The 143,683-nt window shown below is 47.2% G+C and overlaps 2 protein-coding genes and 2 long non-coding RNA genes across 16 annotated transcripts in view; 2 read left to right on the forward strand and 2 right to left on the reverse strand.

The window, feature by feature from the left end:
• Nucleotides 1-4,773: 4,773 nt before the first annotated feature.
• On the reverse strand, nucleotides 4,774-71,322 carry WASF2 (WASP family member 2). 2 transcript variants are annotated; one of them, XM_017675326.3, is made up of 9 exons: nucleotides 71,129-71,322; nucleotides 23,902-24,074; nucleotides 18,134-18,268; nucleotides 17,457-17,610; nucleotides 15,235-15,352; nucleotides 14,101-14,231; nucleotides 11,894-12,049; nucleotides 9,670-10,184; nucleotides 4,774-8,739 (listed from the first exon to the last, which is right to left on the reverse strand). In XM_017675326.3, exons 2-9 carry the CDS (start codon nucleotides 24,029-24,031, stop codon nucleotides 8,582-8,584), a joined length of 1,497 nt encoding a protein of 498 aa, XP_017530815.2. In that variant the 5' UTR covers nucleotides 24,032-24,074; nucleotides 71,129-71,322; the 3' UTR covers nucleotides 4,774-8,581. The 2 variants fall into 2 exon arrangements, with proteins under 2 accessions (XP_017530815.2, XP_036873608.1); XM_037017713.2 differs by lacking the exon at nucleotides 71,129-71,322 and adding an exon at nucleotides 25,236-25,371.
• On the forward strand, nucleotides 25,609-71,122 carry LOC118972321 (uncharacterized). Its single transcript, XR_005061227.2, has 5 exons — nucleotides 25,609-31,359; nucleotides 32,591-32,661; nucleotides 36,749-36,819; nucleotides 54,535-54,597; nucleotides 60,475-71,122. It is a non-coding gene; the product is annotated as an uncharacterized lncRNA (long non-coding RNA).
• Nucleotides 71,323-73,597: 2,275 nt separating the features above from the next.
• On the forward strand, nucleotides 73,598-78,702 carry LOC140848657 (uncharacterized). Its single transcript, XR_012129752.1, has 3 exons — nucleotides 73,598-73,644; nucleotides 76,183-76,260; nucleotides 77,927-78,702. It is a non-coding gene; the product is annotated as an uncharacterized lncRNA (long non-coding RNA).
• Nucleotides 78,703-100,278: 21,576 nt separating this feature from the next.
• AHDC1 (AT-hook DNA binding motif containing 1) overlaps nucleotides 100,279-143,683 on the reverse strand; it is a 65,103-nt gene continuing 21,698 nt past the window's right edge. For 7 of the 12 annotated variants that reach the window (XM_037017836.2, XM_073233466.1, XM_073233469.1 and 4 more), the window contains 5 exons: nucleotides 122,407-122,584; nucleotides 117,053-117,164; nucleotides 116,869-116,906; nucleotides 111,593-116,494; nucleotides 100,279-101,842 (listed from right to left, as the gene is read on the reverse strand). In XM_037017836.2, the coding sequence (XP_036873731.1) occupies nucleotides 111,636-116,420 (4,785 nt within the window). In that variant the 5' untranslated portion in view covers nucleotides 116,421-116,494; nucleotides 116,869-116,906; nucleotides 117,053-117,164; nucleotides 122,407-122,584 and the 3' untranslated portion in view covers nucleotides 100,279-101,842; nucleotides 111,593-111,635. Of the gene's footprint in view, nucleotides 101,843-111,592; nucleotides 116,498-116,868; nucleotides 116,907-117,052; nucleotides 117,165-122,000; nucleotides 122,156-122,406; nucleotides 122,585-142,677; nucleotides 142,785-143,683 lie in introns of all 12 variants that reach the window. The other 5 variants (XM_037017838.2, XM_037017832.2, XM_037017834.2 and 2 more) reach the window with 3 other exon arrangements.

A 143,683-nucleotide genomic window follows, 5' to 3' on the forward strand; every position in this document is an offset into this window, starting at 1 on the left:
TCCTCATTGGAATGGGGGCCCCTGAAGGCAGGGCTGTGTCCCCCCTCAGACTGAGGTTCCCTGAGAGAAGGAACTTATCAGCTCCCTGAAACTGAAGGCTTCTCTTTCAGCCTCAGCCCATACTCAGCCTGGGGCTCCTTGGCATTGCCTGTGTGTGTGTTTGGGCTGGGGGTAGTAGAAAAGCCTTCCAGCCTCTCTGCCTCTGCCAGTTTTCCAACCCCATGTGCATGACCCCACTTGGCTACAGGGGTCTGGGAGGGTGAGCTGGGCAGTGGGGGCTCCCTGGAATGGGGAGGCAATGGCTGGACCTGCTAGGGTAGACCCTGTGGTGGGGGTGGGGCCCATCTCCGCTTCTTCTTAGGTCCTGTGGTGGGGAGGAGGACAGCCCCAAGTGCTAAGCCCCCACAGGGCCATGACCACCTCTCTGTGCAATAAGTGAGGAGACAGCAGCTATTAATATAAGATGAGTTCACAGGCTTACAGCTTCTGCAGGCTGGAAAACAGGCTCCCGGGGCAGGGGGCTATAGCAAGCCTCGTCTGTCAGATTCTCTCCTGAAGTCTGGAGCCCGCCAACCCTGCTCCCTTACGTGCTGAGACCTGTGCACATGCAGGTGGGCACATGGGTACACACAGGCATACATGTGGGGGCCTAGGTCTCAGACTGTTCAGAGAACATACACATATGCACACACATCGACATGCATGTATACCCAGGTGTAGCTGCACACCTGGTACACACATACTTGTGTAGATATTGCACACATGTACAAAGACTATGTCAATTTTACATGCATGTGGGTATGGCAGGAGCACATACTTAAATGTATGTACTTATTCTTGCACACATTTGTATACAAATCTACCCTTGGATACAGAAGTCCAGACATGCTTGCATAACCTGACCTATTTACACACCACTGCACAGGAGCACATACTTAAATGTATGTACTTATTCTTGCACACATTTGTATACAAATTTACCCTTGGATACAGAAGTCCAGACATGCTTGCATAACCCGACCTATTTACACACCACTGCACATCCAGACACAAAACTGCACGTGTATACAGATGGTATCCATAGCCATGTACACATACAGGACCACATTCAAAGTACTGAATGCATATAAACACTTTTGCACACAGCATATACACAAAGTCACACAAGGGCCCCAGTACGGTCAGTGCTCAGTGCTCAATTCACAGGCAAACCCTTGGTTTCCAGCACCATTAGGCTGGCTCAGCCTCCCCTCCATTTCTCCCCTCCCCCAGCCTCATGACAGGCAGCTTCTGCTCCTGCCAACCCCATGCCTGCCTTCAGCTTCCCCCCCCCCAGGGGTCCCCAGATCCCTGATTAACCCCCTCGCTAATTGGCCACCAGCCCCTTGACTTTGCTGCAGGCCTTCTCAGGAGCTGGGAGCAAGAGGCTGCAAATTGGCCAAGCAGGATGGGTCTGGGGAATAGAGTGTGGGGACGGGGTTGGGGTGCTGTAAGCCCAGTGCTTAGCTGGAGTCAGGTAGGGCACCGCCTACACTGGGCTGAGATGAACACTGGCATCATGTTCTCTTGGGAGGGCACCCCTACGATTTACATGGAGTCACATACAACCTTCTCTGTACTCACATTTACACACACTTAACAGTCATGTGCATGGCCATGTTCCACACTACTTCAAATGCATGTGAACATTTGCACAAACCCAATATGCATGCAAAATCTTAGATGTATATAAATTCACCTGCCAGATACACAGGAGATCATTTATACATGCACATTCAAACACATTTCACCTAAACACAGAAATGCACTCATACGCACACAGGCTAGCATATACGTGTTACACATGCCTATGAATGTATGCCTACCTGTAGGCATGCATGAATATACATCCACATGCATGAACACATGAGTTCAGGCATGCATGCACATACCATTCACGTGTGTACATACCTTGATGATAAGCTACCACAGCTACCACACAACAGGGATAATTCCCTTTAGCCTGTTTCTGGCTCTGCAGAGGAAAATTAAGCTTGAGGTTTGTACAGTCTGCTGGGGGCATAGGGTGGTGGTGGCTGGGAGTGGTGGAACCCACCCAGGTTCCAAGCTGCCTTTTCCCAACCTCCATAAGGCCTAAGCCGAGGACTTCCACTGGGTTCCCCTCAGCCTTCAGGGCTCCCAGACATGCCAGAGGATCTGATTTAGCCTCTGTAGTTGCTGTCTCTGGCGCTGCGCCTGAACCCCCAGTGTTCTATTCTTTTGTAGGAAGCCTAGGGCATTGGAAAGAGGGTTTCTATTTCCATGTCTGCCGCTAATTTGCTGTGTGACTTTGGGCAAGTTGCTGTGCCTGTTTTCTCATCTGTAAAATAGGAAAAAGCTTTGTGCTGGTAACCCTCCATGGCCTGAGGAATCCATGGGGTCAGGGTCATGTTTATGGACATGCTTTACTCAGGTGCACACATCTGAGAGGTGTTAGTTCCCCAGGTGGTGAGATGCCAGAGTGGGAGGGCTGCATTATCATGGGCAACTCCTCATTGAATAGGTGAGAAAGCTGAGGCCCAGAGAGCAAGCAGCAAGGCAGGAACTAGATCTGAACTCTAACTTCTTAGCCAGGAAGTCTGCTCCTCTTTGTATGTATGCAGAGTGTGAGCCAAGTGCCTGCACAGCTCCCAAGGTAAGGGTGGGGGTGGCTGCCTGCTGAGGTGGGAGGGTGTCTATGCAGGACTCCTGCCACCATGGCGCTTACAATTCTACCATGAGATTCCTTTGGGTGTGCAAGGTTTCTGTCCTCCAGCTCCAGATCCCCCATCTAGATACCCTCATCTCTGGGAGCTGCAGGACAGTCCATAGCAGGCCCCTGACACTGCTCCCAGCCTCATGACCTAGGAGGGAACTAGCTGACAACCACGGCAGGGCAGAACTTAAAAGAGGAAGAGGAAATGGTGCTAGGTTGCCCTGGCCACTGGGTGACCAGGAGGGGGCAGCGAGGAACTGGTGAAGGGAGGGGTGTCTCCTGAGGACTTCATGTGAGGTTTGCCTGCGACTGTTTCTGTAAATGTGTGTTGATCTGTGTCCTTGCTGCACAAGGGCAGGGCTCTGTGTGCACACATTCCTGTCTGGGCCTGGGTTCTCAAGTGTGCCTCATAGTGTGTAGGTGTCTGCATGCATATATATACAAGTATGCATAAATGTGTGCATCTGAACAAGTGTGTGTGCATGTACTGAGCCGAATGTGCCTGTGGGAAGAAGCCCTAGCCCATACCTAGGGAAGCCAGTTTCTAGCCAGCTGAGGGGTGCAGGGTACCTCCAACTCTAAAGGTCTAGGATAGCTGGACCCTCAGTCCAGTTCACTTGAGTTCATAGCAAGAGCAAAAATAACCATTACCTGTAAAATAGGGCACCAGGGAGTGGAGTAGACCAGAACAGAAAACCCTGAACATGTCCCCAAGGACACTAAAGACAATGATTCTAGATGGGAGAGGTTCTGAAAGCTGTTTAAGTTGCATGGGGGACATAGCATATGAGCTCTGGCTTGAGAGAGATTCATAACTCTGCTATGTGATCTGAGGCAACTCACTTACCCTCTCTGAACCTGTTTTTCTCATGTATAAAATGAGACCCTTGCTTCATAAGATTGAAATAAGGTGTATGCAGTCTTGGGCAGGTAGGAGACACTTAGTAAACGCTCATTCTTCTCAGGATCAGCCCAGAGGTAAAGCAGAGGGTCAGAGCTCCCAAGTGGAGGAGCCAGAATTCAGGCTGGGGCCTCCTGCTTCCCAGAACCGCATTCCTTTCCTCCCATTCCCCAGCAAGGGTGGCTCCTGACACCACCATTTTGTCTTCTCCCAGGGCGGGCGTCTGGCTGCCTGTCAGTCACCGGCCTTGGGAAGCCAAGTGCTGACTAAACACAGGCCTGAGCAGGAGGGTGGACTGAGGGGCTCTGCAGAGCGAACCAGCTCCCATGCCCCCTTCCCTGCACCCCCACCTCCAGTGATGAGCTCAGAGCGGCTGGCACTGCAGTTGCTGACAATTCAAAACTTCTGCCCCCTCTCCTGGGAAGCCAGTGGGTGACTCTCTGAACAGCAGGCATAACCAAGAGTCACCAACCCTGCTCCCGCCCCTCTCCCGGGGCCACTCCACTCATCTGCTGGGCCCTGAACTGGGTGCCTGCCCATAAATCACCCCCAGGGACAGTTACCCACAACAGCTGTGCTCAGAACAACCGTTGCTTCCTGGATAGGTCATCTTTTTGGGTCAGAATATAAACCCAGCCCCCTCTTCTTCCCAGCCAGGAGAGGGGGTGCATAGCAGCCTAAAAATCAGATTCTCTTATAAATCGTTCTATTTAAGGTAAGTTGCTTAGGTCTGAGAAGCAGAGAAGATGCCGGACAGATGTTGGGAGGCAGCATCAGCATTCAGCCCGTGCTTTGCTCCTGCCTGATGCTAGGAGTTGCCAACAGCTTTCTCCCCCACCCCAGCACACCCTGCAGCCAGCTGATGGGGCCGAGGATCTGGGCCTCTAGGTCCCCCAGCTTGGGTCTTGTCCTACACCAGAATGGTTTCCAGCCTTCATCTCCACTCCCATATAGCGCCCACCATCCAAACCCAGAGGCCCCCACCTTCCGAGCCCACTGGCACTGGACTCCCTCCCATGCTCTGGCCACCACCTGTGGCTACTATCAATGTTGCCCCATCTAGCCACTAAACCCATTAAACACACACACACACACGCGCATGCACGCACGCACGCACGCACGCACAACCAGAGGTGGCTGAGTGGCTACAAAGACTTTATCAAATTACTTAAAATGTTGGCATGTACACGTTTGCATGTATACAAAAGATAGTCACATGGAATATCCCGGTCCTTGGGGTGCTGACATGGTACACACATGGGCCTGGCAGGGAAGTACAGGAGACCAGGTTGCATGTCCTTCTAAGGACCTGAGATGAGGGACTAGGGCAAAAAGGAAGGGTCATTTTAGGGGTCTGGCTTAACCCCACTGCTCAGATCTAACTGAAGCTCCTTCCCCATCCTCAGGGGAAAGGGATCCATTTTCAGACTATATCCCCACTACGTAAATGCCCACTCCCTAAAATGTGGCAAACACACCCAAGAATCCATTGGAATAGGTCCTTATAAATATATTTATATTAGAGAAAACAAGGCACTTTGGGAGCAATATAGCTCACTCTACATTATTCTAGACAGAAAGTAAAAATCAGTTAGTTTCTCAAATTGACTGAGTAAAGTTAAAACAGTAACAAAATTGTTCCCTAGCCCTCACTGAGACAGACTGAGGTGCATCTCTGGGCAACACCTGGTCCCAGGTTAGCTGGACTCCAGTAGAGCTCAAAGCCTGATGCCTCCCAGAAGCCTGATGTCCCTCCTGAGCAAAAGTCCCTGGCTTCAGGGCATCACCCCTCCCCCGGCCCTGAGGTCAGGTGAGGGGCTGCAGCAGAAGGCAAGCAGAGAGCAAAGCTGAGACACGGTGGGAATGCTTAAGCAGGGTCACCAAAGCCACAGAGACCTCAATCTGTCCAAGCTGGCGCTGCAGAGCTGGAGGATTGGCGCCACGGGAAGAGATTTCACATTAGCCCTGACAACACCGCCTCAGCTCTGCGGTGACATTGGCCAGGGTCGTTTCTGAGGGCGCTAGGGCTTCCGCTGGAGGCAAGCTGGAGCTTGGGCCAGCTGCTCAGGGCCTCCAAGAGCTGGCTGAGCCTGCTCCCTCCCTGCGGCTGCTCCTATGGAATGTTCTCTTCTCACAACCACAGCAAAGCCACAAGTCACTTCTGACACTGCGGATTGGAAGCTGGGCCCCTGGGCCACAGGAATGGGGGCAGGTCCCCTGGGCTGGGCGGACCAGGGAAGGGAGGTGGTTGCAAGGCTTCAGCACTGAAGAGTCTTTATGGGCCATCGCTCCATACTCTTACCAGCCTCAGCCCAGTTTAAACAATCACTAAACTTTGCATTCTACAATTACAGGATTCCAAAGACACACAATTACCTGCATAGGGTCCTTTATCATCTTAAAGGGCTCTGGGTTTAAGGAAGCATTTTGTGTGTGTGTGTGCACATATGCATAAATAGAGCCCAGAGGGCCTCTCGGCTGAGTGGGTCCCCAGCCCCCCGAGCTGAGGAGGCTTTGCAAGGCAGGCTGCTACAAAGCGCAGAGCTTGGCTGCATAGATTTTAATGAGAGCGTCAGACAGAGCTGTGCTGTTGCTCTCCGGGACTTGCAGATCATTACTAAACCAGCTGTAGGATGAGAACACAGCACATCGAAACCCTAGGAGGTCACTGAGCTAATGATCTAATCCTACCTTTCCCAGGCAGTGCCTCTCCCCACCTCCTCCTGACCCCAGCCCTTTCCAGTGCGGCCTCAGTCCATTCCAGAAGCCAGGCCAACACCGCCCCTTTCAAGGTCAGAGCAGAATGACAGTGAGTGGTGCTGGCTCCCCCTTTTCTGGAAATGAGGGGAATGGGGGTAATTTAGTGAAACCCATTACGCCCAAACCCTGGCCTGGACAAGCCCCAGGACTCCTATTTGGGAGAACCACCTCCCTCTGCCTGCCTCTCTAGCCACTGCTGAGCTGCAGCCAGGGCACCTTCGACAGTCATTTGAAGAAAGCACCTTCAGCTTCCAAAGCGCAAGGTGGGAAGCAAGGCATAGGCACATACAACCTGGTATGCTCAGCACTGGCACTGCTGCCAGCCCTATGCTGGAGACCCCTCACCGGGGGGTGAGGGGAGCCAGGAAGGCACCCTCCGGAGCAACCCAAGCAAGAGGCCATGCTGGCCCCTAAAGGTGCAGTCCCCAAGCCCAGAGCTCAAGGAAAGAAGGCAGAAGGGGAGCATTCAGCCAGGCACAGCAGCAGTACCCGTGATTACACTCTCCTCGAGCCGGAGGGGTTTATGAGGGCTTTGGCAATTACTACAACCATTTGCTGTGCTGGGTAGAAGCAGATCCTGTTTCTCTTTGTTTCAGGCTTCTGAAAGCCGGAGAAGCCAGGAGAAGCTGGTTTCTGCAGAAAAGGCTACACAATAGTTAGGGTAGAGGAGAAGAAACCTCACTGCTGGCCAAAGCTGACTAGTTTTTTTCCTGAATAATAGCACCTGTGTATTAGCTCTGGGGAAAAGGAGGAGCGAGGGAGGAAACATCACTGTGTGCAGTGAGGAGGGGAGCTGGAAACAAGCCTCAGAGTCCCTCTGCCTTTCAGCCCTCCTGCCGGCTACCAGGCCCCCCCAGGCAGCTACCTGCAGCGGCTGCCAGCCTGAGGGACTAAAGTTTCTGCAGTTGGCAGAACCTGTGCTTAAAATGGGGAAATAAGAGGGAGGCAAGTTGCAGAGGAATTGAAAACAGCACCTGTCAAAGCTGACTACCCCCTTCCTTCTCTCACTACCTCTGGTCCCCCAGAAGGGTAGCCCCCAAGGACATGCGGCTGGTTGGTGATAGTAAAGGGGGAACAAAGAATTATGAGAGAGGTAGTTAGGATCTGAACAGCACTGACAGGTCTGGCACAGGTCTTGAGCCTCCTACTAGGTGCCCTCCTCCACCATGGTGAGGTCTGGAGTAGCAGAGAGCCAGGACCTCTCTGCCCAGACTCCAGCAGGTGCCCACTATTTGGTCCCAGAAAGCACAGGAACTCTGGGCTCTAGCTCTGACACCATCCAACTGTGTGACCTTGAGCAAGTCACTTCCCATCTCTAGACATCAGCATCAAGAGAATAGGACCCAAGGAGTGCCAGCACTCTTCCAACCCTGCAGTTCCAAGCCTCTAAGCTAGGCTCCCGACAGCTGGCAGAGACCCAGATCCCTGCGTCAGGGCCAGTTTGGTTATGGGTGTTAGACATTAGAACTGGGCTGTGGTGCCTACAGGTACCTGGTGGCAAAGGAGGGGCATTTGAAGACACCAGAACACCACATACAGGAGGGGGAGCCTGGGAGGAAGGAACAACCACCTCGGCCTTCAGAAAGGCAACATTTCTGTGCAGAAAGAGTGAGGCACTCTTTAGGGGTTTGAATGCTCCTGGAATAAAGACCATCCAGACATAGAGATGGCTTAGCAAAAGGGAGCCCCACCCAGCTGATCACAGCAAAGGATGTGGCAGTCTGGCTGCTGGGGCAGTCTGCCCTCAGTGAATGGGAAAGGGGCCAGCTGCGTCCACGCAGGCTGAAGGACCAGAAGATGGCTGGCATTATTCAAAGTAGCTGAGGGCAAGAATTTTAGAAGACCACAGTTGAAAATGGCTCTTACAGAGAGGCATTAACTCCAATTTAAGCCCAAACAAAGGGATCTGCTTTGGGGATTTTCCTTCTCTTCAATATATACCAGTCACCTGAAGAGAGGACACCTAAGCTACTGAACCTCAGGAGCCCCAGAGGGCTACAGGGAGATGGGAAATACGTATTGATTTGAAGGAAGCACTTAGATATATCTTTGGTTGCTTCAGAGAAGGCTTTGGCCCCTTGAAATCTTTTTTTTCTCCCTTTTTCTCTACTGGGATTGTTGGAGTAGGCATCAAAGAAGGCAGGTAGGAAGAAAAGAAAAATAAGGTGGGCAGCAGGCAGAAAGGGTTAATCCGACCAGTCGTCCTCATCAAACTCTGAGGAGTCATCTTCTGAGTCGCTATACTCCACAGCAATGCGCCGTGACAAGATAGTGGCCACATCGTTGCCCACAACATCCCGCTTTTCTTGTTCCCGTTGCTCCTCAACCCTGCGCAGCTGAAAGCCTGGTGGCAAAGAGAGAGAGAAGGGTTAAGAAGGTGAGTCAGATTCAGAATCCATCCAGGACTGAGGAAGGGGGAGTGGCCACTGGTGGGTGGAGTATGGAGGACAGCAAAACGGAGTGATCCTCTGGGACAGCAGAGCAGGGCAAAGGGGAAGCAAGCAGAGAAGTAAAGATGAGCGTTTATAAAACTGGCCCCAGTGCTACAGGTGTGACTGAAAAGAAGCCTGCCATTCTTCCACAGTCTGGGGCTGGTGAGGATGGTTCTTGCAAGACTCTGAGCGAGGAGTGGCCACCATCCCCCATCTAGTGGGCACTTAGACTGCTCAATTCATGGATTATCACAGAGCTGCCCCAGCTTGCCTCCTCCAGACAATCCTTCAGTTCCACGAGGATCACAAACAGAAGAACCACCCTAGAGACCAGATCTGGCCTCTGACAGAAAGAGAATAAATACTCTATGAGGGTCAAATGATGATGAGGGAGGGAAGGGAGAAGGGGAGAAGAGACAAGAGGGAAAGGGAGAGTAGAGAACAGGGAGAATGAAGGGTCTGAGAAAGGGGGAAGGGAATAGAGAAGATGGATATGCAGGGCAAAAAAAGTGGAGGACAGGGAGTGAATGAGTCCAACTGAAGAAATACCTGCTAGAACAGTGACTCCTGTTTTTCTCTGGGGCACAAAATGGACACAAACACACAAAGCGTAAGTTTTCTAGGAGTTCAAAGATCCCAGGTTAAGAATCATTTACTTTTAACTGAGGTGGAAAGAAATCTAAATTTCCATATTTTTAGGAATCTACTATTCCAATCTCTTCCCACTAAACGAAAGCTTGCCCTTCCTATGAGAACCCCTCACCCACCCTCTCATCAGTCAGCCCATCTGTAGACAGACAAGGCTTCATGGTCAGCATGGTCCTGGACCCACTGGGATTTACCTTGGCGGATGGCTGAAAGCAAGTCACTGCGGGCATCGCTCACAGGAGGCAAGGAGGACTTAGGCTTGGTGGCATCAGAAAGCTGTGGTGGTGCAGCAGGCTGGCCATCTGCACCTCCGAAAGGGAGAGGAGGGGGCCCGGGAGGGGGAGGTGGGGGAGGAGGGGGAGGGGCTCCCCCTGCTGGCTGAGACAAGGGAGGTGGTGGCAGAGCCGGGTAGTCAGCTGCAGGTGGTGGAGGAGGAGGCGGAGGGGCAGCAAAATCAGGGTGAGGTGGGAAAGATGGAGGTGAAGGTGGTGGTGGGGTCCCTGGAGACCCAAATCCTCCAGGTGGTGGTGGGGGTGGAATACCCATCACTGGAGGTGGAGGTGGAGGGGCAGGTGGTGGAGAAAACCCGAGCCTGGGGCCTGGCAGAGAGCCTAGAGGAGGAGCTGGTGGTGGATGGCTGGGGCTGACCACACTGGATCTTTTGGGTCCAGCTAAGCCAGACCCTCTTTGGTTGTTGTCTGCTGGGTAGCTAAAAGAAAAAAAACAAGATCCACCATCACTCTCAGGACACAAACATCCACCTACAATTAATCATCTATATAAGCCTAGGTTCATTTAGGGTGACTATCATTTCATTTTGGCTCAACTAGAAAGAAAAACCTGGGAATGGTCAGAACAGACCAACAGTAAAATGATTACCCTTGTAAGGTAATGAGCATGCCCACAGCAGAGGTGTGACAACACAGAGTGAGAAAAACTACCTGAAAGAAGTGGACTTGGGATTCCTCGAGGAGGAGGCGAGGGCTAGCCAAGATGACCTCTTCCGTCCCCCTCAAGCCTTTCCGCTCTCTGAGGGAAGGTACCCTCCCCAACTTCCTCTAGGAGGGATGGCTGATTTAACCCTGGAGCTAAGGCATGCAAGAAAGAACTGCAATAAAATGTAAACGCTGCCCTATCACTGGGCTCTGCTCCTCAGGCTATTAAGCCAAGCTGACCAAGCCCGAGCTGGGTACAGATTTAGGTGAATGCACCTTCAGTGCTCATGTAGAAAAACTTGAGAGAGAATGAGGGTCTGAGGGTCAGCTGTGATGGGAAATAATGTGCCACCACGCCCGACCCGGGTTGAGAGGATCATGGCACACCTCTCCTGGGTCGGGTATACATGGCTGCATACAGGAATGCAAGGTCTCAGGCCACGTGTGAGGCTGGAAGGCTGCTTTTTCCACCTTTGTATTTGCCCTGCACTAATACCTACTCCTCAGAAAAGCATCCATCTTGGAATTTTCCACAGAACCTTCAAGTCTTAGCTGCATCTGACAGGACAGCCGGTAGGAAGTGATTTGAGAGGCAGGAGATTGGGGATTAGTGGTTTCAAGGACAAGAAGAACCAGGGCTGGGGGTTACAGCACTCCTTTAGGTCTCCATCTGAAGGGTTCTCAACATATCTGATCTCTGACTAAATAGCGTCCAAGAAGAAAAGTGAATTTTTTCAAAGTTCTCATTTGTCTAGCATCAGAAACTATGAGGAAACTGTGAGGAAAAACTGAAATTCAAATACTCTTCAGACCCTTTTTCAGCCATGACTTGCTAACTCTTCCCCTGTATACCTCTGCCAGGGACAATGACAAATATCAAAACGGACTGATTCTAAGTTTCACCTCCCTTTTCCCTTTATTTTCTTCTTTTTGGGGATTCTATCCAGCAGTGAAATGAACCAGAAGCAACTGGAGAAAAAGGAGACTGTCTGCTAGGTTCCTAGTTGGGCAAGGAGTCTGCTAAATACTTCATGAACAGCAGATTATACCACTTTACTTCACGCTGAGTTAAAGCTAAGTTAAAAAAGGGAGAGAGGTAAGTTGGTGACTTCTACCTGCTCAGGTATAGCCAGTTGTTAAGAACAGATTCTGGAGTCAGACTGACCTGCTTTCATATCATGGTACTGCGTCTTACTGGCTGTGTGACCTTATGTAAGTTCATTGACCAATCTATGCCTCACCATATATTCATCTATAAAATGGGTACCTCTCTCAAGAGAACTCTTATAGGGATTAAGTAATATATACAGTGTTTGGCATAACATTTGGCACCTTACAAACACTTGGTAAATGACAATTATTTCTATAATCTAGACAGACTTGCCTGAAGTTATTTTAGTGGTCCTGACCTGCATGTGGAACACTTATTTTGATCTTGAGCATTTCACCATCCAGAGTAGATGGAAGAGGTACCACCACTTACCTGAACTCTGCTGGAGGGGGAGGCAAGCTGTCCTCAGAGAAAGAAGGCGAAGGTGGAGAAGTGGAGTCTGACTGTGGCGGTGGTGGGTAGCTGCTTGCGTCCACGTTTTCAACAGAGCCGATACTGCCATTCTGGTACACCAAGGTGGGAGGATACCTGACAGTGAGCCCAAAGCCAAACTGTCATTTAAAGAGTCTGAGTGGTACTCTCATTTCCTAGAAAGATCCCCCAAAAATGCATTTCATACAAAAGCTATTAGGGAGAAATAAAACAAATATAGTCCCCATATATTTTCTGTTCTACTTTAGAACTAAATATTCTATGGTTAAAAATCTCCGATATTTCTGCTGGATGGTCTAAAGGAATGGGTTTCAAATTATCAAAACCATGCTGTTCCTCTCCCAGTGTTAGCCTTGTCAAACCCTGCAGTCCTTTTAAATTCTCTCCCAAATGTCAGGAGCAGCCTATACCCAAATCCCAAAGTCTGTCCTGTGGCAAAGGGCAAGGCTAGTGACCTGCAAACACGTGACTGGTACGCAGCCTCGTTTTGAGGTCGGCAAGCCTCTGGAGTGCTCAGAGGCTAAGGAGACTTTGATTGTAGAACCAAGCCAAGGGCAAATGCAAGTCGCTATGTGGTAGTTAGATGCGGTCTCTCTGTCATTATCAAACAAAATGAGCTGCCGATTAAATGAGGGTGCTGGGCCTGCCTCCTGAAAGCCTGCATCTTGGAGCACTGGGCCTGGGTGAAGAACCTCCAAAATGAGCACAAACACACCAAGCAGCAGCTGGCAGAATGGGGCTGGTTCTGCTCCACCTCTCCCTTCTTTCCACCATTGGTGGGTTCTAAAGACCTGATCTAAAACAGACCCCAGTGAGAATAGAGTTGGAGGGAACTGATTCAAATGATGCTCTGATGTGGAAAATCCCCAAGGCCTAGCACCTGTAGGCTTGGCATATCTCTTTACAGGTTCACCAACAAGCACATCCAGATAGACCAGCCATGCAGCCCGATCCCAAACCTCTTGGCAACAGGAAAATGGGAGGTGAAGTCCTCATTTTCACCATCCCCATTTCACACACCCAAAAAAGCCCAAGCACGAAATAGCTGGCATTCTGAACATGCAAACTTCTGGCCTTAGAGTCACTGAACCCATAACAAGGGCCTGTCTGAACAGGATGGGACCACGAAATAAAATGGCTCCTTTTAGGAGGTGAAGGTAATGGAGGTACCCCTAGGGCTGATTTCCCTGTAGAGAAAAGGTTCATTTTTCCTCTATCTTCATCACTCTTCAAAACAAATCTATTAAATCCAGGAAGAACAAGTGTCAGGAGTGTCAAGATTTTTAAAAGTCAAGATTTTCACAGTAGAGTTATTCCTAAAAGCAAGAACAACTCAACTCCTTCTTTTTATCATTCCTAGACACAAAGTATGGGCTGGCACGGTTCTCTGACCACCAGGATGTAATGTATTTAGGGGAAAAATCAGGGCGACATTCATGCCAAGCAGTCGTGGTGACTTGGCTTGGAATGTCATGTGGGTCAGACACCAGGATAAGCATCAAACCAACCTTTAAACCATTTTTTTCCTTTTAAAACTCCAATGTGATCTGGTATTGGGAAATGGGGTCAGACTGACATCTACTATTTCTCCATGGAGATATACAGCCTCGATACCAGCCGAGTGACCTTTTCCACACTGTCTCTGCGGTCTGCTTTCAGTCCCTTGGCCAGCCTCTCTCCTGAGACTGACAAAGACTGAGTGAAAAGTGGCTTTGGCGATGTGCACAAATTCTCTGCCTGGCCCTCCCCACTCCCACGAAATGCCGAGTTCGTAGGCACAACCTTCAAATCAATGTTCTAGAGGAAAAGGGCTCCCAAAACCACTTTTCTATCCTTTCCAGTCTTTCTTTTGAGGCCCTTAGACATACCAGTGTCTGGCAGAGTAAGGGCACTAGAAGCCATGGGCTTTCTTTTCCAGATGACTCAGGTCACCTCATTTAAACTACTGAGTCTCTTGGTTCATTTAGCAAATTTTAATCACCAGATGGATGTACTTTAAAGTAGCTGATTAATAGTGGTATTGATCCAAGCCACACAGCCAGACTTCGGAGGGTGTGAGAGGTGTCACACTATAACCATCTGACTGTTGCCCCAGATCTCCAGTCCCTTCAGAGAATGCTACCAACAGTGTAAATGCAATGACCTACCCAGAAGGCCCCAGCTTTTCTTTGGATTCCACAAATTCTTGTCCCATCTTCATTTTCTCCCACTCTTCCTTACGTGTCTTGATTTTACGTGGATTTACATTTCCTCGATTTGGATTATCTTTCTTTTCTTTCTGTAACGAAAATAAGCATTTTCCAAAGCTCTTCATGAAAATTCCATCCACCTTCATGGATGAACATGTAAGAGATGATGTGCCTAGACACATAGCAACTATAGAATTTACAGAATACTAGGTTTGGAGTGACTGAGAGGGCATCTAATTCAAACCACCTCCTGGGCTTAAACATATTCTCTCAATCCCACATTCAAACACCTCTAGTGAAGGGCAACTCATTACCTTTTTGGGTAACTCATTCATGTTTTGGAGCAGCTCTAATAGTCAGTTAGTAAATAGCTATTTGTTATTTGCTCTGCCACAAGGTCAGTCAAGAGAGATGAAAAGTAACAACAGCTGTAGGTATCTGAGACAGATATAAGGAAATTATTTAAAAAAAAAAAACAGCCAATAAAGAATTCTTCAGCCCATGCAGCTGCACTAGCCCCTGGTGCTCTCTTGGGCCTCCTCCTAGCAGCCATGCTAATGGGATTGTGAGGTTATAACTGGTAGGTCATATGCTTACACACATCACTGAGAATCTAAGGGGAAAAGGCACATCTCCCAAAAGTAGGCCTGTGCCCCAATTCCCACCCCACCCAATCAGTAGTGAAGGTGTTAAACTGCTCCTGTTGCACATCAAACACTGTAGAGCCTTGTGCTCATCTCTGAGAAATGAGCTACAAAACTGGCAGGGAAGGAACTAGCCTAGCTTGAGTGTCCAGCAGAGTCAGGTGCAAATTGCAAGAGAAATGAATGGTGAATAGAAAAGTCAATTTCTAAAACACAGCCTGAATATACTCGATTGTTAATAGCGCTAGGGGGAACAAACACATTTTTGGTGTGATTTATACTTTCATCTTGGTTGTTCTTGGAGTGGACACATTTTTTAAAGAGCTTCACCTGGTATCCAAGCAAGCAGCCACTCAGAATGATTACTTCACATAAGACTGGCTTCCTTTTTATCCCCCCTCCACAATCATGCTACTGATGTGTAGAACAGAGGTCCCTTTCCCCTCACCCTATGCTTTCTCTTCTCTTTCATGATATCCTTGGTGTCCTGCAGCATCTTCTCCTTCCAAAGATCAAAGAAGTATGAAGGGTCTGTGTAGAATTTGAGTGCCTCTTTCCCATCGTCTCTGGGATAGAAATGAAGACAAGTAGCTGTCAGTAGATAGATGAGCTCCCAACCAAATCCAATATTCCAAATACCTACCAGTTAAGCAGTTTTCACACTAGGAATCAATAAGTCACTCAAATCAATTTCATATTTCCTTCCCATAAAAGCGTTCCAATGCCCCCTGAATGGCATCTCTTACTTATCTGGCTTTTTAAGAACCTTAGCCTCAATTTCAATTCTTGGTAGAAGAATGTGCAAGGTCAGGACAAGAATGGGCTATAGCAGCAGGGATCTTGATTATTTCTAACAATCTGTATGGCCAAGACATCTCCCCCTGAGGATATCTTGATATCCTGATACATCAGAGGGGATTTCTGCTATTGGTTCCCCTTCCCTCCATCAATTCCCCAGAAGTCTCTAGGAAGCACGAGTGGCTTCCCACCTACCTGAAATCTGTGCACATGTGTGTAGTTTTGCATTTGCATAAGTACACACATATACACATGAACATGTACATGTGTGCAACTGTTACTCCACTGTAAAAGCCAAGAACCACAGCATGGCACCTTCTTGCTCCCTTCTAGATTAGGTCAGCATCCACGCCCCACACCCCACAAGAGGGCCCCAGTGAGAACAGATGGGCCAGCTGTTTTATGACCACAAGACTTACCATCTCAGCAGCTGTGACAGAAGTATACAGTGAGCAACTGAGTGTCAATATAAGAGTTATCCACCAGATGCAATGATCCTGGTTGGAACCCTGCACTTTGGAATGACTAAGTCCTACCACTTTCCAGAAAGCATGTGTTCAGGGTGGACATTTAACACTACTCGGAACTAAAAAGAATTGGAAAGACAATTCTATACTCTCACTTCCAATCATATCACAACAAAAAGAAAGCATTTCCAAACCAAATGCTAATAATTTTTTTTAGAATCATTATTACTAAATTTTGTTCTGAGTTAGCTATATTACCACTCATTTCTGTTAGGCCAAATCCAGATAATCAAGAGGACAATGTTTAAAAAGGAAAATGTCATTAATTGTCTTACTATAATTTCTTTATCCTAATCTACCACACAAACCCTGTATCAGACTCCCTTCAATATCAAGTATATACTCCCTTCCTGGCCCTCAGCCCAAATCCAACTAGACAAAACGATGGAGGCTACAGAATCCAATCTCTATCCTGCTATGTTAGCTAGCCCCTTTGAAAGCCAAGGGGAAAACAGAATTCTACACAGTAATAATATAGAACAGATGTCATGAACTTTCCTATACCTATATGAGAAGTTACCGTGCTCCTACTGCAGCCTCCCTGGGGGTGTACTTGAGTTTCATACGCACATTTTCTACCTTGCAATGTGCCCATGTCTCACAGAAGACATCTGCCTCCAGGTATCTACAATTACTTTTTACCTGTTCCTAAGATATTTATGGATGCAAGCAACAGAAATATTCACTTTCTGCCTCTGCTCAGTGTTTGTTCGCAGGATGATAACACTGCCAGACCACTGGAGGAGAGGGGCTTTAAGTTGTCTATGCGGCTACCTTCTTTTTCAAGTCCAGCCACGGCAGTGCAGTCCTTTCAGAAGGGAATGTCAAAAGGATGTTCAACACATAGTGAGTGACACTCACTTGGAAGAACGCCAATTACTCCTTAAGCTTTGGAAGGACCCTCAAGGCCTAGAGCAGCCATCCCACAAGATGGGCCCCACTAACACGCCCAAACATCTGGTAATCTAGTGGTTTCCAAGTGGGAGCCTTGCTAGAATGCTGCCCCTGGGATGCATGCTATAGGACTGCCTTGTAACAAAGTTCTTTTGGTTCTATAATAATGAAATTCCTTGGATGGAATCCAAGATGGACCTGGCTTACATTGAATTAAACTCTGCAGTATGCAATGCTATATAGCAAACTTTCAATATATATTATATTCACTATGAATTTCAAAAACCAAACAGTAGTAAATGACAACTGTTTATATGGCAAAGGTTAGCTTCTGTGGCCATCAACAACTCTGGGATAGGTAAGCTTTTTGATATAAGCAAAGGACATCTTTAAAAGGACAACCTAGTGTTGCTGACCACAGGTCAGAAAAGGGAGGAACTAGTCAGGTTACCTGTAAGGGGTGAGATTGTTGAGAGGTGGAGGAGTATCACAGGTGTTGTATGTTTCTAAGACAGGTACTGGGAGAGAGTTTCTGTCAAAAAGCTTCTGGTCTTGGATGGTAGAGCTTCTGAAGGCCTTTCGGGTGTTGATTCCCTGTAGTGACACTGAGAGAAGATGGAAGGCGTTAGAAAATGGACGACAGGCTATTTAAGCAAACACTGAGTCACACCAGTCAGAGGCCTCAGCTGCTGCATTTCTTGGCTGCGGCTGTCTGCAGCCAGGTTTTTTTTTTTTTCTCCCCCTCTGGGGAAGCCCCACAAGGCTGTCAGCAGCCCAGCCATTTCACGACTGAACAAAATGAGGCAACACAAAGGTTTACTATGTGGCCAGATCTAGCAGGCCTCGCCTTAGGAGGAATGAATCTTCCAAGTACTTTTATGGTAGCAAAATACTACTGGGGGAGGGGAAATTTGAGAAAGGGAATTGGGGGAATGGGAGAAAGGGAGTATGTTGGGGGCTGGTAGAGCTAAAAAGGTTTCCTTCAACCACCCAGGCTTGTGTCCTTTCATAGCAGTCTCCATAGGTTTCTGTGATTTCCCCCTCACTTTTTTATAAATCAGTAAAAAAAAAAAAAATTCTAAGAAACTGCTCAGCAAAGCCTGCAAATGCTGAGCTCAGCTTCCTTACCTTCTTCTTCCTTGGGATCCAGCTGAGTGACTTTAACTTGTAGGCGGTCGACCCTCTCAGCAAGGGAGCTTACCCGAGAGGCAAAGGTATTTGCCTGAGTGAAAAGCTCTCCAAAAATGTCCTCTGCATATTTACCTGAAAGAACAAAGAAACCAAGTCACTAGTGCCTCAAAGTGATAAAAATGATCAGAAAAACTGGCTACTAAAGATGGTATTCCCTTCCTCCTAAACACACCCACATCTACTATAACCCTAAGATGGCTGGATGCTTGTTCGTGGAGATAAAGACATACCCTCCATAGCTTGGGGGGGTCTGCATATGTTCTATAACCGAGTCTTCTTGGCAAACTGTAAACAGTCATGAAACTCTAAGCAGGATGAATCAAATCAAAAGGTGTAATACCAAAAATTAATCCTGGAAGAGGAGACAATATGTCTACACATTAGCCTATAGCCCTTAGCCCCTTGCTGCTCCATAAAAGCATCTTGTAAAATGGTTCTGGAAAACAGACCGAGAATTAGAAGGACCTTCTAGGTGTCTACAATTAACATGAAAGTAAGAAATTACATCCTCAGTGGAATCTCAAAAGTATACTGAACAACCATGATGAGTTGGGGTATCTTCGAGGGGCCCTGAACTTATCAACAACTCACAGCAGAGACTTGAAATTTCTTCTAAGGGGTAAAAAGGTTATTTTATGTATTGTAACCTACAACTTTGAAAGTCTTTGCTTTCGGCTATAATCCTTCAAACCTACATCTCAGGGAACAAGTGAAAAGCTGAAACTTTCAAGCCCTCTCTGAAAAACAACATACCAGTGGTCTCTTTCCACAATTCTTGTTTTTTAGAAAAAGAAAAGAGTTCCATACTTTCAACCCTGGAATGCAAGGAGAATTTGCAGCCAAAGAAACATAACAGCAATTTGACACTACCTCCATATTGTCATTCCAAGCCACAAAACACATTCTTGCTAGGAATGAAAAGCGGTGCATATGAATAAGTATGCCATCTGAGTTTCTTACTTGCAAGGTGAAGGCAGGCATAAGTGACTGTACCCAACCAAAAAATAATTTCTTTAAGAACCATTTAAAGTAGGCTCTGATTTTTAGCTTCTGAACTACATTTATGATGTTCAGTCCACACCTGAGGGGAAAAATTAGTCCAAAAGGCCCAAACTGCACCTTCAGGATAAACTACAGTTCACCTTCCCAGTGTAACCTGGAGAGTAAACGATAACACCAATCAACAGCATATTTTGAATTGCTGGCATAAAATTTAGTCAATAAGGAGTCTCTAATCAAGGAAGGAGCAAGTCTTTGCATACTGAATGGTTTTGTGATTTAAACAACCATGGGAAGCTCCTGGGCCCAAAGGACTCAAATATGCTAATGAGCTGCATTTCTACTCTGCAGGTTGAGGATCCTATCTGATTCTGTCCATAATATAGCTAAGTTCCTATAAAGCCATACTGTATTATGCTCGCCCAGGTAATGGAAAACTATGATTGGAAGTATAAAGCAGAAAAACATGCAACATCATGTCTGGAAAGTAAACCAGGCTCAAAATGATCTGTTAACCATCCAGCTGTTCTGGAGGAAAAGAAAACCCCCAATCAGCTTACCCTTAGGTCACTAAGACAGTACCCAGAATTTCCTGCTCTTAGTGAAAGGAGCAGTGCTAGTGGGAGTAGTGGCTTAGTGTGGCACAGTGGTTTTCACGATAAAATCTTATGAAGAGCCCCAACAAATAAAAAGGTAACAATGAGAATGTTATTTTAAAAGACAGTGAAGTGGTACGAAAGCTTCCCCATTGTCACATCACATCAGGCCCTAGCCATATTTAGAACTAGAAGATGATACGTGGAAGAAGCAGTGGGCTTCAAATCAGAAAATCTGGATGTAAGTCTCAGTTCTTTCTATTTATACCTGTGTACTCTTCAGCAAGTCACAATCTCTCAGCCTCAGTTTACTTATCTGTAAAATGGGGGATAACTATGCCTCACCAAATTCTCATAGGATTAAATGAACATTTATAGTTAAGTTGTTACAAGACATACTTCCTTATATTGCTAATCACATGATTTTTAAGAATGTGAATATCCAAATATCCAAAGTGTTATGCTTAGAGGAAATGTAAAATACAATTCCAGTCAGAAATCTGTCAGTCTCTATTCTTTAAGTACTAAAAATTACTTCAACCTCTGAAAACAAAAGTGTGATACTTATATAGGAGAAAACTGAAGTGCCTTATACAGAGTTAAATTTCACTCACTCAGATTACCAAGATAGGCCCATCAGGACATTAGTAATAGTTATCAATCATGTTTTGCAAAAGATTCCAGAAGCAGGCTTTAATTTTTTTTCCATAGCAGAACTCTTTCAACAAAAATCTTATGTGAAAGTGGAACAGGTAAAACTAATTTTTTTAAATGTGAGGTTGCTCTTGTGAAGTCTGAGTAGGAGTCTTGGAGCCTCCTAATGGCATGGCCCCCTGCACTCAGTTAGAAAACCCAGTATCATAGCATGATTTCTTAATGACCCAAGTGAGGGTTCCACTCTCCTGAAATGGCTGGGTCACTGATTCAAAAGTGCTGGCTGTCTATGCCTATATTTCCTAAGATAAGGCAACCTAATATGTGAAATGCCAATCTCAGGGCATTGAGGCAAAATAAAAATTCTGGATATGCTACCATGGAACAATCCGTGGCTGCGTAATTTTTTGTTTTGTGCTTTTATCCATTCCATAATCAGACTTTCCCTACTACATGAAGCACTTCTGGTTGCAGTACAATACACAAGACTAGGGTCATTAGCTTGAAGCATATACGAGCCCATTTCTGCATCCCTCTCTAGATGAAATCCTCATCATCTTTCAAGACCCAGTTCAAATGTAACCTCTTCTATGAAGCCTTCCTTGACCCTCCCTACCCTGCTCTGCCAAGCTCACAATCCCCATAGAAAGTATTCCTTCCCTGTATTCTCCTCACCAAAGCATGGGATAGGGGACAGAGTACAAATTAAAAAAACATTTCCCAAACTTCTACTGGGTACCAGGAACTATACAAGATAGACACTGGTATTCAAGGACAAAGAACACATGGTTTCTGCCTTCAAAGACCTTCTAATTTAGTATAATAAACATAGATAATTTTCAATATGATGTGGTACATAACAATGCAGGCATGTAATAGGAGCTCACAGGATCACTTAGTCCAAGCTGGAGATCCTTGAATGGGGCCTTGAAGATCAGGTACAAGGATGGCAAGGTCTTGCCACGGAAGGGAAACAGCAAGGACACTGCATGGAAGTATGAGAGAGTATGATCTGTCTCAGAAAAACTACAGGTAGATGATAATTCATTCTTTTTTCCTTTCTCCCTTTTTTTCCCTCCCTTTTCACTTTAAAACAAGCTTTTAGAAAGGCTGCCAAATGGGAGAAGATGAACTGAAGAAGGTGAATATGGAAAGGAAGGCAGGTCTTGAAAAGTCTTGGATGCCAGGCCAAGGAACTTAAATAATTCCATAGTGAGGAACAGGGGAAATAAACAGTTAACATTTACACACTTATTTTTAAAACACTTTTTATATTACAAAGGTTAACACAGACTTAACAGTTAAATATCCAAACAATTTAGAATTTTAAAAGTAAAATGTGAGAATTGCATTTTGGGTGACCATTCTGCCAAGGGTATAGGTTCAAGAGCTCTAAGATTTTTAGGTTTAAAGATTTAAAGGAATTGGTCAGAAAAAGGAAGGCCAGAGGAGTCTAGGCCAATAGTTTAGTTGAGAGCCAACTAAAATCTGAACTAGGGCAGTGTTGGCAGAAACAGAGAGTAGGGGACAGAGCTGAGAAATTCTTAGGAAGTCTGACTTTTGCCTCTTAGTGGCTGTTGTCTTCCTAGGCAAGTTACCTTACTTTTCTTAGCCTTCCTTTCTTTATCTGAAAAATGGGAATACCAACACCTACCCTCACAGGATTAAGAGGATTAAATGAGATAATCTATGTCAAGATCCTATTAAAACCTGGCATAAAGTAGGCAATCAACAAATGTGAACTCTCTTCTTGGCCTCTCATTCTCTCCTTAAGAATTATTTATTTCTGTCTCCTCTGGTAGATTTTAAGCTACTAGAAGGCAAAGACCACTTATTACTATCACTGTATCTGCTCAGCATCTGGCATATAAAATATATTCAATACATGTTTATTGGATGAACGGAGTGTCAGTTACCTCCACAATGTGAGGAAATCTTGTTTCTGTACGCACACACCAACCCTGGCCCCTGGATCAGCTTCCTCAAGATAAGAGTAATCTGATCACAAGTGGGGGAGTGAACAATGGCATCCATCAACACTACCCTGGAAAACACCTGAGAGAGAGCTTAACTCCTGCTGAGTAAAAGTAAGAAGCATCATTAGCTAGATGTCCTTTGTCCTACTGAAAAGGAACCAGTGTGTGATTGACTTCCACCCATTTGGCCTTCTCAGGGTAACAGAAGTAAAAATTATGCTTTTAAGAAACAGTAAGGCTCTCTGCAGCCTTCCTGTGCTTTCTTGTCAGCTGCACTGCTGCCAATGTTCCTTTGTGCAGGACAGGCACCAGCAGGGTTTCATTTCTTCATGACACTCCATTCAGGTTTCCCTAAGCCATGGATCAACTGAAATGGCCTCTGAGCTAGGTGTTGGTTAGGAATCTCAGACCTCATACATCATCTGGTCACAGAGCTCTGTCTCCTCAGGCCCCTATTTTAAAGGCAGGGCCTATTACTATCTGGGGGAATGCAGGCTTTCTTGATGTTCCACTGCCTTCACTAAAGGCAGTGACGAGACAGGAGGGTTGAGTGTCTGAAATAATTCACGCCAAGATGCCTCTGCTAAGGAAGATCACCAAAATGGCATTTTGACAGAGGTTCTTATGGGAGCTAGAGTGGCATTAGACAAACGCAGAGCCTAATCCAAGCATCTGCCCTTCCCATACCTCAGCCTCAAGCAAAGTCAAAATAAAATAGGAACCCATGCATGTACCCCACCCATGACAGTGTCTTCATTCTTGTCAATTAAAAAAAAAGTAGTTGAACTGGCTCTTCCCCAACTCCAAAACAGACTGGGTTAACCCCCATCTTCCTCCTAGAGAAGAATGGCTCCAGCTACAATTTGTAGCAGTGTATTCATGCAGCTTGCAAAACTCCCAAGACCCCGGAGACTGCAAAAATAATTTGTACCCTGAACTTGGACCTGGGGGCTTGCAGCACAATTAAATATGTACCGGGATAGACAAGTCAGCCAGAATCTCTCTGAGGGCATGTTTGCTTTACTCCTCTTTGGGAAGAAAAGTGGGGGGTGTTGGGTTGATAAAGACTATTGGCACATTTAAAGCTTCAACAAAGTCAGGCTACATCGAACAGCTCGTGCAATTACAGGCACATTCACCAACCCAAGACACTGCTCTTTACATAGAGAATTCTGCTCTGTCATTCCATCTGCAGTTTCTGCTGCAGCCCTTCCTGCCACCCTTCCCACAGATTTCTTTTGAAGCAGGTGTAGAGGGAGGTGGAGGGAACCTAGAGGGTGGTGGTAGATGAAGAAAGGGTTGAGGGGAAGAATCTGTACCAAAAAGGGACCTCTCTTTGGGGAGAGGCGGGTGGGATACATTTTCGCATTACCTAGGGAAGGCAGACGGGGGAGAAACAGGAACACAGGAGGAGAAGGAAACTAAATAAAGAGCACCAACGACCCCTGAGGGCAAAGCACAGGCTCTCGGCGGCACTCACTCAGGCTGCCCAGCTGTCGGATGACATTTGCCAGGGTGATGTTGGTCATGCATTCCAGCTCGCTTCTAACACTAGGCAACGTCTGACGGCACAGGTGCCTTGGCTCAATGTTCCTCGTTACTAACGGCATGGTGGACCTGCTTTAGGCAATGTTCTGAATGATGAAAAACAACCTAAAAAAGAAATAACAGGAAAGTATTACTCAACCACAAATTCCAGGCACACTAGGGCTATGTGTGTCTTTTTTTTCCCTTTTTGCTTGCTCTGATCTAAAACAACTTTTAAAAATCTCTCTCCCCCTTTTTTTCTTTTTTTACCATCCCCTACCCCCTGGCCCCTTTAAGATTAGCTATTAGAAGGCTTACTGCATATGTTTAGAAATTCTCAACTGGTGACTGCTGGCTGAGTTGCACAGGCAGCATAAAAACCTAAAAACCTTAAAATAACAACTATGCTCCAACCAACAAGAGTCTCCAGAAGCAAAGAGGCATGGTCAGAAAAACAGCCCATTCAACAGGCCCTGGATGGTACAGATCCTATCCTCGGGGTGTCCATAACCAGGACAGATCAGATTCCAGATGATCAATTAAAAGGATCGGAAAAGAGCTTTTTCATCTGATAATCTCCACAATGAAATTGTCAATAGTGATTCCATTGATCTACATCAGGACATAACTCCCCCAGTTCTTCCCTGATGTTTGACTGTGAATGCGTAACTGGCTACCAGTATCTATTAACAATACTAAAGCTTAGTTTAGTCTGTAAATCGACAGAATCAAACGACATCAAGGAAAATTTTACATGTTCAATATGTTAAACATGATGCTGAGCAAACTGCGCTGTAAAATTCCTTAGTCCTTTCTCTTCTACCCAACAGCTCCTTTTCTCTCTCCCATCCGGTTCAGCACACCTGGGCCAAAAGGCTCTTGAGACATCAGGAAGTGTCTGGAGCAGATTCGGAAACCTTCCAGTTACTGTTTCTTATCCTGTTCCCTTCCCTCCCCTCGCCTCAGCCGCTTTCCCTAGGAAATCCCCTAGCAGTTCAGGTTCAAGCTGAGCTATTGTTTTAGATTTAGATTACCAAATTCACAGCTTTACAAGGATAGGAGGGTTTAGTCTCAACAAAATGGATATGACTACAGCCAAGGCACATTGGGCTGGTCCTGTTTCTGTTATCTTGTGAAAGTAAAGAAAATCTAAAACAGCCTGATGGTTTTTGTTCTAGGGTAAGTGGCAAACTCACACCAAACCAAAGGTAAAGCATAAACATAACATACCCAAGTCCCCAATATTACAAACTTAAAAAAAAAAAAAAAGAACAGAGGTTTACTTACATCATATCTTAAAACACCAGCTCATCACCAAAAAAGTTGATTATGAATATAAAATGCTTAAACCAAGTGAAACATCTTAAAAGTGAACCAACATACTGTCTGACCAAAAGGAAAAAAAAAAACTCTCCAGGCTCAAAGGGGTAGTAGAACCCTTTGGAACAAACTGCTCCTTGTTATGGACATTCTGATCTGCTAAAAGTAAAAATAAAACAGGAAGCCAGCAGCGTGGGGAACAAGATTTCCTGTCACCAACAGCAACAGACCAAGAACCAAGAGAATCAGCTGTTTGCTTATAACTTCGAACCTCCCTCTATAATAGGCACTGTGTGGCAGCTGTGCCTATCTTTGGGTGCAGAGGTGTTTCCTGAATATTTGTCTACTGTCTAAGGAAATAATTTTCATTCCGTTCCTCTGCGAAGTTCCCCGTTGACTCAACAGGTTTTCTAATCCAAAGTGGATTTTCCCTTCCAGTCTAACTCTTCTCTTTTACCTAATGTAAAAGGTATCAGGTTCTAAAATGTAATCTTTAGTAACACATGGTGAAAGAGAGTTTAGAATAGGAAAGGAGGCAGGAGGTTACAAATAAAGAACCTCACAGGGCTCTGTATACCATCCTCTGGAAGCCCTTAGGTTCTCAAATTTCAAGCTTTCTGGAAGAACCAGAAATTCAAGGATGCAGCCAGAGATGACTGAAAACAGCTACTGTGGCTCCCTCTATCAGCAATCCTTTCAATACCTGTTGCAGCTTCTCTGAGGAGCTAAAGGAGCCAGATCCCCCTCCCCGTGAAATTCTGCACTGAACACGGCCACTGCCAGGGCATTCCGGGCATTCTCCCGACACCTAATGAAAACTGGATTCCAGATAGCTAAGTAAGCAGGGTTAGGGGCAACATTCAACACCTTGGTACTTCAGCATTTATGCTTTCCCAAGTGCTTTGGGTAAGCAAGCACAAATTGAGTCAACTCTACATTTGTCGGTGTTTATTGGAGAACCAAGTTTTTAATAGCAAGATGGCTTCCTCTTGCCAAAAAAATCAGCTCCCACAACCAGCTAGAGAGTACCCAAGAAATGACAATATGTCAATATCCATCAATCAAATAAATTAGAAAAGTAAATCGGCTACTAAAAAAAGTCATTTAATATATTTAGGAGTCACTAAAGAGAGTTAAGATTCCGTTATATGGAGTTACCTGCATCACTGCTCATTTTTCTTTTGGATAATCAAGGTTGGTTATACCCTGCATAAGATGTACATAATTATGCATGATCTGAACGACAACAGTAACTTGTGCAAGAAAAAAAATCCTACATTCTGGTGAAGATAAACTCAGAAATGGGCAAAGATTTCCAAGCTCTTGACACAATTCTGCTTTAAATTGTGTTGTTGAGACATACTTAGGTTAGTACCCTGACTGATATCTTACTAGCTGTGGGATCTTGAGCAATTTTCCTAGAGACATTAAATAATGTAACATATATAAAATGTCCACTACTGGACTTGAAAAAAAAAGGTAGTTATTTGTACTTCCACAGACCCTAGGCGAATTTCCCTGTAAAACCAATTTTATACATTGATAAATATTTTTAAACACTTTTAACCATGGATATATTATATAAAAGAATGTAATATTCACAAAAATTTATAAACCTTAGACTTCAATGAAACTTGGCTTTTTTTTTTTTTTTTTGGAGTTGCTCCTGGCCAGCTTCTGGACATCCTAAAGAACACATTCTCTCTCCTCCACCCTTTCATACTGGGTTCCTCATCTGTACCACAGAACAAGGAAGGTGATCAGACTATATTCTCAATTTTCCTCAAGACTGTACATAACCAGCACCATGTCTGATGCACTGGAGAAAAGTTTATACATTACATACAATGGATGACTAATGGCATTAGGGTTTAATTCTCTCATGGAAATCCAGTTGAGAAAGGCTCCTCTACCATCAAGTAGCCACTTAGTGGAAAATCTGTAGAGCACTGGGTGTTGAGGAACTACTGAATTACAGGGAATGACATGGTCAAATTTGCATTTTAGAGAAATCATTCTAACAGAAGCAAGTTATATTTGGGCAGTAGAAGGCTGGAGGTAAGAAGACCAGTCGGGAAACTCTTCACAGGCTAAAAATGAGACAAGAGAAATGGAGAGGCCCACCACAGCCAGCAAGTATGAACTGAGAAACTACAGGCATGTTGCAGGGGTGAGTCCAGCCCTTCAGCCCCATCTGCTACTCTATCCTCATAGTTCTGCACAGTTCTGCTCACAAAGTGGTAAAATGTTTATTTATCAAGTGTCATGAGAAGAACTAAATGCTAATGCCAGTGGCAGAAATGAAGATAAAGTGAAGAAAAGCAAGAAAATAGTGGATCTCTTGTCTGGAAAAAGACGTTTTGGATTCACGAAAGACTGGAATGCCCTGTTTTTATAGAATCAATAAAGTTCTTTCTCAGTTATACCTTACTTTGATTAGGGAAATTATGTGTTATGTGATACTTACTAATTTAGGGATTTGAGAAGGTCTAACCTTGGGGGATATTACATGGAGGAATTAAATTAGAACCACTCAGAAGGTAAAAGTTACAGGGAAGCAGATTACAATTTAGTTGTGTCCTTTTAATTAGAGCTGTCCTGTATTAGAATGGGTTCTCTTCAGAGGTTATAAATTCTCCAGTACCATCCTCTGGATGACTAGCTATCAGGCATGTTGGGGGAGACCGTCCTAAATTGTAAAAAGATGATTATGTTGAGAGGTCAGACTGGATGACATCTACAATGCTTTCCCAATCAAAGATAATATAATTCTCATTCTGGGCTTCAGTTTCCTCATCTGCAAAATAAAGAAACTAACCTAGATTATCTTTAAGAAGCTCTGTATTTCCTGGATTTGCTTCTACCTAAACTTCCATAACCTTGCTTGGCCAATATCCACTTGCATTCTGAACACAAGGGTAGACACAGGTCCAGGGACTGTAAAAGGGGTGGATCATGGCCATGAATCAAACCCTTCTCCAGATCTAGATTCATGTAGCACCAGAATGGTCCAAAGGATGTTCTAGAGAGAGCCCTGAGGTTAGGTTATTTATACCCTGGTAGGCTCCCAGACTGATCTGGGAGTTGGTTACCCAAAGAAGTTCAAAGGAAAAACTGGCTTTGGCCTAGTTCCAGACACCCAGCCAGCCTCAGCAACAACCCCATCTTTACTCCGGGTTATTTTCAGCCTAAAGGACTTGAGAATGAGTCTGAGAACAAATAAAAGACTTCAGGCATCCCTTCCTAGACATAGACTCGCAGTATACTGACCGTCTCAACTGTCAATATAGACTGACAGTATAACAGGATTCATGCTTTGAACTGGAAATGGGATGAAGTGTTCTTTCAGGTCCCTTCAAACAGTAAGATTCTACAAGTCTGTATATTTGAAGTTACCATGGAATATTTAAATATCACATTTGGTCAAGTGTAAAACTAAGACTTTGATATCCACCTGACACACTGAACTCTCACAACTCTGATCTGGACAGCCTGGAGCAGGAGTGGGGTTGAGTGACAAGTGGGGACTGAGAAGGTGGAAGGAAGAAGGTAATAAAGGAAGGCTGCATGTGAGAGAGAAGCTGCATTCATCTGTATCCCACTCTGAATTTCTGTTACAGGATAGAAGACAGATAAATGTTCACTCTGGCAGTGTTATTTATTACCAGTTATTTATTATAAATAAATAAATGCTTCATTTAGAGTCAAGGTCACTGATAACACCTGCAGATTTCTACGGTCACATCCAAAAGCAAGTGTATCTGAACTATAGCAATAAGCATAACAACAGAAATGCTTCTCAAGGCAGTTCCTCTTTGAAATAAACCCCCAAGATGCTGATCAGCAGTAGCAGGGGATGAGAACATGTGGGAATGTTGTATGTGTGGCAATCAGGACTTCTGCTTTCACTTCAGCATTTCCCACTGTCCTACATACAGTTAACAGCACTTTGGATGGGGGCATATGAGAAGAGCTTTACATTGTAGACCAATTTCCTCTTTCAAGATATAAATTTCTTTATTATTAAAGACTATGTAGTCCACAGATGTTCAAGAATTTCGACTGAAAAATTAAACAATCACTTGACTTTAAAATGGTAACACAGGCTCACTGCAATCTAAGGTTGTCTACTAAAATGTATAAAGAAGTATGAATTTACTGTTGCATATAGCAGTGCTCACTACCATACAACCACCACAAGGAGGAATGCCTTATTATAGACTTAAGCACCCACCCACTTCCTGTTGAAATACAGGGTGGGGCTGAACCTACAAATACAGCCAGACTTTCTCCAAACACAAGGAATTACTGACAAATCAGTTTAAGGTCACTAGAGTAATGTCCAAAAGAGTTAGCAAGACAGAAATGGTACTTCTTGGGAGGAAAGAGAAAGTATCTGACTGGGAGAACCAAGAAAAAGAGCTTACTTGTGATCTAAGACCAGAAAAAATTTCCAATTTCATAAAGGAATGACACCAGCTATGGACTTACATTCAATAAATGTTAAGGATCCTTGTTAACCTGAGTTGGTTTTGAGAAAGTAGCCCAAGAAACAAGACTTCTAAACTCCAGTATCTAACTCCTTGAGCACACTGTACATATATCAAGCACATCTGACAATTCTATAGCTTTCTATTATCTTTTGGGGGTAATACCACCTTTTGTTCTTACCTTTATTATTCTTCAGGCTCTAATCATAGCTTTGCTCTTACAGCTAAACTTGGGGGAATAACTTTTACCTTCAAAATTGGTTTCTCCTAATATCAACTATTCCTTAGAAAACTGCCTTTTAAATGGCCCAAATTAGGCTTTCTTTTTAGTAGGATCCATGCGGTTGTCCAAAAGAAAAGGCATTTAAACTGTGAGTAGGAAACCTGGATTCTAGTTCTTACTCTAATGATGACTGGCAATTGGGGAAAATTTTTCAATTCATCCTTACAGTTCAGCTGTGAGCTGCACTTAAAAAATGCTCAAGAGATGCTCTATGTAACCAAGATTTTGTCTGCAAAGTATTCTGGGCTCCAAAGAAAAGATTTATTCACATAAAATATTTCTTATATCTCCACCTTGGCCCAAGTTCCCTGTCATGTATCCACTTAAATTACACAGGGTCTACAATGTTATCATTGATGACTTTCAGTCACAGATAGACACAAAGTTCATTTTACCTTCCCAATCTAATGCCAATTTCTACCAATCCCCAATTCATCAAAATGGAATGATTTGAAACACTCAAACTAAATGGGCTTAATCTGACAAGATAAATATAAATTATGAGTGATTTTTCTCATAAATGTAGAAATCTTATCCCTAACTAATTTGTGGGTACTCATGTGCCAGACTTTCTTCAGCTACAGTCACCAACTGAGCATTAAATTCACACAGGAGTAGACATGAAAAGCAATAAGCTACTCTAAAAACAAACACCAACACAAAACTAAACAAAATATCAAAGCACACCAAATCAGTTTACAAGATTACTAGAAATGAGGGCAGAAGGAGACAGCGCTGAATCACACATCAGGCACCGGGTAAGTCTCATTTCATCCTGCCAGTTGTCTAATCATTCGTTTTAATCTCTATGATGCCTCACTTCGTATTTCAAGCTTCTCTTTGCAGTAACTGCTCCCTCCCCTGGGATGGAAAGGCCAAAAAAGAAACCAACTTTACATAACAGAGAAAGGCCAGGAAAAAAAAAAAGGAAATACAGCAAAATGTTTGGCTGACAGCTGAGGGCAATATGCAAACATACGGTGTGGTCATGGAGCAGGCAGAAGCAGCAGTCCTGGATGACTATTCAGATACCAACTTGAGGAGAGAGACCTAGCAATCACAACTACATCTCAACACCAGACAGTGGAATTATGGAACAAACTGCCATGCAATTCTGTATCAACTATTCTATTCTGCCAGCTGTAACAAGAATTCACTCCTGAAAAAGTGTCACACACTCATCTGTCACTAACAGTCAAGCCGCCAGCAACTAAGAGTCAGCAGCAAAGGGCAGCTGTACATCTCCTTCCTCTCACAAGGTCTATTCACCACTCAAAACATGGCATTTAAAAGGAAAAGTCCTTGAGCAAAGGAGAAAGTAAGTACCCATTCTTTTCTTTCTACCTTCAGTTTTCTGGGCAGGTACCAAAGCCCTCAAAATCTAATGAGCAGTGGCATAGAGCAGCAAGAGCACAGACATGAAGAGACAGAGGTGTGGGTTTCAATCCACTACTGCCAAAATACAGCTTTGGGGCCTTGGCAAGCGGTCAAATCTCTCAGTCGTTTCCTAATCTGTTATATTAGTATAATGATTCCTAGTTTATAAGGTTGTTGTGAAGAAAAATGAAATAATTCATGTATAAAATGCAACATAGTGCCTGGCTTTGAATAGATAATTACAACAAATAGTTGTAGTGATTGTAGTAATAGTAATAGAAGTACTCGTTCTACACGTATCTAGCACTTAACTATGTGTCAGGCACTGTTCTAAATGTTCTCTGAAACATTAAACAACACTATTAATAAGCTTCAGGTTGTATTAATGGGTAACTACTAATTACAGTACTTATCAAAGAAATATAAAAGTCTCTCCCTCGACTCCAAGAGCTTATGACTTCAGAAGACATAAAAAGCACAGTTAAGTAACAATATAGAAATAAACAGAAGTTCTGTTATCAGATGAATGATGCAGTCAATGATGACAATAGAAAGGATGAAAAGATCACTGTGAATGAAAGGGACTGAGCAGATATGCTGAAATAAATATCTGAACTGGGCAAGATTTGGATATAAAGAATAAAGAGGGAAAGGTTGTCCAAGAGGTGGTAATATAAGCAAGGTAATATAAGCAGAAGTCTTGAACTCTAACAGAAAAGTCACAATTCTAATGTATTTCATCAAATCTAAGATGCCACTGATTCTAAGATGCATCATGATTCAAGAGATGTTAAAATATGAAGAAGATGTACATATCAGAATCAGTGAGATATAATAGTTCTTGTTCGATAATATGAGAAGGTAGACAAGATGACCTTTAAAAGTTCTTTCCAACCCTAAAATGCTATGATTCATAACTCAGACTTCTAAGAGAATATTCAAATTTTACCAAACCATCAACACCATTGGAAGAACAAATATAAAAAAATTAGAGAGACTGGAACCATACTCAACTATTTGCAAGGCTAAAATATTTACCTCCTAACAAGTACGTTCCTATTTTCCTATACAAACTTGAACATAGTTATAATAGTTGTTTTAATATCCTCGTCCACCAGTTCCATCATCACCTCTGTCATTTCTGAGATTCTACTGACTGGTTTTTCTCCTAGTTAATGGGCCACATTTTCCTGGCAATTCTGGAAACTTTTGATTGGATGTTGGACATTGTGATTTTACAATGGTGAGTATCCAGCATTGTTGCCTTGGTTTCAAGAGTGTTGGGCTTTGTTCTGGTAGACAGTTACTTTTGGTTTAGCTTGGTAACTCTGAAGCTTGTTTTTAAGCTTTGTTACAGTGGGTTTAGTTTAGAGTAGCCTTTACTCTATGGCTATTTTAGACTCAGTACAAACATATGGGCTCCTCTGCAGTATCTACTGGATGCTCCCAGTAAGCAGCCTGGGCTCTTCACTCTGGCTGGTAGAAACTCAAACACCTCCCTGCTCTGAGAACCAGTTAGCTCACATCTTCCTGGTCACTCTTTCCCCAACCTCATGGAGTCTGACCCCAGGTATGCTGTGTGTTCAACAAGACTCAAGGGGACTCTAAGGAGATTTCTAGAGTACTTTTTCTGCAAAGTTCCTTCCTTTCTGCCTCACCCCCACTGTTTTGAGAGAAATCTTCTGCATCCGTGGATGTTTTGCTGCCCTTGTCTAGCTTGGATTAAGACTTAGTCTATAGGCACAGACCTGATCATCTACATTTGCCCTCTTACAGCACTAAATTATTTTTTCTACCTTTATCTTGCATCTACCTACCACTTCAGCATTTTATTTAAATAATAATAATAATAATAAGGGAGAAATGTGGGAGTCACATATAAATCAAGTATAAAAATCAAATGAATAATCATATCTGACTTGATTGTTTATAGTTCATGATGCGTGATCAAAACCAAAAGTTTCTGTGACATGACTGCCCTTGCACTGTTCACCATGTAAGAACTTATTCACTATGTAAGAACTTGCTCACCATGTAAGAACTTGTTCATTATGCTTCAGAAGATTGGAGACTATTGAGAATTAGGCTTGGGGTTGATTAATGATTGTGCATTGAGTCCCCTATACAGAATTTTATTGTTGTTAACAACCATTTGATCAATAAATATGAGAGATGCCCTCTCAAAAAAAAAAAAGTTCCTTCCTTTCTAGAATTCGGCCTCCCACTTTCAGTTGCTTCAGCCTCCTGTGAAGTACAATCTTTTCAGTTCAGCAAGGCTAATGTGCTCTGACTGGGATCCCCCACCATACTCCATAGTTAGAATATACATCTATGCAGAAAGCCAGGGTAAACACAGAGCTTACTTTATTTTCTTTCTCCCAGGGATCACACCCCAGTGCTTCCTCTCTTAAGTCAGGACAGATTTTCACTCTAGTTTTGCAAGGCCTCCAACCAAAGAGGAACTCTAAAGTCCTTACAGAGAGATTAATTTCAATTTACCTTCAATAAGTGTACACCACAGAGTACTTTTAGGAATAACAGGAAAAAGTAATTGTCCTGAAGTCAAACAAACAAGAAAGCACTGCAAATAGGTAGGATATCATCACCATATGCATGTAACATACTTGAATAACATTTAATTCATTTTTTGAATGGTCACAATTGAGAACAGTGACAGAAAATTTCTTTTTTAAAGCAATATTTATATAAGTGCTTGTCACATTCAAAAATCAATATAGCTTGGTGAACCCAGAGGCATGTTCAGTCAAGGGAATCAAGGATTCCCTGAGCTATTTATACAACTGGGCTAGTTAATCTCTTTGAATCTCATCTGTAAAATGGGGAAAATAAAACCTACCTCAAAGAATGGTTCTAAAGATAAAATGAGATAACTAAGCCTTCTTCTAGAGGAGTTCATAGTACCCAGTAACTGACAGCTCCCGTTATTACTAATTCAAAGGAATGCTGAGTTTGTCTGGACTCATCTCCTAGTGGTAATACAATAAATTTAAGAAAAGCAGGTCAAATCAAACAGCATTGAGCACTGCACACAGGGCTCTCCTAATTGGCCACCTTTTCTTTGTTCTCAGTGGAGGCCAAGTAGTAGGTGGGCCTCTTACTTTCTGAGACAGGCTCTCCATGAGTGTGGGGACAAATGCTAAGGAAGAAATGGATAGCCTCTGCTTACATTATGCCAATTTTAAGGATTAAGACAAAGTGTATCAGTCTTCCAAATCACAGTTAAGAGTCAATTCAGTATTTTTATTTTATGTACTTTGAAAGAAAATAGTCTCAAAGGGACTATTACTTGGATTGTCATTTTTAAAAAAATCCTTTCATCTTAAAGGCACAAAGAAAGAAGTCACCACTTCTAAGAAGCCTTCCTTCACTCTTTTAGTCTGAAGTCATTTCTCCCTCTCCAAAAGCGCTGAAGAGATATGTAGGACCTCTTTTATGGAAGTCAGTACATTCTGTTTTGTATCACAGATTTCTGGAATGAATAACTGGTTGAGTACAGAAACTGAAAAAAAAAATATCTTTATACTTTACAGAAGTAGTAGTAACAGCAGCTATATGGAGCAAAGAGTGGGATTCTTAAAACATATCTAGTAGTATGCTGATGGACTGTGACTGTAATGGGGTATGTGGTGGGGAGTTTATAATGGGGGGAATCTAGTAACCACAATGTTGCTCATGTGATTGTACATTAATGATAACAAAATTAAAAATAATAATAATAAAAAGGTAAAAAAAAAAGTATCTAGTAGTGTCTGCTTAGTAAATTATTTGTTGAATTCCTAAATGTGTCAGATATTTTACCCACATTTTCCCATCTATCTCTAATCTTTGAAACACTTCTGTGAGGTAAATAGTTAGCATTTTGAGTTTACAGATGAGAGAACTAAAACTAAGAGTTCTGTGACTTTATCAAAGCCACACAGTCAGCTTTTATACCCAGGGCTTTCTGTACCCAAAGTTCCTGCACTTTCCATGACATCACAATGACTCTTCACAAAACACCCAAACCAAGAAATTAGACAAATATGCCATATTTCTCATTTTAATACACAAGTGCCACCCAAACCGCAGACTAGTTTCTTCCCCCTTGAAAAAAGACTGCATGCTAACACAAGAAAGCCTTCCTGGCATATTTACCCTAGAACTGAAATGGTGTTAATGAGGATAACACACTGCTTTCTCCCTCTCTACACCCAATTTTAGCCAGCTGCTCAAGGACTTCACATCTTTCACTTTAAACAACATAAACACTGGCTTATTTAAAGTGCCAGCCTCAGATAACATGTTCAGATGCTATTGCTTCTCAAACAAACTCCTGTTTTCAAACAACTAGGCATTTGGGGTTCTGTCACTTCTGATGGTTTACTTTTATCTATAGGGTCCCTGAAAATCACTTTAAGTTTCATTCTCTATGCACTGTTCAGCTCATCAAACCTCGTCATTGGGGACTTTTTTTTTCTTAAAAGCTCCTAATCTTTCATCTTCTTTTACAATGAACCAAAACACATTCCTATAGCTGATTCTTAAACTCTATGTGTGTATATACATATATTGTTTCCATTTTGCTATCATTAATGTACAATTACATGAACATTATGGTTACTAGACTCCCCCTATTATCAAGTCCCCACCACATATCCCATTACAGTCACTGTCCATCAGCGTAGTAAGATGCTATAGAATCACTACTTGTCTTCTCTGTGTAAAACTCAATATACCTTACACAGCTACCAAATCCTCGAGTAGCACGTGTCCCCACCCACTACATTATACGTGCTAATTGTAATGATCCTTTTACCCCCTTATCCCTCCCTTCCTACCCATCTTCCCTAATCCCTTTCCATTTGGTAACTGTTAGTCCATTCTTGGGTTCTGTGAGTCTGCTGTTTTGTTCCTTCAGTTTTTTCTTTGTTCTTATACTCCACAGATGAGTGACATCATCTGATACTTGCCTTTCTCTGCCTGGCTTATTTCACTGAGCATAATACCCTCTAGCTCCATCCATGTTGTTGCAAATGGTAGGATTTGTTTTCTTCTTATGGCTGAATAATATTCCATTGTGTATATGTACCTCATCTTCTTTATCCATTCATCTACTGATGGACACTTATGTTGTTTCCATTTCTTGGCTATCGTAAATAGTGCTGCAATAACCATATCTCTTTCAAACTGGGCTCCTGCATTCTTAGCGTAAATTCCTAGGAGTGGAATTCCTGGGTCAAGTGGCGTGTATATATATATATATATATATATATTTTTTTTTTAAATAATATTCTTCTGACCCTTTTTCTAAAATTGTTTTTCCTTTTTAGTCCAAGTAAAGATAATTATAACAGAAGTGAGTTTTCCTCTTTTCTTTCTGCATATGCTGGATACTGACAAGGTAAGTCTTTTAAAATTATTAAATGTAAATAGTTCATTAAAAATAATCTAATTGTTTTAACTGTGAAAAGGAAGTAATTACAATATGTACATGTATTCTTGTCTGGTAGATTTAATATCTGAAATTAATCTTTTCAGCACTAATATTTTAAATTAATCTTTGATACTGGAAAGATGCAAGAAACTCACGACTCTTTGAAAACAAAAACAATACATGTTTATATTTATATATAGGGCTAGCTGTACTTTATGGATCTTTGTTGTGATTGCACCCACAAACAGTTTTAGTGGGATAAGCCCCGCTCCCACAGAGAGGGGTAATTAAATACCACCTGCCCTGACAGAACTGGTATTTCTTGTCTGCAATAAATCATGTTAAAGGGTCTGTTTTAAATTCTAATGCCTTCATGGAACAAAAGCCAAGAGATGAATTCTGTGGCATTCCAATAATCACAAAAGCTTTATTTAGAAAGACAATTCTAAGCCAAAATGTTAGATGAGTATTTTTGGTATGGTAGTCTAAAACTTTCATTACCTCATTTCCATTCTGTTACTACCAATTACAGCTCCCTGAGACCACCCCCAAGCATTCACTCTCCTTACTCTCTGGCCCTAAGCCTCTCAAGTTTACTGTTACAACATTTTCCCTTAGCAGCCATCTGGTTCTTTGGTTCTTACTCTTTCTTGGTGACCAAGGGAATAAATCTCTATGAACTGCTTTGAAAATGGGCTCTGCCATGGTCTGTGAAAGGCTTACACAGATGAAGAATTAAGACTGTTTTTCTACCTTCTACCAAAAATCTACCAATAAGGACTGATTTAAGATATGAAAATATATTTAGAAAAATTAAAATTTTATTTAGATAACAGAACTTTTTCCAGACTTTAGAAATAGCAAGACCTGTACGAATATATATATGTTGTACAGGTAACAACTGGGGCCATGTTTGTGCAACACTTTCCCTCCAAAGTAGAAAAGTTCTATTTAGAGTACTGAAGGGCATCATGTGTTTTCAGCAACTCTGAATTTCACTGAAATAGATAGATTTTCCTGTTCAGAGCCTTTATCAATGAGCCAAAGGTGCAGCTCTGCCTCACTGAACGACTTCCCAAAACAAATTAATGAAACGGAGGAGGGTAATTATTACTAACTCCTTTGGTCATCTGGACTGTAGCCATGTTGGAGAAGTTCCTGACTACGTAAGGCTGGCTTCTACTGCCATCAGGCTAACTATGGAAAGCTGTTTTATGGTCTGAAAGGAAATGACATAGGTCACTGTGGGTTCCCTCATCCCAAACACTGTAATGGATTCTGAACAGTTACCAAAAGTTAGCAAAAAAAATGGATGGAGCCTTTTATCTGATGATGATCACAATCCTCGAGGACAGCCCCCGTTAAAAGACAAGAAGCAATTCCACAGGTAAAAGGGGCATCAGCAGCTAAAACTAAACCCCTTTCAAGATTTAAATGATTCAAGTCTCATCTTGGTAACATTGGTATTTTCGTACAAAATGTATCTTATTAGACCAGCCCTTGAAAGTTAAAAAGGTGTCTTTAAATGCCTGCTGACCTAAAATTGCCATGTTCTATGCTCTAAAGGAATTGATTTTCTGGAAAAGGACAATAATATGCCAAATTCTGTTCAGTGGAGATCAGAATACTACTTGGTGAATCTACTTTGCACCTGTGGAAGCAAAAGAATAAGACAGACTCATACACCCCAGAGGGAGGATGGTATTTATCTGGGCTTTCCCTCTGACCTCTTTGGCAGCCAATATAAGAAAGTCCTTTTTTGAGACTAAGAGGCGGGCCCAGGACTTTCAATACCCATTCAAGCAGGGTTACAATTCCCCTCCTCCATAATTAAGTTCCCTTTCCCACTCTCCATGCATGCATGAATTGCAGTGGCATTGACATGGGGACCTGACATTAGTCTTTGAAGGTCATTTAAATCCTCCTCCTTCCAAGCTGCCTTAAAAGCAATGCATCATCCATTCCACAATGCTTGGGTGTAGGGTTTGACTAGATGCTACTCAAAGTGGAGTCACCTAAAACATAAAAAGAAAGAGGGCTCCAAATTCAGGTATCATAAAAAGAACAAATAAAAAGAAATAATAAAACATGACAGAAATTCAGATTGCTCGAGACAATAGTAAGAGAAATACTAAACATCTAACACTGGATGAATGGAAACACTTCTACTGATAATCCCTTTTATTTACTAATACTGAAAATGTCATTCACAATATGGTCCCTTTCTATGGCTCCAGTCTTGTCTCCTGTTACATCTTCATATATACATACACTTCCCTGAAGTCCTATAGGCCTTCCCATGGCTCCCCATTGCACAATGTTCTCTCTTGCCTCCATACTTTTTGCTCAAGTCTGACCACCTACCACAACCCCCAAACTTCTAAAGTCTTCCAAGACTGAGCTCAAGTGAAAACATCTCTTGACATGCCTTGTCCTAAAGAGCTTGGTGCCGCCTTCCCTACACACTCTTTGAACTTCCATAACACCCTACACATGCCTATCTCATCTCAGTAAGATGATGACTGACTTTCTTACTTGCTCTCCCACTACACTGTGAATTCTTTGAGGCTAGTCATCAGTCTCACAGTGACCACCATGCTAGGCACAGAAAGAATGGTCAATACATATTTATCAAATGAATGAAGCCACAGTTAGTGACTCTTGTGCTCTGGCCCTCACAAAGGTGAGGATGGGAAAGGTGTTTGGACCCGCAGTTTATAGGAATTCTTCCTGAAAGAGAACTCAACCTGAACAGCCCAAATTCTGCCTGTTTTAGAATTAAGATTCCTGGTAGCTCACCAGATGAAGACAGGATCTACATATACTCTCTAAGCCACAGGAAACAATCAAGAGAGCTGTAATCTGGTACAAAGCAGAGTGAGATGTAAAAATTAAAAACCAAGGCCACCCTGATCAACATGAGCTATCCACCATTTCCCTTTTACCTGAAAGCTCTTGCTTCCTAATGTAAAGAGAGAAAAATGATAGAATTATCAGCCAAAGAAGATAAATTCCCAAAAAGGTTAAGAAAGGTCAGAAATGGGGTATGTGGTGGGGACTTGATAATGGGGAGAATCTAGTAACCACAATGTTGCTCATGTAAGTGTATATTAATGATACCAAAATCAATTAAATAAATAAATAAATAAATAAATAATTTACAACAATAAAAAAAAGAAAGGTCAGGATAGTTAAGTCATGAACATCAGCACAAGCCTGAAAGAAATCCAGGCTGTCATTAAAATCTCCAGGCACTCAGCTTAAAATCTTAATAAGCCTCTGAACCTTTCCTTTCCCTTCCAAACCTTCCTGTTTCCTTCCCCTCAATACTTTTCCTCCACCCCTCAACCTGCCTGCCTTTCTTACCCTTCTTTCTTTTTCTCTCTTCCTGTTTTTTTTTTTTTTTTTTTTCCTCTCTACTACCCATTTATTGTAAAAGATGCAACTCAGGGGCAGACAGATGGAGGAGACGCCAGGCAAGGCGCAGGGTGGGGGCAGAACTTCCATGCCCCCACCGCCCCCGGCCACTCTCTTCCTGTTTTTATAAATAGGGATAGAGCTGATGAGAATCTAGCAAACCAGTGACAACTTCAAACTGTGTCTGGGATTTGTGTAAAGTGATATCCAATTGTTCATTCATTCATTCAACGAACCCTATGTAGTGGGCACTGTGCCACACACTAGGAATATAATCCAACACTGGCCCTGCCCTCATAAAGCTCAAAAGCTATTGAAAACAAATAAAAGGGACAATAGCACTGTGATAAGTGTAACTACAAATCTAAGCTCCAGGTGTTATGGAGGCATTCAGCTCAGACTAGGGGTAGGGGGCCAGTTAAGAAAGGGTATCTTACAGCAGACTCAGAGACTCCAAGAATGAACTAGTGGTTACCAAAGGGGAGGGGTGTGGGAGGGTGGATGGGGAAGGAGGAAGAAGGGGATTGAGAGGTATTATGTTTGGTACACATGGTGTGGGGGATCACGGGGAGAACAGTGTAGCACAGAGAAGGGATATAGTGCATCTCTGGCAACTTGCTACACTAATGGACAGTGACTGCATTGGTGTATGGGTGGGGACTTGATAATATGGGTAAATGTAGTAACCACATTGGTTTTTCATGTGAAACCTTCATAAGAGTGTATATCAATCATACCTTAATAAAAATAAAAAAATAAAAAAAAAGAAGGGGTGTCTTAAAGGACAAAAAGGTGAGTTAAGAGAAGTTTCAGGTGGAGGGAGCAGTATGTTAGAGGTAGTGTTCCAGGAATAGCAAATACCTCGGTGCGGCTGAAATGCAGGAAGTTATGAGTGATGAGGCTCAGAAGGCAGACAGAATCCAAGTCACAGAGAACTCTGTATGCCGCACTATAGCATCTGGAGTGTGCTGAAAACTACTGGGAGCTATTTAAGATTGAGGCCAGAGAGTGACATGATCAGATTTGCATTTAGAAAGCTCTCTCTGGCAGGACTGTGGAGAGCATAGTACATTACAAGAAGGGGTGAAAAAGACTGAGGCAGGAATCCAAACAGCAGCACTTCTAATTGACTGACAGAATCTACATAATGGGAGAGTTGCAATAAAAGATGACAGAAAGTACTCTGCTGAGTCTGAGACCAGGCTGTCACTGATGAGCATTCTCTACTGAACAATTAAATTGCTTAATCTCTCTGGACCTCAGTTTTTACATTCTGAAAAATGTGTTTATGTGTGAAAGCAGAATGAGAACACTAGACTAGATCAAGTATCACCAACCTTTCTTAATGCTTTAAAATTAATAGACATAAAACATTAAAATATATATATAAGCAATAAAAAATTGTGATATAGGAAGCATCAGAGTACCTACCACCTAAGAATATTACCACTAGCTTTAAAGTCCCCTGCATATCTCTCCCCATCTCCTTCCCTTTTCACCCTAAGATAACACTATGCTGCAATGTGTTTACCATTCTCTTGCTTTTCTTTATTTTTAATCACCTTTGTATTTCTAAACATTAAATTCAGTTTCACATTTCTAAACTTTATATAAATCTTGTAAAGTATATTCTTCTGCAATTTTTCACCTATAATTTGTTGAGATTCATTGCTATAGCTTCAATATAATAATTTCCACTGTTACATAATATTCTATTTTATGGCCATACCATGATATACTTACAAAGTTGATGGATATTAGGATTTTTCCCAGTTTGAATTTTTTGTTTGTTTTTTGCTATCACCAACAGTGCTGCTATGGATATTTTTTGCACATGTCTCTTGGTGCACATGTGCCAGAGATCTTTAGGATAGACACCTAGGAGTGGAATTGATGATCACAGGGTATGAACATCTTCAATCATGAGATAATGCCAAATTGTTTTGCAACATGGCTGTACCCATTTACGTTCCTGCCTGCCGGTTCTGGCTGCTTCCTATCCTTGCCAAAACTTTTTGTCAGACTGTAATTTTTGCCAATCTGATGGACATTAAAACAGTATATCACTGTAGTTTTAATTTGCATTTCCCTGATTGCTAATGAGGCTGAGCATCCCCAACACTTTATATAGGAAGGAGCTACTTTTTAATTTTCTTAAACACTGAGATCAAGTCCATTCTCTAAAAGCCTAGAATGGCTGGAGGTCATTCAGAATGCTGCTTCTTAATAATTAACCAGATGAAGGCTGGTCTCTTTCAGCACTAAGGAAGAACTATATGACCAAATCTAACAGAGGCAAACCTGAAATTTTTCATCTGAGAATTGAAGGTGAGTTAAGAATTTTAGACAGACTGAAACTCAAACTGAGAAAAATCAGAGAGGGAATGATCTCAACAAATATGTGGTATTTTACGACCTTTCACTATCTGATATCAACATACTTCTTTAAGCCTCCTTTCTGGCCACACTTTTCCAGTGCTCTATATTTCATCCACTGTTCATCATAGAGGCCCTCCTGCACACTCATTCCTCTGTGATTTCCTCAAGACATTTCCTGCTTCCTGAAATACCCAGCTTTTTCCTTTTTTTTTTTCTTTCCCTGCTTCTCGAAATTTGATTAATCCTTCTCTGTTCAGTTCAATGTTAATTGCTTCCATCCCAACCCAGCTCCCCAGAAAGAATTAATCAAGCCCTCTTTGCTTCAATAGCACTCTATTATCACATCCATCCCATATTACAGCAGCAACAAGGTTAGACTGTGAGCTCTTTGAGGGAAGGTACTATCTTTTTAATTCTGAGGTGCTGAGCAGCATTCTGTCACCCATAGATTCTTTACAAAATACTGTGTAAGTGGACAGAGAGATGAGCAGAATCTGGTGAGAAAAAAAAAACTCTAAACCATGGAAAAGTCCTTTATGATTCTTGCTGACTATAAAGAAAAAAACAGAAAATGCAAGGAAGGAGAAAAGGAGTGGGTGCTAATGATGAATGGTGACAATTCATCCCCTTAATAGAAACCCATGTCAGGACAGTCATGGGTTCTTAATGGAAGATAATAGTATGGAAAAGTAATTTATAACTGATTCTTAAACTTTAGGCTATCATCTTGGAACTCATCTGGAAATTATTTGGGCATGATGTTTTCTATGGGAGAAGTTGTTTAACTACAACTTCAATTTATTTAGTAGTTAAAAGTTTCAAACTTTTTCTTGAGTCATCCTGGTCCGTTATCTTTTGCTCAGAGTTTGTTCATTTTAACTAAATTAATAAGTAAATTACATAGCATTCATAGTATTCCTTAAATTAATTAGCAAAAACTTCTCTTATTAGGCCAACATAGCCAGAAGAAAGGAATGGCAGAGATAAAGATCCACGACATAAAGATTTGAGATTCTACAATATTGTGACATTTTCATGTATATCTCTGTGTTCCTAGAATACAGGTTTTTTATGGACAAGCGATCATATCTATCATAGTCCTTTGTATATAATGTGCTCTATTTAAGTATTTGTTGATTTCCTATATCAAATTAACAATGCAATACAAAGTTTAAAATTCAAGTCAATAGGTAGTTATTTTAATAGTTGATTTTGAGTAATGCATGGTTGACATGGCTGATATTTGCAGATGTCTTTAAAATAAAGGTTTTTTTTAATTAGGTAAAAATTGGTTTCAGAGGCCATGCTCATCATTAAATTAGATGTGAAAAAAATATATCCATTTAAGTACAGCAATTCACTGAATTTAAAAAACCAGCAAGAATAAGAAATTTAACAGCTTTGAACTATAAAATACATATTAAAAAAATAAAAATGTAATTATTAATATGTCACTATAAAAGCACATCTCATAATTTAAGAAAAAAACATTTTAGTGGTTTACAATCTAAAAAACTTATGCTAGTCATTTGTTTTACCCATTCCTTCTCCAAACCTTATACTACTGTAGCTAACTGTAAGGAAAACTATCTGATTTAAATTTCAGCACCCTTGCCCTGTCCCACCCTCTCCTGCCCTTGTGAATGTGTACTTGGTTAAAAACATTTTGTATGAGGAAACAGCAAAAAAGTAGCTGATGTTTAAAAATCCAGAGCAAATTGTGAATTTTGAAAGCTTGTTTAGAGACTGACCAAGAATACTAGTCCTCTACCGGTGAAGGTCAATGTCTTTAACTGGACACAGCTCCAGGAGAGTGTTATTGCAAGTAAGTACCATTAGAAAAATGGCAATGGACACTACCTGGGCAACAGATCAATGAGACAGCACACACATTTTTTATTCTAAACTGGTATAATCCTTTTAACAGATATTAACACACCCTGTGGTACCAAATAATAAGCTTTTTCCAAATATCTATGGGAAACTGACAACAGTAGTATTTCTCTGCCAATTCAGTAATAGAGATGCATTTTACAAGCTCCTCTCCTTGTAGAAACCACGTTAATAAAGAAGTTTGGGAATTTATGGTTTTAAATGCCAATATTTTTAAAAACTGGACCACTGTTATAGAAATTCCTGTTGGTATTTTTCAGACTTGGAGGAAATGAAACTTGACAGAGTATTTCCCAAGTGGTCTAGAAGGAGGCAAAAGAATTAGCAAAACTGAGGAGAAAATATGAAAATGTATCAGGTGAAGGCCTGAGGTTTGTTGGCAGGAGAAAAAAGTGTATGTGTTGTATATCAAGAATCCACGGTAAACAAAATTCAATTATAATGAAGCAATTATCATGTCACATTTGTTAAAACTGTACTCTTTGCCAAGTGGTATCCCTTTTAGGGTGTCCATCCATATTGGTTTGCATCAACTGTCCCAGAGTAATTAATAACAGTATTCCCTCTTACTCTTAGAAGTGAATTGGTGGCGCAGTCTGTGGGCAGGGTGGAAAAAGAAAAGTGAATTAGTTTACATTATGAATTATATGATCACTCTACCCTTGAAGAATCCAATCACAGTCCCAATTATTTAAAATTCAGTACAGATTTATCTTATTTTTCCAGCACCATGAAAGAACAGCAGAATAGCACTCTGTTTTAAGAACATGGATTCTGGAACCAAGTGGCCTGAGTTCAAATTTCAGCCCTGCCATATAAATTCTTTAGCTGTGTGACCTTAGGGAAATTTTTTAATTTTTTAATTTTGAAATAATTTCAAACTTGGAGAAAAGTTGCAAAAACAGTACAAAGGCACACTCAATGGCAAATAGCTGAAAGCTTTTCCTCTAAGATGAGGAACAAGACAAGGATGTCCACTTTCACCACTTTTATTCAACATAGTACTGGAAGTCCTAGCCATGGCAATCAGACAAGATAAGGGGATAAAGGGCATCCAAATTGGTAATGAAGAAGTAAAACTGTCACTATTTGCAGATGACATAATTCTATATATAGAAAACTCTAAAGACTCCACCAGAAAACTATTAGAACTAATAACTGGATTTGGTAAAGTTGCAGGATACAATATTAATACACTGAAATCTGTTGCATTCCTATATGCTAACAATAAACTAGCAGAAAGAGAAATGAGGAAAACAACTCCATTTATAATTGCATCAAAAAGAATAAAATACCTAGGAGTAAACCTAACCAAGGAGGCAAAAGACTTGAACTCTGAAAACTACAAGATACCCATGAGAACACCAATAAATGGAAATCTATCCCATGCTCATGGATAAGAATAATTGTCAAAATGGCCATCCTGTCCAAAGCCATTTACAAATTCAATGCAATCCCTATCAAAATAACAATGGCATTTTTCAGTGAGTTAGAGCAAATAATCCTAAAATTCACACAGAATCACAAAAGACTCAAAACAGCCAAAGCAATCCTAAGAAGGAAGAACAAAGCTGGGGCTATTATACTCTCTGACTTCAAGCTATATTACAAAGCTACAGTAATCAAAACACTATGGTACTAGCACAAGAACAGACCCATAGATCAATGGAACAGAATAAACAGCCCAGATATAAATCCATACATATATGGTCAATTAATATATGATAAAGGAGCCATGAATATACAATGAGGAAAAGACAGTCTCTTCAATAAATGGATCAAACACCTGAATGTAAGACATGAACCATAAAACTCTTAGAAGAGGCAAAAATCTTTTGAACATTAGCATGAGCAATTTTTTTCCTGGACATATCTCCTTGGGCAAGGGAAACAAAATAAAAAATGAACAAGTGGTACTACATCAAACTAAAAAACTTCTATACAGCAAATGACACCAACAACAAAACAAAAAGGCAGCCTACAGTATGGGAGAATATATTCATAAATGACATATCTGATAAGGAGTTAATATCCAAAATACATAAAAAACTCATCTACCTCAACATCAAAAAAACAAATAACCTGATTAAAAAATGGGCAGAGGACCTGAACAGACATTTTTCCAAAGAAGAAATACAGATGGCCAACAGGCAAATGAAAAGATGCTCCACATCACTAATCATCAGGGAAATGCAAATCAAAACCACAATGAAATATATCACCTCACACCAGTTAGAATGGCCACTATCAAAAAGACAAGAAATAACAAGTGTTGGCGAGGATGTGGAGAAAAGAGATCCCTCCTACACTGTTGATGGGAATGTAAATTGGTGCAGACACTGTGGAAAGCAGTATGGAGGTTCCTCAAAAAATTAAAAATAGAAATACCATATGACCCAGTAACTCCACTCCTAGAAATTTACGCAAAGGAAACAAAATCCTTGATTCAAAAAGACATGCACCCCCATGTTTATTGCTGCACTACTTGCAATAGCCAAGATATGGAAGCAACCAAAGTGCCCATCAATAGATGAATGGATAAACAGGTGGTACATATACACAATGGGGTATTATTCAGCCATAAAAAAGAAAGAAGTCCTGCCATTTGCAACAACATGGATGGATCTAGAGGGTATTACACTAAGTGAAATAAGCCAGGTTGAGAAAGACAAATACCATGTGACTTCACTTATTTGTGGGCTCTAAAAACAAAACAAACAAAATAGCAGTAGACTCACAGACAATGAGAAGTGACTTTGGCGGTTACGATAGGAGAGGGGCTGGAGTGCACTGGTAGGGAGGGTGATGGGGATGAAGAGGCATAAAAATTCTCAATCATAAGTTTGTCACAGTAATGGGAGTACAGCATGGAGAACACTTGTCAATGACTCCATAACATCTTTCTGTGTTAACAGATAGTAACTATACTAGTTAGGGTGAGGATTTAATAATGTGTGTAACTGGTGAACGACCGTGTTGTGTGCCTGAAACCAATGTAAGATTGTATATCAACTACACTTCAAAAAAAAAAAGAAAAAAATAATACAGAGGGCTACCCTATGCCCTTTACCTTGGTTTACAAATCATTAATATTTTGCCATATTTACTTTTTTTCCCTGTATCCTTCTTCTCTCCATACACATACACACACACACACACACAATTTAATTGCTAATTTTTTAACCATTTGATAATAGATATATACATGGTTGCCCCATCTCTAAATAATTCAAGGAGTCATCTCCTCAAACTACAATGCAATTACTTTATTCAGAAATTTAACAATGACACAATATTATTTAAATAAAGTCCATGTCTAAATTCTACCAGTTGTCCTAACGGTGCTCTTCATTGTAAATTTTTCTCTCAATGCAGGATCCCAATCCAGAATCAGAGGCAGGCTTTTTAATCTGTTTATCAGTTTCCCTGTCTGTAAAATAAAGATTAATAATAGTATCTAGCTCATGGGATTACTAGGAGAAATAAAGAATTTATAACACTTGCTGCATTTAGTTATAGTATTAGCTGCTTTTAGGGAATGACAGACTCCATATAAAGTAGAACTGTCAGATAATGGAAATAACTTTTTAGACACCACACATTTTGAAGCCATTTTAATGAAAATCATTGTAAAATATATTGTGTATATCCATTATTTCTTAAACAAAATATACCAATAAAATTTAAGCTTTTTTTTTGGTAACTCAGGGTCTTTACATCAGCCATACTATGCTATAAAACCAAGTTGCTATGGGGAAGACAGTGTAGGACAGAGAAGGCAAAGAGTGATTCTGACATCTTACTACACTGACGGGCAGTGACTACAATGGGGTATGGAGGGGACACGATAATGTGGGTGAATGTAATAACCATACTGTTTCTTCATGTGAAACCTTCATAAGAGTGTTTATCAATAATACCTTAATTAAAAAAAAAACCAAGATGCCGTCAGAGGCTCCTGAGTGTGAGCTACATGCCTCTGTAGTAACATGCTATACAATTCTGCACAGACATCTGAATCTCCTCCTGCTGCTGCCATACTTTTGATCATTAGTATGTATTAATGCATCCAATCTATATTATTCTAATAATGCTTTTGGTCATACAAAGCTTCTAGTTAAAAAAGCACTTTCATATTATCTCTCATTAATTCAATAAATATCTACTATGTTATTTGATTAATTAGCTGATTTGAATCTCACAAGAAGTCTGTCAAGTAAAAAGAACATGTATTACTACTCTCGATTTTAAATTACCTCATTATAGGTGAATAAATTAAGGCTCAGAGAGGTCAAGTGACTGACTTTGGGCCACAGAGCCAACAGGCAACACAGTCAGCCCTCACACACCTGGATCCTCTGTTCCTCAATATATACAATTATCTCTGAGGGAGGCCCCAGGGTAATCTACTTTTGAGGTAAAGTGAACAAGCTTCCTGAAAGCTCTTTGCCACTCAAAAGCACTTCCAGTTTACTTTTAAATGCAAGTAGTTGTGTTCTGGTCAGCTGACATTGCCAGATGTCTGACTTTCAGATGCTCTTCCTCTGCACTTTCTCAAATATTATTTCTAAAATTCCCTGAACTTTACAGCAACACTTCATTAATATAGACTCCACACATTTGAAATGAGATAAATTCAGAGCTGTGCTAAAGTTTACCTCTGCACTCTAATAAAGAGAAAACTGGCAAATAAAACAGTATAAATAAGATTTCAGGGAGAAATGTTTAATGAGCTTTTTAAGCATTTCAGGAGTCTAATTTACATACAATTAAAGTTAAATTGCACATCATTCTCAGCTATTCATTAAACCAGATACAAGGACCTCTACGTAACAAAATAACCTGGTAATACTATTAGCCTAGTTTCATTTTACTCTGACTCAAAGTAACAGCAGCACCTAAAGAAAAACAACATACATCACTCACACTAGAATTATCCCAATTAGTCCAAATTAATGAGGTTTGATTGTACCTCCAATGATGACCCACAAAACCTATCTTCCCCTCTAGCCTACAGTAGAAGCTCAAATGCAGTTAAACCACCTGTCCTAGAAACGAGGTAGAGGAAATGAGACAAAATGGCAGTGGCACAGAGATAAGAGCCAGAAGGCTCGGGTTCTAGGCAGGATTATGCTGCTAAATCTGTGTGACCTTGGTTATACCAATCTTCTTCTCTAGGCTTCAGTTTCCTCATTTACAAAATGAAAGGGCCAACAGTGTGGTCTCTAAATACAGTATCTCACTAAAAGCATCCAGAGCTCTGGCTAAACGGCAGTAAATGTACAAGATGAGTCTGGAACATCTTATTTACACTAGAAAGCAAGAAACACTATCAAAGACTACTGCAATTACATCAAAAGGAATCAGCAGTCAACTTGAAGAGGCTCTCCTGGTCCAAGATGGAACTGAACATCAGTAAGATAACAAGAATGGATTAAAACATATCAAATATGTTAAAACCATAAATTCATGATAACACTTAAAAATAAACCCACTGATCGCCTTTGGAATATGGCAGGTAATCAACTCATAATTTTGAAAACTTGTAAATAAATAAAGTGAAAGAATCAAGTATTCATCCTGCCTCTCCTGTACAAATCAAACTTCAGTATTACTAGAGTTGATAAGGGGCAGTTTTTCTTTTTGAAGTACTCCAGCTAATAAATGAAGAAAGAATAATATAGTTAGAATATCACCATTCTGCAGACATCTAACAAAGAATCTAGGTAATCATTATCCATTACCACTTACAACACAAAACAGACTGTTACAGAACCTGGACTGGATCACCAGTCAGAAGAACCAAACGGCACTAGGAGGTCTTGGAAGATGGAGGTTTATTTCACAGGGGCGGGCTCAGAGAAGGCTGATCTCCAAAGGTCTGAGCCCCTAGCACAGGCAAGGGGAGCAATTTATACTTTTCTACTTCCATATATGTGGCACTTTGGTGTGCACAGCAAGCAGGGCGGAAGAAGAACATGGAAGAGTCCCAAGGTGGGGAAGGGCAGAGATTCCCCAATGGGCCCTGTTGGCCATGTTGAATACTTTCCTCATCAAGACATCTGGATATTATAAGCTTCCTAATGGAAGCATTACTGCCAAAGCTGGCATCTGATTCAGGTCAAGCCTCTAGAGCTGTGTTATCCAACAGGTAGCCATTATACACATGTAGCTATTGAGCATTTGAAACGTGGCTCATGTGCATTGATATGTGCTGTAAGTGTAAAACACACTGAATCACAAAAACTTAGTATTAAAGAATGTTTTAAAATATTACATTAATAATTTTTTATCTTCATGTTGAAATAATAGTTTGCAACTATTGATTGATAAAAAATTATTAAAATGAATTTCATCTGTTTCTTCTTACATTTATAATGTGCCTACTTGAAAATTTAAATTTCTTTCAAGGCTTGAATATTTCTATTAGACAATGCTGCTCTAGATCTAACCATCAGTTTACAGGGAATACAAGGGATAGAGGAACATAAATGAATCATAGAAATTTGATCAGCAAAATCCAGAATGGGAAAATCTACAAAACAACTTGCTTTCTTCAACAGCAACAACAATACACAAGAAAAAGGAGGCAAAAGAACTACAGATTTAAAGAGACTTGGGAACCATTTAAACCAAATCAATGTATGGACCCTTTTTGGAACCTGGTTCAAATAAACCAAATGTTTAGAGAGAAAGGGGGCCAGAAATGAAGGGAGAGAGGGAGAAGTGAAAGCAACTGTGGGAATTTCAACATTAATTGGATTTGATGATGTACTGTGTGTTTTAAAAAATAAATTATATTTTATCATTAGAGCTACAGAATGAAATTATTTACAATTTATATATGATATGATGTCTGGGGCTTGTTTCAAAAGAATTCAAGGAGAGTAGGTGGCGCTACAGATGAAACAAGATTGACTATGAGATGACAACCACTGAAGCCTAGTGATGGTCATATAGGGATTCATTAGATCATTCTCCTTTTATTTTTACATGTTTGAAATTTTCTATATATTTTTTAATGAGAGCAAAGTTTAAACACTTTCAGCTCTTCAATCTACAAAAATCCTAAATCCTGAGGTTGGCTAATAACTCACGAGACCATTCAATCTAGTTTTGTGCCTCCAGGTACATTATCTGTATTATCTCACTCAAGAAATATTTATTGAGTAACTACTAAGTACAAAGGCATTAGCACTGTAGAAGACAAAGAGATACAAGGAAGTTTAAGGGGTTTAGCCATAAAGGAGAGATGAAAAAAGTACATACATACAAAATAGAGTAAGAAGTGATGAAATTATGGTTTACTCCTGGTTGAGTAAATCACAGAAGGCATCACAGAAGAGTATCATATAACTGAGCATTAAAAATAGGATTTGGACATGCAGAGAAAAGGAATATTTCTGAGGTGGACAGAAGTGTAAGCAGAGGCACATAAGCAGAAAATGAGACATGTCTGGGTAATGAAGGAAGGTGAGTACACGACTGCAAAAGTAGTGGGATTGGAAACACACGTAGGAACAGATCACAGAATTTCAAGTATCAGGATGAGTTTGTACTTCAGTCAATGAGTGATTGATTGCGAGTCACACAACTGGAGTTATACGTAACAGAATATTTAGAAGATGCCATATATTTTACGTAAGCAAAGTAGAACAGAATGGAGCTGGGGAGGGAAACTGCAATTAGGGACAACAGTCACAGCAAAAGGTAACAAAGAACCTGAAGTTAGGTAGTAGGGAAAAACGGAGGGACCTGGGAGTGTGTTGGCATGAAAAGAAATAGGCAGTTCAGGGAAGTCAATAGTAACTAAGCCTTACACCTGGATAAACTGGGAAAATAGTGGAGCGAAAGTTTGGTATGCTGCCAGATGCCAGACCTGTACCAGCTCTGAAACGTGCTGAACAAATGACTGAGGGAATTAATAAATAGAAATAATGTGAATCAGGATAAAGGACAGCAAGTCAGGGACCAGAGGGAAGGAGGATGAGCAGAGGATAAGCTTTAGCCTTCTTGTTTTAACCCATGAGGAAGTCAAGATTCTGAAGGAAAATGCTTTCCAGGTGTGCTAAGCATCTTAGAAAAGCAAAGGTTCATCATTAAAGCCTGTATTTAAGGTATAAAATCCATCTTTAAACCCTGTGAACATATCTCCCAAGCAAGGAGAAGACAAGCTGTACTAATCTGACCACCGGATCCCAAAAGAAAACAGTCCATGAAAAGCTGGAGGTGCAGAAGGGATATCCAGGTGGAATGATCCAATAGGAAATCTGGGGTTCAGATCTGGAAGTTACTACATGGAGGTTGTAGTTAAAGAGGAGACAGAAAATGACCTCCCAAAACAAAGGCATGAACAGAAATGCAAGGTCAAAGGACAGCTTGAAGCCTGACAAAGGAAGCATCAAGGAAGGCAGAAGGGAGAACCAGAACAATGCTTTGTCATAAAAGCTAAGAGAAGTTTCCAGAAGGAAAGCATGCTCCATCCTTGTCTCCTTCCTTAAACCACATATCTAATCTGTCCAGTCCTATCAGCTCTAAATCCAAAATATGTACTATATACATTACTTCTCTCCATTTCTTTTTCCACCAACCTAATTCAAGTTTCTATTATTACCTGGACTCTGCAATAGCCTTCTGTTACTCACCTCAATCAATCCCTGTCCCCAGATAACCATTTTCTTTGCAGCAACTGGATTAATCTTTTAAAAATTGAAATCATCCCATATACCCACCTCTACCTCCCCACTTAAGATTTTTTAAGTGACTGGACATCATTTAAAGACACTGGAGTGTGACAATGCTAATATAATTATGTTCCAATGGGGGAAAAATTTTTATTTTAGAGATAAATGCTGAAATATTTAAAAGTGAAATGGGATCTGCTTCAAAAATAATGATAAACACATCTGAACTTATTTTATAAGGCTAGTATTACTATGATATCAAAACAAGATCAGAAAAAAAGACTATGGTGTCCACTCTCATCACTTCTGTTTAACACTATACTGGAAGTTCTAGCCAGGGCAATTAGGCAAGGAAAAAAAAGGCATGAGAATGGTAAAGCAGTAAGACTCTCTGTATTGTATATGATCTTGTATACCTAGAAAATGCTAAGGAATACACAAAAAAACTGATAAAACCAAGGTATTAGAATATAAGATCAATATATTAACTCAATTGTACTTTTTATAGAGTAGCAATAAACCATCAAAAATAAAATTAAGAAAACAATTTCATTTATGATAGCATCAAAAAGAATGAAATCCTTCTGAATAAAGTTAACAAACAAGTGCAAGACTTGTACACTAAAGACTACAAAACAGAAAAAGTTTAGTCCTAAATAAATGAAATGACATCCCATATTAATAGACTGGAGGACTTAATATTGTTAAGATGGCAAGAGTCCCCAGATTAATCTATGGATTCAATGAAAATTCTATTGAAATTCCAGCCAGCTTTTTTGCAGAAACTGACAAGCTGAGCCTAAATTCATACAGAAGTGCAAGGGACTCAGCATGGCCAAAACAATACTGAAAAAGAACAAGTTGAAGGACTCACACTATTTTATTTCAAAATTTTCAATAGGACTACACTAATCAAGACTGTGTGGTACTGGCATAAGAAGAGATATTTAGATCAATGGAAGAGAATTGAGATCCAGAAATAAACCCATGCATCTATTTATGGCCAACTGATCTCTGACAAGGATGTTCTCAATAGAGAATGAATTGTCTTTTCAACAAATGGTGCTGGGACAGCTAGATTTTCATATGCAACAGAATAAAGTTGGATGCCTACCTAAGACCATACACAAAATTTAACTCAAAATGGATCAAAGCCCTAACCATAAGATCTAAAAGTATAAAGCACTTAGAAGAAAACACAGGTGTAAATCTTTAGTTTCTTACTTGCCTAAAGCACCTAAAAGCACAAACCAAAGCAAAAATAGATAAACTGTACTTCATCAAAATTAAAAACTTTTGTGCTTTGCAGGGCATGATCAAGAAAATGAAGACAACCCACAGAAATGGAAGAAACATTTGCGCATCATACCTGGTAAGACTTATATCCAGAATATACAAAGAACTATTACAACTCAATATTAAAAGGACAAATGACCCAATTTAAGAAATGGGTAAAGCCTTTAGACATTCTCCAAAGATACACAAATAGCCAACACACACATGAAAAGACAATCAACATCACTAATCATTAGGGAAATGCAAATCAAAACAAAAGATATCGCTTCACACCTACTGGGATGATTAAAATCAAAAGGACATATAAGAAATATTGGTAAGGATGTGGAAAAACTGGAATCATACACTGCTGGTGGAAATGTAAAATGAATGAAAGATCTAGCAACTTTAAAAAACAGTCTGGCATTACCACAGTTATGCTATGACCCAGCAAATCCACTCATAGGTATATACTCGAGAGCTGAAAACATGCCCTTACAAAAAATCTGTACATAAATGTTTAAAACACAGTTTTTCATAAAAGCCAAAAAGTGATGAACCAAATGCCCAACAACTGATGAACAGAGGTGGTACGTCCATACAATGGAATACTATTCAGCCATAAAAAGGAAAGGAGTGCTGATATATGTTGCAACATGAACCTTGAAAACATGCTAAGTGAGAGAAGCCAAACACAAAAGACCACATACTGTATGGCTGAATTTACATGAAATGTCCAAAACAGGCAAATCTATAGACCTGGAAAGGTTAATGGTTGCCTGGGGCTGCAGGGAAGTGAGGAATGACTGCTAATAGGTATGGGATTTCTTTTTTGGGGTGATGAAATGTTCTGGAATTAAACAGTGCTGATGGCCGCACAACACTGTGAATATACTAAAAAAAAAAATACTTAGTTGCACAGTTTTAATGGGTAAATGGTTTGGCTTGTGAATTGTACCTCAATTTTAAGAACTGAAAAGAAATAGCCATGCAAAGACCTGTACATAAATGTTCAAAGTAGCTTTTTATTTTCCTGTTTCTTTTTTTTTGCTATCATTAACATACAATTACATGAGCAACATTGTAGATTCCCCCCATTATCAAGTCCCCATCACATACCCCATTACAGTCACTGTCCATCAGCGTAGTAAGATGCTATAAAGTCACTACTTGTCTTCTCTATGCTATACTGCTATCCCCGTGCCCCCCCATTACATGTACTAATCCTAATGCCCCTTTTTCCCCTTCTCCCTCCCTTCTCACACATGTCCCCCAGTCTCTTTCCCTTTGGCAACTATTAGTCCATTCTTGGGTTTTGTGAGTCTGCTGCTGTTCTGTTCCTCAGTTTTTGCTTTGTTCTTATGCTCCACAGATGAGTGAAATCATTTGATACTTGTCTTTCTCTGCCTGGCTATTACACTGAGCATAATACCCTCTAGCTCCATCCATGTTGTTGCAAATGGTAGGATTTGTTTTCTTCTTATGGCTGAATAATATTCCATTGTGTATAGGTACCACATCTTCTTTATCCACTCATCTACTGATGGACACTTTGGTTGTTTCCATTTCTTGGCTATTGTAAATACTGCTGCGATAAACATAGGGGTGCATATGTCTTTTTGAAACTGGGAAACTGAATTCTTAGGGTAAATTCCTAGGAGTGGAATTCCTGGGTCAAATGGTATTTCTAATTTTAGTTTTTTGAGGGACTTCCATATTGCTTTACACAATGGCTGAACTAGTTTAGCAGTGTAGGAGGGTTCCCCATTCCCTGCATCCCTGCCAGCATTTGTTGTTCCTATTTTCTATGTTGGCCATCCTAACTTGTGTGAGGTAATCTCACTGTGGTTTTAATTTGCATTTCCCTGATAATTAGTGATGTGGAGCATCTTTTCATGTGCCTGTTGGCCATCTGAATTTCCTTTTTGGGGAAGTGTCTGTTCAGATCCTCTGCCCATTTTTTAACTGGATTATTTTCTTTTTTGTTTGTTGAGGTGCATGAGCTCTTTATGTATTTTGGATGTCAACTCCTTATCAGATATGTCATTTATGAATATATTCTCCCATACTGTAGGATGCCTTTTTGTTCTACTAATGGGGTCCTTTGCTGTACAGAAGCTTTTTAGTTTGACATGTCCCACTTGTTCATTTTTGCTTTTGTTTCCCTTGCCCGGGGAGGTATGTTCATTAAGAATTTGCTCATGTTTATGTCCAAGAGATTTTTGACTATGTTTTCTTCTAACAGTTTTATGGTTTCATGACTTACATTCAGGTCTTTGATCCATTTCAAGTTTACTTCTGTGTACAGAGTTAGACAATAATCCAGTTTCATTCTCTTACATGTAGCTGTCCAGTTTTGCCAACACCAGCTGTTGAAGAGGCTATCATTTCCCCATTGTATGTCCATGGCTCCTTTATCATATTAATTGACCACACATGCTTGGTTTAATATCTGGACTCTCTAGCCTGTTCCACTGGTCTGTGGGTCTGTTCTTGTGCCAGTACCAAATTGTCTGGATAACTGTGGCTTTGTAGTAGAGCTTGAAGATGGGAAGCGAGATTCCCCCTGCTTTATCCTTCCTTCTCAGGATTGCTTTGGCTATTCGGGGTCTTTTGTGGTTCCATATGAATTTTAGAACTATTTGTTCCAGTTTGTTGAAGAATGCTATTGGTATTTTGATAGGGATTGCATTGAATCTGTAGATTGCTTTAGGCAGGATGGTCATTTTGACAATATTAATTCTTCCTACCCAAGAGCATGAATTTCCATTTGTTAGTGTCCTCTTCAATTTCTCCTAAGAGTGTCTTGTAGTTTTCAGAGTATAGGTCTTTCACTTCCTTGGTTAGGTTTATTCCTAGGTATTTTATTCTTTTTGATGCAATTGTGAATGGAATTGTTTTCCTGATTTTCTTTCTGCTAGTTCGTCATTAGTGTATAAGAATGCAACAGATTTCTGTGTATTAATTTTATATCCTGCAACTTTGCTGAATTCAGATATTAGTTCTAGTAGTTTTGGAGTGGATTCTTTAGGGTTTTTTATGTACAAAAATATCATGTCATCTGCAAACAGTGACAATTTGGCTTCTTCCTTGACAATATGGATGCCTTTTATTTCTTTGTGTCTGATTGCTGTGGCTAGGACCTCCACTACTATGCTGAATAAAAGCGGGGAGAGAGGCCGCACTGTAATTCAACATAGTACTGGAGGTCCTAGCCATGGCAATCAGACAAAACAAAGAAATACAAGGAATCCAGATTAGTAAAGAAGAAGTCAAACTGTCACTATCTGCAGATGACATGATATAGTACATAAAAAAACCTAAAGACTCCACTCCAAAACTACTAGAACTAATATCAGAATTCAGCAAAGTTGCAGGATATAAAATTAATACACAGAAATCTGTGGCTTTCCTATACACTAACAATGAACTAGCAGAAAGAAGAAATATCAGGAAAACAATTCCATTCACAATTGCATCAAAAAGAATAAAATACCTAGGAATAAACCTAACCAAGGAAGTGAAAGACCTATACTCTGAAAACTACAAGACACTCTTAAGAGAAATTAAAGAGGACACTAACATATGGAAACTCATCCCATGCTCTTGGCTAGGAAGAATTAATATTGTCAAAATGGCCATCCTGCCTAAAGCAATCTACAGATTCAATGCAATCCCCATCAAACTACCAAACAGTATTCTTCAACAAACTGGAACAAATAGTTCAAAAATTCATATGGAAACACCAAAGACCCCGAATAGCCAAAGCAATCCTGAGAAGGAAGAATAAAGAGGGGGGGATCTCGTTCCCCAACTTCAAGCTCTACTACAAAGCCACAGTAATCAAGACAATTTGGTACTGGCACAAGAACAGACCCACAGACCAGTGGAACAGAATAGAGATGCCAGACATTAACCCAAACATATATGGTCAATTAATATACGATAAAGGAGCCATGGACATACAATGGGGAAATGACAGCCTCTTCAACAGTTGGTGTTGGCAAAATTGGACAGCTACATGTAAGAGAATGAAACTGGATCTTGTCTAACCCCATACACAAAAAAGTAAATCTGAAATGGATCAAAGACCTGAATGTAAGTCATGAAACCATAAAACTCTTAGAAAAAAACATAGGCCAAAATCTCTTGGACATAAACATGAGCAATTTCTTAATGAATATACCTCCCCGGGCCAGGGAAACAAAGTGGGACTACATCAAGCTGAAAAGCTTCTGTACAGCAAAGGACACCATCAGTAGAACAAAAAGGCATCCTACAGTATGGGAGAATATATTCATAAATGAGAGATCCAATAAAGGCTTAACATCCAAAATATATAAAGAGCTCATGCACCGCAACAAACAAAAAGCAAATAATCCAATTAAAAAATGGGCAGAGGAGCTGAATAGACAGTTCTCCAAAGAAGAAATTCAGATGGTCAAAAGACACATGAAAAGATGCTCCACATCGCTAGTCATCAGAGAAATGCAAATTAAAATCACAATGAGATATCACCCTCACCAGTAAGGATCGCCACCATCCAAAAGACAAACAACAAATGTTGGTGAGGTTGTGGAGAAAGGGGAACCCTCCTACACTGCTGGTGGGAATGTAAATTAGTTCAACCATTGTGGAAAGCAGTATGGAGGTTCCTCAAAATGCTCAAAATAGAAATACCATTTGACCCAGGAATTCCACTTCTAGGAATTTACCCTAAGAATACAGCAGCCCAGTTTGAAAAAGACAGATGCACCCCTGTGTTTATCGCAGCACTATTTACAATAGAGCAAGAAATGGAAGCAACCTAAGTGTCCATTAGTAGATGAATGGAGAAAGAAGATATGGTACATATATACAATGGAATATTATTCAGCCATAAGAAGAAAACAAACCCTACCATTTGCAACAACATGGATGGAGCTAGAGGGTATTATGCTCAGTGAAAAAAGCCACGTGGAGAAAGACAAGTATCAAATGATTTCACTCATCTGTGGAGTATAAGAACCAAGAAAAAACTGAAGGAACAAAACAGCAGCAGAATCACAGAACCCAAGAATGGACCAAGTTACCAAAGGGAAAGGGACTGGGAAGGATGGGTGGGAAGGGAGGGATAAGGGGTGGGGAAAGAAAGGGGGCATTACAATTAGCATGTATAGTGTGTGGGGAGGCACAGGGAGGGCTGTGCAGCGCGGAGAGGACAAGTGGTGATTCTACAGCATCTTGCTGCGCTGATGGACAGTGACTGTAATGGGGGTTGTAGGGGGGATATGGTGAAGGGGGAAACCTAGTAAACATAACGTTCCTCATGTAATTGTGGATTAATGATACCAAAAAAAAAAAAAAAAAAGGCGGGGAGAGTGGGCATCCTTGTCTTGTTCCCGATCTTAGGGGAAAAGCTTTCAGCTTCTTGCTTTAAATATAATGTTGGCTGTGGGTTTGTCATATATGGTCTTTATTATGTCGAGGTACTTGCCCTCTATACCCATTTTGTTGAGAGTTTTTATCATGAATGGATGTTGAATTTTGTCGAAAGCTTTTTCAGCATCTGTGGAGATGATCATGTGGTTTTTGTCCTTCTTTTTGTTGATGTGGTAGATGATGTTGATGGATTTTCGAATGTGGTACCATCCTTCCATCCCTGGAATAAATCCTACTTGATCATGATGGATGATCTTTTTGACGTATTTTTTAATTTGGTTTGCTAATATATTTTGTTGAGTATTTTTGCATCTATGTTCATCAGAATATTGGTCTGTAATTTTCTTTTTTTGTGGTGTCTTTGCCTGGTTTTGGTATTAGGGTGATGCTGGCCTTGTAGAATGAGTTTGGGAGTATTCCCTCCTCTTCTACTTTTGGAGTTCATAGAAACTTTATCTGGAATAACCCCTAACTGGAAAAAACCCCAATGTCCATCAACAAGGGAATAGATAAACAAAACAGTATATTCACATAATGGATTATTACTTGGCAGGAACTACTGATACTTGCAACAACATGGATGGATGTCAAAATAATTATCCTGAATGAAAGACAGCAGATGACCCCCTCAATGAGCGCATATTGTATGATTCCATTTACATAAAATTCTAGAAGATACAAACTAATGTGTAGTGACAGAAAGCAGATCAGTATTTGTCTGTGGAGGAGGGGGTGCAGGCACAGAAGCTAGAGGTAGTGATTACAAAGAGGCAGGAGGAAACACTGGGGTGATGGATATGTTCATTATCTTGACTGTGATGGTGGTTTCACTGGCATATACATATGTCAAAACATCAAATTTTACATTTTAAATATGTATGGTTTATTGTATGTCAATAATATCTCAATAAAGTTACTGTAAAAAAAAAAGCGTTAATTCAAGTATTTAAACTACTGCAGTTCTATAGGCCAGATAACCATTTTAAATAAATTACATTATTAATGGTAACTATGAGAGGTGATGTGCTACTTGGTTTAACTGTGGTTATTTCACCATGTACATATATATAAAATTATTTGTATACCTTAAATACGTAAGATTTTTATTCATCATTTATATTTCAATAAAACTAGAAATTTTTTAAATAAATAAATGAAACCTACATTTACTGTTGAAAAAACATTAGGGAAAGATAAAAGGTATTAGAAGAAAAAAGACTGGCCATGAATTAGTAATTGTTGAAGTTAGGAAAGAGATACATAAAGGTTCACTATACCAGTTTCTTAGCTTTTATATTCGTTTGAAACTTTGCATTATAAAGTTTTTTAAAAAACTCTTCTAGCACCTCAATTCAAACAAATAAACAAACAAACAACAGCTCCTCAAAACTTCCCATTGTCCTTAGAAATAAAACTCCTTATCAGTCCTACAAAGCTTTGAAATGCCTTTGCCCTTATAGTTCCTTCTACCCTGGAACTTTCTTTCCTCATCTCTTCATTTAGTTGGTTCTTTTCTGTTCTCCAGTTTCAGCTTGTCACCTTCTCGGAGAAGTCTTTCCCAACCACCTTTATCTAAGTTCCTCCATTACTCTCTATTATAGCACCCTATTTGATTCTCTTCCTAACATACCAGTCTTTCAACATTTTACTTATATGTTTGTTTATTGTCTCTCCAAGCCCCCTTACACGTCAAGAGAGGAGAAACCTTAACTCTTATAGCCACTGAGTTATATTCCTGATACTTGGCACACAGTAAGTACTCAATAAATTTGTCGAATGTTAAACTAGTAACCCAGCACTGGGCATTACCCTATTGTTGAACATTTTATAGCAAAGCCTTACAGAGAACCTCCTGTTTGCAAAGCTTCAGGTAACACATATGCATACCTGAAGTAAGAGGATAATATATAATGATAATTAAGCATAATTAAAAAAAAAAAAACTCTTCCAAAGGCTATTGAAACAGCAAATAAATACGGTTTAAGAAGACTAATTTTTTCTCCAAATAATTCATTTAGAAATAGAAACTTGAGTTCTGATATAATCCCTTCTCTAGATAAAGATGTATAAACAAATGGGTTCCCCAGGGATTGATGTTGAACCCCATCACATAACATTTTTAGGAATTATCTAGAAAAACTTGTAGTGAAATCTTTCTCATTGGCAGATGATCTACAGCGGTAGCTCTACAGAAATCTGATGGTACAAAGTTGTGTGCTGGGAAATGTATAAAATAGCTTTCGTGTAGACAAAAATAAGATAATGCAGTAATGGAAGAATAGGCCAAACCATATTTATCAGATGATAAGTTCTAAAGCCACCTGTTACAATACAAGAAAAGGGTTTCAGAGTCCCTGGACTTATCCTGAAAACAGCTACAAAAAGACAACAAAATGCTGGTTGTTATTATGAAAGCTCTAGCAATACAGAACACATTATCCTGCCCTTAAACCAATGTGTATCTGTACCTAGAATAGAATGTGCAGTTGTGGTCATCATAGCACAAAAAAAGGTAAAATAGACAGAGGAGGCCTACAAAGGTATCCAAAAAGACCAACAGACAGGAGCTTCTGTATGTACACATTTTTAAAAAACATAGATACAGATATATAAAGGATACTTTAACAAGAAAGAAACAAAGAGGGAGTGAAATGGGAAAAAGGGATTCTGCATCAGTCTTGGAAGTTCTAAAGCAGAAGTCTAAGGAAACAATAAGGTATAGTAAAAGAGGGAAAAAGAAAAGGAGTAAGAAAGAAGGGAAGGAAGAAGGGAGGGAAAGAAGAACAGCAGGCTTTGAATTTTAGTTCCAGCAGGCTTAGCTGTGTGACCATGGGCACGTTACTTAGTTTCTTTGAGCCTCACTTTTCTCATCTGTAAATAACAACTAATTCGAAGGGTTAAGGTGAGAATGGAGATATACACACTGCCTAGCACACGGTATATACTTACTATCCAGGAGCTATTGCTTTTATTAGGACCAATAAAATCTGGTAATAGTTTACTACCCAATCCAGTATACAAAGTAATAAAACTCATTACTCAGATGGGGAGTACAGAATGTAAGAAAAAAATAATTCAAATAGTCTAGATAAATTCACAGATAGTATTTCTGTAAGAAATTCCTAAGAGAAATTATGAATTTGGGGCATAAATTTTGAAGTTGATATTTTCATTCTTTTCCCACAAGCACAATTCTGCACCAGATAAATTATGTATCCAACCAAATATGTCATTTCTTATTTTACAACAACTGTTAACATTTATTGCGCACTGCACTAAGAAATGACATCCTTTAACCCTTCCAATACCCTTTGAGATACGTTCTATATTTTACTGTAAAGCTAGACAGGCCCCATTTTACAGATGAGAAAACTGAGGCCGAGAGAGTCACTATCCAAGGCAACATATAGAGCCAGTAGGTGGAGAGGCCTTCATTTGAACCCAGATGGACTGACTCCAAAATCTTCACTCATAACCACAGAATTAAACTGCCTCCTACTCCACAAGAAATGGTGGGTATGGGTGAAGTAAGTGTACAGTAAATATTCAAAAATGTTGCCCGATTAGGCCCCCCAAGCCATGGTCACTGCCAACTAGATATTCTGATTTAGGGTGGCCATAAGCATGAACACTGAAGTAACAAGAACTGATTAATGAGGATATGACAAATCTAATATAAGAAGGAAAGCCTAAAAACCCTAAACTATGATCGTGGCTGTGGTAAAGTGCAGAGAAAAAGGAAAATATATCAAAATGCTAATTGATAGGATTATAGGTTATTCTTATTCTCTGCTTCATATTTTTTGAATTCGGCTTTTTCTTTTTAACAAACAGCACTCATTTTCATAACTAGAAAAAAGCAGAAAAAAAAATAAATCTGAGGAAACTTTATTCACTTCTGATTGTGTAATTTGCTGCAATAAGCATGTATTACTTTTGTAATTTCAAAGAGATTTTAAAAACAAATAAATCTAAGATCAGAAAAGGGAAGTAAACTACTTGCAAATACCAAAGCAAAAAAAAAAAAAAAAGGGGGGGGACATGATGCAAGAATAAGCAAATCAGGAGCTGCAGTTTGTTGGAAAGACATGCATCAAAAGATTGGGTTCACACTAATATACACATCAACATGGATGAATCTTAAAAACTTTACGTTGAACAGAAAAGTTCAAACACAAAAGACTGCATATTGTATGAGTCAAGAGGAGGCAAAATTCATGTGAGGATAGAAATCAGAACAGTGACTGTGTATGACAAAGTGGGGACTGACTGGAAGTGAGGTAACCTGGAGGGTTATGGAAATGTTCTACCTCTTGACTGGAGTGCTGGCTACACATGTGTTTACACTTGTCAAAACTCATCTAATTAAATACCTGCATTTCCATACATTTACCTGTATGTAAATTTTACCTTTAAGAAAATCTCATTAAAAAAAGGGTTTAATCTCAAATCTGCTATTTGTGATTTGAGCGACTTTAAGCAAGTTATTTAACCTTTTTGAGACTGTTTATCTGTAAAATGTAACTACTACTAAAATGCTGGGGACTGACTGACTATAATGGTATATATCAAGTGGGAGCACTGTACTTTGCAAATTATCGCCCAATGAATGCTGAAGGAGCTTTAAAAGTAATGGGGCAAAGTTGGTCTTATATTTCCCATAATTACACAGATGATTTTGTTATGAGGAATACTATTCTTTAATGACTATCAGTATTCTAAAAAGGGAAACTTACAGTTCTCAATTATGAATGGAAGGGAACACTTGATGGGCATGACCTCCTGCTACACAGTTAAACACAATTTCTCAAGATACGATTTGAAAAAAAGCTTTTAGACTGAGTACTTGCTAGAATAATGGCATAATTGGGAGAAAAAGGTTTCAATTCTAAATACCTGAGAGTAAAGGAATTGCTCTTGTTACTTTACTATGCCAATTCCAAAGTTTAAATGTCACCATAAGCCACATCACGTGTGTATATGTATGTATGCACACACACACACACATACATTCACTCAGAGTGGAAATTAACTAAACCACTGCTTCTTTCCAAAAGGGCTTCTATATTCTAAAAATAAGAAATTTAATTCTGTTTAACTGTAATTAATCTTACTCCTAAGAGAGTATGTCTCAGACTTTTCTGGTTTACCAGAAAAAAAAAAACAGGATGAAATGTATTATCATAGGCAAATTTTAATAGCCTCTCCCATCAATCTCAAACTGTTTTTCTTTATTGGTGTATAGAAATCATGACAAAGAGCAAATTTTTCTGGGATACTTCTATATTTGAATATTATTTCCTCTGCAAGCATTCAACAATTCTTGTTTCTATTCTTCCCTTTTCTAATTTAATTCTGTTTGGTTTCTAAGTTAAGAAGTGTGTTTCATTTGCATAAATGGTAACTATTCTGAGATACCATTCATAACTATACATTTGAATCCTCTATAGTATCATTCACAACTTCAAATGCAACAGTAAAAAAAACACTCATTCAATTTTAATGGTGACTAAGACATGAATGATTACGTTATATTGTGGAGGGTTGGCCAAAAGACAGTGAAATCCCCCAAATGTTACTAACTTATCATTACTTCCTGAATGCCCAAAGAGACCAAGGACCACTGCCTTGATCAATCTACCTATCACAAAAAATACAGAGCTCAGGAAAACACGCCCTTTAGCTAAAAATGTTTTTTTAGAGTTATAATGTATGCAGGGACATAAAAAAGATACAATATATCTTAGCCACAAAGCTCAAAAACTAGCAAAGAAGAACCCTGACAAGTCCTGGCAAGTTCTCAATAAAACCAATAGCTATTCTTTATGTATTAAACTTTTCAGCTATAAGCTTTTCTAAGAAATAGTCTTTAATGCAAGGTAGTAATATTCTAGTAACTCTTTACTCCATCTAATCAGTGGTAGAAATTGAGTTTACATAGACCTACATAAATAATTCAGCTATCTGTACGGCTCCTGTATGGTTAAACTAAATAATGAGGCTATTTTAAGGCTGTCACCTCCTGATTTCCCTCATTTTTTTCCTAACCAAAAGTCAAAAGTTAGAAACAAGAAAGAGCGTATAACCAGAAGGAAGGAGTAAAAGGAGAATGCACACCTGAGATGGCCTACTCTCACTTCCTCCTATGACTCCACCATCCCTACCCTTGATATGAGTAGTTCTCAATGGGGGGTAATTTTTTCCCCCAGTAACTTTTAACAGCATCTAGAGACATTTCTGAGGGTCACAGCTAGTGAAGGGGCAGTGATACTGGGTAGTGAGTAAAGACCAGGAGTGCTGCTTAACATCCTACAATCCAGGACACAGCCCTCCACTATTACAGAACTACCCAGCACAAAATGTCAACAGTGCCAAGGCTGAGAAACCCCACCCCACCCCAAGGCCTAAGAAAGTCCTCTCTCAAAAGACACTCAATACTCTTATATGCTGATGGACAGTGACTGTAATGGGGTATGTGGTGGGGACTTGATAATTGGGGGATTCTAGTAACCATAATGTTGCTCATGTAATTGTACATTAATGATAGCAAAAAAAAAGACAATATGTGTTTGTTGATCTGAACTACAAAGGGAAGAACACGAACTGGAAGAAAGAGAAGCCTACAAGAATGAAGTAGAACACAGAGGCCATAATTTAAGTATTATTAGCATCTATAAGCCTTCATTGTTATATGCTAAGCACCAGTCATACAAAAATGAATACAGTCCTCCTGCCCTTAAGGAGCTCACAGTCAGGTAGGAAAAAAAGTTTTATAATTTGTCTGGTAACAGATTTGACAATCTGATAAACGATTCAATGAAGGAGAAAACAAACAAGGGAGTCACTCAATGTCTCCTGGGAAGGCTTCATGGAATAGGTATCGTAGCTCAGTTCTGTAGAATCAATAGGAAGTATCTTATTTCACAGCTTATATACCGCCAAACAAAGAGCCATCCATTTCTTCAGTCAACAAAAAGCTCTGAAACACCAATTATGTTCCATGCTTATGTTATATGTTGGAGACACAGTTAAATTACAATTTTCCATTTCTTCCCTTGACATCACTGGTGCCCAGCAGCCCACCTCCGTCACCCAAATACCCAATTCCTGCATTCTCCTGCATAGCCATTCCCAACTTAGCAACTGTTACACTAATCAATCTGTCAGTAAGGACATCACCCAAGAATTAAACAAAACTTTCAGTTGCCTTTTGTCAGACTGTATCTAATCCTGCCTAGGTCACAAAATCAGGGTGGGGATGCTGGCAGAATAACTAGCAGCAAACTGACTATGGGCCCAAATGTACCAAGTGTTAGATGTGTACTGGTAACTTGGAAAACTATTTTGCTTTATGAAAAACCTGGGTCTTCTTCCACCCTACCCAATTCATGCCAGAACGAGTAGCAAATTAATCAACACATATTTTATTGAGCACCTGCATTGTGTACATGTCAGTGGTTCTCAACCCTGGTTGTGTATTGATATCAGAGCTCCCAGGCAGATCCAGCTATGAATGTTTTCTAATGGTAAATTCTGATGAAAGTTTGTTGTTCTGGCCTTTAGGCTCTGCAGAATACAAAAGAAGCATTAAGACATAGGTCCTGTCCTGAAGAATTCATCCACAGTCACAACAGAGTAACTTGGAATAGGATGTTAATGCACTAATTTGTAATCTTTTTGCAGTATCATCAGTGCTTATGAAATAGAAGAAACTGGGGTAGTATGGATAAGAACTGTGCCTGTTCCCTAGTCCAATCATATACCAACTCTACCTGCTACACTGATATACTGTTCCACACCCCTTCTATCTCCCTGGCAGTGAAAGTACCTATGGAGACACCCAACAGGAAGATGAATTGAGGCCCTCAAATCAGGTGGCTATGTGGTATCCTGAAGGCCATAATCTCTCAAATTCATGTTCTCATGGGGCTTCTTTTAAAGAAAAGAAATAATTATTTAACCTCCAACAATACCAGTCCACCTCACTCTATAGTTGAAGTGTCCAAGAAAAGTAGAGTAGACTGAGTTTTTGTAAATATGCTCCTAGAGATCCCTTGGCCATTTAAAGAAATCACCCAAAATTCATATGGTTGATAAGCTCAAGCTGCTTATATCATATGCTTAAAATAAAAATACTCTGAGTAAATACATTTTAGCAAACCCCCTAACAAGATGTTCAAATTGTGGAGACTTCATAAATTAAAAATAAATATTGTTTCACCTAAATCCCATCCAACAGTGATGACCTTATATTAAAGATCACCCTGAAGGGAACATCAGCTTTAAGTTCAGCAAACATGAATCTACAGAATCCAATCTGATCAGTCTTACTCTGAATTATATGTTAAAAGGTACAGTTCTCTTAACTGCTATAGGAAAACTGATGAGCAAAAGACCCTATAAATTACTTTTTTAAAAAGGGATAGGGTGCCATTGAAACATCTAAAACAGGGACTAATGAGGGTATTAAAAGGTATTTTTGGCACTTAAGGAAAAATGCATACTGGCACATATTAATAAGATTGTTACATGAAAGAAACAAAAAACTTTTATTTTTATGCAATACGGTAAAAGCTTCTACCTAATACTGTTCTTAAGACCCATGGCTTTGAAATTAGATTGGTTTACAGTATTTTTCCTTGTAATTGTTCTTGTCATGATGTAAGTTTTATCAACAGAGGTCCACAATCCCTTAACTTCAATTCTAAAATCCAAAAGGCTGTAAAAAACAAGTTTTTCATTATTCATTTGCTGGCAAAACCTGACATGAAACTATAGTATTTCTTTATCCCAGCTGGTGTGAACATTCTGACATTTTACTGTAGATACAGTAATGTATTTGATTAAAAGGGGTTGCTTTAAAAAGGTCTCTCTGGGATGTAACATAATACACTGTACATGCACCATATTCCCTTTCTAAAATCCAAAAAAAATCAGAAACACATCTGACCCCAAGAATTTTTTTGGCCCCAAGGTACTGTGGAGTGGTATGCTAATTAAGACTTAATTTTATATGGAAAATATAACTAATACTTAGATTACAAGTATATCTTCACATGAAATAGTCAATGTCTTAATAACTATTCACTCATTCCAATCCTGTAAAATAGAGCATTAAAAAGACTTTTAAAAAATGTAAAAAACTGAACGCAGTATTACGTGTTTTTCAAATGATGATAACATTAGCATTATCCAATATCTAGACCAATAGTTCTTAGGCTGAAATTCACTAATTTAAATCACAGTTAAAACAAGCCCAAAGACTGCAATAGGTAATCAGGGTGAGAAAAAGAATCATCCACTGATAAATAATATACTCACTAACATGTTCTTTTTAAAAACTTTATCCAGGTTTAAGATTTAAAATTATTCCATTCTAGAATACTATTTCTGAATGTTGGGCAAATTACAATTGACTTTTTCTGTGGAAGCAGAGCCTCGGACAGGGAAAGCAACAGGAACAGCTCTTAAAATATATCTGAACCAGAGAAGAGTTTCACAGTTTTTTCCTTCCTTCCTCCAACAGTTGTTGCTTTTATGGTCTTAGAATTTCAAACAAAGAATACATATTGGCTCCACTGCTAAGAAACGCCCTCTTTCTCAGCAACTTCCTCTTCCAATTTTCTTTCCTACCATTGACATATGAGAACAATACACACTGCCAGTCCTACCATTTTGATTAACCAAAAGCTCTGAGGTTTGGAAAAATTAAGGGCTGCAATTTACAGTACCCAACTACCTCCCACTCCAGGTCCACAATCTTCACTCATCTTTAAGTCCGATAACAGGGAGCACAAAGAAAGGAACATTACACTTAATCAGAGGCAAGCTATTTCACCAAGAATTCAAAGAAATTTGAACTAACAAATGGAAAACTCCCATCCCAAGAAAATTGGCCTACAAAGGAGGAGAAAGTTACTGGGCAGACACCACTCTGAACTAAGAGTCAAGTCTATATGTCAATAGTTGGGGAAGTTTCTTCTACAAGTCAGTCAGTCAGAATTCAAACTGATATATCACTGACACAGTTCAGAGTGACATTTACAATTTAGAAACAGTCCCTTCCAACTCACAGACTGAACAAAGGGGATGTTCTTATAATTAACCACCAAGAGATCAAGACCCATCCTGAGCTCCATGCCAGAAGTCAATACAAGTGTCAGGGACCAGACCTCTCCCCCCATTCGTGACAAAGCAAACTTCTTTTAGATGGAGAGTGACTAACCCCCTTTGCCCAGTGATTCTGAAAGGCAACACCTTAACAGTGGTAACTCTGCACATTACCATGTGACCTTGGGCAAGTTACTTTAACTTCTCTGAAACTTAGTTTCCTTACGTGTAAATTCTCAAGGATGCCTGTAAAAATTACATTAAAACGTATGCCTAAAACAAGGTCTGGCACATAGTAGGAGTACCATAAATGTTCTCCCTCCTCCTAGCTCTCTCTCCTGGGCCTAATTTCAATCTTTTGATTCTTTTGGGCCAATATTTCAATCGTAACACTAAGAGGCTCCATGGACTCCTTCCTCTTCCCGATTCTATGGAGAACTATGTGAAATTTCCCCATTTCAAAGGCTCGATGATCCTGGAGGGCCAACGCAACCGGACTCTACCCCGTCTTAACCTGGGGTCTATCCAGAGCCTTCGAGGAAAAGCCCCTTTAGCCAACTCCTTCTTACTGTGCAGTCCCGTCCTATACAGACATATACACACACACATTCCTCTCGGCCACTCTGCAACTCATCGGGCCTGGGGTCTCAAAGAGCACCTCAATTCCCTTATGGCCCAGATATGGAAACTGAGGCTCCGTCTAAGGAAGAACTAGCCCAAGATCTCAGACAACATCTGGTATCCAGCTCGTGTACATCTCATTCAATGCCTTCGTTTTACAGGTGGTAAAACTGTGGCCCAGAAAGAGAAGTGACTTGCCCAAGGTCACACAGCCAGGTCATGTTGGGGCACTTTCCCTGCCTCACAGACTTGCGGGCCCCTCTAAGTCTCCGAGGATCTCCGGGGCACCTCCTCCCTGGGAAAGGGAGTGTATAACAAGACGCCACCCGGTGCAAACTGCTCGCCCGGCCTCTGCCCTTGGGCTGCAGGAGGCACGCCACCCGCTCCTCCGGGACCCTGCGTGCTTCTCTGAGGGGCGTCCGGGCCGGGCCTGGCGCCTCAATGCGGGGGCCCACCCGCGGGGACTTGTTGCTCACCTGGTCTCGCGCGGACGCACTCAGCTACAGAAGGGCCAGCCGGCAGCCCTTCTCCGCACGGGGTCTCTTCCTCCAGCCAGCCTCCCGGGCTGCCACCCAGGCGGACCCCCCTCAGTGCGCTACGCCCCCAGCCGCGCTCGCCCGGCCCGCGTCCGCCATTACGCGATTCCCCGCCCTGGAAGGCAGCCACACCCCACCAACGGCCCTGATTGGCTCTCTGCTCTACCCGCCTTGAGCTTCCTGGCATTCCATTGGCCTAAATGAATGCCAGTTAAACAGCTACGCAAAAGACGTACTGTCCCGGGAGCTCCACCCAATCTACTTCCGCAATCGGAGTAAACAGCGGCGGGTGGGGGACGGGCCCGGGGAGGGTCGGGGGGAGCAAACCAAGTAAGATGGGGGTGGACACAAAACTAAATCAACTCCTAAATTCAAGGTAGGAAAATCCCACCGAAGGAAGCGTAAAGACTCATAGAAAGTGTATTGAAAGTCAAATTCTTTTAGAGTTCAAAGACCCAGTTTTTTTGGTGAAAGGAAGGAGCCAAGCTCATGAACTTTCTGTGGACACCCCTTAAATTGCGGATAGTTTTGTCTCTTCCCTCCGGTCTCAAGCCCAGCCATAAGTAGGGTGTAGGGTGGGGAGAGTGAGTCAGGGGGTGAAGGACGGATCCTGGGCGGGCCCAGGGGTCCTGGGACTGGGAACTGGTTTCGAAATGAATGCCCCTGTCAGGTGACCTGGTTCAGCCACCACCTTACTGTGCGACCTTAGCTCCTGAACTTGTCTGGATCTCAGGTTGTCCCTCTGCAAAATAGGAGCAGTCATGTCTGCCTTGTAGAGTGTTTGTTGAGGATTCATGCATGAGTGGGTTTATGTGCATCTTGTTGATTATAAAGGGTTCCAGTTGGATATCAATGTGACAAATTCACAAGTTAGCAAAGATGCCTCACATAGTTCTCTAGCGTAACTGTGTAGGGCGCATAGTGTCCCCGTTTTGCAGAAGAGAAAACTGAAAACACCCTGCCTTAATCCTGGGGTCACCCAGAGAATTTGAAAAACCCTGGGACTTAAACCTGTATCTTTTGACTTCCATTCCTGTATTTCTCCTTTCCAAGCCTGGTATCCTCTGGGAAAGACCCCTTCCCACTAACCCCTTGGCATTCCTGGGAGGGTCTCGAGGCCATCTCTCTGGTCACCACAGATTTTGACACAGGCTTCCCCGAGATATTGTTAATCACCAAGGCTCCTGGGGGAAAATGACCCTAGAGGTGCTCACAGGCTGTTTCTCAGGTCCTAGAAATCAGGAGGTGAGAGGAATGCCAGGTGGGTCAGCAACCCAGACAGAATCCCAAACGAGGACAAAGAAGCTCTGAGAAAGGCAGTGACGCCACTGTGAGCCCTCAGTGAAGCAGCCTCCATGCCAGAACTTAAATCCAGGTCTCTCTGCTCTCCGAACAGGGCGCTTTTCACTGCAGGATTGTTTTTCCCTGAAGGGCTGCCTTAGCTGCAATTCCTAGTTCTTTCCCCTCCCTGGAAGGGAAGAACGCCAAGAAGGGAGTGGGAGACGGGGCAGCCTAAGACCTTAGAAGGGCAGAGACCACCAAGTGGGCAGTGCCGACTGGAGTCCCAGTGCCTCTGAGTCAGTGACCTCCAAGCTCAAATTGGGACCTGTGGTCTGACAACCAATGACTATTTAAATCTGTCTGTGGCTATTGGGTGCTGGGAAACAACAGGTGCTATGCAGAGGTCAGTGGCTTTGGGGTCAGACTAATCTGAGATTGAAGCCAATTTCTACCACTTTCTGAGTCTCACCTACATCTTCTCTAAAATGGGGACAACAGGACAGTTGTGAGGAGTAAATTAGTTAATTATGGAATTAATGAGTCATGTGTGTAAAATGCATCATAGTTATTCATTCATGGATTCATCCATTCAACAAAAAATTATTAAGCACTGACCATGTATAGGGCAGCCTGCCAGTGGTGCAGCTACAATGTGAACAAAACAGACTCAGGCCCTCATGGAGCTTCCTCATGGAGGAAGTCAGTGGTTAGACAAGTCGCAGGCAAAGAGAAAGGGAAGGCATCTGGGCCTTCGGGGATAGTGGCAATGGGGAGGGAGGGCAGAGCTCAAGCACAGGGCCTAAACAAATGAAACATTACAGGGAAAGGAACCTGGCTTTAAAAGTAGAGCTATTTTCAAGGGTCTCTGTACTTCTCAGATAGTCCCTGAAGGAATGCAAACTTTGAGACCAACTACCTGGGCTGGAATCTGGGCTCTGCCATCCTTGGCCTGTACCTTGAGCAACTACCACACCTCTCCGTGCCTCAGCTACTTTTCTGAGAAATGGGGATACTGATAAGAGGGTCATAAAGTGGGCATGAGGATTCAATATGGAAATATGTATAAAACATTCTGACAAACAGAAGGCATTCCCTAAATAGTGCTTGGTCTTCCCAGCACAGAGGGAGGTGAGCCTGAGCGGCAGATCCAGCAGAGGCATTTGGAAGAGAGCAATGTAAGCACTGGGCAAGTATCATCTGACCTTAATTTGTCATGGGAGACATTGGAGCCAGGCAAGCCTACTTTCATATCATACCTACCCCTGCCTAGCAGTGTGACCGTGGGCAGGTGACTTCACTTCTCTTATCCATAAAATGGGATTTAGAATGTTTATTTTTCCCAGAGTGGTGAAGACTACATGAGGTAATAAATGTGAGGCCCTTAGAACAGAGTAGGCAGTTGTTAAATCCTAACTTCAATAATAATTACTATTACTGATCATCAGCAGTTACAATGTGTACTAGGTAAGACTGTGGGGCTTTGCTTGAAGGTTGTCTGCCAATGGGAGCCTTACTTTCTCCTTTTAAACAATGGATACAGACAGGTTTTCAGGAAGGTGATGTTGTGTGTTTAATAGTTATATGAACAGCACTAATACTGAGGATTTACTATGTGCCAGCATGTGCTTAGTGCTGTACATGCATTAATTCATATGTCCTCATAGCAATCCTACAAGTTAGGTCCTGTTATAGTCATTTTACAAATGAGATGAAGGAAGCACAGAGATGTTAAGTGACTTGCCGGAGGCTACCCAATCAGCAGCACAGCTGGAATTTAAAACCTAACCTCAGAACCTAAGAGGACTTGCTGCTCTTGGGAGATGAGCCCCTCCCTCTTCTACCCAAGGAGTTAGTTATCACCTGGAGGGGTGAAAGTATTCAGTCTGTATCAAGTCCCTGGCTCTGGAGACAAGACCCATTCCTTTCCCACCAATTCTGAAAGGTATCCCCTGCCTGTTCCCTGTCCCTGAGAATGATAAGTGCAGGGAGCAGACCCTCTAACTCTGCTAGGGGAAGCAAAAAGACATTTAGAGTCAGAGAAACTGGATTGGAGGCCCCCCTTTACCATTTAATGGTTCTGTAATTTTGGCCACGTCACACCCCCACCTCTGAGACTCAGTTTCCTTATCTGTGAAATATGATAGCTATGCCTATAAAGTTGTTTCGAGGAGCAGAAAAAATAAGGCCTGCATAAACCGTAAAGTAACATCGGCACAGGAGTTCCTTTTCATTGCTATGGGTATGGCAAGCACTCTGCGAAAGCAGCCTAAACCAGTGTAGCAAGCAAAATGGCAAATAGTCCTGTGTTCGAATTCCAGATCTGCCTGTGTGAACTTGGGCAAGTTTTATAACTTGGCTGGGCCTCAGTTTTTTCATCTGTAAAACGGAGAGAATACTGATCTTGTAGAGCTAGAGAGAGAAAACAATGAGAAAATGCATAAAAAGCCATAAGCCCATGCCCATTTCAGAGCTGGCAGAGTGCAGTTGGCTAAGGGATTCTAGGGGGAGAAACAAAGCAGAAGACAAAGAACACCCTGACCCCTTCACGCTACCCCCATTTTAGGGGAAGAGGGTGGACAGCACTGTGCTCAGAGCCCCCAGAATGGTCTCCAGCCAGGTCCACTGCATCTCTCTCTCTCTGGTCAAACAAGTTATTCTCCACTGAGCAATCCCAGGGGGCCCCAAATCTCAGTTCCAGACAAGCTCATAAGCTTTCCCCGCCTCCACATCCTTAATCCACAGCCTGTGCATTTGCCATTCCTTCCACCTGGAATGCTCTCTCCTCCCCAGAGCACTTTTGATGGGGAAAGGGGGTGCTGGAGGGAAAGAATCTGAAGTGATGCTCCCCCACCTCTTCACCCCCCTCCCCTGCATCTCCCACGCTGCATGCCTGACCTCCCCCCTCCCAGCGTGGGGGATGAGGCAGCTCTGGAAGGAGGAGGAAAAGGGGGAGGACTCAGTGAAGGGCCCTCTGTGGGGTTTTTCACCTGTTCAGAAGAGGCAGACAGAAATGAAAGCTCTAGAAAAACGCTGCTGCTCTGATCCAGAGGCCCCAGCTCTGTGAAGCCTCCCTGTCTTCCCACTGTGCCATCTTCTCTTCCTCCCCCCCTCCTGCAGGCAGGTGCCACAGCCAAGGAATATGGGTAGGGTGCAGGCCAGAGAGATGTGGGTTCAAATTCCATTCCTGCCACTTACACCTCATTCCATTGTGAAAGCACGTAACAATCCCTCCCTCTCAGGCTGCTGTAGGGACTGAGATGCCAGATGAAAGTACCTGGCATGACCAAAGTGCTCAGCAATGGAAATAATAACAACGATAGCAAACACACACTGTGCCTATGTGTGCCTGGCACAGCTCTCGGCACCTTGCATGTATTAGCCTATTTAATTCCAGATAAGGTAGATACCATTACTATCCCTATTTTACAGTCAGGAAACTGAGGCACAGAGAGATTATATAACTTGCCCAAGATTGCACAGGCAGTAAAAGGGAGAGCTTAATTTCTGTTTTCGCCTGACACACTATGGCATGTTCAGTGATAGTTACAATGATGATGATGATGATTTTTTATCTGTACTGAATCTATATCTTCAGTAAGTATGTGCTATTCTCTTTGCTTCTGTTGTCAAAATCCTGCCTGATCTTCCCCCCCTGGGTGACATCTTCTAGTCTATTCATTTAACATGCTTATATTGTTATTTGCTCTGACCAGGCTGATGCAGGGCACTGGGGACCAAGAGATCAATCCACCCAGTCTCTGCTCTTGAGTGGCTGAATGGCTTCCCATCTGGTGAGAGAAAAGACCCAGACCCATACATAAAAATTACAGTAAAAGAGGGAGACTAACTGGTGCAGTAGCTGTGAGCCCACAGAAACATAGGACTTAAGTAGGAGATTAGGGTAAGTTTACAGAGGTGGGGTCATTTGAGTGGGATCTTGAAGAGTGAGTCGGAGTTCCCCAGACAGAGTTATAAAGCTGGGGACATAGAATATGATGAGCAGTGACGAATAAAGGCTAGAGAGTAACATGTCTGTTACTATGGGGTCAGTTCTATGCCAGGCCCTGTGCTGGGTATGGCAGGTATAGAGGTAGGAAGATATTAACTGGGCCCTCGGGGAGTTTATAGACTTTTGGGAGGGGTGGATTGGAAATTAACAAGTAAAGCAAAAATATCCATTTTAAAGAAAAATGAGAGAGGCTTTGGGATTATCAAACAGAGACCTAAACCTACTGAGCAGTCAGTGAAGGCTTCCTGGAGTAGTTGATGTTTAGGCTGAGACTTAAGGCTCAGAGCCAGATTACATCACCTACCACCACACCAACCCATATATAAATTCAACATAAAAACAATACTAAATATAAAATAATACGAGTAAGGAACTCTAATAAAGTTCTGATGTTGCCCATGAACAGTATTTAAATGTTTTTTTTTAATTGTCAAACATTGTATTATTATAAGCCCCTGATTTGCTGATGCTCTAAATACAGGCTTGCTCTGCTCATTGGGCAATCTGGAAAGGTGGCAGGCCAGAGAGAGTCAGCCAGGCGGGAGGTGGAGAAAGGTGGGGCAGGCAGAGAGAAATTCACCTGGAAAGGCCCAGAGGCAAGAGAAAAGAAGGCAGGTGGGGAAACAGGAAGTCCTTTGATGAGGGCTGGTGAGTGGGAAGAGGTGGGGATGGAGAATTGGACTGGATTCTAAGGGTGTTGGGAAAACTCTAAAGGGTTTTAACCAAGATGTACCATAATCAAAAGTCCCATTGGCGAGATTACTCTGAGTACTTCTAGAGACCTATTTATGGTTTGAATTAATTCATTTGATAGATACCCTATCTACAATATCTACTATGCTTTAAGCACTGACCCAGGGTTCTACAGACAGAGCAAGAGGTGACAGACATTGAGCGCCTACCTCCCCACCGCCACAGATGGGACTGAATGGAAAAGAGGCTTGGAGTATGAAAGTGCTTAACTTTCACACGCAAAAAAAGCCAAGCCTTGTGCTGGGCAATGAAGCAGGGAAATGGGGATATGGCGCTCAGGGAACTTGCAGAGTATTTGCAGTGGAGAGACCAATGAGTCATAAGATAGAAGAATAAAGGCATAAAGCAAGAGTAGAGGCAATGGGATAGGGGTGAAAATCCTGATCTTGTAACCTCCTTAGTAGGTGGCCAGGTGGGCAGAGGGGCAGAGGCCCCAGCCCACCCCATCAGCCCCCCATACTTTCTCAGCCCTGACCTCCTGGCTCCAGAGGTCAGTCCAAACCCTGAAGGAGAACAGAGGTGGTGGGGAGGGGGCAGGCAGTGACAAGCCCAGGCCTCAACCCAGCAGGGCCTTCCTTCTAGCGGTTGGAGCCAACCCTGCTGAGGAGCCAGAGGTTACAGGCAAGGATTAGAGGTGGTTGGTTTTTTACCCAAACTGTGGTCGCATTTTCTCTCTCTCTTTCTTTTTTTTAAAGAAAAATGTTCCTGTACACGCACCCGGAGGCTTTTGCAGGAGGCGGCTGTTGGAGAACCGGGAAAACAAGCCAAGAAACAAGAGAGAGGAAAAAGACCACGCCTCGCCTGGCAGATTCCTAATGGCCCAGGAGACCTGAGGCTTTACAGTGGGAGGCTGGTGGGGGCTGGCTCGGATGGGAGGGAAGGGCAGGCCGAAGGACAGCCACTTGCTGGCCAGTGACCTTGGGCGGGATGCTGCCTGCTTCCCTCTGATGAGAATGGGGAGGAGTGGGCAGGGGTAGGGCTAGCTGGCTGAGGTCACAGGAAGGCCCTTTCTAGCCTGAAACGCGATCTCTGGGATGTAGGGCCTGCCAACCTGCAGCGACCCTGGGCCAGCAGAGATGAAAGGCTGCCTGTCCCCAGCTTCCGGACCCCCGAGGCCCCAGTGCCTCAGACTTGAAGGGCAGCGGAGCTGCTGCAGCTGGCTGGAGCTGGTTGCTGGGCTTGCCACCCCACCTGATGTCATCCAACCCTCCCTTCCCTGTTTTTCAGAGACTACTCAGGCCCAGAGAGGGCTGGTGACCCGCCTGAGGTCACACAGCAAGTCAGAGGCTGCGCCAGGACTCACCACAAAGCCTTTGGACTCCAAGTCCAGGCCTCACTCTCCTTCCCAGAAACTTGCCTGCCTGGGGGCTTACCCTGGGGAGTTGGAGAGACCCAGGGTTAGGGAGGACAGTTGGGAGCTGTGTCTGTTTGAAGTCACAACTTAATGTTGACTAAAGTGCTTTTTTTTTTTTAAGACAAAAAGAACATTCCTGGCCCCTGCCATGAGCCTGGACTTGCTCTGCTGGCAGGGAAGGAATGCAGCTCTGGCCGTCACAGCTGCTGGTGGCCAGCTGCGGTCTCAGCTCCTGTGGCTCCCACCCCAGCGGGCAAAGGGACAAAGGCCTCTTCTCAGGCCTGTCCCCTCCAGGCCCCTGGATCAGTGGGAGCAGAGCAACGACCAGGAGGCTTGGCCATGGATCAGTTACATCACTGTTCCTCTCTGGGCCTTAGTGTCTTTTCTGGAAAATGGGGGCAAAGTATCTGCCTGACCTACTTCTCAGCACTGTTTTGAGGCTCCAAAGAGGTAAAGTTACAGAAATACAGACCTCTTGGCACCTCCATGTGCCTGCAGGTCTGCTGTCTCAGAGAGGGCTCTGCCTCAAATGCCTCTCCCAGTTCATGCCTCCGCTGACCAGCCCCAACTCAGTCCAGCCAGGCGGGACCATCCCTTTGTCTGGGAGCCTTCTCTCACCTCCAGACTGTGCTGCTCCTTCAGGATATTTATCGCTGCTGTAATTAAATAATTAATTGTGTAATTGGATCTGTCTCCCCACTAAAATGTGAACTCTGTAATAATAATAGCTGACAACTGCTTCCCCATGCCCAGACTCTACATGTATGTATTCACCCACTTAATCCCTGTGGCAGTTATTGTTAATTCCCCCAGTTTACAGATGAGCAAACCAAGACAATGAGAGAAAGGTTCTGTAATTTACCTGAAGAAACAGCAAGTCAGAGGCTGAGCCAGGATTTAGCACAAAGAAGTTGAGCCAGGATTCAAATCCAGACCCCAGGCTGTAAACATTATGCCATTAATAAGGCAGGTTCAGCTTGTTCCCTGCCTATCCCCAGTTCCCGGAATGTCTGGAACACTGTAGCTGCTCCATATATATATTGGGTGAATGAACAGGTGATGAATACATGTGAGTATTTGGAGAAGAATAAAGCACCTTCCAGGAGTGAGTTTTACAGGTAACTTGTGTGGAGCTGAGCCATGGTGGGGTGAGGGGGTGCCCAATATATTGTTTCTGTGTTTTTTATTGAAGAGTAGTTGATATGAAGACCCAATATATTGTTAAAGACCAATTATTGGGTTTCCTTCTGGAGCATGTAGGCCAAAAACCTGGGATATCATCTTTTTTTTTTATTAAGGTATTATTGATATACATTCTTATGAAGGTTTCACATGAAAAACAATATGATTACTACTTTCACCCATATTATCAAGTCCCCCCCACACCCCATTGCAGTCACTGTCCATCAGTGTAGTAAGATGCCACAGATCCACTATTTGCCTTCTCTGTGCTACACTGTCTTCCCCATACCCCCCCACACCTCCTCAACCCCCTCGTCCATTCCTCCCCACCCACCCTCCCACACCCCTCCCTTTTGGTGACCACTAGTCCCTTCTTGGAGTCTGTGAGTCCGCTCCTGTTTTGTTCCTTCAGTTTTGCTTTGTTATACTCCACAAATGAGGGAAATCATTTGGCACTTGCATTTCTCTGCCTGGCTTATTTCACTGAGCATAATATCCTCCAGCTCTATCCATGTTGTTGCAAATGGTAGGATTTGTTTCTTATGGCTGAATAGTATTCCATTGTGTACATGTACCACATTTTTATCCATTCATCTACTGATAGACACTTAGGTTGCTTCCATATCTTGGCTACTGTAAATAGTGCTGTGATAAACACAGGGGTGCATATGTCTTTGTCAAACTGGGCTGCTGCATTCTTAGGGTAAATTCCTAGGAGTGGAATTCCTGGGTCAAATGGTATTTCTATTTTCAGTTTTTTGAGGAACCTCCATACTGCTTTCCACAATGGTTGAACTAGCTTACATTCCCACCAGCAGTGTAGGAGGGTTCTGCTTTCTCCGCATCCTCGCCAGCATTTGTTGTTCTTAGTCTTTTTGATGCTGGCCATCCTAACTGGTGTGAGGTGATATCTCATTGTGTTTTTAATTTGCATTTCCCTGTGACATCATCTTTGACTCCTCCTTCCATTTCATTAGCCAGAGCCAGTCAGTCCTCAGGCTTTGCTTTGTTTCTCCCTGGCGCACCCCTCTTCTCCATACCTCTATTCCCATCTTTGTCTTAGATTTTTGCAACAGCTCCTGCACACGTTTCTCTGTCTCTGATTTCTCCCCCTTCAAAGTGGGCCTCTGAAAACAGAAAGCTAAACGTGGGTACCATCCTTCTCTGCCTCTTCCCCCACTAATGAACTTTCCATGGCTCTCTGGATAAAGCCCACACTCCTCACCAAGGCTTCGAACGCCCAACCCCTGCCTTCACCCCTCCAGCCTCACCTCCTGCCCATGTCCTTTGTTCAAGCCACTCTATTCAGCAGAAGTTAAGAGCATGGAAGCAGACAGATCTGGGTCCAAGTCTCGATTCTGCCACTTACCAACTGTGGGAGATTGTAAACAAATCAGTTCCCCTCTCTGCACCTCAGTTACTATATCTGGAAAATGGGCATAATTATAATATGTACTTCACAGAGTCATTGTAAAACTTAAATGAATACATAAGGATGTCGAGCACAGTACCTGACATTCCCAATAGTCACTATAATTCTTACACTTTCCTCTACCACAGAGAACATTTCTCACTGTCAGTCTTGTTTTTTATGACGCAGCTCAAATGTCACCACTGAGAGGAAATTTTCCTTGATATTCATAATCTGTTCCCCAAGTAAAATCAGTCTCACTTTCTATACTCACTTGCACTTTGCACCTCTATAAAGCACTTATAATATTGTTGCGTATTCTCTTTCCCTCTTACCCCAAGAGTTCCTGAAGAATAGGCACAGTGTCCTTCTTAACTCTAGCAGAGTGCCTGGCAAGCAGCAGGTGCTCAATAAATGGAGGTTGAATTGAATGGGGTCCCCACTTTTAGTGCCTTTCTTGAGCACCTTTCACAGAAAGGGCCGGAGTGATGAGACAGCTCGTCTCTGCTGGGAGCTGGTTGCCTGAGTCCCTGAAGCTCTGGCATGGGGTATGTTGGCGTGTGTGAGTGGGAAACTCCTGACTCTGGGCGCTTTCTTCCTGGCAGGACTTTTCAGTCATCCAAGGGAGAAGGAGAAGGAAGAGGAGATGAAGAGGTCCAGGTACTGAGCACAGGTGAGGTGAGGCTATCGCAGGAACTGGGGTGTGAGTGGGAGCTGGCAGACTCCAGCTCCAAGACCAGAGCTGGGCCTGGCAGGACAGGACCTCACTGCCCAAGTCCCCGCCTGCAGTGCCCCACCTCATCCTGGATTAAGTGACTTCTCAAGTTGTAAAACTACATCTTAAATTGCAAGGAAGCAGAATCCAAGCTGGGCCTTGTCTGTTTGATGATCAGGGAGAGAGGAGAGTGTTTCCTTTTATTCTCCTGTGTGGGCAACACCTTGCAATATTGGGCATATTAAAGAGTGATACTTGATTTTGCTGTGTCCTTATAGATCCAGGTTAAAGTCACATTATCCCCAACTCTTGCTTCAATTACTGTTCCTATACCCACCCACACACATCCCCCACTGCACATACAAAAAGAAAAAAAAAACCCTACTATGATTGCCTAGTACCCTCAGGATAAACTCCCAGCTCCTAACCCAACATAAAAAACCCTTGGTGACCTGGCCCCTTCCTCCTCTCGGAATGTCTTTCACTTCATTCTCCCCCACCTGTGCTTCTTCTGGCCTTTTTCTCAGATATGCCAACACATCTTGCCTCTTCTTTCCTCTGGACCTTCATACATTCTGTTTTCTCTGTTTTGTTTGCTTTTTCCCATCCCCTGATAATTTTTTTATGTTTGGTGCTTTTGATGCCTAAGAAATCTTGGCCTCTTGGCCTATCCCAAGATTGTGGAGATATTGTCATGTATTTTCTTCCAGAAGTTTTATAGTGTTAGCTTTCACATTTAGGACCATGATTCATCTCAAAATAGTTTTTGTGCTGTGTGAGGTAGGGGTGGAGAATCATTCCCACTCTGTTAATTCCTACTCATTCTCAATAGGTCAGCTTATATCTCACCTCCTTTGAGAAGCCTTCCTTGATTACTCCCAGATAGATTAGGTCCTCCTACTCCGCAGCCCATAGCGCCCTCTACTTTATTGTAGTGCTTGTCACAATTGTAATTAAACAATTATTTGTGTAATTATTTACATCTCTACTGTAGCTCTACAACCTCCATGTTTGTGACTGTCTTTTTTAAAAACTTCTTACTGAAATATACATTCAGAAGAGTCCACATATCAAAATGCTTTATGATTTTTCACAAACTGAACACACCCTTGCAGAACATTTTGATGCAGAACATTTCCTGTACCCAGGAGCCCCCTCATGTCCCTTCCAGCTATGACTGTCTTTTTCACCCTTACATTCTTAGCACCTAGCATAGAGTCTGGCATTATTATACTCTCAAAAACATCTTTGTTGAATGAATGAATTGGTGATACCTAATCTTCAATGAACTTAACATGGAATCCAATCTCATCTCTAGCCTGATTCTGTGTGACCTTGAGGAGGTCTCGGTTTGTTTGCCTATAAAATGGGGGTGGTGGGGGGAGGTTGGGCTAACAATCTCTTTGAGACTTTTCCAGGTGTGGCATTTGAGGTAGAATTAACCCCCAGGTTCTGATGATATAGTATTGGACACTATTTTGGTCTTCTGTCTGAAAATGAGGACCTGGAGGATAAGAAACTTGATCCAGGTACAGTGTTAGCAGCTTGGATCTGACAGTCAGAAGACTTGGGTTTGAGTCCTGGCCTGGCCTCTGGGTGACCTTGGGCAAGTCCCTTCCCCTCCCTGCACCTTCAGGTTTCTTCACCTAAAATGAGGGGTAGGTGACCTCCAAAGCTTGAACAATGATGCTGGCTCCAGGCCTCTGAGCAGCAAGGTTCAGTTCCTGAAGCATGGGCAACTCTGACTCTGGGCTCCTCCCTGCCAGGCACTGTTGGGGGAGAGGAGAGCACATGATGTGATAACGGCCCTGGGGAAGGGAACTCACAATCTGGCCAGGGGTACCCAATGTTCAGCCAGGAACCAAATGGAAAACGAGTGGATGGTCCAAGTGATTCTCTGTGTGGGGGGCTGAGGGAGAGGAGCTGGAGTGTTCCAAGAAGGGATAGGAGACCTGGGGTGGGGGTGGGGGAAGACAGAGATGGCTTCCTTGGGGAGAAGTCTTCGGAAATTGGCAGGGCAGCCCAGGGGCGCTTCCCAGAGATGGGAGGAGGCAGGAAGGAGGAAATTGGGTCCAGGTGACCACAGAGCAGCCACTTGGCCAGGGAGTGGGAGAGGCGGGGTTGGCGGGAGCTTGGGCAGCCGCCCCACAGCTGGGTGGAGGGGAGGAGGAGGGCGCTGCTGCCTCTGCCTTGGCCCTGGGAAGGCGCCATGTTCTCAGGCCACAGGCTGGGAGGGAGGGCAGAGTTGTGTGCTCACACCAGAGGGGCCTCTCTGAGCAGCCCCAGGGCCTGGCCTGGCTCTCCTGGGGCTGCAGGACAGAGGGTGAGGAGCAAAGTCAAGCCCAGTCCCCCAGCTCCTTCCACAGGGCCCTTGTGCTTGGATCACATTTCTGCCTCTTCCCGGCTTTGTGATAGGTGTGCAGGGAGTGGGAGTGGGGGGCACTCAGAGCACCTTTACTGTATCTGAACCTCAGGCAGATGGATGACTGAGGCAGAGGGCTGCTAACCAAGTTAGGGAACTGACTCACAACTATGGTAATGGAAGACAACAGAGCCTACAGTTAAGAGCTTGACTGCCAAGGATCAACTCCCAGCTCTGCCACCTGTGAGTTGGGTGACCTCAGGCCCATACTTTAACCCTTGCGTGCCTTGGCTACCTCGTCTGTGAAGTAGCATGGTAATAGTACGTATATCAGAGGGTTGCTGTGAGGATTAAATGAGACAACAGATGTAAAGCATTTAGGTATAGAGCACTGCCACCTCAGAGGCAGTAAAATGAACAGGCTTTGGAGTCACTCCTAATCTGAGCCTCAGTTTCTTTATCTCTAACATGGTGCTAATACTTCCTGCCTTTCAGGCTATTTGTGAAGATTAGTATGGGCAGGCTGGGCCCTGATAAGAGCATACCCGAGGACCTTCTCTCCCGTCCCCTCCCTGCCCCACCACCCTGCAGGTTCACACTCTGTTCACCCACTCCTAGCAAACAGCTTCCCCTTGGCTACCTCTCAGGCGGTGGGGTTTGGACGAGGCAAGGGCCTGTCCAGGCCCTGGAAGCTGGCCTAAGGGATGCTAGGATCTGGGTACCCAGAGGTAGTCTAGAAGGGGGTAAGGTGACGGGCTGGAGGACTTCTCTGAGTCCTTACTCTGTGGGGAGCCTAGAGTGGGTGAAATGTGGGGACTCCTGCCTCCCTGGTTGCTTGGGCCTAAGGGTCACACTAATTGAGAATAAATGACAAAGGCCTGCACAGCACATAGTTTACACTTGGGAAACAGTAAGAATGGCTTATCATTCATTATCTTCATGACATCTCTTAAAAGCAGGCACTATTGAGCCCATTTTGAAGATGAAGAAACCAAGAGTCAGAGAGGCAAAGTCACTTGCTTGGAGTAACACAGCTATATCTAAGAGCAGAGCTGAAATTCAAAGCTGTCTGAATCTGAAGGGGCTGCTAGCCAAGGGATAGGTATCCCAGGGTCACCAGCAGATCCTTGTTGGGGCGGGGCCAGGAGCTAGGTACTAGACTGGGCATGGAATCTGGATGATGGCCAGACCCATTCAGGAGAGAAACCTGTCTGGAAACCCATCTCACAACCCTCTAGTAGTAGAGTGAACTAGCTAAAGTTATTTATTTATTCTATACACATTTGCATACTCCTCCTGTGTGTGGAGCCATATGCTAGATCCTGGGGACCTTAGAAGAATCAGACTTGGCCCTGCCCTTGAAGTGCTGCTTAGGGTAGGGGAGGCAGACACATAGCTAGAAAATTCTTACTATAGGGCAAGGTGGACAGGGGAACAAGTATATGAGCTGTGGCAGCCAACTGCCTGGCTCCATCACTCACCACCTTTGGAAACTGGGCTAGTCACTTAACCTTTCTGAGCTTCAGTTCATGAGTAAAATGGGGCTGGTGATATGATACTTACATAAATAATATCATGAACAGGAAATACTTATATGAAGTCCAGCAGATAGGGCATTCAGTGAGTATCAGCTATCTATAATTAAGTGCAATGGGGGCGTGGAAGAGAAACGTATTCTCCTTGGGGAACAGGAGTCAGGAGAGGCTTCTTGGAGGACAGGACACCTGTGTTGGGCCCCGAAGCATGAAGAGTTCACTGGGAGAAGTGGGGGAGGCCATTCTGGGAGGAATGTACTACGCAGACAAAGGCCCAGAGGTGTGGAAGGATATGACCTGTTTGGGTGTGGCTGAGCAGAGTCAGCTGGGAGGAGTGATAGGAAATGGGGTTGGCAAGGCCGTTTCAAGGACCTCGGGTGTCTGCTGCACGTTTGGACTTGAAAGGACTGGGGACAGAGCAGGACTTTAACAGCTGGAAGGGACATGATTATACCTATTTTAGATGATTCTAACTGTAGTGTGGAGAGTGAACCAGAAGGGGAGAGACTGGATATCGGAGAGCAGATCTGAGCATGTGCTCCTGTGGGTTAAAGTCCCCCAGTGACTCCCCACCAGCCTGCAGATCCGACTCTGCCCTCTCTTGCTTCCCTCCTGCCCATGTGCTCTTTCCTTTGTGTGAGATATCTCCCCCTCCGTTTGTCCGGCTAATTCATTGTCCTCCCTCATGTCTCAGTTTAGCCATACTTTCTCCCAGAAGCTCTTCTAGGCACCTCAGGCCTAGAATAGGTCCTCCAACCCCTCCTGGGTACTTGTGGACTTGCCTGTCTCCCTGGCTGGACTCTGGCCAAGGGTGAGGACTGTGTGGTCCTGCCTGCTGCTGTGTCCACAAGGGCCACCATAGTGCCCAGGACATAGGGGGCGCTCAATCCATGGTCAGATGAATCCATGATTCAGATGCATGAATCCATGATCAGCTTTTCATCCAGTGAGTGAATGGATAAGTCTCTTAGGGGGCAGGTGTGATTGGAATAAAAACAATGGGGTGTGCAGCAGCAAGGAGGAGAGAGAAGGCGGCGATGGAACTGATAGGGTGCAGGATTGATGAGCGGTGAGCACAGTCAGGGTAGAAAGAGGAGGCCACAATTCAGAAGTTTCTCCCATGGATAAGTCCAACATAGGAAACGTGGGTGAGGGTGGAGGTGGGGAGGGAGGAGCAGGCCAGGGCAGGAGCCTGGGCCCTGGCACAGGCTGTTCCCCGGAATGCCCTTCCTCCCTATCTCCCCAGTGGTAGGTTCCCATCAATATCTGTGACTCGTCAAAACGTCACCTCTTCAGAGAAGTCATGCTGTCCAGCCTAGACAGGCTGATCCCCCCTGTAAATTATTCTCTACCAATATACCCTCTTCATTTTCTTCCCAGTTCTCAAATTCATGATTGTAATTGAGTATCTATTGATTTGTATTTTGTTTATAATTTTTCTTCCTCACTAGACTGGCAGCTTCATGAAGGCAAGGATCTTGCTAGTTTTATTGACCATGTACACCTGGCAGGCTCCCTGGCACACAATAGGTGCTAAAAAAAAAAGATTTGTTGTATGAATAAGTAAATGAATGAATGAATAAATAAATGAAGACCTTGAATGCCATGATGAGGAATTTGACTCAGCCTAAGGGAATGGGGAGCCATAGAAAGTTCTTAAGGAAGGCAGTGTCAGGGTTCAGCGTATATTTTAGAAAGCTTCCCCTGTGCTGTGTGGAAGATGGACTGGGGAGGGGAGGCAGGGGGAATTAAGGAGCCACTGGGGGAGACAAAGAGATAGCACCTGGGGTCGGGCTTGGGAGCCCTCCTGCCTGTGGGGGCCTCGGACCCCTCCCGTCCTCTCCCAGCCCCAGCCAGGCCTGCTGTCTCTGAGCCCAGAGGCAGGCGGTGGGAAGAGCAGGGCTGGCAAAGCTGACACTCACTAATCATGGCCCTCACCCCTGAGCTGCACTGACTGTCTGGTCTCCATGGAGACACGGCAACCTCTGGCCACTTGTTAATGGCAGCTCAACAAGGCTGCGGCAATGGGGATGGGCCTGACCAGTGGGCCCCAGCCTTGCACCACCTGTCCCAGCCTGGGCCTCTGCAGCAAACCCCAGGGGTGCCTGAGTTGGGGGACAAGACAGAGGTCTGCTGGCTGGGAGGCTCCCCCACCCCTCTGTGGCCCCGCCTCCCTTGGCACTGCCAAGCAGTGAGAGGGCAGAGGCAGCCTCTCCCCTGGCTGACTCCTCCGCAGGGCTGCTGGGAAGCTGAGCTCATGCAGGTCACCCAGGCAGGGCCAAAGGGCTGGAGGGGGATGGTGAGGAGAGCGGTGGGGAGGACCTGCTTGCATCCCACACACAAGAGGAATGGAGGGGAGAGCGCTTCGCCTGCCCGGACAACCCTCTTCTCTGCTAGCCTGAGGCAGCAACCGATTGGGAACCATCTGTCCAGAACCTCTTCCCTAGTTCACTGTCACTACATCTGAAATCTGAAATGCCACCATTAGCAATGCACTCCTTCAGGAAGCAGCATGGCATAGCACAAAAAACACTGGCTTTGCAGTGAGGCTGGCCTTGTTGTAGGGCCTGGCTCTGTCTAACTCTGAGCATTGATTTTCCTATCTGTAAAATGGGATAGTAATTGCACCTGCACAGACACACATTGAGGACACATACTTCTCTAGGATTACTCTGACTTATTCTAGAAGCCTGAGCTCAGACCCTGTGACTCCTCCCAGAGGCCTTTCTTCACCCTCACAGATGGGCTGGGTGCCTCCATAGTCCTCAGGATTGATCCCACAGCATTCTCCACCCTCTTGTGACTGTCTGTTCCACGTTGGTCCTCCCCACAGAACTCCCTGTAGGGTGGGGCAGAGTGAGCATCAGGAGAGATTTGTCCACTAAAAAAAGGAGGTGGATCGGGGGACAGCCTCCTCCTGTCTTTTGTCCTCCTTTTTTCTCAGGGGGTGCTAGGCCCCTAGAGCACTGGCTGGGCCTCTCTTCCCTCCTCTCCTTCATACCTTTGTTTTTTCACCTGGCTGTCCATCCATCCATCTATCCATCCTTCCATCCTGCCAACACTCCCTGAGTAGGACCTCAGGGAGGGCCCAGATGTGACCCCAGCCTGTGGGTGAAGCAGAGGCCAGATTCCTCAGCTCAGACACCTGAGGCACACCCGTGGCCAACTGGGGACTTTGGTACAGCTGCCTCCCCCCACTGTGTTTCTCTTTGGTCACTCCCTAGGCAACTGTCCAAGCTGAAAGAGCCCTTGGAAATCGTCTAGTTCAATCTCCTGCAGCCAGATGGAGAAACCAAGGCCCAGAGAGGACTGTGGCTTGCCCAAGATCCCACAGCAGCTCTGTTTTTTAGTTGACAATGTACCAATTATGTGGTTCTGCTTGGAAGGCGGCTTTTGGCTCTCTTGGCCCTGCTGACAGCTGTGTTCCCAGTGGCAGCTGGAATGCTGGTGGGAGGCCTGTCTGGCCTTTGAACCCTGACTCCCCAGGGCAGAACCAGGTGGCCATGGTGGGGCCCAGGGTTGGGGGTTGAGGAGCCTCAGTGGGGCAGCTGGGATACCAGCAGAGGCATAGGATGACTGGACAATGAGGGAGGCAGCACTGATTTCAGACACTAAATCAGAAGCCTTGAGCTCCTGTCCCAGCTCTGCCACTCACTTGCTGGGCAACCTTGGGTGCATCATTTAACCTCTCTGAACCTTAGTTTTCTTATCTGTAAAATGGTGCTAACTTGGCAGAATGGAAATGTTTTGTCAGTGGTAACAGCTGTACAGAGATGAGGAATTTTTACAGTTGGACTGAAAGGCTAAGTCTCTGAGATGGGAGGGGCCTAACCCAAGGCCACAGAGTAAACCCACATCTCTTTCTGTTGAGTTCTCTGTACAGAATTGGATACAGGGTTTTGGAGCTGGAAGAAGTGTCCATTCCAGACTGTTCACTTGCTGAAGGAGAAAATAGGACCAGAGAGGGGGAACAAGTTGCCCAAGGTCACCCAGTGGGTCTGGGGCCAATGTGGGCTGAGAGCCCAGGCTGGGCATGAGGTGCCCCTGCCCAGCTGCCTTGCTTGCTCATCCAGCCCCCTTGGTTTTGTCTCCCCCAGCGAGTGGGCGCAGAATGGGCCCAGCTTCCTTCCTGCCGCCCTGCCCGCCGTCTGCCACGTTGGCAGCCGCTCGCAGCCTTCTCGCCCCTGCTGCGGCTGCCTCTGCTGCTGCTGTGCCATCAGCCGAGACCAACCCGCCGAGAGTTTGCCCAGAACAGCCAGGGCTGCCGGAGCCGGGCTGGGCTGCCTGGCTCTGCCAGATGGGAGGGAGTGAGCCAGCCAGCACAGGGAGGGAACAAGGGCTGAGCCAGGCCCCCAACCTTCCCAGCCCTTCTCCACCCTCACCTGCCAAAGGAGGGAGGCAGGACGCTGGGGTTGGTGTCAGGGGGCTGGAGTGTCTGGCTGTGAGGCTCAGATAGCTGGGTCTGTGCATGGCAGCGTGCGCACTTTTGTGGGCAGAGAGGAGCATGTTGACAGTGATCTGTGAGTCTGTGTTGGCCTCAATGTGCACAGCTGACAGGGTGTGTGTGAATTTGTGCTGGTTTGTGCATACATGGGGGGCCACTGTGTGTTTGTGTAAGCACAGGGAAAGTTGTGGGCTTGAATTTGAACACATGCCTGCATCTAGCAGTGTGTGCACATGGAAGCCAATTGTTAGTGAACAGGAATCTCTGTGCACTAAAGGGTCAGTGCCTGTGTCTGACTTTGTGTATGTCATGTCTGGGTGTGGTGGGCTCCCTTGTGAATTTGTTATTGTGTACAACAGGGTAAGGACAGAATTGTGAGTTTGAGCTCATCTGTATGTGCCCAAGGGACAGTGATTGTACGTGTAGAGGGGAATGTTGCATGCAGCTGTGATTTTAAGCATGTCCCATACCCAGGAAGACACTGTGTAACCACTGGGCTAGTCCAAATGTGCGGGGCGTGGGCACATGGTATCTCTGTGCCCAGTGGACTTTGTGAGTGTGTTTATGCAGGAGATCATGGTGCATGACTGTATACACTTGGCTGTGTGTACAAGGGAACAGGCGGCACAGGCATTGTGCCCCTGTGTTGCATCTGCATAGGGTGGTGGTTTTGGTGGGGGGGTGCTGGGGTGCTGTGAAGGGAGATAATATGCTCTGGGTTTGCGTGTGTTTCTCTGCACAGCAAGGCCCTGCATGTGGCTATGTTTGTGCGTGTCTGTGAGTACTGCGTTCTGGAAACTGTGTGTGCTTCTGAGTCTGTGGCAAGCTGAGTGGAGGAAGGGGGGGAGTACATGACTGTGTTTGTACTTGTCTGTGAGCCCAGGGTCAGATGCGCTCCATGTGCTACCTCCTGTGTGCACAGGTGGCCGCTGTGTCCAACCGTGTCTTTGTGTGTTTCAGGTCGTCTGAATGTGCTCAGGAGGACACAGAGGGGGGATATGAATGCGTGCCTGTGCAGGCCCCTTTAACGTGGCAAGTCTAAGAAATGTCGGCCTTCTTGGCAGCAAATCTGGGCTTGGTTCCACTGGGGGTGTCTGCAGAGAGGGGCTCTTAGAAGGGACGTGCTTGAGCGAGAGAGACAGGAAGGGAAGGGGGGGCCAGCCCCAGCTTGGGGTTTCCAGGAGGGAAAGCCAGACATTGGAACTTGTCAACGCTACCTCCTTCCCTGCCCCCATCTTCCCTACTGCTGCCTCCCCTCCTGGAGCCTGAAGGCTGCTGGCAGTCGGACAGACAGACAGACAGAACACACATAGACTGGCTCACCGGCAGAGAGCCCGATGTGCACCCCTAAATATACAAGCCTGGATGCCAGAGGTCCAGAGGGGGCAAAGGGGGGCGTGGCTAAGGCTTGGGAAGCACATGTTTATATGTGTTGCGGGGCAGGGGGTGCTTTTGGCCTCTCATGCTTCAACCTAGACTAGAATCCAGGCCTAGGAGAGGTAGAGGCTGTGGTGAGAGCCTCTAGGAAGGGCCTTTTATTGCTGTAATTAGACTCCAAGACTCCCAGGTCATCTCTCTGGTTATACAACTGCTGCAGTGTCTCTGGCAATCTCATTGTCTAGGAAATCACTGACTGCAACTCAGTCTTTGTACAGAAGCACAAGAGAGGCCCAGAGAGTGGCAGCAACTGATCCAGGGTAGCACCAGAGCCAGGACCGGAACCCAGACTTCTTCCCCAAGCTGTGTCTGCTGTGCACACTGGCCCATGGGCTAGTCAGTCCTATCCTTCCCTTGGCCCGTTTAGTTCTTTCTCCCTCCCAGGGTTTCACAATATGACAATATTGCTTTTTATTTTTTTTGTCCCAAGTGGTATATCTGTTAGTCGGTCTGTTTGTCACAAGGGCTGCAGTACCCTTTAGGGCAGCAGAATCTGGAAGGGAAGAGTTTGGTTCTGGGCCAAGGTTTACAGGAGGTGGGATGGGGAGATAGAGGAAATAATAGAATGTTATAGAAGGAAAGGAACCTAAGAAGAGAGGAGGGAGGGGAGGAGTGTGAAGGGAGGGAGCTGGGGCAGATCTGAGAAGCGGGGACTCTTCGTTGCCTTCACCTCCAGCCTGGGCACCAAGGGCAGACTCTGAGCTCAGAGGCCTGCCCCTTGGGCACTGGGATGGGGGCACCAGGGTTTCTCTAGGGTCTGAACTCAACCCCCAAACCCTGTGGGCAGCAGGGCTGGAATCTCGGACTTCATTCTGGGTGTGTGTGATGTGCAGTGATCACACTCACCTCCTAAGAAAGGGAGGAGGCTGTGGGTGGAAGAAGTGGTGTCAACCTGGATACAAATTGGCTTAGGGCTTGTGGTCTCTACAGAGCTTGGGCGCTGAGTGTGTATGAAGCTGTGCTAGGACTGTGTGTGTACACCTGTGAATGTGTGGCCAACAGGCTGTGGACTTTACCTGGCAGGAGGGAAATTTCCAAGACTGTGTGTGTGCGTGTGACAGGCAGAGAGAGGTTCTACCCTCAGGGAATGGTTGCGTGTGCATGTGAGTGTGTTACGACGTAGGGTTGTGTGAACCTGCACTTAGATGCTCTGTGGAGGCTGTATGTTGTGTATGTAGGCAAGTAAACCATAGCTAAGTACAGTGTGTGTGTGGCTGGGTTTGTGTGTGTCACATTCGAATTGCATGAATATATGTGAAGTGTGTAACTGCATGTATGTGCAGTGGTGTACACATATCTGTGATTATTTTGAGGTACACGTGTGAAGTGGGCTGTATGAATCTTGATTATGGGTTGTGTGTACAATTGCATTTGTGGGGCAGTGAATGTTAGGAAGCTGTTCATATGTGTGGTTGCAAACACATGTGAACACATTTTGGGGGACTGGATTCCATGTGTGGCTCTTGAAGCAAAACTTTATTTTTTATTTATTGTCAAACTTCCCCCACCAGAATGTAAACTCTGAGGGCCGGAGATTTTGCTCCCAGAATCCCTAGTGTTTAGAATAGTGCCAGCACAGAGTAGGTGCTGAATCATATTTCTTGAATGAATACTGCACAAGTGTGTGTGTGCTTGTCTAGGTGTGAGAAGTATGGTATATATTTGAATTGTGCATATGTATATTTGGGTGTGTGAGTGGATATAATTTGTATATGTCCAGGTGTATGAGGCTGTAGGCATTAAGTGGCATGTGAACCAAGTGTGTGTCCTCGTGCATGTATGTGTGTCTAGGTGTGTGACTGTGTACCTGATGCTGTGTCACTCGTGAACCTTGGGGCTTTGGGGGACATGGCTGTGTGCATGCACAGTTGTACGTGCATGTGCACAGGGGCGGGAAGGCGCTGTCGGCTTCTCCCAGCCTTCAGCACTCACTCAGCTTCACCCCAGGTCGCCTGCTGTGAAATGTCAGTGGCAGAGAAGCTAAAAATATCTGCTCTCCTCCTCCTGCTCACTGCTTGGGCTGATGGGGCTGTGGGGCCCCAGCAGGCCCTTTGGGCCCTGGGGGGAGGAGGAACTGCTGCATGAGGGGCGGGGTACAGGGTAAGAAAAGGAGGCCCTCCTCAGCACACTCCCTCCTCTCCCTTCCTTGGGCTCCAAACCCAGGCTCTGGGCTCACCTCCTCTATCAGGAAGCCTTCAAGAACCATCCCCAATCCCCCCCACCCCCACCCCTGCCAGGAGCTGCTGCATGCTAGTGTGTGTATGCGTGTGTGTCTGTCTGTGGTGTCCAGAGCTGCCTGGGGGGGCAATGTGGCCTCCATCAGACTGGGGCTCATCTTCGCAGGACAGTGCCTCTTGTCAGTCCAGGGACTCCAGAGGACAGAGCTTCAGATGGGGGACTCTTGGGGGTGAACTGCATCTTTCCCTTCCAGTCTGGGGGCTCCCAGGGAAAACTGCTGTTTCCTCCCTAGAGCTGAGGGTCAAGGGTGCAGCCCAGGCCTATGGGTTCATCTGCTGCTGGTCCTGGGGCCAGTAGGGGTCTCTGACCCCAAGGCACATTTGCTACTATTCAGGGTTGTGGGCAGGGAGGAGTCTCAGCTGTGCCCACACCCTAGGCTGGCATGTGTTTGTGTTACAGGTATTTGTGTGGGTGCGGGTGGGACATGTCAGGGCCTGTGGTCTTTCAGGGACCTGTGCCTCCTCACATGTTGGGCTCCTGGGTGTGTCTCTATGTCAGTGGTGTTATTGACTGCCTGCCTTGAGCATTATGAGCAATCAATAAAAGTTTGGGGAATTGTGTGTTTCTGTGTGTGTGTGTGTGTGTGTGTGTGTGTGTGTGTGTGTGTGTGTGAGACTCTGTATATGGGTCTGGGTTTCTGGCTTTTATAATGCAGACCTGCAAGCTCTAGCTGGAATGAAGGGTGTTCTTGTGAGAGTTGTGGGCATTAATAACAAGTGGCGTTTTTGTGTGTGCATCAGTGTGTTTGAGTGAGTCTCTGTCAGATGATCAGTGCCTGTTTATCTTCTGTATCAAGATGTCTGTGGGTGCATCTGTGTGTCAGGGTTTCAGTCACTGGATTACTGTTTGTGTGTGTTTGTGTGTCTGTCTGCCTGGATATTATTATGTCAATGGTCATCTCTGTGCCTGTGTCAGTTTGATTTCGTGGGTCTGTATGTTCATATGTCCCTGTGAATGTTGGTGTTTTTTCTGTGAAGGTTGAAATCTGTGCACAAGCTGGTCACCCCCACCCCCAGCCCTTTCTTAGTCTTCCATCATTTATGTGTTAAAGGCCTCAGGCAGAGTGTGTGTGTGTGTGCGTGCATGCGTGCGCACACACAACTTTTCCCAGCCGTGAAGCCTCCGGCTCTGAGTTCTGTCCTCCCACTCTGTCTCCCTTGGACTTGCGGTGGGAGATGAAGCAAAGAGGGCAGGCAGGCACGAAGCCCACCACAGCCGGGGCCAGGGCCAGGCTGCCACGAGGGCCCTGCCTCAGCTTTCCTCCAAGCAAGCGCTAAGCCAGAGCCTCGGTTACATGTAAACACCAGCTGTGTCAAGACAGCGCAGCTTCTTCTAGGTCAACAGACAGCTGTGGGGTTGCTAGGCAACCGCCTGGCTCCCCCCATTAGGCTCCCCTCCCACTGCCTCTACCTGCAAACCCTCTGCTGGCTCCCCCCACCCCAGTGGACTGCCTTGCCCCTCCATGCCAATTAAAACAGCAGGGCGGAGGGGGTAGGGGGTCAAGGCTGCTTGAAAGGGGGACTCTGGACTGGGATCAAGGTATGGGGAGGTGTTAACCCTTCTGGTCCCACTGCTACGTTCCCTGCACTTCTCCACACCCCCACCTCACCAGTCAGATTAGGGCAGAACTGGAGTGATGGTAACTGGTGCCCCCCTCCCGTGTAGGTCAAGCCAGGGCTGGAGAGAAGCTGGAAGCAGAGGGAGAGAGAGGGGTGTGGATTGTACCAGCAATTGGTCCATTCCCTCCCACTCCCCAGCCAAGCCTAGGGAAGACAGACTGGAGGGCTCTGTGACAACAGAAGGGTTAAGTTTCCCTTTAATTCCCTCCCTCCCAGGATAGCCACCCCCATTTCCAAGGCAGCACCTGCGCTCCCAGCTGCCGTGCCCGTTTGGTGCCCGCGCCCAGTCCGGGCGGCCCCCGCAGCGCCCCAGGCCCTCACCCCGCCCTGCCCCAGTGCCGCCTCGCACACGGCCTAGGCCTTCTGGGGCGGGGTGGGAGGAGTGGAGGAGGCGAGGGCCGAGACCCGGGCCTCCAACCGCCCCCTAGGCTCCAGGCAAGGGGCTCAGCCTGTCTGAGTGGGGTGCGCGGGCCGAGGCCGCGGGCCGGGGTGACTTCAGAGGACTTGGAGGATGGGGTGGCAGGAGGGAGCCGGGCGGGTTCGAGGGCAGCGCCTGTGGTCGTCCCATTAGTATGCGGCCGCGCTCTGTGCGCCATGGCAACCGCTCCCCCCGCGCCGCGCCAGCCCGGCAGCCGCGGGCGCAGTGCGCACCTCTCCTCCCACAGGTGGCGACGCGCACGGTCGGGCATGCACACGCGGAGCGCCTGCGGGCGCCTGGGGTCCAGCCGTGGGCGCCAGGTGCGCCTGTCCCCTCCCCTCTCCTCCCGCCGCCTGTGGGCGTGTCCCCAGGTGCTCCGGTGTGAGCCCCGAGGGGTGTGTACACCTGAGGATGTTCTGCCCATGCCTGGGTGTGTTCATCGGTGTGCCTGTTGTGCCTCCGTGTCTGGTTGTCCTTCAGGGTATTTGCCTCTCTGCTCATTTGCCTCATTCCTTCATGCATGTGGCTCTGAGTGATTGTCACAGTGTAACTGAGTGAACCTGTGTCTTTGTGTATCTGTGGTTCAGAGTGTGATTGTGTCTGCTTGGTGCCTGTGTATCTGCAGGTGCCTAAAGGTGTATGTTTGTCTCTGTTTGTGTGCCTGTGGCTCTGAGGTTTCCTCTGGAAGAACGTCCAGGGTGTGCCTGGGACTATATACCCACGTGCACCTGGGTGAGTATTTTGTCAGGCGTGTGCGTGATCCCTTGGTATCTGCATGAGACTCTCTGTGTCTGGTAACCTTGTGAGTTTCTGGGTGCAGCTGTGTGTTCAGTTGTGTACCTGTATGTGTGTGTCCCCGTGAATATCTCCAAGGGCCCATCTCTCCATGTATGTCATTGTGTGTTTCTGTGAGCGCCCTGAGTGTGTCTCCTGGAGTGTGTCTATGTGTCCAGGGGCTGCTGGCTCAGTGCCCTCCTTGGCTTCACTCCCTGCTGCCTGAGGGAGCCGACACCTGCTCCCTGAGCACTGGGCCCCCTTCCCCCACCTGGCAAGGACAAGGAAGGACACGGAGACAGAGACAGACATGAAGGAGAGGCAGAGAGACTTGGAAGGGTACACAGAGAGCCAAGTTGGCTGGAGAGGTGGCCCCCCACAGTCATGTGATCAGCCTCAGAGCCCAAGACCCAGAAGAGAGAAACAGAGACGCCAAGATCTGGACATGACAGAGAGGGAGACCCACAGCCATAGAGAGACCCAGAGTACCAAGTCCGGAACTGCTGAAACAGACCAGAGATCAAGGACGTGGGAAGTGGCTCCCCAGCCTCCCTCCCTTTCCCCCACTCTAGAGCTTCCAGCCCCAGCTGTGCCTCCTCCACATACCCAAAGCAGAGTTCTTCTGGCCCTGGGACTGGAACCCAGCGTCTTCCTTGAAGCAGCTGGCTGTGTGTGCGTGCATTCATGAGTGCATGCATGTGTCACCATCTGTGTGCTGCTCTGGGCTGGAGCCTTCTAGCAGCCCTCCATCAGCCCCACCCCCCTCACCATTGTCCACATTTCCACATGCCCAGATCATGCATACCTTTACACACATGCCACACAGTCAGCCACACTCTTTCAAACCCAGAAACACACCCTGAGTCTCTTTCTCAAACACATCTGCACAAAGGGCCAGAAGATTCAGCACGCACACAGCCAACCAGCAAATCTCACCTTCCTAAAGCTCTCCCAGCCAGCCATTCACCCCTCAGCAACCTCCAAGGGGTTCCAAACCCCTGCCACCTACAGGGAAATTTGTCAATCCCATCAGACTATACATTCAAAAACAAGGATCCCATCTGTCTTGTTCACTTGTTATCCCCAAGTGCCTGGGACAGTGCCTAGAATCTTAGGTGCTTAAGAAATATTTGTTGAATGAATGTGTTCACATAGTATCTCCAACAGTCACTCAGAGAACCCATAGTAATTTACAGCCACTCAGAGTGAAAAACACTAATGGATACCACAGTGCACATACAAGAAAGCATCTTATGCACACCTAGAATAACACACTAAATATAGGTATGTGTACACAGGTGGCTGCTTGTGTGCAAACACTTAGCACAATAGCTAGATTAGAGGTTCTCAACTTCGGGTGCATAATAGAACCAGGGGAGCTTTTAAAATTCCTGCTGCCCAGGCCTCACCCAGCCCAGTGAAATCAGAACCTCTGGGTTGGGACCAACTGATCTAGATGAAATGACTTGAAAATGTTGACACAGGGGAAGTTATTAGCAAGGATGAGGGTAGAGTGGGTTTTCACTTTTAATAGTATAGTCAAGCAGATTCCCAAACCAGATTACCTGGGTTTGAACCCTGGTGTCACCCTTTACTCACTGATTAGTCTCTGTAAATTACTCTCTGTACCTGAGTTGCCTATCTGTAAATGGGGATAATAATTGTTACAATAAAGCCTTATAGGATTGTTGTGGAGATGGAATAAATTTTACGTTTATATAAGGTGTTTAGAACAGTACTTTGTACATAGTATAGATGCTATATAATTACTTCCTGTTCTTATCTCTATCATTAAAAGTTTTCATTATAGATGGATTAAGTTTTGGATGAGTTTTACAAGTAGTAATTCTTTTTCTTTAAACTGTTATGAAAAAGCAAGGGCTCAGGGTCAGACTTTGGGCCAACTTATTTCTGCCCACTTCATGTGATCCTGGACAAGTCGCTTTGACACCGGTCTTATCTGTAAATGAAATGAATGCCTCTATCTCAGAATAGTTTGGAGGAATAAACACCTCAGGCAAGTGTTTAATAAATGGTGGTGAAACCCAAATATCTAGGAGGCACATTACCTTGATGTGTTCTGGAATCAGGTATGGAAATGTGGCTGCGGTAAGGCCCCAGTTCGTGAAAAGAACATATCAAAATTGGGTGACCCCTATCCCTGCCCCCCAGCTTGGGCAGGGTCTCTGCTGTCCTTTCCCCAGAGACTCCAGGGCTCAGGGGTTTGGAAAACCTTCCATCCCAAACTCCGGGTCCTTGGCCCTGGCAGATCCACCCTGAGTCTGCTCTTCAAAATACACCTCAGCCCTCCTCACCCTCTACTAGGCCCAGAACCCTGAGCTGCGACCCCTCCCCTCTCAGAGCCCATTATTGTCTCCAGACCGACGGCTCCTTCACCTTCCAAGGAGCCCCAGTAGTTCTCCTCAGGCCTCCCTCCTGTCCCAGATACTAGCCCTTCTCTGGGTCTCATTCTTTGGTGTCCCCCACTCTTTGCAGTGAATCCCCATCCCTCCTACAAAGTCCTCTTCAAGTGACTGAGACCCCTCTCTGGGCTAGAATCACTCCCTAAACAACCATCTCCCTGTTCCTACCCCAATGCCTGGGCACACAATCCTTCAGTGCCCTTTCTCTCCATGGCATGTAGAGCCCTGACTCCTACCACTGAAGGCCCCCCACCAGTGCTCCCTTGTCTCACTGAAACCTCCTCTGGGCCTCTGGCCCCCAGCCCTCATTTCCCTTCCTTACCGACACCTCCAGCCTACCCCACCCGGACAGCCTCTCCATGTCTCTTCTGCTTCCTCAGCAGCTGCTGAACATTCTCATTTTTTTCCTGTAGGCAATTCATGGGTCCTCCCCCACTGGTTCCTTCCTTGCCACCCACCCCTTCCAACCAGCCTCCACCCTGCCCCGGAGTGACCCTGACAAAGCCCTCTCCCCTCCCCAAACACACATAGTGTCTGCCTCCAGACAGACCTAGCGTGACTTTCCCTGGGCCACCCTCTCTCCCATCTCCAGGGCTTTGCACGTGCTGTTTCCTCCTCCTGGAACAAAGCCCGCTCCCCTTCCCTGCCCCTCGCAGGGTCTTACTGCTCCCTGCCCCTGCTTGCAGCACCACATTGGACAGTAGCTTGAGGGCAGTCTTCATGCCTTTGCCTGCACCGTGCAGGAGCATAAGCAGCGTCTGCATCTGAGCCTTGAGGATGCACAGGAGGGACTTGGTGGGTGGGTAAGCCTTCACATCCAGCACAGAGGCTACAGTTTTTGGGGACTGTTACCTGCCCCTGTCTGAATCCTCTGGCCTCCTCTTTCAGACAGGGGTACCCAGAAGGTGGGCGTCTGTCTCCCCCTCAGACTTCCAAGGCCTGGACCTTGCTGGTTGGCTCAGGGAGGGCAGGCTGTTTTGAGCCTTCCCTTGGGGTCTCCCTGAGCTTCAGGGGGTAGAGACACAGGGAAGCCACATTCCTAAGAACTTGAACATAAAATAGGCCTATGGGAAAAGCTGCTTGCTAAAGACCAGGCAGCCCAAAGTGGGCATTATTTGGTCAAGGGCAGCTAAGAACTCCCCAAGGTCAGGGAGTGGGGAACAGCTCAGCCCTTCCAGGCCCACCAACAATAGGCACAGGATTAGGAATTTTATTTTTCCAAAGTCTACACAGGCTGGAAGGAAACAGCTCCAGCATCTGGGGTTCAAGGTAGAAAGAAAGGGGAAGACAGAAATACTGGGATTACTGGCCTAGCCCAAACCTGGAGTTTGCATAGGTAGAAGGTGTGTTGGGGCAAAACGGGGTCCTGGAGACAAAGGAGACCCAGGCCCTGGGGTGAACGACACACACAAGGGTGTCGGGGGGGTACTGCAGTCCTCATGGGCAGTGGGGTGTCTCACAAGGGTCCTTGGGCTTAGGATGGAATGAGTGTCTCAAAGATAGGTGTCCCTGAACTAGAGCAGAACTGTTTCCCAAGGGCTGGGTGACAAAGGACAAATGAAGGGGCTAGAGTCAGAGACCTGGGACTAGGATTGAATGAGGGGGTTTAAGAGCAGGGGAGATGCAGTTCATAATGGGGGTTCCTCAGGGAGAGGAAACCTGGGGCCGAGGAGAATAGGGCTCTGAGAGGCAGGCATCCCTGGGATTTGGGATACAACAAAGGGTCTCCAAATCAGTGGAGGCCCAGGACTTAGGGCAAAATGAAGATCTGAGAGGCCAAAATCCCTCCTGGGACAGAATGCATGGCCAGGGCCTGCAGATATAGGGGGAGGACTGGGAACCTAGAAGGAAGGGAGCCTCAGGGCCTGGAGTGCAACTGGGGGCCCAGATGCAAAGGTGCCTCAGATCTCAGGCAGAAGGGAGACCTTGTGGTGAGGGAACACATGTAGGTATTTCAGCTCCTCTGGGGAACCAGTGGCTGGTGACAAAATACAGCCATGCCCTTTCCCTTCCATCCACCCTCATTCACAAGACACGAGGTTTTTTGTTTTTGTTTTTGTTTTTTTTTTTTGCTTTTTTTCATTTCTTTTTAATACAAACTTGGATCTTTGGGTGTGTCCTGCCAACAGAAACAACAGCAACAACAGAAGAGAAAACCCAAAAAAGTGAAAAATAAGAAAAAAAAAAAGCTCCCCAAGAGGTTCTTCTCCCTCCCCCCAACCATGCGAATTTTGCACACCACGGACCACAGCAGGTTTACAGAATGCAATATACAATCCACGATTTATAATAAAACAGTATATACAATAAATAGGATATTGTTCATTTTTGTCAAACGACCTGTAGATAAATTTCTCAGTGCATACTTGCTGGGGCTCTGGACACCTTGGGGCCCCGCTCGCAACCTCTTGCACACTCTCTCTCTCTCTCTCTCTCTCTCTCTCTTTTTTTTGTCTTTTTCTAAAACTGTGTTTTGTTTTTAAGTTTTGTACATTTTTAAAAAGTATTTACAATTGCTGGTTTTGTGCAGAAAGGGCTCACCTTCGGCTTCTGCATGGAGGAGATGGGTAGGGAGGGGCTGGGGGAGATGGGGCTGCAGGGGGGCACAGATGGGGTGGGGTGGGAGACAGAGGGGCAGACGTTTCTGCCAGAGGACGATGTGGACGCTGGGAGGGGTCTTGGCGTTGGTTTTCCGAAAGCTGCAAAGAAACACAAGAGAAGAGGCCGAGGTCAGAGGCAGGTATGGACGCTGAGCTGAGGACCAGGGAGGCTAAGAGTGGGACCCCACCCAGTTCCAGGAGCACTGCTCCTTCTTTTGGAAAACTCCAAACAGCCCCGCATAAGACTGGACTGCTTCTGGCCTTCTCTGAGCTCAGTGTCCCCATCTGTAAAGTAAGTGTGTGTCCAAGGCCCACACCGCTGAGAGGTACAGGGTGCTCTGGGTGACGAGCTCGGGTTACCGGCAGTGCACTTTGTTAAGAACCTGAGCGTTTGAGTCAGATACAGCTGAGTTCAAATGGTAACACCAATTTAATAGCACTATGACCTTGGGCAAGTTGGTGAATCTCAGTGAGCCTCAGTTTACTAAACTGTAAAAAAGGGGAAAGCAGAACTAGTCCATGGGTTTGTGGGGAGGACTCAGTGGTTTAAGGCAGATTAAGCCTAGTACACATATGCATAATAAATGATACTAATTACTAGTCATTATTTTCCTGGGGCCTAGGTCAGCTACAGGCCCCAGCCTTGGTTTCTCAAGTAACAATGAGTTTAGGAATTCCTCTAACCTGGGCTGTTCTGAGGAATGACATAATGGGGAAGACAGGGCCTCAGACCAACACAGGTATGAATGACTGCTTTAATTTCTTCTAAATCCCACCTTCTCCTGAGTCCCCACCAATGTTATTCTGTTCCCTGGAAAGGTGAGATGATAAGGAAGTCTGTCTGAACAAAGGAATAAAGAAACTGCCTAACACAATACCATCTGTGTTTGGCTGCACCGCCGTCTTCCTGAAGCTCAGAAACTCCCAAGTTCCCATTGCCTACAATCCCCAGACACTGGAGGGTGGAAGCACTCCCTTTCCCCAGAAGACCCTACTTTTGTTTGCAGGGTCCTGGAGACCTGACTTCCCTATCCAGACCCCAGGCTTTGCTGTGGGGTTGCAGGGTGGAAAGGCACCCAGAGGAACAGGGATGGGCTTGGTTATCCTCAAGACCTGCAGTCATTGGCTTCGCCCTCTGGAGTCCCAGCCTTCTCTCAGAGCCCTGAAATGCAAGTCTCCCACATGTAGCAAGTGGCCAGCCCCCCAGAATTAAGGGGCAGGGAAGGGGTGCTAAAATAGCCTTCTAAGACTCCTCAGCAAGCTAGCCCACCCTCCCCCATCCCTATAGGAACCAGGCAGCCACAGAAAGCCTTTCCTCTCTTGTCCTCTTTCTTGGCTTCCCTTCTCAGGTCCACATTGAAATTCTGCTCAGCCTCGGCTGCTGTCTGCTGGGCAGTGAGCCCCAGGGAAGACTTTTGTCCTGAGGCTGGACTTGCCAGGACTCCCCCAGGTGTCAGGGGAACAAGGTGGGCTTCCTGGAGGCAGGGACAGCATCCCATTCTGATGTCAGCCCAGGTGGCAAGCAGAGACAGGGGCAGGAGTAGGGGAGAGAAGCTGCATCTTTGTTAAGCTGGTGGGTCTCCAGTCAGTGAGGGGAGGATGGAATATTAGCTGTAGGGGTAAGAGGTGTGCCTGTTAGGGTGACAGCTGTAGTACAACCAGGGTGACTGGTAGAAAAGTTGCTTCCAGGGCAGGGGGTGCTGTTGGGCTAGATGTCAGTTAGGGTGATAAAGAGGAACAGCTGTAGAGAGAAACAGGGTACCCACTGGGGGCAGGACTATTCTATCTGGGGGACAGGTTCCACTGGAGGACTGCGGGTATCTGTCCGCACGACAGCTTGATTGCAGTTGATGAACAGCTGCCAGGCTAAGGAACCTCTGTTGGGGTGACAGGTACAGTACAGTGGGGTGACAAGTGATGGAGAGACTTAGGATCGGCTGTTCTAAACCACTTATCAAGTGGATTATACTGAACCCCAGCCTCCCCTGCCCCCACTAAGGGCCCCAGGGCAGGCTGGGAGCCTCTGCACAAATCCCTGTCACCCCCACCCCCTCCAGCCCTTAGCCACTGCCAGTGACCCTCTCCAAGCCAGGTCTCCATGGTGATCTCAGCCCGGCAGGCAGCTCCTGCCAGAACCATTCCCGTGGTGCTGCGGCTGGGCAGCAGGGAGGCTTTCTCACCCTCTGCTAAGCCATGGCTGTCTCACCTTCCTCCTCCCACTGCCCTCCCCAGCTTTCAAGACTTGGCCAGAGTCTGGGGGATGGTGGGGGATGGTGAGACAATCAAAACCAGAGGTTCCTGCGAAGGGGAGAAGGGAGAATGCTGCAGCAGTGTAGAACCCTGACCTCACTAGGTCCAACTCTCCACAAAACAGAGCCAATGCTGACGTGCCAGGCAGCCCAGTGCTGGGCCCTGGAGACAATGCAGAGAACAAGAGAGATTTGGTTCCTGCCCTTGAGGGGCTCAGAGAGCAGAGAGGGAGGCAAAGCAGACCCCAAACCAGGCAATCACAATGCAGGGAAAGGGGGGCTGTGCAGAGCGGGCACATGACCCAGCCTTGCAGGAGGGACTGGGCTCTTCATCTCATGGCTGAGCATGGCACCCAGCACATGCTGTGGTCAAGAATGTACGCTGACTGAATGACAGAGCGACTACCGGTCTAAGTCCAATCAGTGTGTCAAGGTCCAGCTCAGGTCTTGCACACCTCTGGGATGCCTCTTTAGACCACCCCGTTTCCATAGCTACTGGTGTACTTGTCATGCTCTTCCACTTCCACACTCCTCCAGGGCAGAGACCTGTGTGTGGTACTTCTGTATCCCCAATGCCAGCATGCGCCTGGTGCCACAGGGCACCGGTCATTGTTCCTGAGACTTAACCTTTAAGCACCTCCATAATGAACTGCAGAGCCATATTCCAGAGTCCTTGTGCCCCAGTGGTCTCTGCCTGTCAGCGGGGGCTGGCACTGGGGGCACTGAGGGAGAGCGGTGCAGGGATTCAAGTGCTGTGGATCACATAAAAACCAGGCTATCCAGAGAGAGCTGCTCTCCCCCAATAAGCAGCACACACACATGCATTCAAAGGACCAGCAGACGTGTGTGTATTCACATCCAAAACCGCCAGGCCATGAGCTAAGGTCTAACTCCCACCTTCTAGTTTCTACCCTCCAGAAGGGGTCTCAGTGTCCAACGAGGCAGCGGAGCAGAAGGCAAAGGAAGTGTGTGAGAATTTGAGACTGATTTGCTGTGTGACCTAGTGCAAGTCCTTTCCCTTTCTGAGCTCCAGTTTCTATGTAAACTAAGGGGGTTGAATAGGTAAGGAAAAGTTCTTTGGGCTCCAAAGACAAGGGCTCAGAGGCAAACCATGGCTGCCCAAAGGCTGACCCACCCCTCTGACATTTTCAGGCAAAGTCAGGCCCATGAGGCCCTCAAATGTAGAGGATGGATACTGCTTCCCTGAGGCTCAGACCACGCCTGATGGAGATGCCCTGAGGTAGGGTGGACCAACGTGGAGTTCATTGAAGGATGCAGCTTCCATCTGGGGACAGACAGCCTGTGCAGTGTGGGGATGTGTGTGTGTGGCTTTTCTCACTCCAGAGTTTTTCAAAATCTGTGCCCACCAGTGACAAGAGGCACTTCTTAAACTAGCTCTGCCGGCCATTCCTTCCTCAGGATCTTCCCCCTCCTCCCCTACAGCTAGACATAGAGGGGGATGCTAGTGGGACCAAAGCAGGTTCACACCCATGATTGCCCACCAGTCTTGTGACCTTGTGCGTATCTCCCATGTCTAGAACCTCACACTCCTTACCTGTCCTGGGAGAGGGCCATGCACCCACCCCCAACACCCACACACTCTCTACCCTCCTGACGGGAGATGCCGCATGAGGATAGGCATTACAGATAGGTGTGAGCTGGGCACGCCACTCAGGTAGAGCAAAGGGCAACAATGGTGGAACTGGGTGATCCCCTAGGGCCCATCCCGGCTCTGCCATTTTGGGCTTCCCAGCCTGGGTGGCTGTGTGTCTTTGGGTGAGTCCCTCTCCCTCTGTAGACTGGGAGGGGGTTGTACTAGGAGAATTCCCAAAGCTCAGTTAGCCCTGAGAGTTTGAATTGGTTTATTTATAAACCCCTCCCCTGCCCCATTTTTAGGAGGGTTATCGGAGGACAGTGGGGTTTCATCTCATTTCACACCCACTCCCCAATGCTAAACCTTTCCTCTCTCAATTCTCCCTTGTCTACATGCTCGTCTTCGACTCAAGGAAGAAAAAATATTGACCCCTGAAATGTCCCAGGTATGATGAGACACTGGGGAGGGAGATGGGGACAGGGCAGAAAGATGAGTAACAGGCCTAAAGGAGCTGATGGCATGGGGAGAACATTCCCAGGAAGGGCTGTCATGGATGCATAAAGGGCTGGACTAATTGGGTCTGGGAATGATCCTGGAATGCCTCTTGGAGGAGGCGATGCCTGAGTGAAAGATAGGAACTGACAGGTGGGGGATGGACGGTGGGAAGGAAAGGGCAGCCCAGGCCAGGGACAGCTAGAGCAAAGGCACAGAGCACGCTGGGCTAAGGGCCCTTGGCTCCCTCTCTCCTGACTCCACAGTCTAGGGCTGGAAAGGGAGGGTGTGTGAGAAGGGGGTAGAACTGCGATTGAAGCCTTGAATACTGGGAATGCCAGGCTAGGAAGGTGGGCCTTTATTTTGCAGGCAAGAAAGAAGGGAGTGGATGATGCAATCAAGAGTGTGAAGCAATGGTGTCACTGGAGTCTATGTGTTTTAATCAATTTATCCAGTAAATATTTTGGGGGCTCCAGACACCATGCATCCCAAACTGCTGAAGAACAAGCATTTCTGTGGCCACCAAGAGGGCAATGGACTCAGGGACAGGATAGAGAGGGGGGCAGGTGTTGGGGCAGAGACCTGCCCTGGCAGGGACTGGTTGTACTAACCCAGGTAGCCAAGCTAGGGCCAGTTTCTGAAGTCTTAAACTTGTTCAAGACCCGCTTCTTACCTCCAGGAAGCGTTGCTGCCTGCCCTGCTCATGGTTCAAGAGGGTGGGCCCTGGTATTTATGGAGGGAGTGTCGTCCCTCCTCTGAAGAGTGATGTGCACATGGAGGCTTTTAATGAACACCTGTTTATAGGCCGCAAACTCCACGAAGGCAGGACAGTGCGTGTCTTGTTCAGAGTTACCCTTAGTGCCAGGTGCAATACCTGGCCAGGGGGCTGATGCTTGTGTGTTGAACACAGAAATAACTGACTACCCCCCTGCCCAGGGCATTATGACAGCAAAAGTTATGATGACAAAGATGGCAAATCTGCCAGCTGGAAAAATCTTGAAGTATTACAAAGTCATAAGGAAAAATTTTCAGATTATCTGCACTGAGAGAGAAGATTAGTGTGGATACCTGTGTGGACAGGGTTTCTGGCTGACCCGGGTCATTTAGGAATCTGGGTCCTGTTGCCCATCAGGTTTCAGGTCCCGTGGGGCGGGGCCTGTGACTCACCTTGTCTCTGGACACCCCAGGGAGGAACCAGCCCAGCTGCTAAGGTAAAGCACTCAGTGGGGTTTCAATGGTGGAACTGGGTGATCCCTGAGGGCCCCCCCATCAAAGGCCCCAGACCCACATAAACTCCTCCTGGGTTAGAAGAATGGACAGCAGGTGGAGGAGGGCTGGCTGTGGAGTCCTGGGCAAGAAGGCAAGGGCACACAGACAGGGTCAGAGCCCCCAGAATTCAGTCTCTAAGGAGGCCTTTAGCCACCCGTTTACCAACCACTGATTACATGCTTATTGTGTGCATTGGACTGGGCTCAGCGCCTCATAGGCTACCTCATTTAGTTCTCCTAAGAGATGCAGCAAGGTGATGTGACGCACCAGGTCACACAGCTGGTAAGGGATGGAACTGTCTGCGTCCACAGGCGTGCCCCTAGTCCCCCACCCCGACTCTCCCAGGTCCACAGGGATGTTGGGAGATGGGAGAGGAGGAGCATGAGGACACGTTCACAAAGGGATTGTATTTCCAGGAAATGAGGGCTCCAAACAAGAAGGCTTGGCCTGAAAATGGCCGTGGGAGAGACAAGAGACAGAACCGGAGGGAGGACAGCCTCAGCGAGTGGGAAGAGGAGCCCAGGAGAGGCAGGGCAGGACTGGCTGACCCCTGCCGTGAGGGGCCTGCTGCTCAGAGTCAGAGGCAAGATCAAGTGACCTCTTGAGGTTTCAAGACACGGAGAGACAAAGCCCAGAGCAGCCTGGGCCTGGCCCAGGTCTGGGCATGCCTGCTGACCCTGGCTGGACGGCGGCCTGGGAAACTGCTTCCTGCTCTGGTCAGGCCCCAGCTGGTGTAACCCTGGAGGACCTGTGACATTTCTCTTGACCAGGCCTTGGAGGGAACAGGAAGGAGGGGGGACCTGAGATTCCCGAACACCTTGGGGGGCCCTTCCCACCCTCTACCCCTGTCTCTGCGGTCTGGTAGGGCTGATCTTCAGCCACAAGACCCAATGTGGAGCCAGTCTGTCTGGCTCTGCTTTCCATCTAAGGGACTGAAGAAGAAGACCGCCTGCCCCACACCCCTTTCCCTTTCTGTCCCTCAGCTCAGCTCTCAGACCACTTGGGTCCTACATTCCCCACTCTGGCTCCTCTGAGCTTTCCTCTTTGAATTCACATGGGGATGTGACCTGCCCTTGCCCACAGTTCCTTCTGCCTGGAATGCCCCTCCCCTAGTCTCCAAATCTCACTTATTCTTCAAGGTTGAACTCAATGCAGCTTTTTCCACAGAACCTCAAAATCCATTTAAAATGTCAGACCCAGAAACAGTTGTAGGGAGCACCCAGCCAATCTGTCATTTTGTGGATAGGGAGCCAGTGGCATGGGGTGCAGAGGGAGCAGCATGGCAGAATGCTCAAGCTCTGGGGAGGGCAGTACTGGGTTTGAGTCCTGACTACACCATTTACTAACTGTGGATCTCCTGGGCCAGGTTCATAGCTGCACCTGCTTCCTCAACTCCCTGATTGGGGGTGGGGGCAGGGCACCCCACCTCCCAGGCTGCTGTGAAAGGTCAGTGAGGCAATGTTGCACAAAGGGCCCAGAACAAATATGTGTCCCTTTTCTTACCAAAGGTACAGAGAGATGACTTCTGACCCCAATGCCTACATCCCAGTACATAAGCTTTGTTTCTCCCTGCCTCCAGGCACCTGCCACTTTCCACCAGGTGCTTTCAGGTTTTGTGGACTGTACTTGTTTTAGCTTCCTGGGGCGGATACTGAAGTCCAAGGACAGGGGCCACGTCTGCTTTGTCTCCTCTGGGTCTGGGTCTGGCACTGGGATGGGCACCGAGCAGCTCAAGATGTGAGGCTGAGCTAAACTACTGCTTCACCAGAGTCCAGCATCAGAAGTGCTCACTGCCTGCTGGTGAATGTGCAAGTCTCCCTCCTTCAACAATTGTTCTGGCGGTGGGGGGCATTGCTGCTGAGGACTCTTTGATGGTTCCCCACTTGTCTTGGAATAAAGTTCAAATTCTTTCCAATGCCCTGCCTGCACGACTGGGCCCTCACTCTGTTACTGTCTTCCTGTCAGCTCCTCAAAGCTGAACCCCTCCTGCCTCAGGGGCTTTACCCACTGCTATTCCCTCTGCCCAGAATGCTGTTTTCACTCCCTGTCTAGCCAACATGCCCTCACCCTTCAGGCCTCCACTTCAGGGTCTGGTCAGCCTGACGCAGGCTCTCGTGGTTCCTAGCATTTCCTCTCTTATGGTCCTTCTTCGAGCAATAATTATCAAATGCTTTGTGTCATCCTGCTTATTGTTTCTTTCCCTGTAAACTAGAAGCCCCCTGAGGACCAGGACCTCATTTGTGGTATTCACTGTGGTGTCCCCAATGCCCACTCAGAGAGTGGGTGGACAGATATCTCCAGAACAACTGCATGCATCAGCTTGAGGATAGTGCTGTCAACTCCCAGCTCTGTGTGGGAAGCGGGGCCAGAATGTTGGGCTGGATGGCATCCCAGTTCCTCCTGCATGCAGGCCTCACTGGGTGGCTCCATTATGTATCTCACTGAGCTGTGACCTGCTCAAACGCCCAGCCCCCACACTCATTTATTTCCACCACTGCCACCCCCTCCCAGAACCCAGGAGGAATGGTTTTCGGATTATTTCATATTCTGGATTATCTATGAGACATCTCCCCTCCAGTAAGAAGGATCAAGAGTTTGACATTTTAAACCCTAAGCAGCTTCTCCCTGGCCTGCTTCAGATCTGCAGCCCTGCTGCTTGCAGGGCGCTGCATGGGGAATGGAAGGCCATTTTAATCTTGGCCTGGCTTCATTAGGAGGAAAAATATGCTGCCAAAAAAAAAAGTTTGGTCCATTGTCTATACTATGTAGAGCTGCAAAAGTCTATGAGATTATCAAATTCCTTGAGCAGATGGGGAAACAGAGGCCCAGGGCAGGGACAGGATGGCGGTGGCAAGGGCTTGGTGAAGGGTAGGTAGTAAGTCCACAGCCTGGGGAATGGTCCTTCCTCAGGCTTCCTGTGCTGTCTTTTGCCACCTTCAGGCACTAAGGGACCTGGGATCAGGCAGAGAAGGGTAGTAAGTTTCCACTAACATGACCTCAGGACCCTGAGTTATCCTGGCCTTTAACGGCCTCCCTGGAGCTGGAATGGGGCTTTCCAAGAGCCCTGCTATTCCTTCTTCAGAAAGAGATACTCCCAGGAGGTGCAGTGGCAGCAGAAGGGAGGGGCCGGGGCTCAGACAGGCCCCCAGTCCACTCCATGGCCACCCATCACATCTGAGTCAATTTGTGACAGGTCTGTCGTCCAAAGGTGGATCTAGTGGGTCAGCTGTGGCTGTATTTTTGGAGCAGATCATTCATCCAGAAAAGGATTCCTCTAACCCTGTTCTCCTTTTACCATTTTGGGGGCATTTCCCCTCTTTTATTTCCCTTTTCTTAAACAAAAAGTCTTAAGAATACTAAAACTGTGACTCTAACTAATGAGCACACAGTGCCTGATAAAAAGAGTATCTAAGTATCTAGCAATATTTAACTGATCTCGTGGAAAAAAGCATTTGGCTTCTGGAAAGGAACTGGCTTTTTCTAGGAAGGATACATTCTGGAGACCCACTGGCTGCAGGTGCCCAGGCACTGTGGAAGCCCAGTGTCCCTTCGCCACTTCCGGGATCACTAGCCCACATGCCCCTGACCACTCTGGGACTACCTCAGGTCAAAGATATTGGCAAAGAGCCTCTGGGGTACCGTGGGAGACCAGTAAGGGATACTTCAGGCCATTTTCTAAAGTCCTCGAAGATTGTGTGACCAAGACAGAGGCCACAACCCTCAGCATGGCCCTTGCCACATTGCATCCTGGACTAAATAAAGCTTCCTAGGGAAATGAGGGAGCCTGGCAGGATCAGCACCCTGGATGCGCCCTGGCAGATAATCCAACCTGCTTCTCTTCACTTTTCTCACCCAAGGCAATGTAAATGCACTCCCTTGCAAGGGTTGTTAAGTGTTTCCTGAGACTCAGGTTGGGCCTGAGCCTGAATGAGGGAAAGAAATGCTTGATGAACCAAACCAGATGGCCCCATCCAGTCTATGATCCTCCAACCACCTCAATAACAAGGTCCCCGGAAGGTCCAAGCCCCTGGCCCAACTCCTCACCCAAGCTGCTCCCTGAGACTGTCCCTCAATCCCAATCCCAGACTCCTTCCCAAACCCCAAGTTCCTGTTGTCAGGGCCCCATCTTGTCCATAATCCCTTCCTTCTCATCACCATACCGTTGCCCCTTGCCTAAGCTCTAAGGTCTTTTTATCCCCCCACCCTCCAGGCCTCTGCCCACTGCACCCACATACCCAAACTCACCCAGGAACAAAACCTCGAGGTCCAGTCGGCACTTCAGTTGGCACTACAGGGAGGTGACGGTGAATGTGTCCTCAGGGTGAGGTTCCGCCATGGGTCCCAGGAAGCCACTCTTGGGGCCCCCACCCAGGCCAGGATGCGCCTGCGGCATAAAGCCTGGATACCTGTAGGCAGTATCCTGCAGGGGCAGCAGCGAGTCCCTCGGCACAGGAGACAGGGTCAAGTCACTGAGGAGTGGGCAGCCATAGCCAGCAGCAACTGCAGCAGGGCCACGGGGTGGGCCAGGTGGTCGGGCCATCTCCAGTGGCTCCTTGTCGGCCTTGGGCGTGGCTGGTGGGCTAGCCAGGTGTGGGGCACCGAGGCACGCGGCCTCCGTCCTGCCCAGGAAGTCAGCCAGCAGCCCGGTACCCACCTTGCCTTCATAGGGCGGGCTACGGGCAGCTGAGCCTGGTGGGTACCAATAAGCTGTGCCCTTGCAGCTGGGGGAATCATAGTGGGGCTGGCCCAGGGGCAGGTCCCGGCAGCTTAGGTGGGCCTGGGCTGCAGCCGCATGGCCCAAGCTGGCCCCTTGGAGCCCGTGCTTGAGGGGCTCACAGGCAGCCAGTTTTGTGGGCAGCGGCCGCAGCTCTTCCTTGAAGCCCAGTGTGGGTGAGCAGGTAGGTGAGTATGCCTTCTGCAGGCCAGCATCAAACACCGTGGGTGGGTGGGCCAGTGGTGGGAAATGCTTTCCGTCCAGCTCAGGGGCACCCAGGCTGGGCGAGTCACAGTGGAAGCCTTGGCCAAAGGTGCCGTCAGAGGGAGTGGATGGGTTCATGGAGTAGGGTCCCATGAAGTCACAGGGGTCTCGCTCACCCACGCCAAAGGCCCTTGACTGCGAGGGCAATGGTGACATGCTGCTGTCCCCACTGTAGTAATCCAGGCCGAGGTCTGGGCTGTCCTGGAACAGCGGGTTGACTGGCTGTGGCTTGGGGATGAACTTGGCTTTGGCTGCGGCGCCACCCCGCTCCTTCTTGGCTGAGCAGGCCCCACCGCCCCGTCCACCCCGTGGCTGTCGGGGCCCAGTGCTCCGTTTGGATGGGTAGCCTGAGGCAGTGGCTGAGGCAGATGGTGGGAAGCCCAGATGTGAGGCCTCAAATAAGTCCACCTTCTTCCGCCGTCCACGGCCCGGCTTGGAGCTGCTCTGGAAGAGGACACTCTGGTTCCAGTTGTAGCCGGGGGCAGATGAGGCCTCGTTCCAGTCCATCATCAGTTTCTCCAGGCTGGACAGGCTTGACTGGCCCTCACTGCTTGAGGCTTCGCTGTTGGCACGCCGAAAACCGCCGCCGACTGGCTGACTGAACTGGGTGCTGTCGGAGGACGACTCAGAGAAGGTCTCGGACACGGTGGTCTGCTGCTTCACCTTCTGTGGGGTGTAGTTGGAGATGTCCAGGATCACGTTGGGCTCACTGACGTGGCAGTCGAAACCAGGATTGTAGAGCTGACTGAAGGCCTCTGAGGCCCAGTCCAGGCCTCCATAGCCCTGCCGGAAAGGCCACTGAGAAGCCCCTGCAAACTGCCGACAGTTCTCAGGCGAGGGCTGGAAGGAGGAGGAGGAGGAAGAGGCGGCAGAGGGGGCGGAGGCTGTGGTGCCCTTGGGCACCATGTAGCCACCAGGTGAGACAGTGCTGGCCCGGCTGTCACAGCGCAGGGGTGTGGGGGCTGAACCAGAGAAGGGGCCCCCCTCAGAGCTGTTGAAGAAGGCGGCCTTGCTGGGTGGCAGGCAGGGGCCACCAGTAGGTGGGGGGGCATAGCCGGCACTGTGGGCGCTGCTGGGAGAGGCAGGCAGGCTGCTGCCACTGCCATAGGCAAAGCTGCAGTCCTTGCTGCTGGCACAGTCCTGGCCTGTAAAGGGCTTAGCTGGGGCAAAAACACTTTGTCCAGCCCCATAGCCACTGTACTGGGGTGGGTAGGTGCTAGCGGGAGGGTGGGTGGTAGGTGAGCGGGCCACGGCAGAGGGCGGGGGAGCCAGCTTTGGGAAGGTTTCAGCTGCCCGGCAGTCTGAAGTGGCTGGAGTTATCCCATAGCTCACTGCCCGGCCTGGTGGGAAGGTCTGGCGTGCAGGCAAGACAGTCTGGAAGGAGGGGTCCGCCCCAGCAGCACTGCTGCCCACAGCCACTGGACTGGCCTTGGCACCCCGGCTGGGGAAGGTAGCCAGGCCCCGCTGGGCAGGCAGGGTGCTGGTGGGGGGCCCTGCATAGGTGCCCGATGCCTTCCGGGACTCAGGGCGAGAGGCTGAGAGGGCAAAGTCCAAGAGGTCGGAGGAGTCATCCGAATCGAGCAGTGAGCGAAAATAGCCGGTGAAGAGGTTTTGGCGCTCCTGGCTGAGCTCAGTCTGGCCTGCAGGTGTGCCCGTGCTGTAGTAGCTGCCACGGCCTGAAGCCCCACTCTCTATCCCAGTGGAGGCAAAGGCCTGGGCCTCGGTCCCTTGGAACCCACAGTTTCGGCCAGCTTGCCCACCTGGGTGCCCATGGTGAGGGGCCCAGCCACCACCCTTGTCCCCAGCCCACTCAGCACCTGCCTCCCCAAAGCCAGGGCCACTGGGCACCTGCTCAGGGAACAGAGTCCCATTCTTCCGGGACCGCCTCTTGCGTTTGGGTTTCCCAGTCACAGCATCCACCTCCCCCCGGCCCCGTTTACGTGGGTGCCCCAACTCAGTGAGGCTGGGGCCCCCAACGCCAGCAGCTGCCACTGCCACCACCTTCTTTTTCTTGCCAATGCCCTCAAAGAAGTCACTGAAGGAGCACCGGGCTGCCTTGGCTGCATGGCTCCCACCCCGGCCACCAAAGCCACCAGCTTTGCCCCCACGCCGCCGGAAACCCTGCACGCGGTGCAAGAAGTGAGAGATGCTCTGGGTGTCGGGTGCCTGGTGCACCGACTCGGGCTCACTGGGTGTCCAGCAGCGGGGTGGCGAGCAACGCCCGGCACACTGGCTCTGGCGGTTCAGGAAGGCCAGCCTGGCGAGGACATCCGAGTACTCGGCCTTGCTGTCGTTGGCATCTGCTGCGTAGGATGGCTGGGGGGATGCCAGCTTCTGCTTCCGCCGCCGCCGTTTTTTCACCTCCGGCATGGCCATGGTGGCTGCCGCCACGGTGGCTGCTTCAGCCGTCACCACTGCTGGCTCCTTGGGCTTGCCGGGACCCAGCAGCAGGTTTTTAGGAGGGCGACCACGCTTGCGCTTGAGAATAATGGGCATCTCGCCGGGTGGGAAGACCACCACTACGTTCCGTCCGTTATTCTTCATCTTTAGTAGTGGGGTGGGCTCTGCTGATACGCGGAGGCCTAGCTCCTTGCCTTCCACGCTTAGGCTGCTGCTCAAGGATGACACCTTGTATGTGGTCTTGTTCCGCCGCCCCAGTGATACAGGGATCTTGGCCATCTTCACCACCATGCGTCGCACACCTCGGCACTTGCCTTTGCGAGTAGGACCCACAGGGGTCTGGGAAGATTCTGGCTCCAGCTCTGGAGCTGGGCCTGGAAGGGCAGGAGGTGGTGGAGGCAGTGGTGGTGGGGGCTCGGCCAGGGCGGCCACCAGCCCTGTGGGCATAGGCAGGGGCAGCAGGCGGCCCTCAGGTCCAGCGTCTGCCTTACGCCCTCGTCCGGCTTTTCGCCGGCGACACAGGATCTTTGGCCTATCAGTGCGCCGCAGGGCATACTTGGGGTGACCCTCAGGCCCAGGGGCGCCATGGGGTGAGCATAAGTCCAGGTGCAAGGACTCAGTGAGTGGGCAGGGTCCCAGAGGCTGCTGGGGCTCCAGACGGCGGCTGGGCACGTCAAGCAACTTGGGCAAGGAGTCAAGTGCCTGAGGGTCAAGCAACTGTGACTCCAGGGAGTCAGGCAAGGTATCTAGGGCCTGTAGAGACAGGCTTGGCAACCCCAGAGGGTCAGCAAGAGGTTGCAGGGGTGGCAGCTCCAAAGCTTCCCCAAGTGGCTCTAACACCTGTGGGTCCAGGAAGCGGGGCTGGGGGTCCAGGAGCTGAGGCTCTGGCTCAGGTGATGGTGGCTCAAGGGCCTGGGCCTCCAGCAGTTGGGCCTCAGGGCAAGTAAGGGAGGCCAGCTCACTAAGGATGTCAGCATCAGCGAGTTCTGAGTAATCAGGGCCATCTGCTTCAGGCTCTGGGGGCAGTCCAGTGGCTGCTGCTGTAGCTCCCGGACTACGGCCTTGGCCAGGCTGGGGACTGTCCCTAGGCTCAGGCTCAGGCTCATAGAGGGGGTGGCTGGGCCGCTCAGACTTGGCATGGGGGGTAGCCCGCTCCTCAGGGCTGCGGATGCTGTTGGCCAGGCTGGGTGAGGAGAAGAAGCTGTACTGAAGGTCACCAGGGGGCGGTGCAGGTGGGCGGCTTAGCCGCAGCCCACCGCAGTCTAGGTGCACACCGCTGTGCTGCAGGTCCTGGGAGAGCCGCGTCAGGTCCTTCATGATGTCAATCAGCTGCACCACTGGACGCAGGTTCACCCGCCCGTTGTCCCAGCGGCGTCGGGAGCTGCTGCTGTCTCCCACAGGTGTAGGGCAGCGGGCCTGTGAGACGGGACGGGCTGCCCTTGGGGGCAGTGGGTCGTCCCCCTTGGCAAGGACTGGTGGGCGCCGGGTGCTGGGGTCCCGGCGTGGGGGTGGGCGTGGGTTCTCAGAGAAGGTGTGGGCGAAGACCTTGTCAGGTGGGCTGGCGGGGGGCCGGGTGGGAAGCAAGGGCCGTGGGGTGGGGGGGCCACCGGGGTAGTACTTGGGCTCCCGGAGGTAGTCAGGAGAGCTGCACACGGCACTGGAAGTCACCACCAGGCCCTGGGGCTTCACACGCATCCTGACCTTGTCCTCCGAGGGCCACCGGGCGGGGCCGGGGCTGACATGAGGGTGCGAGAAGCCGGGACCAGGACCTGCTGAGCAGGATAGGCAGGAGGTCCTTCACTGAATACCCCAGTGCTCATCAGTCCCTGCAGCCCTCATCTAAGTGCCCTTCCCAAGCCCAATCCCCAGCCTTTCCCAAACCACCATATGTACCATGAACCTCTCATGGGCCCCAGTTCCACTTAGTGACAGCTCACCCCCTTCTAGACCTTGGCTATGGGCTCAGGGAGAACAGGACACCTGCCTTTGAGAGGGAAGCCTGTCAGCAGGGTGGGGTAACCACTCCAGACCAACCGAAGGAGAGGGCCAGACCCCTGCCAGAGGGATAGGAGTCCTAACAAGAACACAGCCTTTCCTATCTTGTCCCCATCCCCAGGGCTTCAGGAGAATCCTGGCCACTCACCCTCGGCTCTGCCGCCTGGGCTGTCACACTGGAGATCCCTGTGGGCAACAAGACAGGCAACAGGAGATCTGAGTGGTCCGGTGGCCACAGCCCAACCACTGCCCACCTGCCCGCTGGCCCCATCTCCTCCACATACCACCCCCAGCTCCCTGGGTATTCCCTCCAGTGCACACACCCTGCTGACCTGGGAGAGAGAGGGCCCCCGTGCCTGGGGGCTCTGCCAGTTGCTGGCTGTCAGCTGGGGGTGCTGTAGAGCAACTTCGGCCTGAGTCCAGGCCTCGGGGTGTGGACAGCGCCTGGAAAGGACCACCTCAGCTCAGGTTTAGTGAGCACCTACTGTACGCCAGGCACTGGGCTGGAAGCTGTCCAGGCATCGTTTCACTTAATTCTTCATACCAATCCTGCAAGGTTGGGGCTATTAATGCCCCATTTTGCAGATGAGGAAATAGAGACTCAGAGATGAAGTAACATCATTCATTCATATACTTATTATTTATGGAGTGCCTACTTTGCATAAGGACTGGGTGGACAAACACTGATCAGATAATCGTAAGTGATTTATCGTCATTAGTGGGATAAGAGCCACAAAGAAAGAGCAAAGAGTGCCTGAGGTCAGAGGTTTAACAATCCCACCAGGGAGTCAACAACAACGAAAGCTCATACTTTGGGGACACTTTCTCTGTTGCTAAACACCAGGCCAAGCACTTTATTTGCATTATCTCATCTAAGTCCCCTGCAAATCTGAGATCAACAGGATTAGCATCTGCATTTTTACAGAGGAGGACACTATCCATTGGATGGTGGTAGGCACCATGAAGGCAAGGGTTCTGTCCTGTTCACTTCTGTGTGTGTCTCTCAATGCCCTGGTCTCTATGTGGCTCACAAGGATGATTAAAAAAACATTGATTATTTGTAATGAATGGGTAGATGAAGCACACAGAGCTACCAGCGCTTCCTTTTACTGCAAGGCTCTCTCATTCCTCTCCAGACCCAAAAGTGGGACCCAAGAAGGATGTGGCCAAGAGGGAGGGAGATAAAAATGTAGAAATTGACATTCTCTGTCCCCTCTTCCACCTTTATAGAAAGGCCCCCTCTGCTCCCCACATCTCACCTCTGGCCTCAGTTTGGCCCCTTACATACTCTCAGAGCCCTCTCTATTTCACCTTTGTAGCATTTATCACATCTTCAATCAATTACTTGTATAAGTGGCTGTTCCATGTGTCTCCCCCCAGAGTGTGGGCTCATCAGGGACTGTATCTGTCTTGTTTACCACTATCCTCTGACCCCAGGGCCTGGGCTATGGATGCTACGTAAATATTTACTGACTGACTCCCTGAGCTGGTCAGGGCAGAGTTGGGATTTAGATCTAGGCATGTCTGACTCCCAAGGGAGCCTGGGGATTCAGGGCAATGGCTGATCCCTGAGAGCTGGGATCTTGGGGAGTAGGGAGTTGAATGGGTCCCGATCACTGTAAGGGTCTCAAGACTGACCCTGATCACTCCTTGTGTTTGGCCCTGAACTGATCCCCAGGCACCACCTACCATGGACACATACAGACTCTCACCAGCTGCCATACTGCCTATGCTGTCACCAAAGAGGGAAACTGCAGAACTGACTGGGGGACAGGATGGTATAGAAAGGGACACCCTCCACTCCCCTTTGGTGGGCAGTTATTTGTGGGTGGGAGTGATATACAAGCACCTTCACAGACATGACCCACTGAATCTTCAAAGCAACTCAGGGGGTCTGGTTTATTATCCCTGTGCTACAGAGGAAACAGGCTCAAAGCAGTTGTATAACTTGCCTTAAGTCACATTGCTGTTAAATGACAGGATTCCTAATTCTGCCCTAAGTCCAAAGCCTCCTTCTACTCCCAGCTCCTGCAATTCTCCTTCAGCAACTCCTGAAAGTACCCCTCCAGAGCTCTGGTCTAATTTAAGGCTGGAAGGAGCCTTAAAATCATCTAACCCATTGGCTTCCAAACCCTAGGCCTGGGGGAGCTGTATAGCATTCCAGATATCCAGGTCCTAGTCCAACGGAGTCTGACTCATAGATCTGAAGGGACATCTGGGAATCTGTATTTTTAATCAGCTCCCTGTGGGTACACCATACTAGTGCCACCCCACACCCCTCTCATTTTACAGATTATGAAACTGAGACCTGAAGAGGGAAAGAGACTTTGCCCAAGGCCACAAAATGGCACAGGGAGGACCCGTCTGTTTCTCATCCAGGCAGAACACTCCTCTGTCCACGGTCCCTTCTTTCTCTATAGGTCCCAGGCCTCAACGGCGCATTGTCCCACCTACTTGATTACTCAGGGTTCTGTTCTCTCTCATGCCTGGCTGAGACTGTGGACTGGCTCCTCCGGGCCAGGCTCTCTCTGCTTCAAGAATCTCTCTGTTGCTCTTGCAGGAAGTACTGTGGGCAACACTCTCACAAAGGAGGGAAGAGGCTCAGACTATGGAATCTTTAAGTTCGACTTCCAAAAGTATGGTTGCACCGCGGCTTCTCATGCCCTCTTTGAGATGCCTACCAGAAGCCACCGTCCCTTCCTCACCAAGGGTGGGGTTCACCAGCCTCCCTGCTCTGGAGACCTCCCACTTGGGGCCTGAGCGTGTGATCTTGGCAGAAGAGAAAAACCTCCTCTCCTGTGGTGGCTTCTGTTCCACCCACCCGTGAAGACCTTTGGGCACGTCTTCCCTGCCAGACCTCCTGACTCCGTCCACTGCTCTCTCTTGCAGCCTCCAGGATCTGAGGGAAGCAGCTGGCTCCCCTCCCCACCACACCCAGGAGGCCATTTTCTTGGACCCCTCCCAAGAGCACCACCTATTCCAGGCTGTGAACAAAGTCGAAAGGGTCCTTCTGTCCCTGTGTCTGCTTCTGGGTCAGTATGTCTGAGCCTGACCATGGGGACACCAGCCGACTGGGAGGGGGCCGGGGGCCCCAACCTGCTGTGCGCAGTGCCGGGAAGCGCCAGCCCACATCCTTAAGTCCCCAGCCCCACCCTCCCCCGCTGCGGCTGTGACCACCCCACCCCTTCCCCAGGCTGCCTCCCCCTCCCCCACCCACAGCCTCCCCAGGGGAGCCAGGCTGCCAGCCCCAGCTCTCACTTCCGGCCTCATGACCCTCTCTCCAGCCTGCATACTCCTCCCCGCACCCCCCACACCATTTCCCTCCCAGCCAGGACTGAAGGCTCAAGGATGTCCTCAAAGGGAAAAAGCTGCTTCAAAGGGGCTAGCTGCTGCTGTGAGACCTCCCCCACCACCTTCCTTCTGGGTCTTTATCTCCCAGGATCTGCCCGCTCAGGAACTGCCATCACCCCCCTTCAATCTCTTCCTCTCTTCTCTCTCACCCACCCAATTGTATTTGAAGATCTTCCAACCTGACTCGAGCCCAGAACAATAACAAAAACAATGATAAAAATAATAATGGCAGCTGTCACTTATTTGACATGTAAATGGAGGCACAGAGAGGTTAAACCATACCCTTAAGGACAAACAGCCGTGACATGCAGGGGCTGGAGTCTGAATTTAGGTTTGCTGGGCTCCTCTAAACCAAACTTTTTCAATGTCTAGAGAATCAGCCCCCTCTTCTACCACCTCCTCCAACTCTCCTAGTCCCACCACCGGTTCTAATTTTTGACTTTAATCTACCCCTTTCTAGCTTCTTTACCCCCTCCCAGTCATCCAGGTGCACTACTCTCCCTCACCACTAGGTGTCCCCCTAGAGCCACTGATGCCCCCGAGGGGAAGCAAGTCCTGCCCCGCCCCCTGGAGCCATCAGGGCCCCCCCACAGCACAGCACACCCCACCCCACCCTACCCCCAGCCACACAGAGCTCCTTTGTGCAGCCCTTGAGCCCACCCCTTTCCTGCCTGGAGCAGGGCACCTGGCAAGCAGGTCTGCCCTAGACCCGCCCCCTGCCAGCCCCCTGCCCTCAGTGCCAGGTGTACAGCACCACTGCCAGCTCTAGCTGAACCTAAGGGTCACCCTGCCGGTGGCCCTCCCTTCCTCCCTCCGAGGTCACCCAGGGACTGTGCTTCCCGCCCTGCTCCGCCCCCCCCCCCGCGTCCCCTCCTGCCCTTGGCCCTCCCAGACTCCTGTCCTTGTCTTTCTTTCTTTCTTTCTTTCTGTCTCCTGGAGGACTCCCTTCCTCCAGCCCCACCAGGCCCTCCCTACAGCCTCTCACCCCCCCCCCCTCCTTCCCCCGCGAGCTCCTTGTTCCACCCCCCCCACCCCTCCCCGCCCAGGTCTGAAGAACTCCTCCTCCTGGAAAGTTGCTGCTGGAAAGGAAGTGACTTCAGCGATTTGGCCACAAGGCTGGGCACTGCTGAGCCCAGCTCAGCTGAAGGCTTGCCCAGCCCACCTCCAAGGCACAAACGGAGCCACGTGCACACACCAACCCCAGTGTGCACCCAGAATCCTGCACCCACGCTTCCCCAGTGACATGCAGAGATCCCCGTGCACACACACCATCCCAGCATACCGTGTGTCATCCCAATGTGTTGATTCTTTTCTACACACCCCTCCCCAGTGTACACTAGCACTCCGCTCACATATACCGTGCAGTGTGGTACACACAGCACTTTAGTATTCCCATACCTGCCCAGTACCTACTCTGAATCCTGTACTCACCTGCACTGCCCTCTACCTCATACAGAGCCCTTAAATGTGGCCTAGTCCAGTCCACTTATATAACTCTTGTACATACAACCCTGCACACCTGGCAGAGCCTTACAAACCCTGGGGGGTGCACACAAGATGCCCTGTCCATTTATAATTGGGCACAGATTGCCCTGCATCCTCCCACAGCCTACCTCCCCACCCTTACTATTCCATGAGGCCCCACCCCCAGACCTCAGGCCCCAGGAATGCTCTTTTGGAAGCTGGGTGGGGTCCCCAGGCAGGCTGGGCTCTAGGGAGCTTCCTGGAGCCCAGAGGCTTCATGTGTCAGTTTAGGGAGTTGCCTCTGCAGGGCAGGGCAGCCCCACCTGGCCTCCATGGCTCCTGAGTCGGGTGGGCTAATCTGGGCCAGGAGTAGGGAGGGGGGGTCCTGCCCCCACCCTTGCTCTATCTCATCCTGTGAGGGCAACCTAGCATACCTGAACTACCCAGGTCCTCTCGGCACCTCACCTTGGCCTCCCAGCTCTCTGCTTCCACAGACTCCAGTAGAAAAAGCTCCTGGGTGTCAGCTACACACATCAGGCACTCTGTCTCCACCTCTGCCCTGAGTTCTGGTCATTGTCACAACCCCTTTCGCTTCCCAGTTCTCTCAGGTCATCAAGGTGCTGGAAAGAGTACCCAGATTAGGAAGCAGGACTCTGGGGGACTTGCTATATATCCATGGGCCTCAGTTCCCCTCTCTGGATAATGGGGAGTTTGAGTAAGTTGGGTTAATATATTTTGATTCTATAAAGAGTCTCTTTTTGGCCTAAGCTGGCAGGGGGAAGTTCCTGCTAGGACTGGGAAGTAAGTCCCCCTGATCCCCACTTCCTGGGTGTGGCCCAGGCACAGACCTGGCTTCCCTGCACACTGTTACCTGGGCAGGCTGGGCAGACAGGCCTGGCTCAGCAGGAAAGGCCTGTCTTCACCAGTGATCCCAGGGTTGTCTCCACGGGGACCTGAGAGTCGCCTGGCAGCCAGGGCCCTCTGCACGCACTTAGCTGGACAGGCTCTGCAGTCCAGGCTGATGGGTAGACAGGCAGGCAAGCTCCCATCTGTTGAAGCAAACACAGCATCCCAGTCATAAGCATGGACACACGATGTGCCAAACACAGAGGGTCAGGAGGCCATCCCAGATGGGGTCCACTCTTGCATACAATGAAATCAGCTCCAACCTCATTTCACTGGGGAGTTGTGAGCCCATCTCTTGAAACCCCAGGTTCCTGTTGGGGAACAGCATCTCTGTATGTATTAGTACCTGCATATATGAACAGGAATACACATGCTATGGTGGAAAGAACCTGGCCTTGGCAGTCAGACAGTCCTTGGTTCAACCCTTCCTGTGTGATCCTGGGTAAGTCAGTTAACTTCTCTGATTCTCAGTTTTCTCATCTATAAAATGGGGAGATCTTACAGATAGGGAGAAGCACCCTGGGGAAACTATAGAAGCTAAGAGTTTGTTTATAATACAGGTGTGAGAGCTGCTCTTCAAGGTAATGATGAATGCAGATTTCCAGGAGGGGTGTGTATGCAGCTGGCATTTACCCTTCTCCATTAGCATCTGGTTATAGCTCTTGTTTTCTTAATAACCATGGTCCTTCTCACCAACCTCCTGCTTCCTGCCCATTTGTCTTCCTCCCTGAGGTCCATATTGGAGCCCCAAAGGGGTCTGGGAACAAGGCCTCATGGACTACTTACGGGTTCTGGTTGCCTAGGAATTTGTGTGTGTGTTAGAGATCATGCCTGTATAAATGCATATCTGTGAATATTCAGCTGTCTGGGTGAATACACCTGTTATGTGGGTTCCTGGGTCTATTTAGCTTTATATATGCTTCTCTGTATTTTTGTATGTCTTTGTGGTTATGTGTGCTTAAAAGTGTACACGTTGGGGACTGTGTTTACTCAGTTGTGTGTGTGCGCGGAAGAGAGGCTGAAGTGTACTTGGGTTTGGCGTCTTGTGCAGGTGTGTGCATTTGGGTCTCTCCAGCTCTGTGTCCAGCTGAGCCTGTCATGTTTGCATGCCTGTGAGGACAGAAGTATAAGTGTGTAACAAGGTGTGCCGAACGTATGAGTGTGCTGGAATGTGCACACACTCTGCCTGGCTCTCTGCATCTCACTGTGGCAGGAACCAAACCAGTTTCTGCCTGTTTCAGAGCTCTCGGGGGTGGGGTGTGTGTGTGTGTGTGTGTGTGTGTGTGTTGGGGCAGGGGGTCGTGCAGCTGATCCTCTGCTGTCCCTGCAGGTTTCCAATCTCAAGGCCTGTGACTGCAGGCACTGGTGTCATTGTGGATCAGTGCTGCCTTCCTCCTACCTCTGCCTTTTTCTGGGTTTTCAGGGTCATGGTGTGACAGCGTGACTGGTCACAGTGTCCCTGCGGGCCAGTTTCACTGTGGGCCAGTATGTGTTCGTGTGTGTGTCCATGCATTTATATGCTATACAACCTTACCATTGTGTGTCTATGTATGTCAGTGGGTCCTTGTGCCATGTCATTGTATGTCTGTGCCAGGACAGCTGTATGTCAGTATCAACATATGTGAGGGCGGATGTGTGCCACGGTGTGTGTTAGCATAATGGTGCCTCAGTGTCTGTGTGGTACCTTTGTGTAACTTGTCAGTGCATGTGTGCGCGTGTGCATGTGAGAGACCCTTTGTGAGACAGTGTGTGTCTGTGTCACCATGTTTATGTGCCTGCTTCCCTCCTCCCTTCCTATCTCCACTCTCTCTCTCTCTCTCTCTCTCTCCCTCTCCCTCTGTAGGAGCCAGACAACTCCCCAAGCCTGGATTAGGGACAATTTATCCACAGGCAGAGGAGAATTCCAACCTGCCAGAGCCTCCCTCCTCTGATCCACACCCCCTCCTTTCCCCGTGGTTGGGTGGGCACAGATATGCAGCCCAGCAGCTCCCAGGCCCTTGGGGAGCCCCCACCTCTGCAGCTCTCCAGAGGCCCAGGAGGGCAGAAAAGATAGAAATCTGGTAGCCCCAAAGCTCTCCAGTGGGGGTGGACTGGCTGTCCCCCAACCAGGCCCCCACAGCTCAGCTCATCTTGGCCCTGTTCTCCTACATATGGTGGTGGTGGCAGCAGCGGCAGTGAGGGCCCGCCCGGGGTCTGCTTGGCCCTGGGGGCTGGGGCCGCCTAAGGAGCAAAGCTGCTCCCAGTCCCTCTACAACCTGACACTCCCCAACTGATAACCAGCAGCTCTCCCACCCCTGAAATGTAAATGATAGGGAACTTGCAAGAGTCTGTCCACAGGCTGGGGGAGACACTGGGAGGCGGTAGACAGTGTGGTGGGGGGAATGCGGCAAGGGGGGAGCAGGGGCTGAGCTGGGACTAAGGCTCCCTTCACGGTGCTCCAGGCGCAAGGCAGAATCACATGTTTCCCATTAGCTGCTCTGGCCTCCTTGTTCAGGGGGTGTTGGCTGGGGGAGATTTGTTCTGGTTGCAGACACCAGCCGAGACCACACAAGAGAGAGAGAGGAAAAGACAGAGAGAGAGAGAGAGAGAGAGAGAGAGAGAGAGAGGGAGAGGGAGAGACTGAGCACCAGAGGGAGAGTGAGAGAGATCCAGAGAGTCACCCAACGGAAGAGAAACAGAGACAGAGAGACATGAGATATAGAGACAGGCAGCGGCAGAAACAGAGACAAGCACACACACAAAAGCAGAGACAGACTGCTGACAAGGAGAGGCTAATGGACAGCGTGCGGGACAGGAACAGAAGGGAGACTAGGGGGAAGTGGAGACTGGTCAGGGGCTGAGGAGTAGTGTCTGAGGCACGTAGTGCCAGGCAAGCCAGGAGGGACTGAGAGGCAGAGAGTCAGAGGGGAGAGCGGCCCTGGGGAAGAAAGCCTGACAGAGGGTGATGGGGTGGGGGGTGGGGGGAAATGAGCCACAGGCCAGGGTGGTCCAGGGCAAAGGGCTGGGTGGGGGTGCTGAGCAGGCATCAGCAGGCCCCCGAGGCCAGAGAGAGGGTGGGGAGGCTGGGCAGACAGGCGGGAGATGGTGGTGTGTGGGCAGGGGGAGTGGATGCTCTGGAGCTGGCCGGGAGGGGGCGGTCAGCGCGCCCGGGGCCTCCCGCCTCCTGACCCCCGAGCCTCAGCGAGATAACAGGCCCAAATAGTGCTGACTTGCGGTTCAGAAATCCAATATCCTCCACGGCGCACTAATCGACTACCTGAGCTCCCAGCCCGCGCAGAGCTGCCCCGATTAATCCTGCGGCTCCACAGCCTTAATTAGTTTAACAGTTTCAGGGGCAGAAGAGGCAGGGAATAGGGTCCCCCAGGCCTGTGGGGCCACAGCTCCCCATGTGAACCCTGCCTGAGGCCCCACCTCTCCAGTCACACCCGCCCCAGCCCAAGGCCCCTTTCCACACCCTCTGAGAAACACGGGGTCCTTCCTCTTGGGGAACAGTCCCAAGGGTCAGCACCTGGGTCAGAAGGTAGGTCTTGCAGGATTGAGACTCCTCCACCGCACATTTGTCCCTAGGCTTAGGGCCTTGAGTGCTTCTTCCGGCCAGCCTGTTGGGGCCCTGTGGTTGGAGTGGGAAGTCCCACCAACTGTTGGCCCCACACCACTGGGCAACATGTTATTTCTTCAGGGTGACAGACAATCTCCCAAGTTACTGACAACTTCTCAACAGCAGGAGATAATCACACATGTCACTCCCCACAACAGCATGAGATGGGCACACGGTGACATCTCACACATACCCAATAGTCAGAGAGACAGGCATTCGAGTCGGTGACTACCCTCCTACAGGATGAGCTAAGCACATAACCTGTCACCTCCCCAAAAGCGTGAGATGGGCACATCTAATACTATACTCCCAGACAATTTGAGACAGGGACGCAGATTATCAACCCTCACAACGGTGTAACTACCCAGGTACTCCCACAACCACTAATGGGCTGTGAAATCCCCAGAGAACCTAACCAGTCTCACACACATATGTACACTTACACAAGCCTCACCTCCCAGGTGTGACAAAGGTACAGACCCCACCCCACCCCACAATATATGCGAGGGACACATCCTCACCCCTTCCCCATGAGTCCTCACTCCAGATGGCCAGATGGTTATACAACGTCACCCCCTTGACAGCTTCGGACAGGTGACAGCTCACCCCCACAGCTCCCCCATCACTGTCACCAGCCTGGGTGGTGCTGTCCTCTGCCTGCAGAGGCGTCACAGCTCACAGGGCATGAATGTCACCCCAGCACTGCCAGAGCCGGGCACAGCCGCACGTTGCCCTAGTGACAAACACCACTGGCCCCAGGAGGAGGTGGAGGCACACAGGGCTCTGGGCGTGACCTTGGTCCCTGGACACCAGTAGGGGAGGCGCCATGGCCTCCCTCCTGGGTAACCTGGTGGCTTGGTGCCGGGGTAGATAAGTGCTGGGAGAGAAGCTGCCTGGGCACACAAACAACCTCTGGAAATGCCACCCCCCCAAACTGCCACCCCCCAACCCCATTTCTAATTGAATGTAGTTGTTACCTAGGGAGGGAGCAGAATGAGTGGTAGAAGGGGGCCTGCAGCCGAGACTGAGGAGCTGTTCCTACAAGGCTTCTTAGAGATCTGTGGAGGGGAGGCAGGCTCGGAGTTGCTGTCACCTTCCCCTCAGGGGCCAGAACTGAGGATGGAGGATGATAACTGCAGACCCCTCCTTCTGCCATGGGAGCCCCTCTGCCTTACAAAGTCCCCCTCTCCAAATTCAGGCAACAGAGCCTGACAAGGAGGCCAAAGTCCAGGGGCATGACTCACCCAGAGAACAGGCCCAGCCTCCTGGCCAGAGAGTGAGGGAGGCGAGGAGCCAAGGGCCTGGGTTCAAGTCTGAGCTCCACCCAGGCCAAGCTGAGTGACCCTGGAGCAGCAGCTCAGTCACTGGCTTGGGGGAGAGGAGAAGGGCGGCAGCCAGGGAAGTGCCAGGGCCCAGAAAGCAACTGAGGTTGGAGACTAGCTAGCAGAGCACTGGGAGGCCATAAGAAGGACACAGCCAGTCCAACCCCTGGCTCTACCACATCCTCACAAGGAACTTCAGCTTTCTGTACCTGTTTCCTCAGCTGTAAAGCAAGGATGATAATGTCAGTCTGATGAGACACTGTGGCATGAAATGACAGTGCTCAAGAAATGGGAGCTTCTTATTAAAGGGGAGGAAACAGACTAAGGGCAGGAGACTTGTCCAAGCTGCAGAGCAAGTCAGCATCAGCTGAACTCAGCTTCCACCTCCTGGCTTCCCACCTGGAGCTGTTTCTAAAAGACTGCTTGGTTGTTGGTAATAATGTGTGTGTACCAGGGAAAGGCTGGGGTGTTGTTGGTTACAGAGCTGCCCTACTGTCCATTGCAGCCAAGGAAACTGAGAGGAGTCTGTCACACACCTAACCTTAACCCTAAACCCCGCTTGGCCCACCTCTGAAAGCTGGACCAGAGGGCCAGCTCTAAGGGAGAGAGGCAGTCCATACCCCTGCCCCCATGACCAGCACCAGCAACTGGTGTTTGGGAGGAGTGGGTGTCAGGATATCAGAGTCCAGAGCCCTCTTGTTGTACAGGAGCCCAGAGAGGGACAGACCTAATCTGAGGTCACACAGCATGACAGCAGCACAGCCCAGAGCCTTGGCCAGGAACAGCCTCAGAGTAGAGTTCCTCTAGCCCCTGGGGGTGGCTGGAGCTGGGGGGCCTTAGGGGACTGAGCAAAACGTGGTGACAGATGGCCTGCCGAGGCAGCGGCGATCTGGGCGGCTGGCAGGCATGCTCGCTCCCGCGCAGGGAAGCAGCTAATTTTAGCTGAGGCCTCGATGCCAGCTTTGTTCCCCCCACCCACCCGCCAAGGGGGCCCAGCATGCCTTGCGTGCAACCCGTCTCCCCCCACCCCGGCACCCCTTCTCCCAGGCCTGGCCCCTTAGTGAGTAGTGCCCAGACCCCAAAGTCCTAGAACTGTCTGCCTGACCAGGTCTCATCACACCCAGAGGCAAGGGCTGGGCCCTGGAGGCCTGGTACCTCCACCCCAGAGCCTGTTTCCCATGACTCCAAGCTCATTCCTAGATGAGGGGTGGCAGGGAGGAGGGCTAGCAGCCACTGTCCAGGCCACTGTCCAGACAGGGAGGGAGGGCCTGACAACAGGGGCTGCTAGTCTTGGGGGGAGGTGGGGCACTATATGCCACCCAGATACTTAAGGAGACAGCCCCTTATTCTACCCCTGCCCTGAGCCAAACAAATTCTTCCATGCTGGAGTCCGAGTCGCCCTGGTGTTGGTGAGCAAGAGGGTAGGAATAATACTACTCTTCTTTGTAAGAACAGGCGTCCCATTCTTCATAACCCTAACATTGCTCTAGGAATTCAGTGTACTTTAAATAAGTCAGAGACAGAGCAAGGGTAGGACTTCTGTGCCACTGGGGGAAACTGAGGCACAGTCTAAGACAGCCATCACTGCAGCAGAGACAAATTCTCAGAATCAGTGAGGTCTAGATATGCTTTTCAAGTTCTTATAGCTAGGGGGCTTCTTGGGCCAGCTCAGCCCTGGGACAAACCTCTGTGCCCTACCTGGGCTAGTTGAAGGTAGACCAGATGGATGGAGCTTGTCCTCTGAAACCCTGAAGAGGAAGGCCTGGCATGCTTAGTTCCTGCTGCCCCACCCACTGTAGGTTCTCTGGCCTTAGAAGCCCCCCTTCCCATTTCAGAATCAACCACATATGCCCGATGGAGTGCCAGGACATTTGGCTCCTGCTTGAAAGCGGCAGCTCCTTTGCGTGACTCTGGACAGTCCCCATCCCAGTTCCAGTGGAGGGGCTGTGAGGGAAATGACCAAGTGGGAAATGGAGGAAGACCTGAAATAAATCTACGTATTTAAAGGGAGAGTCAGAAGAGAAAGAGAGGGAGGGAGAAACCAAGGCAGAGAATCAGAGTCAGGAAGAGAGACAAGAGAAAGAATGAGGGGCAAGAGAAACAGGGCAGGATGAGACTCAAAGAGAAAGAGAAGAGAAGGGAGGGAGGAGATGAGACACAGAGAGAGAGAGAGGGAGGGAGAGAATAAATGCTGTTGGAAGGAAAACAGCAAACCAGAGACTTGGGAAGAGAGGGACAGAGGAGGAAGAAAAAGACAAAGAGATAGAGACAGGCAGGATGAGGCAGAGACAAAGACAGAGAAAGAGCAATATACACACAGAGGGGAAGAGATGGAGAAGGAGCCTGCCACAGACAGGGCAGCGCACAGAGAGCTGAGGACACCACAGGGAGCTGGAGACAGACAGGGACTGACACACTCAGAGACCAACAGAGACAGTTGGAGAGGGTGAGACATACTCAGAGAACGGGTAAGGAAGGGGGAGACACTATATGATAGATGCTAAATGTGTGTATTTACGTATTGGGGGGATAGCAGTAGACAGAGGTGAGGAGGTGGGGGCGTGAGGATGAAGGCGGAGGTGTCGTCGCCAGGGCTGGGGGGACAGAGGAACAGAGGACAGAAATGGAATGTGGGTCTGGGCAGGAGGCTCACAGATGCATCGGCTCTGGTTTCAGCTGGGGCAGTTGGCTGCGGGGTGGGGGGTGGGGGGAAGGAGCAAAGCTGGCGAGGGAGGGGGGCCTGTTGCCATGGCTGCGGGCACGGCAGGGGCACAGTCGGCTGGCACTTGGCGTTCTGGGCATGGTAGGGGGCTGACTGAAGAGAAAAGAGGGGGGCGATGAAGAAGCCTCACCCCTGCCCTTGGGTCTCTACCAGGACGAAAGTTTCCAGAGAGGGATTGGGGAGATTCTGGGAGCTAAGGAGGGCTCTGGGCCCTGCTCCACCCCGTGGAGGCTGTCAGGGGGGTACCACTCTCCAGGCGACCTGGGCATCCCAGGTTCCCACCCGCAGCTCGGGCTGCCCCAGGGACCCTCCTGCTCTGTCTCCTCCAGTCCAGATGAGGATCCTGCATGTTGCCACCACTGCCACTGCTTGTGCTTGCAGGGGAGCAGCAAGATTGTGAATTCAGGATCTGTAATCCTAACGCAGAGCCCAGGCCTACCGGGCTCCAGTTGCCAAGGCGACAGAGGGTCAGAGGGCAGCGCAGGGCGCCCGCTCCTCCAAGTCAGAATCCCAATTGTTAAAGCCCAAGAATAAACAGCTGAAGCGGTCGTGGGGGGGCCGGGAGGGGGGCTGAGGTCTGCATCGGCTCAGTGTGGTGTTGTCAAGCGAGATGTCACTAATTGTCTGAAGGAACGGGCTGAGGCAGCTCTTAACTGCTTCTGTGCCACCGGAGACACCTTGGCTGCCTGGCTCCATCCCTGGGGCCTCCCAGCATTCCACTGGGCTGCTTGTTGGTGGGGGAAGTACAGGCCCAGCCTAATCCCTGCCTTCCTTGCACTGAACCCCCACATACTTTGGCTCCCAATACTTCTCTTTGCCCAACTTGGAACCTCCCAACTGCAAGCTAAACCTTTATGTCCGCAGAACCAGTACCCCCAATTACTAGGACCACAATACTCCTATGGCCCAGAACTGTCCCTTTGGCTTACAAAAGTCCTCTCAGCTCCCCTAAATGTCTCTTCCTCCTCCCAGAATTCAGGGGTTCTGGTACAAGCTGTGTGGACTGCAGAGGAAGACAGATGATAGACTTTAGGTTCTTCCCATCTTGGGGCAGGGGGAGGGGCAGGAGAGGCCCTTCTGTGGAGGAAAGAGAAGGTCTAGAGCATCTTCTGTGCAACTCTCTACCCATCTGTGCAACTTCACACACGGGAACCAAAGACTTGAATGGAGCTGGGAAACCTGGTTTTTAGCTTTGACTTCTACTTACCCGCAGTGGCTTTTTAGGAGATATGCTCCCTCCACAGGCCTGTCTCATCTATGATCCATCCTAAACATTCAGTGGTACCTATTCTGAGCCATGCTGTGTCTGGAACCCCTGCCCAGAGGAATTTCCAATCCAATAAGTGAGAAAGGCTCGTAAGACAAGGTAGAAAGCAATCAAGAGATCAATCGCTTAAGATATTCCATGAAAAACACAGAGCAGTTTGGTACACAGTAAATTATTCAGTGGATGGCGCTGGTGTTAGTAGTAGTACTGGTGATGCCACTATTATAAAGGGTCACTAAAAGGGTATTAGGTAATCAGAAGAAAAAAATTGCGGGAGGAGGTCACTTCTGGAAATCTTCCCGCAGAAAGTGGTACCTGGCAGGATCTGGATAGGTGGGCAAGAGGGAAGAGTGCTCCAGATAAGAGAGCTTGTGAAGTTCTTCAAGGGAAGCCGAGCGAAACGGTCTTAGGGTCGCGTTCATCCCCTCCCCGAGCAGGAAGGGTGAGGCCTGTAATGGTCTCCCCGTCCCGTAGGCCGGCCCAGCTCCTCCTCCACCCGAGGCAGCTCGAGGTTGCAGGGGCAGTGCCGGGGAGGGGGCGGACCGCCGGTGGCAAGGGCTTCCGAAGATTGGTAGCACCTGAAGTGATGTCACGAGGGCGGGGCCAGGGCTTCGGGCACGCCCCCTGCCCCTGCCCCAAGCACCAACCCCCCTGCCCAGAGTGCAGGTTCCTGGGAGGGGGCGCTCAGGCTGCCTCACTACCCCTTCAGGTGACGGGCGGGGCCGGGGCGCTGTCCGTGGGCGGGGAGTTGGGCGCGGAAACAGGGGATCCCCCAGAGAGGGCCCAGCCCAGCCCCGGGCTGGACGCGTACAAAAGGCGACTTGTTCTTCCTTGGGATGCCTGCGCCTTCTCAAACATACCTACAGCCACACTCTAGGGACAGCTACACCCACACATGGCTGCACAAAGCTCACTGGGGTGGGGAGTGGGGGACTGTCACCAGCCCCGGAGGTCAGCGGTCAGAACCTTGCCCCAACCATCCCTTGCGACAGACTCAACACCATTCACTTCACCCCAAGTGACCTGGATACTCCCACAGCCTGATGTGCAGTCCTGGGGACAGGGATCCAGTTACATTCCCGCAACTACCCTCTCCCTCAAACCATCTATAGCTCATTAACTCCTGCTCTGGAGTCAGACTCCCAGCTTCTTCTATACGGGCTCCACACTGTGGACGACCGGCACACAATAAGGCTCATTAAGGTTACTTTTTACCAAGCATCTATTCTGTGCCAGTCCTTACAATTATCCTTTATGGTAAATACTATTATTCCCATTTTGTGGCTGGGGTTAACTGAGGCTTATGTTAAAGAGCTTGCCTAAGGCATAACCAAGGATCTGAACCCAAGCTAAGCAAGCTTGACTTCAGAACCCACGTCCTTCCATGTATTATTTCTGCCTCCCATCACACCATCTCACTCACTCCACATATACAACTATAGACAGCAAAGCCATCTCAGAGTCAAGGTGTAATTCTCCACCCAAACACATCTCAATGTCACAGTCTACTATCAGGCAGTTTCACTAATCAGAAAATGTGGGGCTTTTTTGGGGGGGGTTTCCTATCTTTAGGCATGCCCCAGCCCCAATGTGGGCCCTCAGAGTCAATATAAATGGGGCACAGAGTGAGAGCAGGGCCAAAATAGGCTCCCTTTAACCTTTCCAGTAGGCTCACCGCCACCTCCCCTGACCCCAGGATGACAAAGCACTGCCATACTGGCTGGGGCGCCAGGCCTGTGGTTCTCCTTGACCCCTAGGGCCAGGACCCTTCCTTAGTCCCCAACCCCCACTGAGAACAAGTAGAAACAAACTCCTTCCTGGGGATGTCAAAGCACCTTTCCTGGAGGAGGCGGCTCTGTGATCCCCTGAGCCTAGCTGGGGAAAAGGATCGGGTTACTCTTTCCCCAGCTGTGCCTGGACTCCTTGGGGTTGACCTTTCACCTCACCCAGGCCAGGACCCAAAGGGGGACAGAGTCCAGCCCTCACCTCCTGTTAACCCTCTGCATTCCTCATCTTTCTATTCGGGAGCCCCCTCCAGGGCCCTGGCGGCTCTCAGGAAGCCCAGCTGGGCATGCCAACTTTTACCCACCCTCCCATCCTGGGGTCTGGTTTCCCAGAGCTTTACAGAATGCTCCTCCCTGTCCCCTGCCCAAGCTGTCCTGCCCTGCTGAGATCAGATACCTTCCTCCGCCCAAACAGCTGAAAATGACCTGGGCTATTTTCGCTCTGGGATCGCGTTGCAAACTCCCCCTTGAGTTGACAGCTTCCCACATCCCTCTAGACCACTGCCCCCTACTCTTCATCCCTCACCAAGAGCCACTGATTAACAGGACAGGAGGACTTTTAGAGACCACTGGCCTAAGCCTCCTAGATGGGGAGACTGAGGCTATGGGGAATCAAGCATGGGGCTGGGCGGAGAACCAGGCTTCCTGGGTCTCTGCCCAGGTCTCTTTCTACTGTCCAGCACAGCCTGCTCCATACCCTAGATCTCAAAGCCTCTGACCGCTGACCAAAATCCCAGCCAAGCTCCACCGAGCACCAGAAAGTCACACTGAAGGCTACCCACATGTATTTCTGCATGCATGTCAGGAACTACTTCTGCCACCCTCTTCTTTTTATTTAGAGTTGGGACCAGGTCTGTACCCTCATCACAGCTATGAGGACCACAGTAATATTTTGGGCAGTGCAAAATGGAAGGAAAGACAGGGAGACTGAGGCCCAGAGGACCAGGAAGTGGATTCAAGCTTCCTGGGGTTTGTACTGCACAATACTTCCATGTTCCCAGCAGCCCCTTGCCCCAGCTTCTTAGTATCCCCCCTTGCAATCCTACAAACCCAGCCCCCTCCAGGCCCCTGCCCCTCCACCTCAAGCTCCAGCCCTCCTGGGCAGGAATGTGACTGGTCAGGTCTGAGCTGACCACATGAGTGGCTATAAGGCGACAGACCCCCCCCATCCTCCCATCCCCCCCAGCCTGGGGGAGCTCACATACCAAAGCAAGGTTGAGGGGAGGAAGGGGCAGCTGCTTTAACCCTTTGCAGCCAGGCTTTCAGGGTTAAAGAGGGGTACTCTACTTCCAATGGCCACTCTCATTTGAGCGCTGCCAGGTGGTGGAGTGCAGGAAGAATCTACTCCACTGAAGGGGTGGAATGAAGGTATTTGCCTGGGTAGTCTCTGTTAAGAAAAATTATCCTTTGCCACCCAAACTGTTTAATCTCATCTCCCATGACATTTGGAAACAGTCATGAGCTGGGACTGAGGGGAGAGAAGAAGAAATCATGAACCCCAACCTCAGGAGCCCCTAGTCTGATGGGAGAAATAGAACCCTGCCCTGGGGAGTCTGATGGGGGAGACCAGGCACAGAGGCGGGGACAAAGAGCTGAGAGTGGAGAAGAGCACCGAGCTGTGCAGAAGTGGGAGGAAGCCAGGGCAGGAGCAGAACGAGCCAGGTGGGGTCAGATCAGGCAGGCTTCCTGAAGGCCCTCAGCCCACACCCCTCCCCCCAAGCTCTGGAATCTCGGGGGTCAGGGCTGAGGGACAGCCCCACCCCCTGCTCCCCTCAGGCTCAGGAATTCCACCAGCCAAGGGGGGGCTGCTTCGGCCTCAGTCCAAGTTGGCTCCCACTGGACCGGGAGCTGCAGCTCCTCCTTGGCCACCCCTAAGCCCCTGGCTGGCCCCCGGCCCCTCCCCACCCCCTCCCTGGCTGGCACTGTGTGTGCCAGGCGCTGGCAGAAAACAAACCCGCCGGGGTGGGTTTGCAGGGAGCGGGGTAACCTTGACACAGTTGCGGCAGTCGCTAATGGCAGACACACACTCCGCCTGTTCTGGGGGGACTGTTGCTGTTGCTAGGAAACCAGCAGCCGCGTGAATGGAAATGGGTCAGTAAACCTGGGGAGAGATAGTGTGACACTCGAACCACTGCAGCTGCTCCAGCCCACACTGAAATCCCTCCTCTTCAATATTTATCACTCCCGCCTGGGCCCTCAGCTCCTGCCAGACCCTGCGCCAGCCTGGCCCTCGGGCCCCCCAAGGCTCAACAGGAGAGCAAGAAGTACAGAGACGGGGGTGAGGTGGGGGGTTGCTTATCCGCCCCTCTCGGTGCTCCCCAGGCGGAATGGAACTGGTTCTGGAGGAGATTGAACAGGAAACAGAGTCTAATCCTGTGGCGGGGAAGGGGTTAAAAGGTCAATTCACGCCTGTTCCTGACTTAGGCACCGTGGTAAAATTACTGCAAGTGTGAGCAGGCTTGTGACTGCCTGCTTGCCTACCTGTGGAGGCACTGATTTTAAGGTAGACCTCCCTTTCGGTAAGTGTGTTGGGGAGGGCTGGTAGAGAGGCATCCAAAACATGGCCAGGATTTGCTCACAGCCTGAAAACACCCTCTCTTACAGCCCAGCGATCCCCCCAGTGTAGCCCAAGCCCTCCTAACAGACCGAATTGATGTGCCTAGTGCAATTGGATAAGCACCCCAAAAGGACAGGAGCTGCCTCACAATAAATACCATCCTGTACAGACACACAACTCCCTAACAACAGTTCACTGTTCAGAAAATCTTGACAACTCCCCTACACAGATACCCCTACAATAGAACAGGACACAACTGCAAGTCAGAAGAGTGCAGTTCAGTTCTACACCTATAAACAAGCCAACAAACCGAGACACAGGCAAAGCTGCACTGTGTCAGACTGTGCTGAATCTTCTATCACTTTCCGGTAAGGCGGGAGCCTCCCTAAACAGCCGGCACTAACCCAAACGCTGGTGGTCAGGTTCACCTACATTTTCTTTCTCCCTTCCACTGCCAGTCTCCTTGTCTTGCACACCCCCAATATAGTGCCCCTGTAGTCACTCTCCTGGACACACTATCCCACAAGCTAGCAGCCTCAAGTCACCACACCCCTCATTCCCTGGAGGCTGCCTGGTCACTGACACACACATTCCCTTCCCCTAGAAGCAAGCAGTCTCACAGGCCCGCCTGACACAAGCTCTTGTTAGGCACAGGCCTCTATACTGACAGCAAGGACCTTGGGAATCTGCAGGACCACTCATTAGGTGATATGCCCCCCTCACCCCCACGCACCACAACCCCAGTCAATATCCCTGAAGGGTGTGTCTTGGGAAGGGAGGCACTCCAGCCTTCTTGAGTGGGGCGGGATACCTCGACAAGAGTCTCCCAGCTGACTTGGTTCTGTGTGCTCCTATCTCCTAGGATACATCAGTCAACACAGACTCGAGCCTGTCAGAGCTGGAAGGTGCCTTAGAGAGTCACTAATTCAGCCTCCTCCTCTATGCAGGATGAAACTGAGGCCCAGAGAGGGGAAGCAGCCTGCCCAGAGTCACACAGCCCAGCTGTTGCTTCCAGTCTCTTTCTCTTCTAGAGAGCTCTCCGTGGGCTTGAGAGAAACTGGGAGTGGTGGTATAGTCAGCTCAGGAAGGCTGTCCTGAGGCAGATGGAGGTGGGGCTGGACTAGCTGGAAAAGTCTGTAGCCCTAGAGCTGAGTTTCTGAGAACAGCCCAGCAGTGCATTCAGAGATGTGGGCACCTGGCAGCACCAGAATCAGGGCTGCTCTAATCTGGACTATGCCAGAATCATCTGGTGGATACTCATCTCCATTCCACTTCCTATTCCAGAGCCCCAGAGAGCTGCATCCCCAACCCAAAGGTAAAGGAAGGTTGCTCTGTTACCTATACCTGGCCTTGAAAGTATATTCTCTAAAATCCCTGCCTTTTATTTAAATAAATCTCTGCCAGGAATCCTCTGGGATGCTGGTGAAAGACGTGTTCTACTAAGGCTTTTATTTCAACCCCATTTTTCAGAAAAGCAAACTGAGGCTCATAGAGGTGGAGTGGTCTGCTGAAGTTCACACAGACAACAAATGGACCCTAGAGTTCCTTCCAGTACACTAGGAAGGCCAATCCAACAGGAAACAGAGAGAACTGCAGGGGAGTACGGGAGAGGTGGGGGCAAGGATGGTGGAGAGTGAAGGGTGGGAGGTGACACAGGCCCAGGCCTAACATCCTGGGCTGAGGGGGAGCCAAAAGGCATTTGAATTTGAATCTGGGTATCTGGGTTCCACTCCCACCCACTGTAGCAGAGGTGGAGTGAAAGGTCAGCACAGAGATGGAAGGGAAAGGGAAGCAAATTCCAGTAGCCTCTCAGCCAGCGGCCATACCCCAGGGAGCCTGGCCAGAGGATGCCCCAACTGCTCTCAGCCCAGAGCTCTCTGCCAGCCCCTAACCCATGGTACAGCAGGAGCATTGTGAGGAGACCCGGTCCCTCCCTGGGCCTTAGTTTCTCTATCTACTAAGAGCTTGCCTAGCAGGAAGGACTTCCAAGGGCCCTTTCAGCTTTAACAGCGTGGTGACCAATCGTAGTTCTCAGTCCCCAGCACAAAGTTAGAAGTTTCTCTCCCAGTCTGGTGCCAGCTGAGAACAACATTAGACATGTGTTTAATGAAGAAATGAACGCTCAATAAAACCAAGGTCTTTCCATCCTCCCCAGCTCGATGGACAGGCACTACTTACCTTGGGAAGCCAAATTTCACAGGGCTGTTGTAGGGGAAGGAGATTCAAATACTTTGAGGGCTCTCAATGGGGTTGTATGGTATTTGGGTGCCCAGTATTTCCCATCCTTACTGTGTGCAGAAGCTACAGTAATTGCTCCAAGGGCTGTGCAACTTTAAGCCCCACAACAAGGTCATGGCCTACTATTATCTAGTGTTTGAGATGAGCAAAGGGACTATGGAGTGAAGGGACTTATTCAAGGTCACACAGCCAGTGAATGGCAGGGAAGGGACTCCTACTGTACCTATCTGCACTGCTTCTGTTTAACATGGTGAGGGTGTGCTGGGTTGGAAGAAGGACATGAAGTTGAATAGGGACCACTGGCAAGGGGAGAGGAAGGTCCAGCACAGACTGGGAGGTGCCTGAGTTGCCAAATGGCTCATCAATTTGCAGAGCGCCAAATGGTACTGGAATTAGCAAAGTTGTGGGAAAGCATCCCTTCCCCTCACCCACAAATGCAATGATGGTCCTCTTTCCCTCCCCCAACCCCCAGTGCCGAGAGTGAACCTGAGAGGTCACTTACCTATTCCCCTGGCTCTCAGGATTCCCGCAAAAGGAGGCCCCCTCCCTCCCAGGAGCCCTGTTCTGGACTTCGGGACCTGCAAGGTACAGAGCCACCCCCAAAGAAAGCTGCCGCAGCCCTCGAAAAAACTGTCGAGGATTTTTCCAGCACGTCAGCTCCAACAGGCTCGGCAATTGCGGGGGGCGGGGGTGGTTGGAAGAAGGCTGCCTCGCCTCCCTCCTAGAAGCCCTTATGCGCGTTTTGCTCGAGCTGGAGGCTCAGCTCCGCTGGCCCAACCATTCTTGGGCCCCATCGGTCCGCCTCCGAGTTTTCCCGCCGCCGCCTCTCGGGCTACCTGGCAGGTCTGCGCTGCCCCCTGATCCCTGCCACCCCCACCCTCCTCCCAGATGAGGCCGCGGAGCTTCTGACTCCTGGAGGAGGTGACGGGCCGAGAGGGAAACCAGGCGGCTGGGGGAGGGGCGTTGCCTGCACCTGGCCCTTCTCTGCCGCCCAGGCCGGGAGAGGCGGTACTGGACCCCCGCCAGCCCCGAAACGAGCGGCGGGGGAGGGGAGGTGTGCCGCCCGCCTCTCACGCAGTCTGGGGGCGAATAAAATCTACCTCCACAACCCTAGCAGCGGAGGCGCCCCCTAGGGTCGGGCTGCGAGGCGCCCCTTCCCGAACCGCGCGCTCAGCCCGCTCCCCCGGCCAGCCGCACTCTCCAGCTGCAGGAAATTCCAGAAGCTCTCCATCATCCCGGCGCAGCGCTCAGCCCGGGCTGCCAAGGCTCCCCGAAGGAGAGCCACATGCCGGCCGGCCGCCCGCGCGGCCCGCCCTCGCCCCCCTTCCAACCCGGCGGGGCAGCCACGTCGGGCCAGGCGGGGGCCCGGCCGGCCGCCCCTTCCCGCGCCCCGGCCCGGGCGGAATGCGTGGCAGCCCCGGCCGGGGGCTAGTTTGAGCGGGAGGGGAACGGCCCAGCCTCGGTGTTTTCGGCTTTTTCCTGGCCCCCGGCCCTCCAGCCCGGGCCCTCGGCTGCCCGCGGAGTGGGGAGGGGGGGTGTCACGTGGCGAGGGGAAGAGGGCCGCCGCAATTCGGCTCGGGCCCCGGCCCAGGCCCGGGAGGCGCCCGGCGTTGGTCCGGACTTGCGCTCTCGGCCGAGGCCGAACGGCTGGATTATTAATAGCGCGCCTGGCTCCGGCTGCGGCTCCAGGGCGCCCGCTACCTGCACGCCCCTCCTCGGGTGAGCACAGGCGGCCAGGGCACACCCTCCTCAGCGGCGGACTCGGGCCTCACTGGATAGCGCCACAGTGCACCAGTGGCCAATCACCGTCCTCGATTTCCTTACCTGTAAATTGGGGATGAGCTGCCTGACTTTATAAGCTACCTGGCTTTAATGTGGGTATCAAATAAAGGTTTTGCTTGCTGTGTGCCTCTTAGCCTTTCCTTTTGCGGACCTCAGTTTTTCCTTTTATAAAATGAGGAGGTCCGAGAGGACTCTCCGCGAGAAGAATCCCTTACATTTGAATAATGCATTTTACAACCCATTTGAGCTTATCAACTACCCAATGGTAACAGCTAACACTGAGCACTTGCCCTGCATGATTAGCATATATTAACTCACTTGATTATAAGGTTCCTGTAAAGTACGTAATACCCCTTTTTGCTGATGAGGAAACTGAGGCTCAGCAAGGTTAAGTGACCTGCCAAAGGCCACACAATGGCAGAGGCCAGAGTCAGATCAACTCTGGCTTCAGAATCTGAGTGAACCACTAACCACAGTGCCCTGATACAAGCAGGGCAAACACAGCCCCCTTTTTATAGAAGAGGAAACTGGGGCTCAGAGTGTAATTTGCCCAAACTTTGGGAAGTAAGTGACAGAGGTGAGCATCCAACACAGACTTCCAACTCCCAGTCTAATGCCTGGCTGCCGCCCTCTGACTCTATTCACCTCCTGCCCTGGGGCATCTAGCAGGGCTCCCAGGATAGGGTGCTAGAAATGGGCACAGAGGCACTACTACCTCTACGGGCACAAAGCTGTGTCCAGGGCCTTGGGGATTACCCTCTTCTCTCAAGCATCAGACCCACACTCCTAGGCCTCCAAGGTTCACTAATCCACCAAATTCTAGATTTAGCCCAGCCTCAGGGCCAGGGTGGGTGGGGGTACCTCGGGCAGAAGAAAGATGGAATGCAGGGGTAACAGCCTGGGACAGAGCCTGGAGTTGCTTCCTGTTCCCCACCCTCCCCAACTCCCCAGCAAGGAAGCACAAAAGCTGGCAGGCCCCCCACTCCGCCCCGGAAACCTGGCAGTTTATTTCTGTCTCTGGGCCCCCTGTTTCCACAGAGTCAGTCCAGGAAGGCTGGCAGCAGCTGGCTTGGAGGGGTGGAGCTCTTGCTCCCTCAAGGGTCCAGCTGCTACCCTGCCCCACCCCCACCTGTCAGGGCAGACCAAACTCCAGAGTCAGAAATGACATTGGGATGAGGGAGGGTGGAATTGATGGCCGTTTGGTCAGGACTACAAGGGAGGGACCCCCTCCACCTCCCTGTCCAGAGCCTAGAGGCTCTCCCAGGGTGAGACAGTCTACGCCCAGCTCAAGCCTGCTAAGAGTATAACCTCTGGCATGTCTAATTCTATTTACTCCAGATCATTCTGGCTCATGACTCCTCTGGATCCTGGTCCCAAAGAAAAGCCTCCTTCTAAACCTGTGCTGTTCAATATGATAGAAACCAGCTATTGTGCACTGGGAATGTGGCTGGGTGAAACTGGGATGTGCCATAAGCATAAAATATACCCCAGATTTTGAAGTCTAAATATGAAAAAAAAAGAATGTAAAATGCCTCAGTAATTTTTATAATTATTCTATGTAGAAGTGATAATATTTTACATATATTTGGGTTACATAAGATTTATTAACACTAATTCACTTGTTCTTACTTTGCTTAATGTGGCTACTAGAAAATTTACATATGTGGCTCCCATTACATTTCTATTGGGCAATGCTATTCTAGATCATTTGGTACTCTGGCTTAGGGCCAAGACTTTTACCTGCTCTAGATCAGTATCTGTGTGGCGTTAGCTCACCCACTTCCCTATATCCAGACCACAGCCTTATGTGTGGATCTAAATCTCACCACTCCACACCACCCTGCACCAGCTATTCTGTGAATCTAGGCTCAGCCAGAGGTTATGGCTTAGTCTACTTTAAACCACTGTCTAGTACATTTCTTGTTCATCAATTCCCAATATCTAGATTCCAGTAAGAGTGTGGCTCTGGATCACCTTCCATGTTAACCAGCCTTGACACCCCAAATTTACTTGCTTAGATCACTGTCCAGTAAGATTTAAGATCTAGACACCCTCAGGAGGAATAAGGTAGGTTCTAGATCAGGGGTTGGTAAACTATGGCCCAAGGGCCATATCCAGCTTGCTGTCTGGTTTTATAATTCAAGTTTGATTGGAACACAGCCATGCTTATATTTGTTTATGCATTGTCTATGACTGCTTTCCAGGTACAATGGCAGAGTTGTAGATATGACAGAGACCCAGTGGTCTACAAAGCCTAAAATTATTTATTATCTGACTCTACACACACAATTTGCCAACCCCTGTTGCAGATGACCAACAAGTCCAACTTACCATACATTTAGATTCCAGCCTGAATCTATGGCCTAGTCTAATCTAGATCACCTCCTCCTAGATGGTACTGCTGACCAGGATCTAAACCAGAGTCTAATATGCAACCTATGCCATTTGGGTTCCAGATTCCACTCTGATCCTGAGATGGCCCTCAGTACTCTTCTCTGGGATGGAAACTTCTGACCTCCCCCAGAGAGATCAAGGCCGATTGGCCCTTCTGGATGGCCTTGGGAAGGAGGAGGGAGGATAGATTCCAGAGACAGCACTGGAGGCTGAGTCAAAGAGTCAGGGGTAAGCCCTTCCCTGCCAAGGGGGCAGAACATGATCGAGTCAAGAAGATAAGAGTAGCCCCATACCCCACCCCTTCCTAGCAGGTTCCAAAGCAGGTCATTTAGCTGGGGATCAGATACCAACCCCCTGGAAGCTAGACCAAGGGACTCCAAATGGAATCATCATCTGTAGCCCCTCACCTCCAACCACCAATGCCTCATACCTCAGGACTGAGGGGCACCCCTATCCCCCTTTCCCACAGTTAATCTCTAGTTCTGCTTTTCCATGGCTTCCTTTGTAAAATCCTCCCACATCTGCCCCCCTTCCCACCATTTCTTCCTTCATTCTAGAATCCTCGCCTTAACCTTAGCAGTGAAGATCTCAGGCTCTGGAGCTGATAGGCCCAGGCTTCCATTCCAGCTCTGACATTGGTAAGTCACTCCACCTCTCTAGGCTTCCTCAGTTTCCTCATCTGTAAAACAGAATAATAATAATGGTTCCTACATCACAGGACTTAACAAGATCATCATGTGCTTCACTTTGCCCAAAACCTGCCCATAATAAGCATTTAATTCTAGCTGCTGTTTTTATTACTATTGATCATCTAGCTTGGTTCCATGGATAGACTTTGGAAGGTCTGTAAACCTCATAGAATTTTAACCAAAACTTGTCTGTATTTTTCTGAAGAGAAGGCCCAATGGCACCTTAGCCCAAATAGTAAAAATAAGTAAATAAAGGAGGGGATGTGTGTCCTTTAGTTCAATCCAAATGAGGAAACAGAGGCACACAGAGAATAAAGAACTAGCCCAGCATCCCTGAGAAAACGTGAGGCAGGCCCAAGGCGAGCACCCAAGAGTATCATCTCCCAGGCCCCAGTCTTTCCCCTAGTCCACGCTGTCTCTTCCATCTGACCCCATCATTTCTGGTCTGCTCAGCTATGATAGCTCCCCAGTGGCTCTCACCTCCAAATGCCTCCACTGAATCTCCTCCACCTAGTGCTAGATTCATCTTCCTCACATCTCATTCTCATGACACTGGTGTCCCTGCTCCAAAACCTTTAATAGTTCCCTACTGCTAACAACAACGTCAAGGCTGAGGGCTTTAGCTTGACATTCAAGAGACTTCCCAGTCAGCTCCAGCCCCTGCCAGCCTCCTCACTGTTCCTTCTTGTCTGGCTGGTGGAGCTTACTTCTTCCTATCCTCTCCCCTCCCCATGGTCTCCATACCGCCCACACACTCACTCCGTTCTGGACAGATTCTGCCCCTTTGCTCAATCACACAGTGTCTCAGGTCCAGCCTGCTGCTCCCGCTCTGCCCTCGGGGTTGCCCCTGAGTCCAGCCACTCTCAGAACTCACCCTGATCAGGCCAGC

This window comes from Manis javanica, chromosome 4 (assembly GCF_040802235.1).
Source record: "Manis javanica isolate MJ-LG chromosome 4, MJ_LKY, whole genome shotgun sequence".
Classification (NCBI taxonomy): Eukaryota; Metazoa; Chordata; class Mammalia; order Pholidota; family Manidae; genus Manis; species Manis javanica.

Coding starts and splice junctions, on each gene's coding strand:
- WASF2 (XM_017675326.3), bottom strand. CDS start 24,031: ATGCCGTTAGTAACGAGGAACATTGAGCCAAGGCACCTGTGCCGTCAG. Junction 17,611..18,133: donor GGATCCCAAGGAAGAAGAAG/GTAAGGAAGCTG, acceptor ATCTTCTCTCAG/TGTCACTACAGGGAATCAAC. Junction 8,740..9,669: donor GCTTTCAGCCATCCGCCAAG/GTAAATCCCAGT, acceptor CTTTGCCACCAG/GCTTTCAGCTGCGCAGGGTT.